Genomic DNA, 124,703 nt, shown 5'->3' with positions numbered 1-124,703 from the left:
AATTATCGAACTGATCAAACCTAGGCAGATGTCAAAAGGAATAGTCCGTATAACAAATGGCAATATCAGGGTAAAAACCGGAAAGTTGGAAACCACTGCAATATGATCCTGACTTGGTACAGTCATTTCAAAATGAAAGGTGGGTTAAAACCAAGTTTTATAACGTGCTAAACCCCCGTTTCCGGTACTGTTCGTTATTTGCGGTACTCCGAACCTGTCTTTTTTTTCCGAAAATCAGGTGTATGTATCCGAAAACCTCAATGAAATATGTTTTTTTGTTGTATGATTGCTTTCTACGTTATCTGAATTCACATTAAATAAGTCTTGTTTTCATGAAAACAAAGTTGTTTTTTATGCATATTATAACACTTTCTTAACATTTAATGAAAGTCTGGTGTCAGAAAGACACGTGGTTAATTTCACAGAGTTATCAAGGGAACCAAGATTATAGCAGAAATTAAAAGAGTGTAATCCAGGAACAAAGACCAGCAATGGAAAACAGACACACACAACAAAGAACATAAAATAACCAAAATAATACACACAAGGCAACAAAAGTAAATGAGCGCCTCGGACACTGCTGTTGATTCATACTATATAAGAAACCGAGATTTTTAATGAAATAGTTCATATAACGGGAAAAGGGATGGTGAGTATGTCAAAGAAACAACAACTCCACTTGGATCAAAATGACGGCCCAAGGCCTCCCATAGTCTTCAATGAACGAGAGGAAACCCTCACACCACAGGGCAGACTGCAACTGGCCCCAAGAGGTACAGCGAAAGAGTTGCTTCTATACACTCGGGGCCGGATCTAGACACTTTGAAAAGGGGATGGGGTACTGGGACATTGCCATTTTTTTTCAATTTCACACATGAAAATGACAAATTTTCCAATAAAAAGGGGAAAACGAAACGGACATACAGAAATTCCTGACTTAGGACAGGCGCAAATAATGCAGCAGGTTTAAAGTGTTTTGGCGTGATCACAGCCCTCCCCCTTAAATTTAAAATCTGGCCACTGCGGAAAAAAATTGCTCAATTAAACACACCTAAAATCAGTTCAAAAAGGTCAGAGTCCTTTGTTACAATGGTGATAAAGAAACTGAATACAAATTACACAAATATACAAACTAAGGACTACTAGCAGTTAACTGACGTGCAAGCTCCAGACCAGCTTAAACCTACAAAAAGTCAAGTACCCATCGTATGTAAAATCAATTCCAATTCTTCCCATGCGGGGTTAAGAACCACGGTACATCATAAGTCATACAATAAAGACAACCAATGTATGTCAAAAACTGTTTTTAAATATAGTGTTTTAAGACCCTATGATCGAATCAATGTTAATACCAAAAAATGCCATTCTTAACGATTTGACAACAATATCATAGCTATATCCCTTACGAATGAGCCTATGCAACGGTCTAGTTAATTTGTTGGGTGAGTATCGAGTTTTCCGTGCTTTGTAGATAGCATTACCTTAAAATACAGGGTGATACTTATTTCAAGGAATAGTAATAAAAAAATCATTTTTTTTTTCATGAAGAACTTATTTCAAGGATATTTTAATAACATAATGAGCAGGTATACCACATAAAAATGTATTTTATTGAGATTTTCGGATATATACATATGGTTTTGGGTTAATACCGAGGTTTTCGGTTATTCGAGTTAACCGTTATTTCCGGTATATTTCAACACAAAAACTGATAAACAGTTCAGAAGCTATAAAAAAATAAGTAAAAATAAAAGGAAATATATAAATACAATAAAAATTATGCAAAACCCAAGCCACGAGTTTCAAAATGTTTTGAACTTAGTGGGAAAAGTACGTAAAATTCAAGAAGTAGATCGTCTTATACATTTATTCCATAGACACTGCAACTATCAACACGCAGCAGGGTACATACAGAAATGTCTAACTCGTACCCGTACCAACCTTTGTCCGTGCCCAAATAATATTTTGTCAATTTCTTCATTATTACATGATATTTCCAACTGATTATTTGTGCACATTAAAAAAATGACATGATGGCTAACCTATATTCAATGATTTTTAAAATGTTTTTCGGAAATTTGATTTTTATTCAATTTTAGTTTTGTCTGGTTTAAGCACATTTATTTGCCCAAGAATACAAGCAAGGTGATTAGACTCAAGTTACAACAACATTATGGAGGTCCTCTGCCATACAAACAATGATTACAGAGAATGCATAATGACGGCAATTAAATATAACTAAAAAATATCAATAATAGAAAACAGGAAAAGGCAATGCAAATTAACATGAACGATGTGAAACTAAAACAAGGAAATGGAATAAAAGGGTGGAGGTCTGGTAAAAAGGGGGGAGTGGGAGTAACGTGAGAGATCGTCATTTCATAAATACATGTAGTATTATTCAAACATTTTAGTTCGTTTGATAATACGATGAACACGTAGGTAATAATTTATTTCTATCTAGGAATTTCTTTGCCCATCAAAACTGTCTTTAAACTCAGTGTCCGTACTACTGAATGGAATTGATTCACTGTCCACTGAGATACTTTCCCTAGCAGATACAATCAACATACAGATTCGTTCTGTATATCCACCGGTACATGGTTAACAGAACCATGCCTTCACTAAGTAAGACATTCCCACCAGTCCAGAAAACACCGATGTCTTTGATAGGCGTAATGTGGACACATTCACGCTGGGGTTTATTTGGTTTATGAACACCAAACCATTTTGTACCACTTGTTTCCTCAATTTGCGCTACACCTGAAACAGTACCAAAGTCAACACTATCATGTGATCACGGTGACCAGCTTCCAGCGCCGATTTTCGTCGGAACTGTCCGATTATAGTACAATCGATTCCCCACAGTAGTTCTAAAGACCCAACTGCAATAATGTCCAACTCTGTTCCAACAGGCTTAGATCGGGGCTCATAGTTTTACTCCAAAAGTATGCAGATCGCTTAAAAGAAACCCTGATACCACAACGACAGATCAAAATATAGTAAATTCCATAGTAATTGTTGAAGAAATGAAAGAAGACAAATTGTGTACCAAGAAATCACTTCAAATATTGACACTTTGCCGAATTTGCGGGAAGAACAAGATATTCTTCCTTGTTAATAGTACAATAAACTTAAAGTGAGACCAAAGATCATCTTCGACGACTGCGGTGAAGCAGAATCCGCAAAAACTGAACACATCGTGTCACAATTAAAAGCTTGGATTATATCAGATATTTGGATATAAGGGACTACTCAAATCGACTTGTATACACCTAGGACACTCCACTTGAAATATCGGGGGACGAAGTACATGTATGATTCATTTTTTTCCCGCTAATCTCCAATCCCCGAGGTAATGCCTAAATGTCCTCCCGAACACCAAAATAATCCTTGTAGTGGCACTTGGTTTGCTTCTAAATTAATTCTTTCGAGTATATATTTTATTTTATCAATCTTTTTGTCAAGCAATCAAAAATATTTTGAAGTTTCTAATACACTTCAACTTAACCTGTTGCATTTTGCTACCCATCTGTCTACTTCTTGATGAAAGTCATTTCCGGTTGGTAAATCATTCATGTACATCACAGTGGCTTTCTTCCACTATCAAATATGCAGCTTCACTAGTATAACTTTGGGTTATTGTGGGAGCAAGCCACTGTATATACGTGTATTGGGTTTTAATAATATCAACAACTTCAGCAGTCAAGTATTTTTTTACCAACGACGGTACCAGGTAATTGCCATAGAAAAGGGATTCCGGTTTCTCTGGAAATCGATTTGTCCAGTGTGGTGGACGGCATCCCAATGGGAACAAATTATGCTCCTTTACTTGCTGACCCATTCTTTCACTCTTATGAGGCAGACTTTATAGCTGATTTGATCAGAAAGACAGAATATCGTTTGGCTAGATCCTTCAATCTCAGTCTCCGCTATATAGATGACGTACTATCTTTAAACAATCCTAATTTCGGGGATTTGATACATCGCATCTACCCAAAAGAACTTGAGATAAAGGATACTACAGACACTGTGAAGTCAGCCTCATATCTTGACCTATGTGAAGGTCGCCTGGGTGTCTGCCACTATTATTTCAGATAAAAGGGGGAAAGTAGTTTAATGAATAAGTGGAAAGGTCAGGGAGACTCCTTTTTCGCCGAGTGGTACTGGCTAATTAACAAGTTTATTATCTCTTTAATTATAGGTCTCCGATTTATTCTGAGGTGCCAAAATTCCATCTTACATCGAATTGTTCTTTAAAGAATGCAAGTGAACGAGACATTTCATTAAAGGTGAAATTTGGATTTGAGAAAGATAGAGAGCAGGATTTTAAAAGTTTTCGCCCCGTGCGGGTCCGGGTATCAAAAGAATAGGCCCACAGCAGTGCTAAGCTTGTCGTAAGAGGCGACTAAATAGTGCTCAGAACACTGACGTGGGACTAGGGCGCTATGTCCACAGAGCAACTGGGTTGTTTTGCCCAGGTGGTGGAATGGGGTACCCCTGGCACGCTTCATGCTGGGCTCGTCAAGCCATAATACGGAAAACATACCTGACCGCAAACCATAGTGGTGCACCGTGTTTGGAAAGATGCCACGTTCCTCGCACGTTAAAGAACTCTTCTGTGGTATCCTGTCGGCGTAGGAACCATAGGGCTCCGTCACAGAAGGCTAAATTGCCCGACCCTACCATCGTCTCCCTATTTCCAGCGGCAATTAAAATTTGTCGACCCCATTATCCTTGTGTCCCATCCCATTTTCCATTTCATCATCATTTCATTTTCATTTTATCATCCATTTCATTTCATCGCCTGAATATAGCTGAAATATTGCTGCTCGGGCGTTAAACCCCATAAATCAATCAATCAATCAATCAAAAGTTTTCAAGTCCAAGCTATTTACTGTGGCGCATGGTGAGGTCATATTAAATCGAAGTGATGCTTGTTTTCAATATCATATGCTGTCAAATAGCTTTTTGGAAATTATCAATTGTGCATTCTATTTTCATTGTTCGACATAGGTCTGTGGTCAGGGATTCGGTTAGTTACGACAGATTTCGCTTTGGAAGCAGAAAAGTATTTAAAATGTCAAAACCAGCTTTAAACTGGTTAAAAGCTATTTAAGTCGGAAAGTGTTTGTGTCCTATAATATCCCCTTCCCGGCTAGCATCTCTTACTAATCCAGCATCGAGCATGTATAACAATTCTAGTTTCCGGGATTTAATACATCACATCTACCCCTAAGAACTTGAGATAAAGTATACTACAGACAATGTGAAGTCAGCCTCATATCTTGACCTACACTTAGAGATCGATGATAAAGGAAAACTATTGACCAAACGTTATAAAAATTGAGATGACTTGTCATTCAGATTTGTTCATCGTGTTATAGTTTTCCTTTCCTCTTTCGTCTACCCTGAACTTGACTTTTTATGAGCAACTCAGTGGGTGCTTCTAGAACAGCAGAGGATACCCTACTGGCGCACCTGGTCCATGCTCCCAGTTTTTACTGGAGTCTAAATTGCTCATTTACTTTTGTTTGTATTATTTGAGTTACTTTATGTTCTTGGTTGTGATTGTCTGTTTTCCATGTCTGGTCTTTGTCCCTGGATTACATTTTTTGATTTCTACTAGAATCTTGGTTCCCTTAATCACTCTTTACTAATTATGAGTATAAGTTAATGGCATTTTATTGCAATAATTTCTCTATTTACAGTATTAGGATTTATATGTCTAAAGAACTTAATTTGACCAGTGTGATACATTCCCTATCCCCTCTATCAGGCGCAAATAATGCAGCAGGTTTAAAGTGTTTTGGCGTGATCACAGCCCTCCCCCTTAAATTTAAAATCTGGCCACTGCGGAAAAAAATTGCTCAATTAAACACACCTAAAATCAGTTCAAAAAGGTCAGAGTCCTTTGTTACAATGGTGATAAAGAAACTGAATACAAATTACACAAATATACAAACTAAGGACTACTAGCAGTTAACTGACGTGCAAGCTCCAGACCAGCTTAAACCTACAAAAAGTCAAGTACCCATCGTATGTAAAATCAATTCCAATTCTTCCCATGCGGGGTTAAGAACCACGGTACATCATAAGTCATACAATAAAGACAACCAATGTATGTCAAAAACTGTTTTTAAATATAGTGTTTTAAGACCCTATGATCGAATCAATGTTAATACCAAAAAATGCCATTCTTAACGATTTGACAACAATATCATAGCTATATCCCTTACGAATGAGCCTATGCAACGGTCTAGTTAATTTGTTGGGTGAGTATCGAGTTTTCCGTGCTTTGTAGATAGCATTACCTTAAAATACAGGGTGATACTTATTTCAAGGAATAGTAATAAAAAAATCATTTTTTTTTTCATGAAGAACTTATTTCAAGGATATTTTAATAACATAATGAGCAGGTATACCACATAAAAATGTATTTTATTGAGATTTTCGGATATATACATATGGTTTTGGGTTAATACCGAGGTTTTCGGTTATTCGAGTTAACCGTTATTTCCGGTATATTTCAACACAAAAACTGATAAACAGTTCAGAAGCTATAAAAAAATAAGTAAAAATAAAAGGAAATATATAAATACAATAAAAATTATGCAAAACCCAAGCCACGAGTTTCAAAATGTTTTGAACTTAGTGGGAAAAGTACGTAAAATTCAAGAAGTAGATCGTCTTATACATTTATTCCATAGACACTGCAACTATCAACACGCAGCAGGGTACATACAGAAATGTCTAACTCGTACCCGTACCAACCTTTGTCCGTGCCCAAATAATATTTTGTCAATTTCTTCATTATTACATGATATTTCCAACTGATTATTTGTGCACATTAAAAAAATGACATGATGGCTAACCTATATTCAATGATTTTTAAAATGTTTTTCGGAAATTTGATTTTTATTCAATTTTAGTTTTGTCTAGTGGTGTATCCAGAGATGGATGCAGGGGGTTGGAACCACCCCTATTTATTGGAAAATTTGTCATTTTCGTGTGCAAAATTGACAAAAAAGCACTCTTACTAATCTTTATAATATTGATAGAGCTTTTTGTATGGAAAGAACACAAGGTCTTGCTGCAGTGTAAAATTTTTTTTCACATAAATATGCACAAAACTAAAGGCTATAGAGAGCCTGGTCAAAAATAGTCTTTTTTGCCTTCTAAAGCATTAACTCCAAATTGAACTCTTGACTCTATTGTCATAAAAAATATTTTACTAGTAATTAATAAAGAACATCTTAGTTTTCCATCCAGTTTTCATATTACAGAATAAATCTCCCATAGTCATATCTGACTCTTCAAGGGCAATAACTCCAACATCGATCAAGAGATCTTCTTAAAAAAATTGGCATAGATCTGTCTCACCATGCAGGTCAATTTTCGAATTATTTCCAAAATCTTCAATTCGACCCCTATGGTTTATTTTTAGTAATGGTGGCCATGTTTTGCCGGATCAAAAATACCCATCCATGGATTGTTAAATGTATCCTTAGGAATTTTATTGTATGAAATGCAATAATTTCAGATGAGAAGATTTTGAAAGTTAGGAATCTAAATTTGCAATAAATTCCATTTAAGGGGCAATAACTCCAATATCGGTCAACAGTTGTTTCTGAAAATTTTTGAGGTATTTTCAAAATACTTCAATATATAAAAAATTTTTAAGTTCAAAATCTTCAACTTAATACTTATGGTCTACTTTCCTAGTTTTAGGGACTTGATACATCGCATCTTCCCGCAAAGAACTTGAGATAAAAGATACTACAGACACTGTGAAGTCAGCCTCATATCTTGACCTACACTTAGAGATCGATGGTAAAGGAAAACTATTGACCAAACTTTACGACAAACGTGATGACTATTCATTCAGAATTGTCAACTTTCCTTTCATCTGTGACAACATCCCTTCAGCACCTGCGTATGGAGTGTTCATATCACAACTCCTACATTATGCCAGAGCTAGCCATAACTATGACTTTTTGTATCGCACTAGACTTCTTACTGTTAGGCTTCTGGAACAGGGTTATGTTGCTACAAGATTGAATACATCACTACAGAAGTTTAATTGTCGCCATCATGAACTCGTGGATCGCTATGATGTATCCATCTGCACTATGAAAACTGATTTGTTCATTGTATCATAGTTTTCCTTTCCTCTTTCGTCTACCCTGGACTTCACTTCTAAAGAGCAACTCGGTGGGTGTTTCTAGAAAAGCAGAGGATGCTTACCTTGCTGTTACACCTGATCCATGCTTCCAGTTTTTAGTGGAGCCCAAGTTGCCCATTTGCTTTTGTTACTTTGTATGTATTATTTAAGTTACTTAATGTTCTTTGTTGTGTATGTCTGTTTTCCATGCTTGGTCTTTGTCCCTGGATTGCTTTCTTTTGATTTCTGCTAGGACCTTGGTTCCCTTGATTACTCTTTAAAGGTGGCCATGTTTTACGACAGATCAAAAACAAACATTCAAGCAAAGTTTGGTTACAATCTGTCCGGTAGATTCAGAAGAGAAGATTTTGAAAAAGTTCATAGATGATGATGCCGGACTCATAGTGATGGCAATAACTCACATGACCCTTCAGGCCATTTAAGCCAAACACAGCATGAATATTAGAAATGAAATTAGAAAATGTACATATAAAATTGATAATAATCGGTGTGGATCAAACAAAGCCTTGGAATGTTGATAAAAATGAATCCAAGTTGTGTCGTCTCAAAGTTCTTGGTGTATAAAACCATCACTAGATCAACTGATAAGCTGCTAATTATTTATTTTACAAAATGTGACTTACAAAAATACATATACATCAACAGGTTAAACAATATCTCAGTTAAAGTAATATAAACACTCTGTTTAATTCTATAGGTTATTTATCAACAAATTAATGTCATGCATATTCTGGTTGGTATGCATATAATTGTGTTCATAACTTTTAAGTTTGCCTCTCTGCAATGCATGAAAGTTTACACAAAACAGTTGTATAATGTCATGATTATTCATGAATTCCCATTCAACACCAAATCTCTTAAAACAATCATTCAAATAAAAAAACTACATCAGAAATTGACATCGAATCTCAGTGACAACCTATCAATAGTACAGAGCTTGTGTTTAGTTGCTTTTCTTCTTGATAACAAGTGGTCCAACATTGTCACCAGTGTCCTCGTTGTGTTTGTTGTGGGAACCATCACAAAGAGGAAACTGAAATAAATAATATATATAATCATTTATCAATTGACAATTGAACATAAGAATGACCAAAATAATTAAAATGATATATGTACTCATATTCTATTGATAGTAAGCTGTATTTTGTAATATCTATGTCAAGCTGTCCTTTCACAAGAGGAGATTCATGGCAATCTTCCATAGGTCTTTCTTGTTATTGATATTATGCACTGTAAATTCAGAATTATTGTGTGCATTTATATTAATCTTATTAAAATTATGTAATTTTAGTCAGAACTGAGATTATATTTTTTTTGCAACCCTGTGCACACCCCCAGCAATAATGGTAAAATTCTAGAAGCAAGTTTACTCCCTTAATCTCAGTTTCCGCTATATAGATGACGTATTATCTTTAAACAATTCTAGTTTCCGGGATTTAATACATCACATCTACCCCTAAGAACTTGAGATAAAGTATACTACAGACAATGTGAAGTCAGCCTCATATCTTGACCTACACTTAGAGATCGATGATAAAGGAAAACTATTGACCAAACGTTATAAAAATTGAGATGACTTGTCATTCAGATTTGTTCATCGTGTTATAGTTTTCCTTTCCTCTTTCGTCTACCCTGAACTTGACTTTTTATGAGCAACTCAGTGGGTGCTTCTAGAACAGCAGAGGATACCCTACTGGCGCACCTGGTCCATGCTCCCAGTTTTTACTGGAGTCTAAATTGCTCATTTACTTTTGTTTGTATTATTTGAGTTACTTTATGTTCTTGGTTGTGATTGTCTGTTTTCCATGTCTGGTCTTTGTCCCTGGATTACATTTTTTGATTTCTACTAGAATCTTGGTTCCCTTAATCACTCTTTACTAATTATGAGTATAAGTTAATGGCATTTTATTGCAATAATTTCTCTATTTACAGTATTAGGATTTATATGTCTAAAGAACTTAATTTGACCAGTGTGATACATTCCCTATCCCCTCTATCTGCTGCTGATTTTTAACAATTCGGATCTAAAAAATCTGAAGTATGATATTTGGACCTTGTTTGGACTAAAACATCTGCAGTATGATACTTACTTCTTTGGATTCAAACATCTACAGTAAGATATTTAATCTCCTTTGGACCTCCAATATCTGCAGTATAATACTTACTCATTTGGGTCTCCAACATCTGCAGTAGGATACCTTACTCGTTTTGACCTCCAACATCTTTACTCCATTGTACTTTCAATATCTGCAGTATGATACCGTTCTCTTTTGGACCTCCAAGGAAGTATCATATTGTAGATGTTGGAGGTCCAAAGGAGTAAGTAATCACACTGCACATATAAAGTGTGATTACTTACTCGTTTGGACCTCTAGCATATGCAGTATGATACTTACTCATTTGGACCTTCAACATCTATGATATGATACTTCCTTTGTTTTGACCTCCATGTTTTGACTTCCAACATCTACGATATGATACTTACTCGTTTGGACCTCCAACATCTGCAGTAAGAAACTTTCTCTCCAATGTCTTCTACATCTATTATATTAACAACTTTATTGGATTCCTTCTGTATTTTAAGATTTACAACTGGTTTTTTCTCCTCTGGAACTTTGGGTTGGAATGCTTTAACTGTTACATAGGTTATCAGTGATACTGTTCCAACAAAAGGAACCAGGGCCAACCACTCACCACCTGCAATAAATATATAACAGTAGAGCACAATACACGACATAATTCACAACAATACTAGCCAGGAATTGAGGACCACTAACATAGTACTGTCAGTTTACTTACTAAGCTATAGCTGGTATATCTATCTAGCACAACTAATTGATGGAACATGGTATTCAAGTCTGTGGAGGGAAGTCCTTATGGACCTATGTGACAGTGGGCATGAAAAAGATAGGTGAGAAATAGAAACAAGATTTTGGATAGAGTGAGATTTACATTGAGAACCCTGCTCTGTGTTTTGGTTAGATGATTAGGAAAATATAGATATTTCTTTCTTCTTGAATTCTTGGGTCAGTGAATACAGCAAGTCCAGAAAAAAAAAGCCTTCTAGTCCATGGGCTAGGAGGGTCCGATGTGCGCACCCCCACTCATCAACTTCATGGTGATTTTTAGATACCTTTATACCTCCCATTACCAAATCAATTTGTCCTCAAAGAATATTCTCAAATTCTTTTTCAGTATAAGCCTATATTTATACCCCACTGGGTCAAAAAGCAAAGATTTTTGCGACTCAATTATTTGACCGTCTAAGTCTTCCTGGGATAGTATGTGTGAACAAACTAAACATATTTAGGTATTATCAAGTAGTCAAATGTCTCAGCTTTCCAATGGTACCAAAACAGTTGAGGTAACACTTAGAGTTTAGGGTAAAATGAAAATAATGTACCCATACCCAACTGAAAAATTGCTTAAATTGGCATATTTCCAATGTCAAAACCCCAAGAGTTTTTATGCTTCAGTAAAAAATGGCTTATTTGGTATTTTCTGTTTAGTATTATCACAATTTATAATTCCGGGGTTCTTTTGATGAATTTTGCTGATTTTCGTGGTCAGAATTTATCCAAAAATGCAAAAAATGAGATTTTTGAATTTTCCATAAAAGTCAGATAAATTCTACTCTACAAGAAATTGCTCAACTGAAACGTCTCAAATTTGGTATTAATCAATAGATATTTGTATTTTCTACATAAATAAACACAAAAAACTAATTTTCAAGAAAGATTTAAAAAAAAATGGTAAAAATATTACCCTTATCCCTAGAAAACTAGTCACAGTATCAAACAGAATTCTCATTCACATCATACCAAGAGTGTAGAACTCATATTTTAAGCATTCATAATTAAAATAAAGATGTACAAAACATATCTGATTAATTCAGGCACTTAGTGTTTCCTTTTAGGGAGACAATTACTATAAAATCGGAAAAATGGGAAATTTCAGAATTTTCTTCTATATCACCCTTTATTGTCTTTTTTTTCAGAATTCCGTAGTTTAAACTAACTTTTATGTGATACAGCAAAATAAGAAAATGTCTAATCTTCAAAATGATGCAATAAATATTTGAACATTTTCATGCCATGTTAGGTGGGAAAATGCCACCCTACTAATGAAAAAAAATGCCTCAATATGAACTTAAATGTTATTTTTTGGCAAATAAAGAGTGTACAATAGACATGTTGGGTTCTTTTGTTTGAATTAGGGATGTATCTAACATATCTTCTCATTTCAGGTGCCATTTTTTCAGTTTCAATGTAACAATAATGAGTTTTTCATAAAAGGGGAATTTTTTGAATTTAATATTTTCTTCAATTTCACAAATAATTGTCAATTTTTTTCAAATACTATACTTCAAACAAGCTTTCTATTTTCAAACACATTTATATAGTGAACCCTAGTAATAAATATTTGAACTTTTCCAAAACGAATTAGGTGAAAAATTGCCACCCCTACCCATGAGAAGAATATCTCAACATGGACCAAAATGTTAATTTTAAGCATATAATCGATGCAAAAAAAACATGTTGGGTACTTGTGTTTTATATATTGATGTATTAAACATATGTTCTCATTTCAGGCGAGAATAATTCAGTTTGAAGCTGACAATAATGAGTTTTTCGTAAAATGGGGAATTTTCGGAATTTCGTATTTTCTTCCATCTCACATGTAATGGGTATTGTTTTTCAAGTTACCTACTTCAAACAAGCTTTTGTGTATTCAGACATATTTATGGAGCAACTTACATTTCTAACGAGCCAAGACAATGCATACTTTAACGTATTCCAGGCCATTTAAGCGAAAGGATGGTACCTCATACCCACTAAAATTTCCGTAAAAAACCCACAATTCGTATATGTTAGATTAGCATTTTTAAAATGGTGTTGGATACATATATGCCAGTCATTCATCGTAGCTGCTTCTTTGAACTCTTATCCTTATATGTATAAAAATAATGATAGCAAACAAAGTCAAATGTTAAAACTGTGATATCTTAAACATAATACGATTTACCTTCTAACATGCTTGAAAATCTGTTTTATTCTTAAACTTCCTTTTGTAATATTTTGTCTTCTTCTAAAAGCAAATTTTCTTGACAATATGATTGATACAAGATCTGCATAATAAATGCAATGTAGGCATTGTGTACTATTCGTGTATGCTATAAACGATCATTTTCTTCCACATTGGGGCAGATTATAGTGGTTAGGGGGTACCATTCTTTCGCTTAAATGGCCTGAAGAACATTTAATTGTGCATTGTCTTGGCTCATTAGAAAGGTAAGTTGCTCCATAAATGTGTCTGAATACACAAAAGCTTGTTTGAAGTAGGTAACTTTAAAAACAATACCCATTACATGTCAGATGGAAGAACATATGAAATTCTGAAAAGTCTCCATTTTATGAAAAACTCATTATTGTCAGCTTCAAACTGAAATATACTCACCTGAAATGAGAAGATGTGTTTAATACATCGATATATAAAACAAGAGTACCCAACATGTTTTTTTTTGCATTGATTATATGCTTAAAATTAACATTTTGGTCCATGTTGAGGTATTCTTCTCATGGGTAGGGGTGGCAATTTTTCACCTAATTGGTCTTAGAAAAGTTCAAATATTTATTACTAGGATTCATTAGAAAGCTAAGACACTAAATAATTGTGTTTGAAAATACAAAAGCTTGTTTGAAGTACGGTATTAAAAAAAATTGACAATTATATTTGAAATTGAAGAAAATATTAAATTCCGAAAATTCCCCTTTTTTAAGAAAAACTCATTATTGTTACATTGAAACTGAAAAAATGGGTAGGGGTGGCATTTTCCCACCTAACATCATATGAAAAAGTTCAAATATCTATTGCGTAGACTTTGAAACTTAGACATAATATTAATGTGCTGTATCACATAAAAGCTTGTTTAAACTACGGAATTCTGAAGAAAAAAAAAGACAATAACGGGTGATAGTAATTGTCACCCTAAAAGGAAACACTAAGTGCCTGAATTAATCAGATATGTTTTGTACACCTTTATCTTAATTATGAATGCCTAAAATATGAGTTCTACACTCTTGGTATGATGTGAATGTGAATTCTATTTGATACAGTGACCAGTTTTCTAGGGGTAGGGGTAATATTTATACAATTTTTTGAAAAATCTTTCTTGAAAATTAGTTTTTTGTGTTTATTTATGTAGAAAATACAATTATCTATCGATTGATACCAAATTTGAGACGTTTCAGTTAAGCAATAACTTGTAGAGTAGAATTTATCTGACTTTTACGGAAAATTCGAAAATCCTATTTTTTGCATTTTTGGATAAATTCTGACTACCTAAATTGACAAAATTTATCAAAAGAACACCAGAAGTATAAATTGTGATAATACTACATAGAAAATACCAAATAAGCCATTTTTTACCGAAGCATAAATACTCTAAGGGTTTTGACATTGAAAAATATGCCAATTTAAGCAATTTTTTGGCAGGGTAGGGGTACATTTCAATCATTTTACCCTAAAACCCTAAGTGTTATTGCAACAGTATTGGTACCATTGTAAAGCTGAGATATTGGGCTACATGATAATACATACATATGTAAGTTTACTTCGTTTTGAAGAAAGAAGAAATCTGTAGAATCAAAATACTCAAAAAATTGATTTTTGCCTCAACAAGGTATAAAAAGTAGCAAAAAAATACAAAAAAGCTTCAGTGAATTTTTGGCGACAAAAATATTCTGAAATGGGAGATATAAGGGTACCTGAAAATCATATTTTGGTTGATGAGTGGGGGGGGGGGTGCACCGGGGGGGGAGGGGGGGTTATCTCAGCCCACGTACTATTCCTGATTGACTACCAGCAAAAAAGGAGCCATATTCAATAATAGCCTATATGAATAGACCTTCATACTTTACAGTATTTCAGAACAGCCTCAGGAAATACTTCCACATAGAAAATGCAACAATTTCCTGTAAAACACTTATTGAACACTTCTCAAATTTTAATGGGAAACTGTCACATTTCCTTATGTACATACTTGCCGAGCCTGCTAAGAAATTTGACTTAGCAACGAAACAGTCTAATGAATTTTTTTGTGAACATTTTTTCAAGGTCATGCACTGTAACTTGCTTATTAAATTGTTGATATATACTACAATTACATTTCCAATTTTACACAAATTTAAGAAAACATTTATTTTGCCAGTATTAGCTACAAGGCTTTTGACTGGTCTAGTACTAATCCTAGTCCTAAACTTTGTAGTTCCACAACATTATATAAAATAGATATACAAATATTTTATGAAATCAGTGATTTTCTGACCTTCATTTTAGGGCAAAATTGGGGCCCATTCCCAAAGAGAAAATGCTAAAAAATTCCAAAATTTCAGCAGTGAAATTCCCAATTGAGACCAAAGGGGCTTATTCCCACTATCAAATACGCAGCCTGACTAGTATATAAACATGAAAAGGGTAATCACAGATTGGGAATGCCTTGCTTCAACTCAATTTTTCTTGCAAATGAAATTGAATATATTACTCCTTACTGCTCGACAATCACTTGACAAATGATGAATCTGATAAATAAACACAAGTATCACCATCAAATACTTCTAATCAAATCAATACCAGAATTTGTACATCCAAACTCCATACTTCTACAATTGCTTGGACTGATAGTGAAACCTTTGACATTGCTAGACAAACTGAGTATGCTCGGCACTTGTCTTGTGACTTGAAGCATAAACACGATTTGTACCTAGGAGGTTAACTTGACTATCAAATTATGAATTTCAAAATCCTAGATCTATGCAAAATTGTCCAGGGCATGTGTTACCAAGGAGACGAAATATCTGACCCAGAATCATCAAAGTGTGGTAAATCATTTAATGATTTCAATCTGCTAAACTCATTTTTTGAAAGTAGTCCCAAAGTCAACCAGAAATATGTGAATTTTCTATAAAATAAGAAAATTTATACCCAAAATATCCAGAAAATATGAAAATGTAGACCTGAAATGTCAATTTCGGAGATGAAATCCTAACCTGAATTTGGCACACATTCCTTATCTTAACATTATAAGTCCCCCCACTGGGATTTGTACAGTTGAAATAAAGAATTATGAGAAATCTTCTCCTCACTATACTGTATCAAATTAGTCATCCAGAGGTCACCTCACGGACTTCAATACAATGTAAACTGTAATGGTAATGTATTAGATTCAATTTTTTTCAAATACTATATAAAAATCCTTGCCCTCATTCAGAGATAGGGTAATTGTAATTGTAATTGTAAATCAGCTGTAATTGATTACATTTCTTCAAGTAATCATTGTATTTTTTAATCAGCCAAAAATCTGAATATATGTAATTTAATTTAATCAATTACTTCTCCAAATACCCTGTAATTCTGATTACATTATGATTACAATGGAAACATTATTACAAAGTGTTAATGCAATACCAAAAAGAAAAAAAAATCTAATCATTCTGATGAACAATGTTTGTAAGAGCTATCAAAAGATTCTATACAGCTGTTTTAACGAATTTAATAAGAAGTACATAAGTAAACCCCAAGGGTATATTCAATTTTATCCTCATTGCAAATGCCCTGATCAACTTCCAAAATACAAAGTGAGTTCATTTCATGATTTTAAGCTATATTTGTGTACAGTGAATGTTCAATGTTATTGTGGAAAGAAAGTGTCATGATTCTGCAGTTGGTTGTCAAGTAGCAGACTACTTAAATGAGCCACTGGAAGTTATGGAATGTGATCTGTTATAAGTCTGAAAATCTAAACAAAGTTTTATCCTCAACTGTCCAATCTAGCTTCGGAATATTTTTTCATTCATGCATCATCTGCTACAGTAGAAAGACTTTTCAGCATAGGAGGGAAATATTATGACTGGACCAATGCAGACTTAAATTTAAAACATTTCAAAGATTGATGATGATCATGTGCAATGGTTCTTAAAAATTCAAGTTTAAGTCACAAATTGTTATATTGAACTTGTATATATTTTATAGATCTATATGGTTTCATAAATTGGTGATGGTTGATGTTCTACTACTTTAAAAAAAATAATATTATCTATTAAATTCAAAGAATTTAATGACTTATGAAAAATACATATAACATATGCAAAATGTTCCAAACCTTTCAATTAATTCATAGTTATTTGTAAATTCATAATGATCAGATGTAATCATGATTACTTTCCAATGTAATTATTAATTTAATCAATTACCTTCAGAAATGCTGTAATCATTAATTTAATTTAATCATACAACAAATTAATTGTAATTTAATCAATTACATTGATTAACATCAGACCCAACTCTGCTCTCATTCCAGACTTGCAATTTTCAGGCTCTTTTACCCAACTATATTCAGTTAAAAGCTCCTAAGAGCTCATGTTTTCTATTAACTCCCACCGAATCACAATAAAGTTTTCTTATCTTATCTTATTGTGTGGCTCCTTCACTAGAACAGTAGGGAAATTACTGTAATACATCGTTCAACTACAGTGTCTAGTTTAATTTGGGATTCAGTGCTGCAGCTGGAGGCTTTTCTTTTATTTTTTAACACATAGAACATCTACATCTATGGATTACTCCTTAACTTCAATCTGTTGAAGAATACTAGGAGGCGCATGTGGGTAAAATAAAAATTTATAATTAGTGCAAAGATATATACAAGTGATAAGTTACATTTTTTTCATTTTTTTTGCTATAAGATATCAAATGTATTGAAGTAAGGTATTTTGTGGAATTCGGTGGTAGTCAAAATACAAACAAAATCTTTAGCGCCGAGTTCCGAAAGAGATTTAGTTTAGTTCTTTTGTCCAATACAATAGCATGAGAATGCATGGTCTTATACAGTGAATTCTGCTATGAACTTGTTCATAATTCGACATTTTTACCCGAAAGCTTGAAGAATCCCAGGATAGACTTAGGAATAGGAAGGCCACTCAAATAACTTGGCAATGCAGAGGTTACAAGTCGATTTACAATTTCCATGATGATTGGAATGATCTTTCAAAGACAGAAAAGGGGAAATTTATTCCTTTTCAGAACTCCTCGGGAATATTCGTTGTACGTAATTATGGAAAGGGAGGTAATCCAATTGAAGACGGAAAGAAAAATTAGAAATTGGACACAAAGAAATGCGTAATCGTTGAGAAAAATGGCACTTAGAATCATAAACAAGGTACGTACAGAGACAACTTCTTAAAAATGCCTTTAACAAAAATCTTCTTTATAATCACTCACTCGCTGGTAGGAAGTGAAATAATGTGTTCCAAATATAAGTTCATAGACGTAAGCATTCATTGTTGTGTTTTTGTTTCTTTGTGACAAGTTATAATAATATGAGACATGTTTTATCAATTATGAGCTGGAGAGGCCTAATCAGTAGATATGTCACTTAATTTTCATAAGTTTGGTGACGTCCTAGGTCCAACTAGTATTTGGGGAACTTGTTTGTGTGGGCTGCGTTGTTCCTGTACACCCAAACAGCCAATAATATTGAGTAGGCTTGCCTATACATGTATCAGTGACCACCATGAGCTTTACCATACCTGCACTGTCTGTGTCAGACTCGTAAGAATAGCCAAGGACATTAAAACCCCTTATGCCCAAAAGACAAAAAAAGGGGGGGTCTGATTAGAATTTGTTTCACAAGCACAATATTTTGGGTTTTTTTATTTATGAAAAAACCTTATGTCGCCAGTTCATGCCTGGAACTTCTCTACTGTTTCTGAACACTACACAAAAAACGTTCAAATGTAATTCCTTTTATATCATTCTGTACATCTTTTAATATGGAGTAGGCAATGCCTAAATCAGTGAACACAGTGAGCTTTACCATACATGTACCGTCTGTGCGAGACTCATAAAAATATAAAGGACATTGCAAAAGGGAGGGGGGTCAATTGAAAATTTTTGCTTCGCAATTGCGATATTTTTATTTATATTTAACTTTTAAGCGGCAAGTGAAACCAATATTTTTATTTGAAAATCTGCCTTGTTAAATAATGGGGGAGTTCTTTTTCGATGAATGAGTTACTTGTAAAAATTTTTTTTTACCAAAATGCTAATCCCATACCTCCTTTCCCCTTGCTTTCAAAATGGTCTAGCACTTCAAAATACTATAACCTTGGTTCCCTTGAATACTCTTTCACATTTTTAACCCTGCTCTAGGAACATTCATTTTTTGCTGGTCAGATCAATCTGTACAGATACCAGAAATATTACAGTTCTTCATGGATGGTTGGAATATTTTACACATATCATGTAACATAAGCAAAATTCAGACGCAACAGCTGCAAAGAAGAGAATGATTGCCTTTCCTATCTTAGAAAAGCTATGCTTCGATTTGGATAATACAATCTGAGATATATTTTTTTCCAAGGCGGGTTAGGTTCTTGACAACTGCAGCAGTGGAACAGCGGAGATACATGTACGTACATCCATGTTTCCCGAAGTTTTTAAAAGCATCACATTCACTTCTTTAAATAAGTACAAAAAAAAAAATAGAAAAAGCTTTGAAAACTTTTACTGAAAGGTAATCTTAACCTATATTTTTTATTTGTTTGATTGAAGGAAATGATGAACTTTCTCCGTAAGGATAGTCACCTTTTGTTACTTCTGGGACATGACTTTTTTTGTTTTAGTACCGGTATATGGCGGAACCTTAAGGGAAATTAAGAAAGTACACATAATAATCATAGAGCTCACACCGCTTTGCGGTGCTCGCTATAACCTGTCAATATGTTTCTGGTAATTATTCAACTCAATGATATTCTATTATTTCTGCAAATAAAATTAAGATCTAGTCTTCAAATGAACTGAAGATTTGAGGGACTCCTTTTTGGATGTTTAGTAATAAATTGGCATTTAGGGAATGAAGTTCTTGCAGAAATGTGGCGAAAAGCATTAAATGTGCTAAGCATGTTCCATTTAATATGATTATCAGATAAAATCTCCATCCTATCATCAATATATTGTGGTAAAAAGACGAGAGGTGAAGAGCAGTGATTTTAACCAAGCAAAATTGGCAGGAACATTCAAACTGATAAAAAGTGTTTCGTTTTGAAAATTTTAATCCTTACCATGCAGGAACTGTATTACAGTCATGGGCAGTTTTCTGATTTTTGGGTTCTGGCAATTTCATTTTTAGCTTTGGAAACCACAATTTGTTTTCATATGCAAAAGCAGAATGAATTTTAGTAACAACTAAATTGACTAAAGGATTGATTCCTTAGCCAAATTTGTTCTTCACCGAGCCGTCTAGAGTTTATCCTACATGTAGGTGGTAATGCTATAATTTTGTGTCTGTTCTTCACTGAGCCATCTAGGGTTGATCCTACATGTAGGTGGCAATGCTATAATTTTGTGTCTGTTCTTCACTGAGCTGTCTAGGATTGATCCTACAGGTGGCAATGCTATAACTTTGTGTCTGTTCTTCACTGAGCCGTCTTGGGTTGATGTAGGTGGCAATGCTATAATTTTGTGTCTGTTCTTCACTGAGCCGTCTAAAGTTGATCCTACAGGTGGCAATGCTATAATTTTGTGTCTGTTCTTCACTGAGCCGTCTTGGGTTGATGTAGGTGGCAATGCTACAATTTTGTCAGTCTAATCATGCTATTTATTTCCACATTGTTTGCTGGTAATAACTGTTGTCATCATAGACAGATGATTGCTAAAATTTTCTCCATGGCAGATGTGGAATGTCCAGCAATTAAATATTCCAAACAAATCATGAGGTTTTATAACTTGGGAAACTTGAATATCACAGAATATCAACTTCATAACAAACTCACCAAGGCTGGTTTGTAATGATTTTGAAATTAAATAACTGTAGATCATATTTTGTGCTACAGTGTTTACAAACTTTCTTCATACATGTGTATATAGGCTAGAAACCACTAATTCCACTTCCCATAGGCTTCTATGCAAATTTCACAATATTCAGTGGCTTCTCTGGACTTCACCTTAACTTTAACCTGCAGAGGACTATATATCAGCATGATTCTACATATGTCAGCTCACAATCCTCAGAATGGCATGTGAGGTTAGCAGACTTGCAGTGCAGTACTGGTCAATGGAAGTGAAGTGTCTATAAATAGCATGGGAAATCCCAGTGTTTTCACAAGATAGGGGTATATTTAGAAATCATTATGGAGATTAGGCTTCACATCACAAGAAGCAAAATGCACCTATAAAATATACAGAAATGTTTTTCCTTTCAGAAACTGTTTAATTTTTTTTAAATAAGATGAGAACTTTTTTCACAGCACTATGAGGAACAGGGGTAATTTCTGCGTAGGACTATTTTTGTGTACGTTCCAAATGCTCATTGGTTGAATTGGTGGTCTGTAACCTATATATATATATATATATATAACCTTTAAATATACCATCTCCTGCCCAGACTGAAAATTCCCTAATTTTAAGCTTTTACAAACAATTGCCTACAATGTTTTAAGTTGCAATAGTACATGTAAGTGTTGGTACTTCCTAGGTTTATTATGTAACAAATAGCAAACAGACTTTGTAACTTAAGTTCATTAAATTATTAGAATGACTTGTGTGATTGATTATTGTTACTGAATATAGTACATCAGACAATATTGTCTTCTGCATGTTAGAAACTGCCATGAATTTGTTTACCAACCATTCTTTTCTAAGATGTCAAGTATATAAAATATTTCTGTACAATATATGCTTCACCCTTCTTGCATGCCCACCAAACTGGAAGTTTACTGAATCTAATTTGCTCATGAAAGGATGAGAAAAGAAAGTAAGAAACTAAGCCTTTTAAAAACATGAAGAATGAGCATTCATGTGTGTGAAGTGTCCTACATAAGAAACTAAGCCTTTAAAAACATGAAAGGATGATCAATAATGCATGTTAGTGTGGGGTGTCCAACAGAATGCACTAAGTCTTTAGAAAACATCATGGGTTTGTATCAAATTTGGGGTCTTATTATAGAGCTTGTAATTCACATCAAATGATCATGATTAATGTGATTATAGAGCTTGGAGTTATCTTCACATGATACTGATTATAGAGCTTGTAATTGTTTAAAAACCTTATAGTCTTCTCACATGATCCTGATTATAAAGCTTGTAATTGTTTAAAAATCTTGTAGTCTTCTCACATGATCTTGTGGTCTTATTACAAAACTAAGTCTGGTCACATGATACTATGAATTATTACAGAACTAAGTCTGGTCATATGATACTGTGAAGTACAGAACTAAGTGGTCACATGATACTGTGAATTATTATAGAGCTTATAAATCTGGTTGCATGATACTGTGATTATTATAGAGCTTGTAAATCTGGTCACATGTTACTGTGAATTATTATAGAGCTTGTAAGTCTGGTCACATGATACTGTGAATTATTATTGAGCTTGTAAATCTGGTTGCATGATACTGTGAATTATTATAGAGCTTGTCAATTTGGTCACATGATACTGTGAATTATTATAGAGTTGTAAGTCTGGTTGCATGATGCTGTAAATTATTATAGAGCTTGTAAGTCTGGTCCCATGATACTGTGAATTATTATATAACATATGATCCTACCTGTTTGAGGTAACCTTATTATCGCCATTCTCTTCTGTGTAATTTGTCAATAATTGTTGTGTATACTAGATAAAGGACACTAATCAGTACTATATGACTTATCATGAAACTAAGTCAATATTATTTCCCGTGTATTTCTTGCAGTTAAGATACACAATCATACTTATTTTTATTTTTGTTTCAGTCAATTAAAGAATAATGTACAGTTTTTGTGTAATTAACAAACTTAAATATAAATACAGTTATCTCCCTTCTATTGATTTTGCTTATGCTATGACTTTATGTCTGTGTTCTGTATAATATTGTATATTGTCATAACTATATAGAGACAGTCACATGATACAGACTGTCTTTTGTCTATTTAAGGATTTTTAAAAACAATTCTATTAATTTGGTTTTCAGCAATTTCAAGACCTATGGCAAGAGATCCCAGGAGATTATGGATTTACTGCAGGCCCTTTGGAGGATGATTGTAAGTGCTGGTACATTTGTATTAGACATATAAGGAAAATGGATGTGGTGAATATATCATAGAGAAAACAACCCCACTGTGGTGAAAAATGCCAGTTCAAGGACACCCATGGGTCTTCAATGAATGACAAGGAAATTCTCACAAGAATTAGACAGTTTGTTTTATTTAAAAACAAAATCAATGTTTATACATATAGTTTTTTCATACCCATGCTTAAAACCATGATAGGACATGTATATGGTGATTAGGATGTCAGTTCATCCCATGTCACACATTTGTATCCTTAAATCCTTCTAAACCACTGAATAGCTTTTTATGAAACTTACTAGGAATGATTATTAGGTACCAGTACATCTGCTGTTATGATTTATTATCTGAATGGATTTTCATGTTATCATTGATGTCACTTGGGTTTTGAATTGGATAGATTGTAAGAGGTACCAATTTTGTATCTACAACTCTCTGTAAACCATTTGATAGATTTTTATAAAACTTTCAGGATTGATCTTGTGACAAACAGGAATTTAACAGGGATGGTTAAGGGACAACCAACTTTTTGGGTCTCCAATTCCTTACTTATTTTCTTTTGATTGTGGTAGGCATATCTTGTCTAGACATAATGGTCTTGAAGTTTGTTATGATAGTTACATATGTATAATTTCTCTCCAGTGGATTAGATAAGAGTGAATTAATTGTATATATAAAAAAATGGTTGATAAATCAGTGACACACAAAACTTATAAGGCATTTTGTATTTTGATGAAAGAATTTGAAACATTTTCACATTTTTCATGAACAAAGTTTTCTCTTTCAGTGTTACATTGGCAAGCATCAATAGTTGGACCTGTAAGTATAAGTTATTGGTATATTGGACTTTATCCTCAGATGTTGGTCACTATATCGAGAAGTTCTAATTTTTGACAAAGGTCTTTACATTGAGACTGTCTACTACTAATATCATTTGTTTAAATCTCTTCAATGTTTCTGCCTAACAATATTACGAAAATAAAGTCCTTCTGAACTGTTGTAGGGTATTTTGTCAGAAATTTCTCATAATGGTTTATTTTGAGAACCTTTATTATCTTATTTTATCTTTATAAAGTGGACAACCCAAGCTAGTTACTTCAATGATAAACAATAACAACCCAGGCTAGTTACTTCACTGATATACAATAACAACCCAAGCTAGGTACTTCACTGATATACAATAACAACCCAGGCTAGGTACTTCACTGATATACAATAACAACCCAAGCTAGGTACTTCACTGATATACAATAACAACCCAAGCTAGGTACTTCACTGATATACAATAACAACCCAGGCCAGTTACTTCACTGATATACAATAACAACCCAGGCTAGGTACTTCACTGATATACAATAACAACCTTAGCTAGTTACTTCACTGATATACAATAACAACCCAGGCTAGGTACTTCACTGATATACAATAACAACCCAGGCTAATTACTTCAGTGATATACAATAACAACCTAAGCTAGTTACTTCACTGATATACAATAATGATCCAAGCTAACTACTTCATTGATATACAATAACAACACAAGCTAGGTACTTCACTGATATACAATAACAACCCAGGCTAGGTACTTCACTGATATATAATATCAACCCAAGCTAACTACTTCACTGATATACAATAACAACCCAGGCTAGCTACTTGACTGATAAACAACCCAGGCTAGCTACTTGACTGATAAACGACCCAAGCTAGCTACTGTCATGTGTACCGAGCGTTTATACTAAAACATATTGTTTCTCATTTCTAAATTTCTCAATGGGTTCTTTTAGGGATCTTCATTCACTCTTAAGTTAAACTGTCCTTAACATAAGAACAGTAAAACTTATTTATATAAACACAATGATATAACTATTCTCTATACTCAAAATAATCTAACTAAATCAAAATCAACTCAATAGGTTTTACCTAAACCCTTAATAGAAACTTCTCACTGAGTATAAACCCTTAATAGAAACTTCTCACTGAGTATAAACCCTTAATAGAAACTTCCCACTGAGTATAAACCCTTAATAGAAACTTCTCACTGAGTATAAACCCTTAATAGAGTATGCTCAGTGGGTTACTCAAGATAACATTTATTGAAACAAAATGAGCAAAGTATCATATGTAACTCTATTTTTTATTTAATCCTTATAAAACACAATTAACTGAATGGTATCTAGATGATGTCTATCGCTTAGCGCGAGACTCTCGCCAAAAGATTACTCAATACCGTAGGATAGTCGGATTGTCAGTCGGCCAGCATTCATAGAGACAAAAGTAAAAATAATATTTTACTAAAACTAAATAAACTGAACAAATCAAACAAACTAAACATTTGTATACAACATGCAAATGAACATAAATAAATGGACATGCAAATGAAAGTATGTAAGCAAACAAAAGTCACAATTCACACACAGTAATCAAACTAAAAATTAGAAGTAAAATCTAATAGATCTATTCAATCATCATCTCTCACCATAGCTCCTACGGTACACCATAATCAACAGTCAAAATCGAGGACGCAACGATTTCTGTAGACTTTCAATATAAATTCAAACTAAATTTCACTATTTTAATATATATTCATTTTCTAATTTGCATGGCACACTATAATTTTCATTTCTCATATAAATCAACCCAATTTATCATTCAAATTGACCAATACACACTTTTCGGTCAATATAAATTTCAGAAATAATTTACACAATTCTTGTGCTGAACGTCCAAACAATACTTCAACATTTCACCATATACACCGACGGAAAACTAATTTCAGCAAATTTCACTGTGTAACAAATGGAACTGTAGGATATATTAATACAACATCCCAGCTAAATTAACACCATCTATCGCTGACTATAAATATTACACCATCCGCTAAATTACGGAAATATGGGTCGTTGTTCACCGTACAAAACTGACATTAACATACAGTATTTAGGTAGATCTGTGTCAAAAACTAGGACGATAGCATTTGACAATATTTACGTTGTTTCCTTCAAAACGGAGCACAAAACTGGATAGGAAAAACCCCTGAAACAAATAAATTAACCCAAAATAATTAAATGTTCACTCAAAAATGGAATTTAAACGATAAACTGACCCACCACGTGAGAATTTAAACTAAAGGCCTGTCCGACACGCCATACAACGACAGAAATATCTACACGGTCACAAACAGAAATAAAACGCTTACCTGAGCAGATTCAACATATTTTCCTGTTAAACTCCATGTCCTGAACTGACAATTCTGAGACCTCACCAAATATGTGAATTGCAAATAAAAGCATCATATAATTTGTCTAAATTTGAACACAATTGACAACAGTATAATTGTCATCTGACCATAAATCAACTTCATTACACTACTTCACTGATATACAATAGCAATCCAAGCTAACTACTTCACTGATATACAATAACAACCCAGGCTAACTACTTCACTGATATACAATAACAACCCAGGCTAGCTACTTAAGTGATATACAATAACTACTATATATATATATATATATATGTATATCTTAATTCTGTTATTTAAGGCTGAGACTCCATACAACTGTGGAAGGTTTTGGATTAGACTTGATTTCACCACAGACTTCCCTTTCAAACCACCTAAGGTATGAATATTAACTATAACTTTTTAAATGAAAAAATAAGTGCACACTGTAACTGAATAAATGTTGTCTAAAGCTCAGTCAAACCTGTCTTGAGGTTTTGCTAAATTTAAAATCTAGGTCATTAATTGTCAAGATGATTTTATTTAAGATGTAAAGAATGCAGTTAGTATATTCCTGAAAATTTTGCTTATTGCTTCTTTATACAGTATTCTACATGTATGCATGGTTTCTTCCTTCACAAAACATGTTACTACAGCCATATTTTATCAGAACAGATTTTTGTTTGGAAATGAAAATATGCTGTAAATAGATATCTAGTGCAGTTCAAGCTAGCAATAACTTATGGCAAATAATGAGATGTGAATGAAAGTTTCAATATTTTAATGTTCATTGGTGTTGGTATTTAGCTGGATCATGGTATAAAATATCTTAATTCAAATAGAAGTGGCAATTTTTTTTAAAGAAAATTAATACTAGCACTGCATAATACATTTAGGAACAGGACTATATGAATTTCAGATTTCAAATCTTCTTTTTGACAGTTGTAGATTACTTCTAAAATATGTTGTGTACACTTTTGTTATTAATGTTATAGGTATAGAAGTTATAAAACATTTTTTCAAGTTTAACTTGTGCTTGTGTGTTAAATAATATGAAATATAATTTATCCTTTCACTGTTAACGACAATATCATGGGAATTAGAAACATCTCAAAAACAGATTTGGTCAACATTTTCAATATAGTTTCTAAACCAATGCATAACACAAGTTCTCATTGACACAAAGTAAATCACAATAAATCGAAACATTGAAATAATAATACTAATTTCAAACCTCATTACAATTTCTAAAAAACAATGGACGTCATCAACTCTTAACCAAATTATGTTCAATACCAGTCACTAGATTACACACTATTCTAGAGGATTGTAATAAAATTTGTTTAGTTCAATCTTCAAATTCAATATTCAGTATTTTATTGGCTCAAACTCATCAACAATAAATGGTCAAAGCCCATTGTACAGAACGTCATATGAGCAGTTATAAATAACAATGTATAACATACATGAACATGCATATTTGAAACATAATCATGATGATGGATTCTACATTTAGTAAGTTTATACAGGTCTGGAGCTGACATGTCAGTGAAACTGCTAGTAGTCCTTGTACATTTGTGAAATTTATATTCAGTTTCTTTATGTTTGTTGTAACAAGGGACTCAAACCTTTTTAAACTGTTTTTTAAGTGTGTTGAATTGTGTAAATATTTTCCACAGTGGCCAGATTTTAAAAGGGGAGGGTTGTGATCACACTATAGGACTTTAACTTGGCCACATTTTTTTGAGCCAGTCCCAAGTCAGGAATTTCTGGCCTCTGTATGTCTTGTTTCGTTTTCACTTTTAGTTTATTTTTTGTGTTACTTCAGTAATAAGTGGCAACTCCTTCGCTGTATCTGTGAATAATGATGCTTTGGGGCCAGCTGCAGCCTGTCCTATGGTATAAGGATTTCCTCCTCGTTCATTGTAAGACTAATTGGTGGCCTTTGGCTGACCTTTTCATCCTGTTGGGGTTGTTGTCTCTATGGCATATTCGCCATATCTTTTCTCATTACAGATTTTTATTCCTTACTACTACCAGTGTCACATGTGTTTATTTTCACCGAATGGAACTATATTTTTCAGATTTTATTTCAAACCAAAATCTACCATCCAAATATATCAGTAGAGGGGAAGATCTGTGCTGACTTCTTGACAGAGTGGAAACCTTCATTTTCTATAGGTTACAGTGAGTATAAAATCAAACTATTCCTATAACAGTTATTGTGGTATACATGTAGGACTCACAAACCAATACAAATTATCAAACATTCTACATATGTAGGATGCCAATAGAATAAAGTGAATAGGAAACTAGTGTTGAAGATTCTGACAAAATCTTTTTTGTGTTAGCCTTGGTTATCTATCTCTAATACAGATCTAATGGTCTTCTGTAGGACATACATCCATCAAGCTTTCTGTGAAGTTTTGTTGGTATTGACCACATTTTGTACCAAAGCCTGGTAGTTCTTGCAGGACTGAAGTAGTTTCCTACACTGTAAGGCCACATTAGAGGTAGAGCCATTTTCAGGGCTATGGTTGTTGTGTCAGACGATGGTTTCATCAGTTGGTCTGCTGAAGATAACATAAGGGGATTGTTGTATTGCTGACTTTTACATTCTGAAGGTGTTCTACATGTCTTACTAGATTGGCTCCATGTTCAACAATGAGAATATATATTTTAGACTTCTGATTAGAGTTTAGAGCTAGTCAGTAGCATTTATAACACAGGAAGAGCAACAGTAAGGAATACTTCATGAGTTCTGTAGTTAGTGCAGCATGGATTAAGGCAAATTTCTTTATAGTGAGAACAATGTAGACCTGTTGGGATTGCAGTTGATTATTGATAAATACTTGGATGTTGTACTGACTGCTCTGCTTATTGTTGAATGTAGGTCAGTTGCTCATGATTCAGAAGAGTTCTTTTTTATGGCATATTCATTTTCAGTGTTTTATAAACAGTGCTTGCCTGATTATCTTTATGTGGCTGTAGAATTTGGCTTTTCATCACTCCTTCTTTTGCATTTTTGTCTGAAAATGGTTTCCTAAGATTGGTGCATTTTCATGAAATTTAGTGGTAAGGAAAATATTTTTTATTTTTGGGTCATTTTTTTTTAGTTTAATTGATTTGAGACTTTACTTCTGACATCATTTTTAAATCAACTTGATCAATTTAAGCTTTCTGTCAGTTACCTCTATGAAACACCAGAACAAATGTTATAATCCTGGAATAACAGGAAGGAATACAAGTTATTTATAGATCAGTTTTAATATTTGGTTTCATACTATCATTTTAAGAATCTTTCAATGCCGGCAGTACATACATCATAATTGGTTTATTTTAGTTTTACAAGCGATCCAGTCTTTGCTATTATTCCCCAATGCAGACAACCCTGCTGAGCAGGAGATAGCTACTGAATACCTCAATGACAAAGACTTGTTTGATAAGAATGCTGCAGAGTGGACACTTAAATATGCTGTGGAATAATGAATTTTGTAACCAAATGAAATTACCAATTGCAATTAATCTTTAACTACAATACATATATGGTATTTATTCACATATTTTAATATGTATATACGTGTACTGTAGAACTTAAATGTTATGGGTTTATACTAACTCTCGTTATGGGCCACAAATAGATTCTTAATCCAACTATGTAGTTTTTATATTTTTTTCAAGTATATATGTATAATTTTATGGCCTGTTTCTCTAAAATAAGCTATTTTTGATTTCAACAGAGATCTTTCAGTTGCTCATCTGTACATATATATAAGTAGTGTTAAGATGTCAACTATATATGGTTCACTATTGGCTTATATCACATAATAATATTTTTTGACTTTCCACTTGTATAATGGTTGTGTTTTTTATCAAATATTTTTACATGCTATGATATTCAATGTACATGTACAGGTTTATATGGGGTGTGTATATATTTTTACATGCTATGATATTCAGTGTACATGTACGGGTATGTATGAGATGTGTATATATTTTTAAATGCTATGATATTCAATGTACATCTGTGTGTATGTTTGAGGCATGTATATATCTTTTTATGCTATGATATTCAATGAATTTGAGATGAATATATCATTTTTTACCAGGATATCTGTGATAATTTTCTGCAGATGACAATGACCTTGTCTCATTGAAATTTTCTCTATTGTATTGTTGCTTTAATTTATTTAATTTTTTTTTTATTTCTAGAAATGTACTGAAGGTAGTTTTGTCTGAGAACCTAGGACTAAGAACATTGTGTAGTTTTTGTCAATGCTGGCTATCCGGGTTTTCTACACTTTTTTTGTAATGCTCCTACCAAATTACCTAGTTTGTTTTTGGTTTGTAGCCTTATTATGATGAGTTCCAGATTAAGTTAAACTTTGGTTATGGTTGAATGATTTTTACAGTAGTTATCACCCTTGAACTTAGACAATTTCAGTGAATTTAAAGTTTTCCACACTTTTTTTGTAGTGCTTTTACCAATCGATTTTGTCTTTTGTATGTAGTCTTACTATGAGAAGTTGCAGATTAAGTTCGACTTTTGTTATGGTTGACTGATTTTTACAGAAGTTATTGCCCTTGTACATAGAAAATTTCAGTGAATTTAAAGTTTGAAATGTATCTTTTACGTGGGGGACATTGGAACGCTGTTCTTTTATTTTTTTTTAATTATTCTCATTTAACTGTTTCTTGACATCATTTTGTAGCATATTTTTTTTATTTTCTAGTATTTATAAATAAATTGACATATTTTTGTAAACCAATATTAAAAAGAAATAAGAACTTGTTATTCTTGTTTTATTATTTTCACAACCTTTTCTTTGGTTAATCACCACCCACCAAAGTTAAAAAAATATGTAAAAAGAATAGGAAAAAATACTTGAGTGTTGTATGGATTAGGATGACACCGAAGTGCTTTGTATTGAAGTGCTGTGTTGATTAGCGTGACAGTGGAGTGCTATGTATTGCAGTGCTGTATGGATTAGGGTGACACTGGAGTGCTTTGTATTGCAGTGTTGTATGGATTAGGATGACACTGGAGTGCTTTGTATTGCAGTGCTGCATTGATTAGGGTGACACTGTAGGGAAGTTCCTGGCAGAAACTGGCGACATAAGGTATTTTGATCCTGAAAGATTAAAAACCCAAAAACTTGGTGGGTGTTTCTAGAAAAGCTGAGGACACTTACCCTACCAATGCACCTGGTCCATGCTCCCAGTTTTTGGTGGAGTCTGAGTTGCTTGTTTACTTTTGTTACTTAGTATTTATTATTTTGATTATTTAATATTCTTTGTTGTGTTTGTCTGTTTTCCATGTCTGGTCTTTGTCCCTGGATTACATTATTTTGATTTCCACTAGAATCTTGGTTCCCTTGATTACTCTTTAATATATCTATGGTCTTTAAGAATAACTTTCAAAAAATATGGAAAAATGTTTATTAACAATAAAGATAAAATGATTTCTGAACACATTAAGTATGATTAATGTCCACATTCATATCTCATTTGTACTGTATACACTGATGTTATGCAATAACTAGATGTTGTGTATAATACCTATCAAATAATGCATCAATATTATTGGCAACTCCTATAACACAAAAATATTAACACAAGTTCATTGTCTCTTGTCTTCATTTTACATGAAGAACTTGAGTAAAATATATGCACAAAACTATTTTTCCCTAAATGTCATATTGTTTTAAAACATCTGGTGACTGTGTAATCTAGCATTCTATTGTTAACATAGTCAAATTTGGTTTTATGGTATGAGGCTGTTGTCACTGAATAATAGGCAAATCACGGTATTCCAAATTTAACTGTATATTCAAATTTTTTGATGTTGAACTGTAATAGTGAAGTCAACATTCATAACTTAAAGATCTTAGCACATATGTAATGTTACCCTCTACAGTCAAATCAAACTGTCCTTCAGAGAATTTTATTTCTAAATAACACATGTATCTTATTAAATTAAAGCTACATGTATTAAATAATACTGAATGTACACAGTAAACAAAACATATAATAAACAAAAAATAATTGGTAGCAACAATAACCTGCCAAAGGATTTCAGATTTTTAAAAAAAATTTCGCAGTAGAGTGGAACTTACATCACTGATAACCCAAAATCACCCTGGTAAAAGAATCATGGCCAAACTACAAATGTAGAACAAAAAACCTCTGCACCTCAACAAAAAATAGAATTTCTGCTTCAATCTATATAACAACACTGAATTGAACATTTAAGGTGAAACATTACTAAATTATGTTGTCCAGCAAGAATCGTAGATGAAGTCAGTTGGTTTTTTGAAAAACCATAAAAAACAAAGGTTGTTACCAATTGAACACAAATGGAAGATCTAAACAACGAAGAAAAATAAGAATGGAACTATAAAAGAGAATAATTTGTTAATCTAGGATAACTTGCAGTCTCCTTTTTTATTTTGATAGTATTACTGTATATGTCGGCAGAGTTGTTCCGAAATTATGTATGAAAGTAATAATTCAAAGAAGCACAAACTTTTAATTGTACAGTTAGGTCATCCCATTTTCTCGAAGAATATATACTCTGATCGTTGAATATGATGATAACAAGGAGCTTTCTACCACATTCATGTGAACAGGAAAGTAAAACTATTAATCATTTATAGTATAAAATGCCGATAGATAATGTAGAATTTTTACAAAAATAAATTAAAAAAGAGAAACAATAGAAAAATATGCTTAAAGGAAATATAAACTATTAGTCAAGATAATCCTGACGCCTTTTGAATCTAACCACGGGTGCCTGAGGACAATTTTGATGTAGTTTTATTTTACTATTTTTGGATTTCTTAATAAACGGTCCATCTTTGTTTTTAAGTGATTTTATCATCTTTAATACATATAAACGTAATTGTAGAATATAGAATGACACCCTCATCCTAACAATCCCATACATACATAGTTGCAGAATATAGAATGACAATCCCACAAAGAATAATAGATATCATTTTCTTAGAAAATAAAAATGCAGCCAACATCTACAGATCCTTTAGTCTGACCATCTGTCCTGTCATAAATCATGGTACATGCACACAGAAGACTTTCGAAGTTACAGCACTGATTAGGCCAAATCATATTAATTATTAGATTCTCATCCCCTCTTGCCCTTAAAAAAAATGATAAAATATATAAAAAATGGGGCAGGAATTTCAAAACCAGGATTTCTTTCGCATCAGTTTCTAATATTGAGATACTATAACACACTAATCTTTTATTTCTTGGTGACTAAAATGATGTTTCTTCTTTGAAATTGATGTGGCTATGGATTTAGAAAATATCTATACTTCAAATATCTAAAATTAGGTTAGCAAAAATCTGGTTATAAATAAAGAATAAAAAAATGAAAACCTGCCACCCACCATATTGTGAAGGTTTGATGAGATTCCACCATTTAAGTTTATTTGACCTTGTGTGGTATGTTCCCAAAATGTTCCATGTACCCAAAAACAAATGTCAAATCATTTGGTAAGCTCATCAATTATAAGGGTATAACCAAATGCTGCTGGAAATGGCTCGACATGCATATACTTGAAACTATCAAATGAGAGCTGAACAAAACGGATAACCTAGCAAGACTTATGAAGTAAAAAATAAGATCTTCACTAAGAAAGAGTAATCAAAGGAACTAAGGTTCGAATGTTAACAGAAATAATCCAAGGACAAAGACTAAACAGGGAAAACAGACATGCATAACAAAGAACAAGAAATAACCACAAAGTACAAAAGCAAATAAGTAATCTGGATTACACTAAAGACTGGTGCCAGGTGGGGTGAATTCTATATATCTTAACAAAGCAAAAGTCATTTCATCTATGATAATGAAATATTTCTCTTATCATTTTAAAAATAACAACTAAAGCTGATATTTTTTTCGTGGTGAGGCCATGCCAATTTCAATACCTCTAGTCAAAGTCATTGCATATATTTTGGTATCTTCAAGAAAAAATATGTTCTTCCTTTGTGTTGAACTGAATTGCCTAATCAATTGCAACATCTTGAAATGTTTTTTATTTTAATTTTCAATTTGTCTTCTTTGAAGGTTATGTTGTATTTTTTTTAAATAAGGTATACTTTCCTATTTATTCATAATTTCTCACTTTATTTAAGTTCAGTTTTTGGATTGCAGGCAAATTTGAAAAAGATACACTAAGAAATGTAAAATTTTCAAACATATTTTATTACTTTTTACTACAATTTTTCATAAAAATGACCCCTACAATCAAAGTTTTCAATGCTGAATATCTCTCTTAGATGGTCTATAAGCCCTATTAAAATGTTGATATTACAATGCAATTCAATGAGATGAATGTACATGCACAAACCTATAAAAAAGTAAAATATAGCCATTTAGTAATCCTTAAAGATCATTATCACTCTTTATTTCTATCATGTAATAAAAAAAGAACATTTAAATAATTAAAAAAAAAAAAACAACAGATGAGAAATATTACACATGAATTAACAACAAAATTTGCATAAGAACAAGAAACTCATTTTTTTAAAAAAATACACACAGAACTTTAAAACATTTATAATATCTTAAGAAAAAGGTAAGAAAATGCTATCAGTTGTAGATCAAGATTAATAAATATAACTGCTAGCCCATGACAAGCTAGGAAGGTTGCCATATTAGGTATCATTTTACTTGTACAGACAAAGCTATATAAAGTAGTTACATTAGATATTCTTAGAAGCAAAAGCAGTTATACCACTTCCTAGAAAATCAACCTAGGGAAGGTCTTGGATGTGAGCTGTTGCCATTACGATGTGAACATCACTAGTATGCATATTGAAGGAAATGGTGAATATTTTGAACCACTTTAACAAAACAGTGTATCCTTTATTTCTTGATCATTTTAGATGGTCTTCTCTGTGGGTCCCATCGTAAACAGCTAGTATCAACTGTCAACACAGAACGTTTGTACTGCGAACTTTTGAGATGTTCCTCAACAAGCTTGGGAGTGACACAGATCACATGTTGTCCTTTCCAGTATTTAACCATGTTCATAGATTGAAGAGTACTGATGATGTCATTCTGGGTGATGCTTGTCATTTGACTGAAAATAAAACATCAACCATCAGACTTGAGTGTCAAGTTAATGCTGTTGTGCCAGTTTCAATAAATAAACAGCTGTGCCACGAGCGCATGATACACCCATCATATGGTGAAAATACATAAATGTTTTTTTGAATAACATGGGTTTGTACAGGATATCATGCTAAGTATATCCTGACTCATTCCTTATTTGTAAAGGATGTCATGATTAGTATATCCTGACTCATTCCTTATTCCTGCTCTATAGGAAGTTTATATAAGAGACCAACAAAAATTGTAACCACATTTTTTTTTATGATACCAAATTCAAGCAATAATTCTGATAAAGGAAACAAAGATTTTTGCAATGAAAATTTTGCATGTCAATATATAAATTGAAAAATTCAAGATTCCATAAAACAGAAAGTTGATAAAAGAGAAAAACAAAATTGTTACAACAAGTTTTAGCGTTCATGGTATAATATTTCTCTAAAATAAATTCTCCATATTGGTCTTTCTAAGAGCTATTTAATCAATAAAATGAATAGGAGTGTTGGAAGGCAGTTTTTGTGACCCAACCACCCTAACATAATTTTTAAGGAATAATGTACCTCCTGAATTCACCTCATATGGGGCTACATGTGAAAAAAAAAAAAACAAACTTTTTTACAAAAAAAAAACCAAAACAAAAAATTCAATAACTCAAAAATAGAATAAAAAATCATCACAAAAATGTATAAAGATCTTCAGAATAATATAAATAACAAGTGTGTAATGTTATGTAATTTAAAGTGTGTTTTATGCATTAATCATAAATTGTTTTGAAATATGGTGTGAAAAGTGAAAAAAAACACCACCTGTTTTAGTTACTAAGTCCAGTAACTCGAAAAGATTTAATCTAATTTTCACCAAAATGTGTACAGACTCTTTCACCATCATAAGAAACAATGTTAAATTTAAAAAAACTTAAGTTGTTCTCATGTTACTGTGCTACATGTTCATGATGGACAAACAGACACCAAACATTGTATACCACAATACGTCCTGTCAAAATTTTGACAGGCATATAAAAATGCACCTCAAATTTGAAAAGAGAATAATCAGTTGGATTAATTTGAGGTCAAACATAACCCAACGTAACTAATCAATCACAAATCAAATGGTTTATGATCAATTAGCTCTGCAAATTTTTAACTCTTTGATTGAACTCCCAAAAGTTTCATCCCCCATGATTTTGAACAGAAATACCACCACTTCCCCTAATTCCTTAACTGTTCAAGTCACAATCCTAAATATCAATCCCAGAGTTCCTGTAGTTGTAAGGCACCTTTTGGTATAATTTCATAAAGATCTATACAGTTATATTCAAATATTGAGAGGACGTGGAAGTGCCTACAGACAACCCTGATAGCATGATACCATTACGCAACCAATATTATTTGCAGTCGTATAAAAATTGATCATCAAAACCATAAATCCAACTGTCTAGAGAGCTCAATTAATAAGTGTTTAACATGGCTAATCAATCAATATATGATCAATGATAAGTTAGATAGATGAGTATTGTTGGGATGTGATCATGGAAAAATCCTCCACAATGTTACTGGATATAAATACAAACTTCTGAGGTCATATCTCATAGAAAACAAGATATTGAGATTGAATCCATCTCTGTTGGTCTGGCTGTAAACAACTAGTGGTAAAAAAATGTATTAACAGACATAAGTAAATCCACAAGCAAAATATCTGAATCCTATTTTTAAAATACAAAATAAAGTTACCGCTTGGACAAGTCCTGTTGTAGTTAAATAGCATTATTTGACCTTGTGATCAAAGCCTACACACAATAAATATTTACTATGGACTGAATATCAAGGTTCAAGATCAAAGATCAAAAATGGGAAGAAGAAAAAAAATATTTATCTTTTATTCTCATGTTTGAAATAATTACCTTAAATCCTTGACTGATAATGTTCCTCTAAAATCTCTAAGTATTTCTAACAGTACCCACGACCAATAACTCCTGTAACTCAGTTTCCCTAAATCTGACAGTGGCTTCTCAGGTGATCCAACAGTTCCTTCTAACTTTGACAACTCATAACCTGTAAAAACATTTTTTACAATCCTAACTACTCATCTATTACATGTACAGAATGACCAGATATTACCCGATTTGGCTAAATCTAATGGTTATATGCGAAAAACTTCTGTCTGACCATTAGGTTATATTTTTAGTAACTGTGGCCATGTTTTTCGATGGATCAAAAATCCCTACACAAGTTCTATGCAGAATACCCTAAGGAACTAAGTTTGGTTCAAATTGGTCCCCCAGTTTCAGAGAAGAATAGTTAAAATTGTTACAACAATTACAAAGACGACATACCCCAAGTGATGGCAATAGCTCACATGGCCCTTCAGGCCAGATGAGCTAAAAATGCAGGCAGGGATTTTCATAAGGAATCTAATAAAAGAAAACTGAAATCAGACCAAAACTGAAAAAGTTATAAAAGTTCAAGATAACCCTACCCTATCAAAGACATATTTCAAAACAGAATTTCAAAAGGAACAGACTGACATCTGAATTATAAAAATCAGATCTACATTAAGCTTTTTCTATCAATTTTAAAGATAACACCTATTTACCCACTTTTAGCCCATTATTTCCAAAATAGTTTGGGCAAAACCTCAAAACCTATAGGGCCCTCCCCCATGTTCCTAGGAGCAATGTGTTAAAATTTCAAAAAGAATGGATAAGTTTTACTCAAGTTTTTGTAAATAAACTAAAGTTAACAGACATCAACAATGATGTAACTGACAGGGTGATACCATTACATGACCGAAACAATTTTTTTGCTGTCATACAAAAAGTTGATTTTTTCAGGCATGGCCCTGTTTTGGACCCTCTGACACAAAAACAGACAAGCTTAATCTGTCAAAATTTCTAAAACAGAATTTCAAAAGGAATAGATTGACATATGAATCATAAAAATCAAATGAACAATAAACTTTTCCTATCAATTCTAATGATAGCACCCATTTCCCCCATTTTAGTCCCATATTTCCAAAAAGGGGTGGGGCCAAAACCTCCAAAAACTATAGGGCCCTCCCCCATGTCCCTGGGAACAATGTAAAAATTTCAATGGATAAGTTTTAATCAAGTTTTTATTGCAAAATGAACTGAAGTTAATGGATGATAACGAGGACAGGGTGACACCATCATACCACTCCAAAAAAAGGACAGGATGATACCATCATACCACTCCAAAAAAAGGACAGGGTGATACCATCATACCACTCCAAAAAAATGGCAGTCATATAAAAACAGGCTGCATATAACAGGCAATGTATAAATAGTCAGGGAGAACAATTTTATCATTTCCCACAACTGTATAAATTGTGAAATTATCTTGCCAAAACCTAAATTGCCTTTGAAGTTGACGCTATTGACGTCCTGTTTTCAGTGAATTATAAAGTCAAAGTGTAAGATCGCATGCACTGATCTACTATGTGTTATCTTTCTCTAAAACTTGCTTTATACACAAGAAATAGTAAACATTAGTGAAAGGTGACTACAGTATAAGTATTTTGACAAATTAAATTTGAACTAAGGGCATCATAATTTCATTAACTTTTTCAATCATTACAACTACAGGGAAAGCTGTTTCCATACAATTAAATATCTTTCCTTATTGTCTATGTAGAAGATTTCTACATTTTCTACAGTATCATTTAGCATACAAAATAAAAACAAATGTCAATCAAGTATCCAACCTTTAATTACAGTCATAAATGGCCTAAATATAAATATATATTGTAATAGTGAGCATTTATGACATTGTTAACAGCAATATCAAATGTTCACTATAAGATTATTACTTGAGTTAAACATTACTTTATACATACTGAATGCTATTAAGAATTTTCCATATCCTTTCCTTTGGAATGGTGGTAAGGTAAGGATACAGGCTACATTGTTACCATCTGGAGATTCTTTCTCCTAAAATACAATACTTTATATCAGAATTGATACACATGTTAAAATCTGTAAAAGAGTTTTTGCTGTTTGATTGAACCTATGTGAAGTAACATCTATACATGTACATTTGTTGTACTTTAGTCAGAATTAATTTTCACGATAATGATAAATTCACTGTCATGTTTAATGTAGAATGTGACTTTACGGATTATTTCTCATCAGAAACTCATTCTCTGCGATTCATTAGGAAAGTTTAAATATTTTTCTGTGAATATTACATTTCAAGATAAACTTTTTACATAATGATAGGCAGTACTACTGGTATCACATCAAAACTTTTGTATTCACCCATCTATAGGAGACAGATATAATACTTAGTATCAGAAGTGATGTACACATTTATAAAGCACAACACCTAACCTTAAAAATTTACATAAACTTATATGAACTGCAGTGAAAAATCTTGTCTTCGGGTAAAAAAAATGTCATACTAAATCCCTTTAAAAGACTTTTTCAATTTGGTGTTAGCCTACATTGCAAGTTGGACAAAGCATATTATGACATTTGAACTCTAACCATATATTCCATAAACAGAAGTTGTAGAGAGAGACTAACCTTAGAAAAATATCCCACAAGATGGCATCCTTGTCGATCAACCTCTGTCAGTATGTAAAATAGGAAAGGTTCAACATCAAAGTACAGAGTTTTATGGTCCAAGAACAATTTGGCCATCAGGCATAAGTTCTGACAGTATATCTATAAAATATGCAAAGTAATATGGAAGTAATCTAATACACAAAGAACATTAATACACAATCTATAAAAGAAATGGCAGAAAGTTTTTAGAAATGTTACTTTATATAGAGCATTTACCTTGGCTAAGGAAAAATAAATTTATTCTACATCAAACCTGATTAATAACTTGACTTATATTAAATGGTCAATCTGACTAAAATTAAATCTTCCATGCCATTTGAACGTCCAAATGTGGGAAAAAAAGTTAATTTAGGCCTATATTGAAGTAGAATTTTATCAGACAAAAGATCGATTTTTTGCACTTGATCCTTTAATTTATTTATCTTAATGCTGTATTTCCTATAAAAATGTGAAGGAAAGAAACCTATATTCATGCTAAAACATCATGTGAAGATCAGTAGCTACATAAGTTATTTGATATTTGATTTCGAAGCATGATAAAAATTAGCACAGGATGTATGAAATGGTTTCTAAAAAAAAATCAAAAGTCGGGAAAATCGGACATTTCCAGATTTGGCTGTAACTCAAATTTCTTAATTTTCCATTTTAAAACATACCTTTAAGATAGAAAATTGTTAGAAATAATCAAAATAAGTTTCGAAATACTCATTTTCAGCTGCAAAAGCTTTTAGTAAGAGGGTTTGACAAAAATAGGCCTTCGTTACTTTTGGCTATTAACTGTTTCATTTTAATCTCCAACCTTGTTTTTTAAGAAAGAAATTTGTACTACATCTGAAACATATTATTAAGACATTTCAACATGATTTCAAGAAAATATAAACAAGAGGCTCCCTTGAACCTGAATCCCTCACCTGGTTAAATTTTTGCCTTTCAAGGGCAATAACTGTAACAAGAAGTTGTCCTGGAATTTTGACTCCATGAAGACTTTGGTATGACATACCATGAGGATTATTTCATCAATCGAAAGTTTCATTCTATCCATAATAGTTTTCAAGATATTGATTGAAAACTGCAAAAATCGTAATTTTTGGCCTTTCAAGGGCAATAACTCTTATATGGAGTTGTCTGGCAACTTTGATCCCTGGAGGCTTTTGTAGGCCTTATAAGAATCATTTCAGCAATGAAAGTTTCATTCTATCTATCATAGTTTTCAAGATATGGGCTGAAAACTGTAAAAAAAAAAAGTCAAAAAGAGACTTTTGTAGGCCTTATAAGGATATTTCAGCAATTGAAAGATATTGACCAAACCTAACGGTTTTGGAGATATATGCAGAAAACTACTGTAAGACCCTTATGTTCTATTTTTAGTAAAGGCGGCAATGTTTTTTAATCGATCAAAAATCCAAACGGTCATTTTATTAAGGACACCCTAAAAAACAAAAATTAAGACTTTCATTGAATTCTGTATAGTAGTGTCTAAGGAAAATATTTTTTAAAGTAATAACATCAAAAACAGCAAAAAATGCCCAAAAAAGGGCAACAACTCCAACATGGGTCAACAGATTTTCACCAAAATTTGACCACAGATAGATCTCATCATGCTTAATACTTTTACCTCATCAGAATTTGGCTAAACCTAACGGTTTTGGAGATATATGCAAAAATCTGCTGTCTGACCCCTATGTTCTATTTTTAGTAATGGCGGCCATGTTAAGGATATCCTAAAAAACAATTATACCAACTTTCATTGAATTCTGTATAGTAGTTTTTGAGGAGAAGATTTTTGAAAGTAATAACATCAAATACAGCAAAAAATGTCCAAAAAGGGCAAAAACTCCAGCATGGGTCAACAGATGTTCTATTTTTAGTAACGGCGGCCATGTCATTTTGTGCAGGATACTCTAAGGAACAGTCATTATAAGTTTCATGCAAATCTATTCAGTAGTGCCAAAGGAGAAGATGTTTGAAGAAATTGTAAATGACCGTTGCTGTCATCCCAAGATGGAGGATGGAAATTTGGGTAAGAATATTTTTCTGTATAAAGTTGTCTATTCAGATAAATATTACAAATAGTGAGTCATTCATCAAAGTTATCTGAAGTGGAAGCATATGGGTAAAATGCATGATTAATGAGAAATTACAAAGTAAAAATATCAGCATGACCATTTGACACTAGGCAGGAAATATTCACTGACAGAAGATTTGCATGTTCTGTCAGGTGTAACTGATTATAGAGGATTAGCATGTTCTGTCAGGTGTAACTGATTATAGAACATTTGCATGTTGTCAGGTGGTTATAGAGGATTAGAATGTTCTGTCAGGTGTGACTGATTATAGAAGATTTGCAAGTTCTGTCAGGTGGTTATAGACCATTTGCATGTTCTGTCAGGTGTAACTGGTTATAGAAGATTTGCATGTTTTGTCAGGTGTAACTGATTATAGACGATTTGCATGTTCTGTCGGGTGTAACTGGTCATAGAGGATTAGCATGTTCTGTCAGGTGTAACTGATTATAGAACATTTGCATGTTGTCAGGTGGTTATAGAGGATTAGAATGTTCTGTCAGGTGTGACTGATTATAGAAGATTTGCAAGTTCTGTCAGGTGGTTATAGACCATTTGCATGTTCTGTCAGGTGTAACTGGTTATAGAAGATTTGCATGTTTTGTCAGGTGTAACTGATTATAGACGATTTGCATGTTCTGTCACGTGTAACTGGTCATAGAGGATTAGCATGTTCTGTCAGGTGTAACTGATTATAGAACATTTGCATGTTGTCAGGTGGTTATAGAGGATTAGAATGTTCTGTCAGGTGTGACTGATTATAGAAGATTTGCAAGTTCTGTCAGGTGGTTATAGACCATTTGCATGTTCTGTCAGGTGTAACTGGTTATAGAAGATTTGCATGTTTTGTCAGGTGTAACTGATTATAGACGATTTGCATGTTCTGTCACGTGTAACTGGTCATAGAGGATTTGCATATTCAGTCAGGTGATTATAGAAGATTTGCATGTTCTGTCAGGTGTAACTGATTATAGAAGATTTGCATATTCTGTCAGATGATTATAGACGATTTGCATGTTCTGTCGGGTGTAACTGGTCATAGAGGATTTGCATATTCAGTCAGGTGATTATAGAAGATTTTCATGTTCTGTCAGGTGTAACTGATTATAGAAAATTTGCATGTTCTGTCAGGTGTAACTGATTATAGAAGATTTGCATATTCTGTCAGATGATTATAGAAGATTTGCATGTTCTGTCAGGTGTAACTGGTCACAGAGGATTTGCATATTCAGTCAGGTGATTATAGAAGATTTTCATGCTCTACCAGGTGATTGTAGAAGATCTGCATGTTCTGTCAGGTGTAACTGATTATAGAAGATTTGCATGTTCTGTCAGGTGTAACTGGTCGTAGAAAATTTGCATGTTCTGTCAGGTGTAACTGATTATAGAGGATTAGCATGTTCTGTCAGGTGTAACTGATTATAGAACATTTGCATGTTGTCAGGTGGTTATAGAGGATTAGAATGTTCTGTCAGGTGTGACTGATTATAGAAGATTTGCAAGTTCTGTCAGGTGGTTATAGACCATTTGCATGTTCTGTCAGGTGTAACTGGTTATAGAAGATTTGCATGTTTTGTCAGGTGTAACTGATTATAGACGATTTGCATGTTCTGTCACGTGTAACTGGTCATAGAGGATTTGCATATTCAGTCAGGTGATTATAGAAGATTTGCATGTTCTGTCAGGTGTAACTGATTATAGAAGATTTGCATATTCTGTCAGATGATTATAGACGATTTGCATGTTCTGTCGGGTGTAACTGGTCATAGAGGATTTGCATATTCAGTCAGGTGATTATAGAAGATTTTCATGTTCTGTCAGGTGTAACTGATTATAGAAAATTTGCATGTTCTGTCAGGTGTAACTGATTATAGAAGATTTGCATATTCTGTCAGATGATTATAGAAGATTTGCATGTTCTGTCAGGTGTAACTGGTCACAGAGGATTTGCATATTCAGTCAGGTGATTATAGAAGATTTTCATGCTCTACCAGGTGATTGTAGAAGATCTGCATGTTCTGTCAGGTGTAACTGATTATAGAAGATTTGCATGTTCTGTCAGGTGTAACTGGTCGTAGAAAATTTGCATGTTCTGTCAGGTGTAACTGATTATAGAAGATTTGCATATTCTGTCAGATGATTATAGAAAATTTGCATGTTTGGAACATTTATTTCTACACCAATGAATAAACTGAGATTAATTGATAAGTTAAATTTCTTTTTTCAGAAGAACTCCTTACATGCTTTTCAAAGTGATACTTTTAAAAAAAATTAACTTTACATGGAAATAAATGGCAGGTTTCACCAAAAATCAAGTTTTAATTCGACTGATAGCCTACCTTGCTTTCTTTACCATCCACTTCAAACACTGACACTGTCCCTTTTCTATATATCTCTTTCCCTGGAGGATGTCTGAAGATACACTGTGTCTAAAACAACACCATGACAATTGCAAATATATGATTTTACAAGAATTGCTAATCTTTTGTCCTACAGTTAAACCTCTCCTAACCAAACAGCAAGGGGACTTAGGGTTTTGTTCAGTTTTCTCAGTGTCTCTTACAACCAGACAGTTTTGTTCTACTTTAAGGTCTCAGAGCAGTAACTGACAGTAATTTTATACTGCACATAGACCATTTTTCATCTGTTTTGTTGACAATGTTATGACAAAGTCAAACTGTTCGCCTTAAGATATTTTACGAAGATTTTATTGACAATCTGTTATAAAAATTGGTCTGTCAATTAAAAAGTTCACAAAAGATTCTAATATAATATAATGATAAACAGGTATTACGGTGGAAAAGTAAATAGATTTTCCAGCCTTTTCACTATGATTGTAAACTGAATTGGAAATACATGACAGATGAAACATGTAAGAAGAAAAAAAGAAAAGATTGAAATGTTTTTATCCATATTGTAAGGTAGAAAGATAAGCATAAGCTATGCATGTGTAATCAATCAACTCAATATGTCCAAGATCAGAAAAAAATTCTAATTTGTGTTACTTCTCAACACAATTTATATGGATTAAAATCAATTTTAAAAAAAGATTAAACTTTAAATTAATGTTTTAATTAATTCATTCATTCATTCACCCACAATGTACATACCTGTTAACATTTCATTAATTACAGGTGAGTGATCAATTGGCCCAAGTTATAATTAAGCTTCAGAGGTGTCAAGGATCAATTAATGAGATAATTAACTTTTGATTGGCAGGGTCTGTTTACACCGGTAACAAATACTTATTGATTAGTGGAAGAAATACAGAAAGAGTTTGGAATTTGAAATCAACAGGAATTGGTTTAGACAGGTAAAATTATTACAGTTTGAATAGGAAATTATATATAACTTCGAAATTAGTCCTGTTCAGAGTTAAATTTGCTTTTCTCAGTGTTCGGTTTACAGTTTTCACTGTGTGATTTTTTAACATGATCTACAAGTTTAAATGCCAGACACACCATTGCCTTAGTTTGACAAATATATAATATGATGATGAAAGGAAGATTTTATATCTAAAAAATATCAGTGTTTGTTCCTCTGTTTACTCTAACCATCATATGTTTTCTCTCATTCACAGCAAGTGACTCAATACAAGTAATAATTAAATTTTCATGAACAGTTTCCTATTTTTGAAGTTTCCTACAATTTTCATTGAAGGTGTCAAATTATTTTTTCAATCTCGATAATAAAATTTAGATTTCAACAGGCTGGTACAAGTTGAAAATCCAAATTTTTACTGTGTCAAGTGCAGAAGTTATTTAAACCACTCCCACCTGAAGATTTAAACAATTTCCAACTACAAGAGAATCTATCTACCTGATGATATCTGTATGATTTTTCTAACTTCATGTACTTGAGACAATATTCACATATCCACAACTTAGGTTGTTTGCCATACTCCTCAGGGTAGGGTGAGAAATACCAAGCATCTATTTCATATTTTCCTATCTGTATCTTGTCAATGTACTTCACTTTGGTTATCTAGAACAATTCAAAACATATACCAATTAGAAAGATCTGGAATGCTCCATTAGTGTTAAGAAATCCGTCTTTTCCTGAGTGAAGAGAGTGAATAGAGAAAAAGACATAAAAGGAAGATTTCATTTATTATTATTGTTTGAGGATTCAAATTTACTTTCAGGAATGAAAGGGACCACTACTGGACCTTTTTTTTATTCTAAATGAAAGGTCCTAAATAAGAGTAAATGTAAAATATTGTTGGTCCAGAACCACAGTAAATGAAATATCATGGTCCTACATGTCATCAGAGATAAGGGTCCAAGACATTTGAACAGGACTAATTTGAACTCCTGCCATATGTAATTGTATAAAAACAAACCTTTCATTTTCTCCATTAAACAGTTTTGAGAAACAATGTCACTATTGACAAACAAATGTTACCCATTTTTGTCCTTATGGTATAATGCTGACAAAGCAGAAACAGCTCGGGACAATGTCAATACTGCTATAAAGAAATAAGGCCAGCAGAGATAAGTGCACATGCCTGTATCTTCATTAGCCAATCATCATGAGAAATAAGAATTCTGTGAGCAATGGCTCACTAGTGATACCCCTGCTTTCAATCACTAAATCAGGAACATAAAAAAGTCCTCAGTGAACAGGAAGTTGTTGATGTTTTTTTTTTTTAATGGATCCCACAATAAAAAGAATGTGTTAAGATTTCAAGCCATTGTGATGAGTAGTTGTGAGAAATTCAACTTTCAAAAATATTAAGTAAAAAAAAATTCACTAAGTCCCTTGTAAACAGGAAGTTGTCAAATTTTTCCAAAAATGAATCCCAGCATATGACATATCCTCATACAGGAAAAATGTGTTAAAATTTCAAGCTGCTGTAATGAGTAGTCGCTGAAAAAAACTGTGACGTAAAAAAGTGTTACAGAAACACAGATAAGGGTAAAACAGAATACCCCTATCCTTTGGAGAAGGGTGTAGGATTAAATTTTAGGTATCAGAACTTTGATATGCTATCAAAATCATTAAAGTGATTCCTATAGCTCTTCCTCCAATAATACAATCAGTACAGCTTACAGCTTCATGTTCTTTCTCTAAAGCTGCTGTTGTAGGGTCCATCTCAGCATAAGTCTGAAAATACATTAAATTTTCAATATTGAAATTGACTACCAAAACATAATTTGTGTTAGTAATAAGTAATAATAGTAAATAATAGCAGTGCTCCAGATCTCCTACCTTAAAGACTGTTTTAATGCACATTACCAAAAGTATATGTGTAAAAACAAAAATATCTACACATATTGTGAGTTGTTTACAAAACTGTTATGTTCTGAAAACTAATTTTCAGTCCAAAATTTTATTAATTACAGTGTTCTAAGATTAAACTTTCATGCACCTGGAACAAGTGCAATATTGGTGTGGAAAAGTTGATTATGATGCCACTTTGGTGAGTAGAAAGCTTGTTTTTTTGAAGGATTTGTTAAGTTAGGAAAGCAAACTCCCAGAGTTGGAAAGTTAATCTTCATTTAATCTAACCATAGACCCGAAAATAAATAGGTGGCTTCTTAACCTATAAAGCATTCCCAGAGTTGGAAAGTTAATCTTCATTTAGAGCTTTAAACCTAAAATTTTGAAAAATCCTGATACTGTAGTACAAGTACACCATGACCTTTGACCAATTGACACCTAACCACTAGGTCACTTCCCCTTCCCAAATGCTCCCACCTGTTAAAGTTTGATTTCAGTCCATGAAGGCAGTGTAAAGTTGACCCAGTCTAATTTTGTAAAACTTAAAATTAAAAGTTGAAATTTGTTGGATATACTACTGTTTAAATGTAGTTAAGCATTTATACATAGACAGATGTAATACATGTAATGGTAAACAAGTGTAATTTAAATGAAAAAAGATATCCGGAAGGTTTCAGTCGCCTGCCGTATTAGGATCTCTCCTCAGCATCAGCTGGCTGATTTTCGAAATTCAATATTTGGCAGGAACTAAAATTGCAAGAAAATGAATCGAAAAGGATTATTATTATTACCTTTTTTTCCACCTCCTCCATGCATGCTTTCATCCTGTGCTTGTTTCTAAGTGCTTGATATTTTATAAAAGTATTTGGCTGTTGGTTTCGGAAAGACACCCCTGATTGGTACTAAAACTCAGTAATACTTTTTTCAGTATGTTACCATGGCTACTGGTTTTTACGACAATATTCACTAATTTTACTTACGAATTACTTGAACCACCAAACACCAAAGATTAGAAAAATATGTACTTTTTTATGAAAAAAGACAAGGAACATTGACACTGAAATCAATTAAGCAACCACAAAATATCAATGTATAGAAAATATCAAAAATACCAATAATGGGTGATCAAATCATTAAATAGTGACTTTTTTGTGTGTGTGTGTGGGGGGGGGGGCAAATTTTATTAGTTCTTAAGAAAAACAACATGGCTGATACATGTAACATACATGTACAAGTGCAAAAAAAAATGTACATACAAAACAGTAGACGATTGATTAATTTGTTCTAAGGACATGAGAACTAATGGAAATATACCTTTTGGACATGATTGATTTCATCATGTTTTCTTTTCTGATTCCTGGTAATTTTTCTATCATCAGTGAGGTCTGTCATAGTGATGGATACATCTTTACAATGTTGGTCTTCAATCTTGTTACTCATATCTAATCTGGACATGTCTACCCATTCATCCAACCTTCTGTTGACTACAATCAAAATATAAAGTTATCAGTCTCTTTCAACTTTAATTCCTTGTCAAATACAGTCAAACCTCGGTAGCTCGAACTCCAAGGGACCATTGAAATGTGTTCGAGTTATCGGGAGTTCGAGAAATTGAAGTTCGTCTATTTCCGGATTTTTATCGGTGCCGGTCCGAGTTCGACTTTATCGTTAGAAATTGCCTACTTCCTACGAATTTGTGTTAGTTCGCGGATCTTTTTTGTTCGCTTTCGGAAGATAATGTTTATTTGTGGACATTAAAAATGCTGTGTTCGCTTTTAAAAACGTTCAGAGTTCGCGTTCCTTGGTCAATAATTTATTTTCATCCGATTCATGCTTTTACCATACCGACTTCGGGACATTCTCGAAATTCAATCTGTGTTACGTTAAAGATCAAAACTACCTAATTAGTGATGACTTAAATTTTACCTGTAATTAACTAAAATGACACTGATTAATGATAGGGTTTCAGTTTTTCACACCTTTTATTACCCAAGCTGACAAAATTGCTGACGAGTTCGAGCTAGTGAGGGTTATTCCCTTAGATATATTACCGAACGGACCGACTAGTCAGTTCGAGTGTTCCAGGAATCCAAGGTTATTTATATTGATTATATAGGAGAAAATTTTTGTACTTTGAAATGTGTTCGAGCCATCCGAGTTCGAGCGAGTGAAGTTCGACTGTAGTTTGACTTAAAAACACAAAACACAATGGGGACTAGAATTCTGTAAATGGTGTAAATTTTTTCTATTAAGAGGGTCATGAACTTGTGAACTTCTGAACAACCATACTAAGACTTCTTGCAGGACAAAAAACTATTGATGTATTTGTTGTAACATTATTTCTTCATTTGTTTCTGTATAAAAAAATGCAAAAAATATTTCTATGGTTCATGTAGTACTAATGGCTAAATATAACTTGGGTGTAGTAAAAGAATCTAGCCCCTTAGACAAATGATAAATTGGGACTTGGATACATTGGCAGAATCTAGCCCCTTTGACAAATGATAAATTGGACATGGACACAGTGGCAGAATCTATCCCCTTTGACAAATGATAAATTGGACATGGACATGGACACAGTGGCAGAATCTAGCCCTTTAGACGAATGATAAATTGGACATGGACACAGTGGCAGTTCTAACCCCATTGACTAAATTGGACATGGATACAGTGGCAGAATCTAGCCCCTTAGATAAATGATAAATTGGACATGGACACAGTGGCAGAATCTAGCCCCTTAGACAAATGATAAATTGGACATGGACATGTTATGGCCGAAATTGGAATATGGCCCATTCGAGAATGGGACGCGTCCTGAATTGGAATAACGCGAGATTCAACATTATTACGATTCAGGTCGTCCGATTCCAGAATGGGACGATCTCATTTAAATATATTTCAGTGCATATTTCGAGATTTGTAAAGGGAACTTGGTAAATTACTTCTTACCACTTTTTTTCATGTTTAATTAAAAAATTGCTATAGAACAACACCTTATTTATCCATAAATCCCTAAAAAACGGTGCATTTAAGTGATTTTTCTTTTTACACTCAATAATTTTACTGAACTTTAAACAATAAGCGGGTATACCACCTGCTATATATTCATTCATTTACTTGTGTTACTTTTTATGTATTATTTTAATTACTTTATGTTCTTTTTTGTGTTTTTCTTTTTTCCATGTCTGGTCTTTGTCCCTTGATTACATTCTTTTGATTTCCGATAGAATTTTGGTTCCCTTAATTACTTTTTAACTATACACCACATTATTACCATATATTTTATTTTATATTGTTTAATTTTGTTGCTATAGAAATATTTCTATTTGAATTTATTTCTTTAATAATTTGATTTTTATGTATATAACCGTAAAAAAAAATTTGTTCAGCATTTATAATTTTACATTGGACAAGGGAGCTGAAAAAGAATTGTAGTCACATTTCTGTTCTTTTTTTCGGCTACGTGTTTAGCATGATGGAATATTTTATTCCTAATTGACTTTATCACATATCATGATGATGCTAATGATATGCAAAACACTAGTAATGTTTGATATATTTAAATAGGTTGGCAATATTGTATTACAGATAATTAAGGTCTTTCCCATTTCAATGGGAAGACCTTCTTGTATTTCTCCTGATTAATATTATTATTCTTTTTTTTTCCGCTAGGCATTTTGCCAAAGTTTTGGCTGAACGTATCACGACAAGATTTTGACAATCTTTTGCAATCTGACAGGGGACTTTGGAATTCACCCTATGAGACGTGATCATTTGTCGGTCCAGAGTTACCTGCCCCGTAGCGGAAAAACTAATTTTGCTAAAATTTCTGAAACCGTTTTAGATACACACAAACCGAAAGCTCCATATTTTTTAGAAACCCGGGGCAGTACTATTTGACAAAGTATCGAAAAGATTTGAGGTTTCCCTGGTTACGGGATTTCGCGACCTAAAATGAAACTGTTCGGTTGGTCACTAAACTTTTAAACCATAAGTCGTATAGACTTGGGACCTTCACTGTTGATCTTAAATGATTTGTAGTATGTTTTTGTATTTCTTGGTTCTTTGTCAAACTTTGATAAGATATTTTACCTCATTTGTATGGTCATTTCTGAATCTTTATTGGGCACTTTTTTTGCTGTAGTTTTTTTTGTTTAAGTCTTTGTAGTATGAGTTATTACTACTGGTAATGCGGGATTTACTGTCTAAATATGTATCTATATAGGAAAACTCTCCACCGACATTTGGAACTATATTCGTATACAACCAATTTCATTAGTGATGTCTTTGCCGGTTTTGGTTATTGAAAATTACCTCTCTTTGAAAATTGGTCCACACCTTGAAAACAACAGTTCTGACCGTAGTTAATGCATTTGTTTAATAAAACTAATCTAAAAAAAGAATATGGATTAAGATTTTTCTAAAGTAATCCAACAATCATGATTTATGTAATGAAAATGTGATAATGGAGTATGATTGTCTCGTGCTCAAGGGTAATTGCTTTTAATCAGAAACCTTCACTACATTTATCAAAGCTTCAAATGAATCCATGAATGCATATTTAGTTGTATGACAAATATTTATTTTGTTTGAAACAGTGAACGTAATCAGTATAACATATGCGGTCAAAGCGCTGTAACTCCAAATGTTAAGTGGAAAAATTGAATCACGGAAATAAAGAATAATGAAGTTTAAATTTTCTTGTATTTTCTTACAGTTCAAACTGATGGCTTTCGCTTTCTACTGCAAGGATAATTTAATTTGAACTTTGTTTTTTGTTGTTGCGACCTCCAGTATTACTTTTTTGTTAACCCCCTCCTTTTCGTTGATGTGTGCAAAAAGTTGTAATATGTATTCACGTTTTCCGAATTGTTTGATTAATGTGACAAATTAACATATTTTATTTTGAAAATCATTCGTGAAGTAATAATCCTGTAAAAGATTGTAAGTAATTTTGGGCATTTCTAGTATTCTCACACTTCACCTTTAAAATGAATACAATAACAGGTTACAGACCACCAATTCAACCAATGAGCATTTGGAACGTACGCAAAAATAGTCCTACGCAGAAATTACCCCTGTTCCTCATAGTGCTGTGAAAAAAGTTCTCATCTTATTTAAAAAATTTAAACAGTTTCTGAAAGGAAAAACATTTCTGTATATTTTATAGGTGCATTTTGCTTCTTGTGATGTGAAGCCTAATCTCCATAATGATTTTTAAATATACCCCTATCTTGTGAAAACACTGGGATTTCCCATGCTATTTATAGACCCTTCACTTCCGGTGACCAGTACTGCACTGCAAGTCTGCTAACCCCACATGCCATTCTGAGGATTGTGAGCTGACATATGTAGAATCATGCTGATATATAGTCCTCTGCAGGTTAAAGTTAAGGTAAAGTCCAGAGAAGCCATTGAATATTGTGAAATTAGCATAGAAGCCTATGGAAAGTGGAATTAGTGGTTTTTAGCCTAACAAAATCCAGTACTGTAAATAAGTAACGATAAATCATGGTGCTGTAACTGGAGTCTTCTGTGTGTGCAAGTTTCTCAGTGAAAATGACGAGTTAATACTTCACAATCTAAGACAACAACAATACCAATCTAACTGTTTAAGTAGTGTGATCTTTTAATAAATGATAGTATTTGAATGTTCGATGAATAATTTGCTTCTCTAGACTTACGTCAATAACTACTACCTATGACCAAAGCTCATACAGTACACCCCGCGTGGATTGTTCGTGCACTGGGCTCTATCATTAAACACTGTGAATAAGAACTACATGTGGAAGCACACAGTTTTTTTTTTTAACAAAGTACAAATTCATGTAAAACAATGGTAAATAACGCTTATAAATGCGGATCGCATGTGAGTAAATTAACCGGTTCAGCTAGTTAACTGGAGGTGACTGGCTTTAACTAAAATACTTTAACATTGTTTTGGGAAAGTGTGGGATTTAAAATCACAACTGTTGACCAACCTTAATTACTAATTTACAATTCAACACGGCTCGACGATCGACAGAAAACCAATAAGTATAAATGTTTTAGTGTATAAAAAAGCCTAAATATCCAAAATCATTCCATAAATCGGCAGGCCAAAAATTCCAAAAGTATTCTCCGAAATGTTTCATTCCTTTGAGAAAACCGGTAAAACCGTAAATTAGTGAAGCATTAGCCTGTGTAAACGGTGAAAACCGTTCACATTACGATAAATACACCATGAATTCAGGTTTTCAGTGTACAAGTTCGCCCATACAATCGAATGTTTCATATCAACCGTATCCACATTTTCCACAATTTCCAAGCACTCCCCCGCCTCCCCCTCGACCACCAATATCGCTCGGGATCGAAACATTACTTTTAGAGATGAATGATAGATTGAAAGGGGTCGAAAATAAACTGACAAAACTCGATTCAATTGAGCAACGTATAAATAGTGTAGACACGAAATTCAAAAACGTTGATAAAGAGTTGACTCAATGTAAGGACAGAATACGTACTCTAGAAGAGAGCGCCCAGTTTTTGTCAAATGTCCATGATGAGCAAAAATCGATCAAAAGTTAACTAGATAATCTAACGAAGGCAATAGAATCAAACAAATGCATGAATAAAGATGTTGAATATGTCAAAGATAGACTTGTCGACGTTGAAATGCAACATTTTAAGAACAATTTACTTTTTTTCGGTATAGTCGAAAAACCGATGACGAGCGACGGTATGGACACGAACGAGAGCGAGGAGAAGAGAGATGCCACGGAGATAGGTAACGCACAAGCAGAAAGACCACAAACCGAAAATCGAATTCAAAAGGAAAAAAACGATGAAAACTGTGTTGAGCAAATTCTCGATTTTTGCGAAAATATGCTAAAGATTAAAAACGCGAGAAACGAGTTACGCATTGAAAGTGCCTTCCGACTAGGGAAGAAGAAAACGAATGCAGAAAGGCCCAGGCCAATTGTCGTGAAATTCGATTCATTAACTGATAGAGACTTAGTTAGGAAAGTGTCAAATCGTTTAAAAGGCTCTACACTTGGGATCAGTCCGCAATATCCACCCGAGGTTCTAGAAAAAAGGAAAAAACTTCTTCCTATATTGTTTCAGAAGCCACGGGAAAAAATTAAGGCGTATCTTATGGACGACAAGTTGTTCGTGGAAGGAAAGTTATGGGAGGGATAGGAAGTTGCGGAGGGTGACCAAAGTGAAATCTATAATTCAAAGATTAAAATTTGTTCATGGAATATTTCGAAGGGCCTGGTTAAAAAACTCGCTAGTGTGGAATTCATAGATATATTGCGCAATAATGATATAGTATGTTTTAATGAATGCTTGGTTAAATGTCCTAAAGAATTTGATATAGATGGTTATGAAAAGAAATACGTGGCCAGACAAAAGTGCAACGGAGGTGGTGTTATTGTATTCTATAAAAAATGGTTAAATCCATATTTAAAATTCGAAAATTGCTGTGTTGATTGCATGATATGGTTTAGAATTGATCAAAATGTAATGTATGATGGTAAAGATTTATACTTTTGTGCAATTTATATGCCTCCTGACAAAAACATTTATTATACGAAATACAAAATAGACGTTTTCAACGCTTTAAAAGAACAGATTGAACATTATTCAACCCTAGGGAACATAGCCGTTATCGGTGATTTAAACGGACGAGTTGGTAACAAGCCGGACTTTATTGTGCAGGACAATCTGAATATAGATATAGTTAATAGGATCGAAGATCTAATTGATTACGATAATGATGAACCTTTAAATGATATTGAAAATTTTCGTTCCTAAACCAAAGTGTTCATGTAAAACGATAAATTATGATACGATACGATGGAATGACGAGTCGAGGGAGGAAATAAACCATGATCTTTTGGCAAACGCTCACAAGTTTGATGAACTGTGTCAAAGTATATCTCCTGATCCTGATAAAATCGATGACGCTGTATCGAATATGACTGAACTCTTATGTGATGTTTTTGAAAAATTTACAAAAACAAACGAATGGCGTACTGTTAAATGTGATAACTGTGCTAACGCTAACTCATTATGTAATATGAAACGTGATAAACCGTGGATAACAGACGAGTGTAAAGAATTCTATATAAACTATAAAAGTGCACTGAAAAGATTCAACGCAAATCGTTCAAATGAAAACAGACTTAAATTGAATTTAGAAAAACAAAAATATAAGACTATTGAGAATAAATTAAAACGACGTTATAAAAACGGACAAGGTGATATGTTTCAAAAGATGAAGAAGATCAACCCAAAACGATTCTACGGTAAATTTAAAAAACGGAAGAAGCGTATTAATAACGATTTATCAACAGATCAGTTTGTGAAACATTTTAAAAAAACTGATGACTTTAAGTGATGAAGATAATCCTGAAAGTGGTAACACTGATAATACATGTATTTATGATGAATTGGACATGCCTTTCACCAGTAAGGAATTAGAAGAGAGTGTGAAAAGATTGAATACAAATAAAACTCCAGGTGTAGATAATATTTTGAATGAATACATTTTAAAAAGTAAACCCGTAATATTACCAGTTTTGTGTAAACTATTTAACGCTATTCTTGAAACTAGACATTTTCCTGAACTTTGGGTAAAATGTGCAATAGTACCTATTTTTAAGAAGGGTGATGCTAATGACCCGGGAAATTACAGAGGCATATCGCTGGTGTCAAACTTAGATAAACTTTTTACTTCTATAATAAATGCAAGACTTACTAAGTGGAGTGAAGAACATAGTGTACTCACTGATGTGCAGTTTGGATTTAGACCGGGGTATGGTACCCACGACGCAATATTTGCTCTACATTCCATCGTATCTAAATCTTTAAAAAACAAAAAAAGGTTGTATTGTTGTTTCATTGACTACAAAAAAGCCTTTGATAGTGTTAACCATTCAAAATTATGGCTCAAATTATCTAGATCAGGTATAACTGGTAAATTGTTAGATTTAATCAAATCCATGTATGCAAAATTGAAGTCACGTGCTAAACATAACGGTACTTTTTCCGAATTCTTTGAGTGTAATGTTGACTTAATGCAAGGGGGGTCTTTATCACCTTTTTTATATGCACTGTATGTAAACGATATTGAAATACAATTGATAAAACAAGATTGTATTCCATACGAGTTGCAAGCTCTTAGTCTATATCTACTAATGTATGCTGATGATACAGTGATTTTTAGCGAAAGTAAAGAAGAGTTGCAAAAAATGATTGATGTCATTAATACATGTTCAAACCAATACAAGTTGTATGTTAATTTATTAAAGACTAAAATTGTTGTATTCAGACATCGAGGTATTGTCAAGACTGAAGAAAAATGGTTCATAGATAGAAAACCTATTGAAATCTGTGATGAATTTGTATATCTTACTGAATTTTACTGAAAGTCAAAAATTATTGTCTGATCAAGGACGGAAAGCTGTTTATCATTTATTCAGCAAGGTACGCGATGACTTTCAACACAGAGACAATGTTGTCCTTATTTGATACATATGTAACACCTATTTTGAATTACGGTAGTGAGGTATGGGGTAATCACAAAGCTTTAGATATAGAAACACTCCATTTGCATTATTTGAAAAGAGTTTTAAACGTAAAGAAAAGTACTACGAATTATATGGTATATTTTAAATTGGACAGAGTCCCTCTATATATAAGTAGATACTGTAAAATGATGAAATATTGGATAAAACTTTTAAAAACAGAAAATTGTGTGTTGAAAGGTTGTTATAATGAAATGTTAGCTTCCAGTTATGGAAAGCCAAATCATAAGATGAACTGGTCATGTAGAATAAGAGAGCTATTGTGTAAATATGCTTTTAATGATGTATGGTTAGCACAAAACGTAACTATGGAAAACGTTTTTATTGCTTTATTCAGGCAACGCCTTGTGGATGAATTTATATGTCAAGCTACTGCTTTTTTTGACACTTCACCAAAATGTCGTTTTTATAGATATATTTATGATAGATTCAATTTACAATTTTATCTTGATAGACTAATTAACTACAGATATAAGTATGTTATAACCAAATATAGAATAAACGCACATAGTCTAGCTATTGAATTTGGAAGATAGTATAATATCGACAGAAATGCAAGGATATGTAGAATGTGTCAACTAAATTGTTTTGAAGATGAGTATCATTTTGTTTTGGAATGTTCAAAGTATACTGATATACGTACAAAATATATCAAACCTTATTATTATAGACGCCCATCTTGTTATAAATTGATGCAGTTATTCTCTGTTAATAATATAAAAGAGTTAAATAACCTTGGAAAATACTTATTTTAGCTGAAATAATTAGAAATTCTTAAATATGTAATATGTTTGTCATGCTCCGCATTTTATTTTAATTTAATTGTATAGTATTGTATTATTATCCATGTTGTAGTCCTATAAGCTGTATTGCTTCTGGAATAAAGAATATATATAGGTTAGAAACAAAGACCTTACAGACTGTAACAGTCTTAAATTAGAGAAAATGTGTGATACACACCTGAACTGGCTATCTGTAGTAGAAGCGACAAACCGCGCCGCGCACTCGCTAAAATACTCAGTTAAAAATGAATCAACCAATCAGAGCAAGGATATCAACTCAAATGTTATGAACTCGATCTGAGTAAAACACGTTTTGAAATAAACTGAACTTATTTAAAATACTTAGACTCGAACATTTAACGTAAATAACCAAGGCAAGCTCAAAATGAAAGTTACGACTATTTACATCGGTAACAATGTCACATTGACCAAAGCCAAATCACGTGAACAGTTTGATAAGTAAACAATAATATTAGAATACCAACTAGCTACAGTCACCTCCGTTACAGTGCAATAATAAAAAATAGCCGCAATACACATTGACATCTCTTAAACCGAAATACGTTAAGTCTTCTTATTAATTAAGACAATAAATAAATAATGTGAATACGTTCATAGATGTGTCAGTTTCTGAAAGCTGTCTTTTAAAAAAATACTCCCACTACATTATTTTAAGGCGGCATAATACGTTCAATTTATAAATAGGCACCTACATCGCCGATGGCCGCGTTTTTAACAGTACAAATCACTATTTACGATCTTTAACTACAAAACAAGCCTATGCATCGCCTAACATTAAACAAAAGCCTAGCGGGAATATCACGATAATTTAACATGTATTAATAATTTTCAATTGTCATAAAAATAGAAAAATCAAAGTACTCATGTACTGAATCAATTTAAATTGACTGTTTCAGTTGCCTTAAAAAATCAAGAACAGAGACCAACTTCTTGGTTATCAAAACATTTAAACATTCATTGTACAGTAATACTGTAAAGTCACTTTGTTCCGACATTGTTGTCCCAACTTACACAACGGAGGCAAATAATTCACACTTATACGCAGTACTCATACTTTTGTAGAGACTTAAAAGTACGAATTTAGAGTTTACAATCTGAGTTTTATTTTTACCCCATTTGTTCAATACACATTCAAACAACACCTTTACAATGCATAATACATGGTTAAGTGTTTTTAGTATTCCATAGAGATGTGGCCATTTGACATGGGAGTGACAATTGAGACCCTTTGCTTTGGAATACTTTATAACTATCTCCCTTTGATTATTTTCTATTTTCATGAAAATCACAAGTTCATTTTGTTCTCAAATTATTGTATTGATGAAAGTGACAGAAAAAAAAGTTTATAACTTCACAGTTACTACTGAATTCATCTTTTTCTAAGAATCAGAACTATTTTGCAAATTTAATAATTTTCAAAAACCTCGCCTTTTAAAATATATGCAAGAAATAAGTAGTGTCGATCGACCCGTCGCTACAGGCTGTTATACAATGAGCCATCTGCCGTGAGGCAAAGGTATTTTCTTATGAACATGATTGCTGTCAGAAGAGAATTGGTGGGAAAGACCTTTCAATTGTTCTGGAACAATTGACCTTTTAATTTATATTTTCTATTAGTTCCACCATTTTCATCAGAATTAGAGGAAAAGAGTTATTATTTGTTCGTGGGTTGATTGAACTGAACAAGAATAAAGAACCATGAAAAGTCCTAAAGATTATTTTTTCCCTTTTTCTTAGGGTGTAATTCATTGTTACAATCACTACGAAATCTATCTGGCAAGGTTTAATAATAAAGTTCTTTTTCCACTTTTATTCGTACGAAAGTTTTTACGTTTTCCTATTTAGCTGTATTTGCATATATTTTTTAATTGGGAGTTCATACTTTTCAAAACTTGTGGAAAGTTCGACCTCGTTATAGGGATCAAACTGCACTAAAATATTTACATTATATATTTAAATTGAAGATGTGTACCAAATTAAAAAAATATTAATACATGTATTTGTTTAAATATGTTCTATAGATGTAAGACATTTCTACCGAATATGATGTAATAAATTCAATTGTAAGATTAGAAGGAAATTCATAAATCCAGGTATAAAGACTATACATGGAAAACAAAGGTACAAAGATGAGCAAATCGCGTGAATCCTCAAAATTGGGAGCATGGATTAGATGCAATTGCAGCCTAAGCATGCTTTACTTGAAGTTGTGCGAATTTACACAGAAAAAGTAAATGGAATAAAAAATGTTTTATTACCAAATTAAAGGACCAAATAATGTATGTAAAAATATTTGGAACTGATAACTCTAGGTAGGAGGAAAGAATGTAAAATCTGATTTCTCTTTCACTGAACTAAAGGAAGGTTAGAAGCAAATACATTCGAGAATCAACATAAATGAATGACTTTCATAAGTTCTATAAGTATGTGAACGGTAAAAACATCGAAAACAATAGTGTAATCAAAGTACTGAAGTACTGAGTCAATGGAGGCCTTCATAATTTGCTCTGTTCACTTTTCAAATTATATAAAAAGATTGTATAACATCAAAATGGGGAAAGTACTTTTTTAAACCCCCTTTCGAAAGGATAGGTATACACTTTTACCCTTGCCTGTGTCTCCATTATTATTTTGTTCGATATGTTGCTATATTAGCCCCATGCAGGTCTGGGTGTTAAAAGAATAGGCCTGCAGCAGCGCTAAGCTTGTCGTAAAAGGCGACTAAATAGTGCTCAGAAATCTAGCCGGGGGCTAGGCGCTCCGCCCACAGGGCAACTGGGATGTGTGCCCCAGGTGGTGGAATGGGGTACCCCTGGCGTGTTACATGCTGGGCTTGTCAGGCTATAATATGGAAAATCTGACCGCAAACCACAGTGGCGCACTGTGTTGGGAAAGATGTCACGTTCCTCGCACGTTAAACTCTACTGTGGTATTCTCCCGGAGTAGGAACCATAGGGCTCCGCCAAAGGAGGCTAAATTGCCCGACCCTACCCACCTCTCCCTATTTCTAGTGGCAATCAAAATTTCTCGACCCCATTATCCTTGTGTCCCATCCCATTTTTCATTTCATCATCATTTCATGTTCATTTAATCATCTACTTCATGTTCACCGCTTGAATATAGCTGAAATATTGCTGCTTAGGCTTTAAACCCCAACAAACAAACAAACAAACAAGATATATTAGTCAGATTTTGCATTTTCAACGGCTAGATTACATTGGTTTCTTATTTTTCTGAATTTTCCCAACTATCCGGACCATCATGCTTTTTTGCCTTGTTATGACAGCGGTTTTTCTTCCTAATTAATTTTTTAAGTCTTATTTCTAACCATAAGCATTCTAATTGACCAACGCTAAAGTCGAGACGCCAGATACAGTCAATGTTGGATCTTTCATACACTACAACACCCCCACCCAAACGAACTAGTCTATCTTTGCGGAATAGTATCCTGTTATCAATATTTCATTATCAGGTACAGTCTGTTTTAATCAGCTTTCCGTAAATGAGAGGATATTGAAGTCGTTATATTCAATTGATATTTGCTCAAGTTTTGGTTTAATGCTTTGCACGTTCAAGTAAAGAAAAGATACAGAATTCTTCAGGATTTGGGAATAACTTATGTTTAAGCTGGAGGAAGCGATGTAGCTTATATTCAATGGTTCTGTGCTACAACTGGACGTAGACGAGGGCCCAGGATTAGGTTCAACGCCAGCAATTATGAATAAAATGCAAGCAATCATGTAGTAGAAAATTTCAGTTTTTATTGGGAAGTTTGGAACAGACTGAGTATAACTTGATATATTTTTCCTCTTAATCTCGGTACTAGCTTTTGTATTTAGTTCCCAATTTAGCTCATGATAAAAAAGGACTATGCTTAAAAGAAGTATCAATGGGACAGAGGCTAATCCATAAGTGATAAATAAACTAATGAATTTGATATTGAACAAGGAGAGACATTTCTTAGATTTCCTTTTACGCGATAATGAGTAAAACAGTCCGATTCTCTCTCTCTGTGTAGCTATATCATCCGTCATCATGACCATTTAAGACAAGAGTTAACAAGACAAGATTTTATTGCTAGCCTCAGACAGAGAAGGTGTACAACAGCAAAAAAAAACAAAACAAAACAAAACAAAACAAAAACAATCATGTACATAATGTAATTAAGACAAATAAACAGACACAATACACAGAACAGTCAATATAATTAAATATGTGAATATATACAGATTCACATTTATATTTTAACACATTCCCTTTCATATGATATTAGCAATTTTTCATAAAAAAAACACACATTTTTTTGTATAATTGAACATTACAGATAGACAATGACCCCTCAAATATACTCATATTCGGTTGTTTTGAGTAGTAATCTGAGATGTAGAGATCTTAATTACTTAACGGTTGGATTATTTCACTGGAAGAATATGTGAAATTCATCTCCCACCCTTTTTTACAAAGATTACATAATTTTTGACTCCATGGGACTCCAGACCACCTTCCAGTTTCTATCGGTAGTTTTAAGTTAGGCCATCATAATTTTGTCAAATGAATATGTTCTGCTGGTGACAATCTGAGAAGATATGATTCAATTCTGAATTCATGTTTAAAAGTGAAATAGAATTCACCACGAGATGTGTTGTCCATTTGTAACAAACCAAGATTGATAGAATTGATCACATACTGTCTGTTTAACTGCGACCTTAAACCAGTTAATATTTACTTTAATGTGTTCGTTCCATAAGTAACTAAAACCTGTATCATCCAAGATAGATTTAACATGATAGTTATTCCACCAAAATTTGGTTGGATTATTTTCAAGCAATTTTAACATAAGCCGAAGCATTGTATTTGACAGTTTTTGTTCTTCTTGCATAGTTCTTTCCCAAAAGCTTACCATTCTTACTTTAACAAATATTTCAAGTGGAATTCTACCCAACTCTCCATATACTATAAAATTTGGAGTGCTGCTTCTCAGCTTAAGGATACTTTTACAAAATTTAAGATGCACCTTTTCAATGTTTTGCTTATTTTCAAAACCCCAGTTCTCAGAGGAATATAAAAGTATTGGTGATATCAAAAGTATCAAATAACTTCAACTGTAAATCTATTGGCAGTGAAATTTTTCTTAGTTTCCTATAGAGAGCAAAAAGAGCTTTTTGGGCTTGATCTATTAGACACTTTCTTGCAATAGTGAAACTGCCATTGTAATTGAAAACTTTGCCTAGATATGTACATGTATACGACTCTAATATTTCTATGTTTTTGTTATACATTTGGAATTGAAAATGTTGTTTACACTTTATTTTACTGAAGGCAATAACTTTTGTCTTTTCAGTATTAACTTGTAACTTCCATTCTTTACAGTAATTAGCAAACATATCCAATGCTTTTTGCATAGTTTCCTTTGTTTCTGACATTATAATTGTATCATCTGCATAAAGCATCACAAATATTTTGATATATACATCAAACATTGCTAAGCATGAACTTTCTATCAAATCTAGATTTTGTACTTCACTGTCTTTCGAAAAGATTTCTAGATCATTCAATAAAATTGAGAACAAAAAAGACGACAAGTTTTTTCCTTGTCTTACACCAACTCCACAGTTAAAAAATGGAGAGAGTTTACATTGATGCCTAATACAAGACTTAATATTCTGATCCATATTGGAAATAACTGAAAATATTTTCCCTGTTACATTGGATTTTTGAACTTTTAGCAGACTATCGCTCCAAACTGTGTCAAATGCTTTTTTTGAAGTCAACAAATGTGCAAAATATTTATACCTTTTGAAAAATATATAGCAAGAAGAAGTGTAACACAAAAATGTTGTCAACAGTAGAATAACCCCTTCGAAATCCAGTCTGTGATTCAGATAAGAGACTAAGAGTTATTAGATAAATAACGCTATTTCAAGTTCCTAGGTGGTATTTATTTGAATATAACAGACACAGCAAAAGGTCTCAGTCTTGTATTCTTTGCCTCATAGACTGCTATAGTATACCTTAAATTTTCATGTTTTTTTTTTTAAAATAGACAAGGAGTCTCAACTTTTGACCATGTTTTTCAATTAAGGAAATGTCAAAAATAATTTTTAGGTTCATTTTAGAAAAAAAGGGCACAAACTTTGGTACACCAGGACTGGTCAAACTAAAAATAGTCCTTTTCTACTTTCACTTTTATTTTAAGCTCATAAAATAGACACCTTTTCCGAAGCATTATTTTTCATGAAAATACTGTTTTTCCCTCAACAACAAGTTTTTTTGTGTCATAGCTTGATATTTACCCTGTACTTTTGATGAAAAATGATAGTCATTTGCCAAGAAACAAAAACGGGAAAAGGCAAAAAGGAAGCACACTATATTTTCAGCCTCCATGTTTTGACGTACACCCGCTCAGGAATATGTAATACAAGACTGATACCAAAATCTAAAACTTTTAGTTATCTTTAAATGTAGTTGCTTTTCTATAACTTTGTTCAATTTCCAACTTTAAGACAAAATATCTCTGTCCTCCTGCTTTCCTGTGAATTTTTGTTCCAATTTTCATATAGGTATCCTTTAACAGTATTTTTGTTAAAAAAGTTTTGATAAAAAAAAATTTAGTTACCTTTTTAAACATTAAAGGTAGTCTTTATTGATAAGACAAATGCCTTAACTATTCTATGAATACCAAATTATTTCAAAATCTCAATTTTTTTGGCCGATATTCACAAAAGTCCAATTTGGACTCCCCTTTTTTAGCATTAACACAAGGGATCCTCTTCATAATTTAAAATCTGCTTACTGAAACAACCAATTGCACAAAATTGAATTTCTTGTTTACACAAAGGCATAATAGGGTCAAAATGTTGAATAATTATCACTATTTTAATGAAAAAGACATCTTAGTTCCCAAAAATGCTGATTTTCAGTCACAATTGGTACCCTGGGCATGTATAAATGTACTCAGTAATTACAAAAGGAGAAATATCTCACAGAAACAGATTTATATTTTGCAAGAACAGTAAATAACATGCACAGAAAACATCAAAGTTTCTACTTACTTGACACTCTATTGAAGAAAATTCATTTTCATGTCATTACCACCAATTTTTTACAAGTCGCACTAATATTTGTGTGGAAGTACCATTAGAAATGGTCATTTATGAACTAAAAAATGTTTTATTGGTCAGTTTTCACTTTTAATCAATCAAATGGCTGTAGTACAGCACTTCTTGAGTACTTAAAGTAGAATAAAAGTGAAGATGCAAAAAAACATTTCAGTTTTTATATGTCATGTGTAACAAGTGCAATTCAACCATTTTCAAGTCAAGTCTTTACTCCAAGTATTAAAAATGTAAAAAAATCAAAATTGTTTATATTTCAGCAATTTAAGTCACCATATTTATTTCTTATATAGTTGTGTTGAGAAAACTTTTGATAATAACAATTGCAATCCATTGGTCATCTTTTAATCCATAAAAACATTGTTTACTTCCAAATTTAGTAAAAATATGCCATAAAAGTAAAACATGAGGCCTTGAATCACTTTATTCCATTTAAGGTTGCTCCATTTAGTATAAAATATGATATATTGTTGTTTGAAAGCTTCTAGGATAATTGAAACTCACTGAAAATCTTACTTTCCACTGAAACTGTGGTTATCAGGTCTCAGTCCTGTATTCTTTGCCTCACAGACTTCTATAGTATACCTTAAATTTTCATGATAAAAAAAAAATAGACTTTTGACCATGTTTTTCAATTAGGGAAATGTCAAAAATAATTTTTAGGTCCATTTTAGAAAAAAAAAACAAACTTTGGTACACCAGGACTGGTCAAACTAAAAAGAAACCTTTTCTACTTTCACCTTTATTTTGAGTTCATAAAGTAAACACCTTTTCTGAAGCATTATTTTTCATTAAAATACTGTTTTTCGTGTCATGGCTTGATATTTACCCTGTACTTCTGATGAAAAATGATAGTCATTTGCTTACACCGCTCAGGAATATGTAATACAAGACTGATACCACAATGAACACCGAAGTAGAGTTCAAGAAATTTTGAAAATTTTGTCAACAACTTACCAAGTGAATTGAACAAATTACTTAGTGGTCCAATAACTGTTGAAGAAATAGTTAAAAATATTAGAAATCTAATAAATGGCAAAGCCTGTGGAGTTGATGATATTCTTAATGAATATCTTAAAAACACTGTTTTGGAGCTGATACCTGTATACTGAAAGATTTTTAATTTAGTACTCGATATAGGTATTGTACCAGAACTTTGGTCACAAGAATTTATTGTACCTATTTATAAGATCCAAATAACAATAGAGGAATTACACTAAATTCATGCTTAGGGAAAACCACCTCATCCATTTTGAATCAAAGACTTAGTCTTCTGATGAGATTGAGCTCTTTTCTGAATCACAGACTGGATTTCGAAAGGGTTATTCTACTGTTGACAACATTTTTGTGTTACACTTCCTTTTAGCTATATATTTTTCAAAAGGTACAACTATTTTGCACATTTGTTGACTTCAAAAAAAGCATTTGACACAGTTTGGAGCGATAGTCTGCTAAAAGTTCAAAAATCCAATGTAACAGGGAAAATATTTTCAGTTATTTCCAATATGGATCAGAATATTAAGTCTTGTATTAGGCATCAAGGTAAATTCTCTCCATTTTTTAACTGTGGAGTTGGTGTAAGACAAGGAAAAAACTTGTCGTCTTTTTTGTTCTCAATTTTATTGAATGATCTAGAAATCTTTTCGAAAGACAGTGAAGTACAAAATCTAGATTTGATAGAAAGTTCATGCTTAGCAATGTTTGATGTATATATCAAAATATTTGTGATGCTTTATGCAGATGATACAATTATAATGTCAGAAACAAAGGAAACTATGCAAAAAGCATTGGATGTGTTTGCTAATTACTGTAAAGAATGGAAGTTACAAGTTAATACTGAAAAGACAAAAGTTATTGTCTTCAGTTAAATAAAGTGTAAACAACATTTTCAATTCCAAATGTATAACAAAAATATAGAAATAGTAGAGTCGTATACATATCTAGGCATGGTTTTCAGTTACAACGGCAGTTTCACTATTGCAAGAAAGCATCTAATAGATCAAGCCCAAAAAGCTCTTTTTGCTCTCTATAGGAAAATAAGAAACATTCCAATGCCAATAGATTTACAGTTGAAGTTATTTGATACTTTTGATATCACCAATACTGTTATATTCCTCTGAGGTCTGAGGTTTTGAAAATAAGCAAAACATTGAAAAGGTGCATCTTGAATTTTCTAAAAATATCCTTAAGCTGAGAAGCAGCACTCCAAATTTTATGGTTTATAAAGAGTTGGGTAGAATTCCACTTGAAATATTTGATTACGTCAGATTGGTTACCTTTTGGGAAAGAACTATGCAAGAAGAACAAAAACTGTCAAATACAATGCTTCGGCTTATGTTAAAATTGCTTGAAAATAATCCAACCAAATTTTGGTGGAATAACTATCATGTTAAATCTATCTTGGATGATACAGGTCTTAGTTACTTATGGAACGAACACGTTAAAGTAAATATTAACTGGCTTACGGTCGCAGTTAAACAGACATTATGTGATCGATTCTACCAGTCTTGGTTTTTACAAATAGACAGCATATCTCTTTTTTTTACAAAAAATTGCTAATATCATATGAAAGTGAATGTGTTAAAATATAAATGTGAATCTGTATGTATTCACATATTTAATGATATTGACTGTTCTATATATTTTGTTGGTGTATTTGTCTTATTTACATGTATGTACATGTTTGTATTTTTTTTTGTTGTCCACTTGTTTTGTTTTGTTTTGTTTTGTTTTTTTTTGCTGTTGTACACCTTCTCTGTCTGAGGCTAGCAATAAAATCTTGTTTTGTTAAATCTTGTCTTAAATGGTCATGATGATGGATGATATAGCTACAAAGAGAGAGAAAATCAGACTGTTTTACTCATTATTGCATATAAGGAAATCTAAAAAATGTCTCTCATTGTTCAATATCAAATTCATTAGTTTATTTATCACTTATGGATTAGCCTCTGTCCCCGCTGATACTTCTTTTAAGACTAGTCCTTTTTGATCACGAGCTAAATCGGGAACTAAATACAAAAGCAAGTACCAAGATAAAGAGGAAAAATATATCAAGTTATATTAAGTCTGTTCCAGACTTCCCAATAAAAACTGAAATTTTCTACTACATGATTGCTTGCATTTTATTGATAATTGGTGGCATTGAACCTATCCTGGGCCCTCGTCTACGTCCAGTTGTAGCACAGAACCATTAAATACAAGCTCCACCAGCTTAAACATAAGTTATTTGCAAATCCTGAAGAAATCCGTATTTTTTCTTCACTTGAACGTGCAAAGCATAAAACCAAAACTTGAGCAAATATCAATTGAATATAACGACTTCAATAGCCTCTCATTTATGGAAAGCTGATTAAAACAGACTGTATCTGATAATGAAATATCGATAACAGGATACCAATATTCCGCAAAGATAGACTAGTTCGTTTGGATAGGGGTGTTGTTGTGTATGTAGGATCCAATATTGACTGTATCTGGCGTCCAGTCCTTTGCATTGGTCAATTAGAATGCTTATGGTTAGAAATAAGACTTAAAGAGAAAATCATGTTATACGGTACATTTTATGTTCCACCAAATAGTAACAATATTATATGGGAACAAGTCTCTGAGTCTTTAAAATTAGCCCTGAATACTGCAAAGACATTACTGTAACAGGTAATTTTATTTAATCAACTGTCTAATTCTCCAAACTATGAAATTAAAGATCTTCAAATGTTTAGCCTTCAGCAGTTAATCAGTGAACCTACCCATTTTACTGAACACTCATCATCCCTTATTGACCTTATCATGCTAAACAATCCAATCAACCTGTTCATCACTGATGTAGGTCTGCATCTCTTAGATCAAGTTCGCTTCCATTTACCCATTCTTGGAATATTAAATCTCCCAAATCTAACCTCAAAAACTCTTTTAAAAGAAAAATCTATCTATATGAAAAAGCAGATTATAACCTACTGAGAGATCGTCTCGCTAGAGTAGAATGGGACTCCCTATTTGTAAATGAACAAATAGATTCATCTACTTCAAATATCACGGATGAAAATATTTCTCTCTGTGCCAAGGTTATACAAAACCGTATCATTAGTATAAACAAGAAAGACCCACTTTGGATTAACTCTCCCTCAAAAAAAAAAAAAATAATTAGGAAGAAAAACCGCTGTCATAACAAGGCAAAAAAGCATGATAGTCCGGACAGTTGGGAAAAATTCAGAAAAATAAGAAAAAAGTGTAATCCAGCTGTTAAAAATGCGAAATCTGACTATTATAGCAACATATCGAACAAAATAATAAGGGAGACACGGACAAGGGTAAAAGTGTATACCTATCCTTCTGAAAGGGGGTTTAAAAATTACTTTCCCTATTTTAATATTATACAATCTTTTTTTATAATTTGAAAAGTGAACAGAGCAAATTATGAAGGCCTTCATTGACTCAGTACTTCTGTACGTTGATTAAACTATTGTTTTCGGTGTTTTTACCGTTCACATACTTATAGAACTTATGAAAGTCATTCATTTATGATGATTCTCAAATGTATTTGCTTCTAACCTTCCTTTAGTTCAGTGGAAGAGAAATCGCATTTTACATTCTTTCCTCCTACCTAGAGTTATCAGTCCCAAATATTTTTTACATGCCTTATTTGGTCCTTTAATTTGGTAATAAAACATTATTTTTTATTCCATTTACTTTCTCTGATTAAATTCGCACAACTTTATTAAAAGCAAAGCATGCTTACACTGCAATTGCATGTAGTCCATGCTCCCAATTTTAAGGATACACACGATTTGCTCATCTTTGTACCTTTTTGATTAGTATAAGCTTTTTGTGTGCGTTTGTTTTCCATGCATAGTCGTTATACCTGGATTTATGAATTTCCTTCTAATCTTAAAATTGAATTTATTACATCATATTCAGTACAAATGTCTTACATCTATAGAACATATTTAAACAAATATTAAAAATTTTTTTTATTTAGTACACATCTTCAATTTAAAAATACAATGTAAATATTTTAGTGCAGTTTGATCCCTATAACAAGGTCAAACTTTCCATAAGTTAAGAAAAGTATTAACACCCAATTAAAAATATATGCAAATACAGCTAAATAGGAAAAAGTAAAAACTTTTGTACGAATAAAATTGAAAAAAGAACTTCATTATTAAACCTTGCCAGATAGATTTCATAGTGATTGTAACAATGAATTACATGTACATCCTAAGAAAAAGGGAAAAATAATCTTTAGGACATTTCATGGTTCTTTATTCTTGTTCAGTTCAATCAACCCACGAACAAATAATAACTCATTTCCTCTAATTCTGATGAAAATGGTGGAACTTATAGAAAATATAAATTATCTGTAATACAATATTGCCAAAATATTTAAATATATCAAACATTACTAGTGTTTTGCATATCATTAGCATCATCATGATATGTGATAAAGTCAATTAGGAATAAAATATTCCATCATGCTAAACACGTAGCCGAAAAAAAGAACAGAAATGTGACTACAATTCTTTTTCAGCTCCCTTGTCCAATGTAAAATTATAAATGCTGAACATATTTTTTTTTCGGTTATATACATAAAAATCAAATTATTAAAGAAATAAATTCAAATAGAAATATTTCTATAGCAACAAAATTAAACAATATAAAATAAAATATATGGTAATAATGTGGTGTATAGTTAAAAAGTAATTAAGGGAACCAAAATTCTATCGGAAATCAAAAGAATGTAATCAAGGGACAAAGACACGACATGGAAAAAAGAAAAATACAAAAAAGAACATAAAGTAACTAAAATAATACATAAAAAGTAACACAAGTAAATGAATGAATATATAACAGGTGGTATACCTGCTTATTGTTTAAAGTTCAGTAAAATTATTGAGTGTAAAAAGAAAAATCACTTAAATGCACCGTTTTTTAGGGATTTATGGATAAATAAGGTGTTGTTCTATAGCAATTTTTTAATTAAACATGAAAAAAAGTGGTAAGAGGTAATTTACCAAGTTCCCTTTACAAATCTCGAAATATGCACTGAAATATCTATAAACGAGATCATCCCATTCCGGAATTGGACGACCTAAATCGGAATAATGTTGAATCTCGCGTTATTCCGATTCAGGACGCGTCCCATTCCGGAATGGGCCATAATCCGATTTCGACCGTAACATCTAATAAACTAGGTCGTCCCATTCCGGAATCGGACAGCTTGAGACGGAATAACATGGAATCTCGCGTTATTCCAATTCAGGACGCGTCCCATTCCCGGAATGGAAAAATTCTGATTTCGACTGTAACAGATACAGTGGCAGAATCTCAATTGTTTAACATCACTGAATTTGGTAATGGTTACCAGTCATTAACTCTAGAGCTAAAATTAACCAAAAAATTAAAGGTTATATTTTTTGGTTTCTTTTTTATTTTTCCAAAGAGTTGAAAGCAAACATCATTTTTTTTATATATATTTGAAAATTTGAAAGCCCAAAAAAGTTATGCAACAGTTACCATATTAGTTAACTTTGAGATATATGGATTTCCATAGGATTTTCAGATGCTTGTTTATAAATTTTTATTTCTGCAGGTAGAATTTTAGAAAATCGCCTGCTCTATCCATGGACAGTTGTTAGAAAATGTCAAATTTTCTTGAAAAATGCAAAGAATTAAAATAGCTGAAAGTACAAAATTCAATAATTTTTAACAAATTTGGAGTTTTTCAGAAGTTGTCTAGCCCTTGGACAAAAGCTATATATAGCTTTGGCATAAAAACAGGATCTAGCCCCTTAGACAAAAGCTAACTAGAGCTTTGGCTTAGTAACAGAATCTAGCCCGTAAGACAAAAGCTAAATAGAGCTTAATTGTTGATGATCAAATATTAAGATAAATTAAAAGATAAGTGACAAATTTGTCTACACCTAAATTCCTATAGTGTGAACTGCTTTACCATCTTCTACTTTCCACTTCTGCTTAAATGGCTATGTGTTCTGTTATACCACCTTTTAGTATATCATGAGTGCATATTAGTATACTTCAAAAAGAATCTGAACTATAATAAGAAAAACTGAAGGCTGATCTGATTAGTGTTTTAAGGTTTACTTACATCCTTCATAGTGAACATAGAACTCATGTTTTCCCTCCACAGTATCATTAATTCTTGTCTGAATCACTTCAGCAGCATCTGTTAATAACAGAAATATTTCATTGTGGTACATAATGCATACTTAATTAGATTTGTGATCTCTTACTAGTACCAAAATAAACAATAAGCTAGAAATTATTGAGATGGAATCCATCTTTGAGCCCTGCCGTTGCAATAAAGCCATATACGTGTACATGCAAAAAGAAAAGGAATTTGACCTTGAGGTGAAAGTTCTAGGTCATATGCCACTATCCATGGTATGTGGCACATTATCTTTAGGTGATCTACCCACATGCCAAATATCAAAAGCTCACAACTGAAGACAAATACATATCGGTAACAGTCTGGACAAGAAGTGTCACCAAAAAACAGGAATTTGAACTTAAAGTCAAAGGTCAAGGTCATATGCCACTATCCATGGTACAAGACACATTGTCTTTAGATGGTCTACCAACCAGCAAAATATCAAAAGCTTACATCAAAAGACAAAAAAGTTACAGCCCAGACACAAGTTTGTAATGACAGAGTGATCACTATAGGGCCCTGATAACTGGTTCCAGTTAAAACCTCTAATCAATCCCAACCATTTTTTGGGGATATGGCACCTTGTAGTATCTGGTAGTATATGGTCCATTATTCTTAATTGTCTCTACTCACAACCCCAAATATTATTTCCAGATATCCATTTGTGGAATGGCACCTTGTAGAAAAATTTATATGAGATCTATTCATTTTTACTTAAGTAATTTTCCAGACATCAGGGATGGAAATTAGTCTGGATATTCATCTAGACCACAGGTCTAGTAGACAAACAAAATTGCCCAGAACTGCAAGGAAGCCACTAGACCTTATTTTATAGATAGCTTTGATAGAACCCTGAACTGAATAACACAAGGTGGTTTGTATTTAATAAAAGTGGCAATTAGTTCCATTTTTTGTGTTTTTTATTGCTATTAAATCTGGATCCTTTTAGAAGTTAATGAAGACAACAGAAAATATTATCTCAGAACTTGAAAGGGTGCAAACTTTCCATTGATTGAATACTGACCTTTGTGTTAGGAGAAAGGCTGAGAAGTTCTGATTTGGTCTATCTTGACATTGATCAATTTTAAAGAATATTTGAAGTATGCCACTCAAATTCCTTAAGTGTTAAATGACTGGATTTAAGAAATGACTAACTCTGGGTACATTTCTGAAATTCATCTAGACCTACAGACCAGTACAATAAAGCATTTTGCTAGACCATTACTGATTTTACTAGACGCGGGCTAGCGGACCAATAGTAATTTTGAAACCTGAGACATAAGGAAAATTCGTGTGTGTGTGTGCAAGCTTTGCAAACAAACAAAACAAAAACACCAGCACACTTAAACATGAAAGACAAATTTATACCCATCACTTTTCACGGGACACCCTGAATTTCTAGCAAGACTAAGAGGACTAGTCATGATTGTGCCAAGGGAGTCCTTGGACATGTCTTCTTATTGTAGAAATCAGAGCCCCGGAAAGAAAATGCACAAAAGTAAATCTTCAAGTGTTAAAAAATTTAAATTGATATGCTCCAATGGTTGTATAATCAACTAGGTTGTGTTTACTTATGTCCAGAAAAAGCATGAATATCCAGTTTCAACCTTCAGATTCAGAATCATTGTTTTTTCCAAGACAGGGATGGCCAAAACATTAAGTCTATAGCATGGCATCCAAATGTTTACATAAATGATGTATTAATCATTATTATACAGATAGCAGTGATTTACCAAATGTTCCAAGTGAAATTTTTTTCACACTGTGAGATAAATTCGGTAATTTCACTCACGCGCTTTCTCCCTCCAAAATGTTACAACACGAATATCAATCCGCTGTTCCAAAATTTTAAATTTATGTTGAAAATAACAATGAATAATGCAGGAAATCTATATAATAAATAGGATAATCAAGTGATTATTTTGAATAACCAAAATATGTTCACTCGTACCAAAAACACATTAAGATTTAACTCGCGCGTGGAACAAGTTCTGCACACTCGTTAAATCTAGCCGTTTTCAGCACTCATGATCATATTTTGGTTATTCACTCTTTCCAATTAATTATCCTATTAGTATTACCCATAATTCTTTTGGTAATTATAAATTGCAAAATAATAATGAAACAAAACGAAACGAAAAGAATAAATGAAAAGTGAATTGAAACAATTCTAACAAAACAATTCAAAACTAAATATGATCGAAATAAAATGAAACAAATGGAAAACCAATAGAATGAAACAATATGAAATAAAAAAAGTTTTTGAAGAAGTGTCACAGTTTTATAGGTACTACAGTGTTTACCTATGCCATACAATTCCACCCAAAACAAGCATGTTTAAGGTCAATCCAAAAGTACATCAGAAGATTTAAACTGTACTGAAAGGTTATTAGAAAAATAATATGAAAGGTGGCATGAACTTTTGTTTCTTGGGGAGCACCTCAGGTTTCACCTGTCTCATATTACACTTTAATTGGCGTCTAGACATTCAGTTCCAAGCAAGCTGCTTACCCTTTCTGGGTGTCAGAACTATATAGGTTCTTAAATGCTTGTATTTTCACTTGGTGGTATGTTCTTTTAAAGCATAAAGCTAAAATGTTCTTTCACCGGGAAACGACGTTGATTTTTTTCTGTATTTTATTGTAACATCAAATGTTGCCATCTTGTATGTGTTTTCAGTATGGAAGCCATGAATTTTGTTTCTTGAGGATTTAGTTTTTATAAGAAACCAAACTTGGTAAGAATTTTATAATTGTTTACTGTAAGATTACATACAAGATTTTAACGTATACTTAATGCTACAGAACACTTATTTAGTGTTAAATGCTTGTATATTTATTAATATTGTCACTTGTTAATGATTTATGATAGTCTTAAGCACCCATAAAGTGTGAAAATTATTGATTAACAATTTACTTATTAATTTTTTGGCGGTGACTCCCCATCCATGCATTCGTGGACAGAGAGCCTCTTCAGGCTAATTGTCCACACATACGGTTTGCATCAAACTGTACATTATCTGCAAATGACAATGTACAAACTGTATTCACATTTAATAAACTGAACAGTTTTCTATTTGTGTTATATACTAGTTTGACTGCATATTTGATAGTGGGAGCAAGCCCCTGTGCTTGAAAATGGACGGATTTTGTTGGTCACGCAGAGAACAAGTCACAGAAGTTATGATGACCGGTGCCAAAGTCGATGCATCATCTTTACCAGATGTTTAACCCTTTCACTGCCAGAAATTTTCAAAATTCTAGAATGAGAAACCACCTCTTGCCAGCTTGCCAAATACGAGTAGATGTGTACTTTGTTGAGTTCTCATTAGCTTATACACATCAATTTGGTGACCATCATTTCATTGACGAGTTCCAAGGAAAGTTAACCAGCCAAAAGGTTATTTAGTAAAACATCTCTTAACATCATACATTAAAAATATATTCCCTACATTTAAAGAAGTTTAGCTTGAATATGTCAAGTGAATTTTGGCATGATATGCACAATTTTATTGACTTGTAAAGCATTGTTTACGATCTGCCATTTTAATTTCTGATTTTATGGGACGGTCCCGATCTCATATTAGTATTAAAAAAAAATTTAAGATATGTTACTTTGCAAATTAATTGTTTATTGTCAAAATGAAAATGAACAAGAGGCAAATGATAAACATTTTCTTGTTTCATAATGATGAATCTGTTGAAGTATAATTTTATTATTAAAATATGAGTTCAGAAATGGAGTACTTATTTTGTTACTGTAAAGTATATGAAAAAATTCAATGGGAGGAAATATTCGAAAATGGAAAAGTTTTCGATAAATTTAACTCTTTGAGTGCCAAGGCTTTTTCTTTATTTTGCCAAGGAAAATTAGAAGATTCAAATTCAACTGTCCTGCTTATGACGTCGACAATAACCTAGCGTCACAAGAAAAGACACAACGGTGGGGTGATTGAACGCAGAAAGAAATAGACATAAACTATTTATCATTTGGATGTTTTTGACTATATTTTATACTGTCAAGTTGTCAACTTAGTACATATACGCATTGACGTACTTACGAAATAGGAAAGAAAAAAAAAGTAAAAAAAAATGTAAAAAGAATATAATTAGACATTTCACAAGAAGAGTTTTCAACTTGTCGATTTTCTAAATACATCTTATTTACCACATTAAACCTTTTTAATACTTAAGCCCATAGTTTGCACACAAAAAGATTTTACAAGCTGCTATATCTACGCTGATACTTATTTGAAAAGGATATAATAAGCTATTAAATAGCTGTCTTAGTAAGAATCATGCAAAATCTGAAAAATGTGATACACCCCAAAAAAGGCTACATATTTTTATTTTTGTAATTAAGTTGTTTTATGGGTCTATACTATGAAATGTTTAATTATTCATTCAAATCTGCCTGCTCTTAGAAGATAATCGACATTGAAAATACAGTAGATTCTATTGTATTAGAGCTCCATTTACAGAGTTATCTCCCTTAATTTTGAAATCTACAGTGCATTCTATATAATTTTTATCTCCTAAGAGCACGGGTTATATGAAAAACCACATGTTTATTTCTGTTTATTATGACATTTCAAACAAAATATCAAAAATAAAAATATGTAGGCTTTTTACCCATGAATCACATTTTGCATGATCCTTAGCTGAAGGGCTACTTAAAACATCTTAGAAGAAGTAAGTTGAATTTCATATCCATTCTCCTTAAATAAGTACAGTTTAAAAAACAAAAAGTAAAAATGTTTGTACTATACTGATTAACAACCTAATTATTTTATTCGGGACATTGAAAGGAATCCTAAAAAAATTTGTAAAACCTCTAGGAAATAAAAAACCTTCATGCCAATGTTCTCTTTTCCCCAATTAGTGAATACTTGGCGCTAGTACATGTGAGAAAATTAATTTTCATAATCATATGTTCCGCTGACAAAATGTTCCGTGTAATCAATGTCAACTTTGAGAGAAATCATTGTGCAATATTTGCGATTTTATCAATAATAGACACATGTACATCATGTATCGTTGAAATTATGTTTTTTACTTTATATAGTTTAAAATTTATCATAATTTTTTTCTGTTTTGCTTCTTTTTTTTTGTTATTTCTTTTACACAATTTTTTTCTATTTTTCCCTGAATGAAATACAGGAAGAATACATGTTGATTTAAGTAGATTGCACTGAAGGTAAAACCAAAGAGAAGTAAATGAAATGTGAATATTTGACCAATAGATAATGATGAGTAGAAATAAAAACAAAATTTGCAAGGAATTTTTTTGGCATTGTTATAATATGGACAGTCTACCCTGTGAAGCATCCCACACATCATCATGTTCAGAACTGTGATGTCAATGTCATTATTGTAGAACAATCGATTTGCTGAATGTGTAGACAACAGTTGCTAAGCCTATATATACACAATGTAGGCTCAGCAAAATATGTGAGTAAGAAAAGCCTATTTATAGGCTCTTTGGCATAGTAAGGGTTAAAAACACATGAAAAGACAGTCGAAGAAAGAAAAAGAAAGGCAGAATATTTGACTTTGTACAATGCTGTTCGCCAAAATATTTTGACACTGAATAATAACAAAAGATGAATGTCTTGTTTACATGCATGTTGACTACATGTATGAAATATGTCAACCATTAAAGTTTTACTATTACTTCATTAAAACACATGGACAAATAAATTTAAACCAACATTATTGTCTTTGAAATCAAGATACATTCATCAAAACAAATACACATCTTTTGAAAATTGGCCACTGGCAAACAACATCATGATTGGCCCTTCGGCAGTGAAAAGTAACGTAAATCAGCCCATATTGACCTGCTGACAGTATAAGGGTTTAAAAAAAAAAGAATCTTGGCCAAAAAAATATAAATATCCCACATGTCAAAAAACACATGGAATGTTCTAAAGGACCAGTGTGGATGGATATGTCTCACATGGTAAGGAGAAACTTGATGTGCAAACTTTGTTTAAAATAGTCTTTCAAGTTTGTTAAATATGTATTATGAATGAATTTTAAACGTTATTTGTTACATCAGTTATGATTTGAATTGTATTTGTATCATTTTGTATATATTTGTAGAATAAGAATTTCTTACAATTTCCACATTACTAATGTAAATTAACCGTTTCCGTCATGATTCCGTGTGTAATTCTAATTGACTCAAACTGGATGTGTAAATGATTAGCCTTGATAAGCTCCCTGTCCACGAATATGTGGACGAGCAGACACTGCTTATTTATTTACTGCCATTATGGTCGCTAATTTGTATTTGACAGATAATTGATTTGAACACTTAACGCATACTCATTTACGTTTGAAGAACAAATCCTCAACACTGGGCTTATTTATTTCAAATACTCACGCCAAGTTCCATCTGATCTTCTGACAAGGTAATGGTCACCTAGGTCAGGGATATCTCCATCGGCGTTGCCATTTTTGTCGCCATTGGCTTCGTTTGAAGACATGCTACTCAAAATTTCACCATTCGATAACCTGCGTAAAGGAATCTGACAATCAAAGTCATGGTTTTCTAAAATTTCAGAATTTTTCAAATCCGCCATATTGTTTTGATCGTTTGCAAAACTAATTGTAGTACAATACCGGAGTGTTCCGGTTTGTGATATGTCACGTGATTGTAAAAATGGCAGACGAAGAGAAAGCAGATGAAAATGAAACAAATGAGCAATTCCAAGATGGACAGGTTTGTCAGTTTGTTTTTGGAAGTCATACTTTTAAGAAATGTAATGAGGAATGTTTCTGAACCATGATATATCTTTATTTTATTTATTATAGGACACAAGTGTACAGTCATGACAGTAGCGTAGGTTATGCCTGTGGGTAATGCAGGGACTGTGCTATAGACCCTTTTGTGGTAATTTGGTGAGAATGCTCATCAAATATTCTACAGTTAGCACAAAAGGATCTATTAATAATCATAGACTGAAGTCTTCAAAGTCGCTAATCATCAAATATTCTCTGTCACTGATATTCTTTCTTTCAACAACCGAAATGGCACAAATGTGATATGCTCTAAAATCAGGTGACTTCCGCTAAAACCTTGGTTCCCTTGATGTGATTGTGTACTCTTTCATAACTGTGTTGTCCCGAAAGTTTTCAATCACCTGGAACAAGATTAAACAACTTTCAATGGCTCTATATAGATGTCACAGGGCACTTGGGCTGAGACAAAAGACTTTCAGTAAACTTTAGAAAAACAATGCAAATTCACTCTACCTGTAAATATATTGCTTCAGCATTATGGCGTCAGCTAGGTTAGACTATCTGGCAGTTAATGAAATATAGAATGCCCAGTTGAGCTATGTGCACAATTCATTTCGTGCCAAACATGCAATGTTAGTGATATGCATACGACAATATAAGAAGTCAGTAATACGTCATGATGGGTATGATGTATGATAATACTTAATGAAAATTATACATAAATTGACATAGATATCGGGTCCTGATAATATATTTATGACCCATAAATAGTCAGTTGTAACGGAAGCCTGTGTTTGAAGCACAAACTGGGTAAAATAACATAAATTCAATGCTATCCGATCATTTTGTCTTTTAATGTAAACTTTCTGTTCTCATAAAAGCAAAAAAAAAAACCAAGAATAGGCAATTGTTTGATATGTCTTAAAAGAGGTACGTAGTAGCGATCTTTGGATCGTTTATGTTATTGACTAGGGAACCAGATTAGGAACCAGATTAAGCAACTGGCAATGAATATGTAGCAGCACTTCATCTGAGGGCTGATCAATCAAACACTAAGGTTCAGAGCTTTTATTCATAAGACAGCAATATATAGCAGAATCATTCACAATATTTTTTCCGAAAAAAAAACCTATAAAAATAAGTACTATCATAAGATATCTGGTAACCATATGTCAAATATCTACATTCCATTAATAGCTATGTATACAAATTGTGTTTCGTATAGTGAAGTGATCCTAATTAGCTCAAATAAAACAAAGTGTGTATGCTTACATGTTCTATATGTTCCTGACTATTCGTAACTCGTACATTGTCTACATGTGTGAAATATTATCAAAGTAAGAATAAAAATTTGATTGGAAGCTACTTCATTTAAAATCGCAATAGAAATGAAAAACTCCGCAATATCAGTAAATTACTAAACCAAAAGATATATTACATACAATATTAGACAAGGGTCAATATTAAAGCAAAACAAAATGACAAAAATAGTTAAAACGACAGCAACCTAGCTTACCTTGCATCAAGGTGCAAAAGGCTAAATTCGTCTTAGGATACCTCACATTTGGCTAATTATACCTGTATAACAAGATAATTGGTTGTGAGTAAATGAAACCTTTAAATCACCGTAACAATTGATTTGTACTCATACAGTTAAAAATCTCATTCACCACAATTACACAAATGTTATATTAAGACTCTGAACTTTAATTGAAGCAATATGCAATTCACAATACAAATAATAAAATAACACGCAACCACAAATATTCATAAATATCGGGGCCATGTTAATGTACAATGACCTATATAGTCTTATTACAAGCTCCTGTGCCTAAATCTGAAACTGGTTAATGTTCAATGCTAACCAATTATTTCATGTAAACTTCCGGTCCTATGCAAGAAACATGCATAGAAAACACATGTATGATACTTTAGAAGTACATTTTTATCTCATATGAAGCTAGAACTATGACCCTATGGCGGTAAACATGGCGAAGATCTGCAGCATTATGTGGCTTATGACTATATATTTATGCAAATTATATGCAAATATTAAGTACTCAAATTACAAGTACCAGAAGTTACGAACAATATTAGCGACTTAAAAATGTACATAAAATATGTCAATATATACTTATTAAGTAGGATATCAGGTCCATTCATCTTAAAAAATATGTTCACCTTGAGTCTGTTCTCTCTGGGTCCAATTGCCCTTGGGCCCTGTGCAGGTCCGGATGTCAAAAGAATAGGCCCGCAGCAGCACTAAGCTTGTCATAAAAGGCGACTAAATAGTGCTCAGAACCCTAGCCGGGGGCTATGGCACTCTACCCACAGATCAACTGGGTTGTGTGCCCCAAGTGGTGGAATGGGGTACCCCTGGCATGTTACATGCTGGGGTTCTCAGGCTATAATACGGAAAACCTGACCGCAAACCATAGTGGTGCACTGTGTTGGGAAAGATGCCATGTTCCTCACACGTTTAAGAACCCTACTGTTGTATTTTCCCGGAGTAAGGACCATAGGGCTCTGCCACAGGAGGCTAAATTGCCCAACCCTACCTACCTCTCCCTATTTCCAGTGGCAATCAAAATTTGTCGACCCCATTAAAATTATATTGTGTCCCATCCCATTTTTCATTTCGTCATCATTTCATGTTCATTTTATCATCCACTTCATGTTCATCGCCTGAATATAGCTGAAATATTGCTGCTCAGGCATTAATCCCCAAAAATCAGTCAATCAACCAATTGCCCTTGGAGTATGTTTGCACTATACATATTTTTATAAAGTTTTTGTTTTACTTGGTAAGATTTAAGAAAAAAGTGAAAAAAAAGATAATATCGAAAATGTTTAAAAAAATTTTATGGCATGTCTGATGCTGCATAAAGAGTCAGCAGGTAGTGGTAAAGTCCCTGGTGCCAGTGAATTAAAATGATTTTTGGCTTTCTTTAGGGACAGAGCTATTTGTACTCAATTTACATTTAAATTTATTGATGATTCACCATTTTGTTGTTATATAGCTGATGTCTCGACCAACAGGAAAATGCAGGACTTCCTATTACACATGATCCATGTTAAAAGTTCAAACAATCACATCCTAACTGCATATGTCACTTCAGACAGAAAGATTTTGAGCTTTTCACAGTGTTTGCCTTTAGCCACTAGCCCGAAGCCCAGGGCTAATGAAATTATGTGTACTTTTCTTGTTTTGGGCTAGTTGAATCCTTTACAGTACTCTATTATTCATACTAGTTGTTGAGAATTTTAAAAGAAAGGACTGTTTTCATGGTTTGACTGATAATCTACTTATGTAGTACGTCACTGATGCTCTATCCCTATAAATCCTTCATTAAAATGTGTTTATACTATGTCGTGACAATAAGTTAACAAACAAATTATTTTCAGACAACAGATTTTCATTTTTTGAAGATAGAACTATTTTATCATTGTATCATACAAATGTATATGAATGAATATGTATACGTTATAGAATTATAATGTAAATATGCATGTAAAAGTAATAAGTGCTCGCATTTACCCTAGTATTCAGCTGATGGATATTCATGGTAACTGACAGCATACTATGCTTTTAGTGGAGTCTGAGTTGCTTATTTACTTTTGTTTCTCTGCAGATATTATTTTGGTTATTTTATGTTCTTTGTTGTGTGTCTGTTTTCCCTGTCTGGTCTTTGTCCCTGGATTGCATTCTATTGATTTCCACTAGAATCTTAGTTCCCTTGATTACCCTTACCAATGCAACAACAAAAATATACTTGTACATTTGTATATCTCTTTCTTGTTGCCACATTTATAAATGGATAAGATATTTTACTTGAATCACAGACTATATAAGGTGAACAAACTCAGGGCAAATAGGTACTAGGGCAAACAAGCTACAGGGCAAACAGGTACCAGGGCAAACAAGCTACGAGGCAAACAGGTAATAAGGCAAACAAGCTACAGGGCAAACAGATACCAGGGCAAACTAGTACTTGGGCAAACAGGTACTAGAGCAAACAAGATACAAGGCAAACAGACTTGAATTAATCAAGAACTTACACTTGAGTGTAAATGGACAAAGACAATGTGAGTCAATGGACAAAGACAATGCGAGTCAATAGACAAAGACAATGCAATGCAAAAGAAACAAAAAAACACTGTGGCAGAGCCTACCTGTGCTGTAGTAGGTTGTGATATTTTTATTAAATACCTAGTTAATATACTTTGCTTAAGGATTAAGTGGGTGTCTACACTAAAGCCAAGCAGTGGGTGGCACTTGACAAATTTTGTTTTCAAAAAATTTTCATTTATTTCATATGCAAATGCATCCTTTCTCAAAGTTGAATGTTGTTTTTACTGCAACAGTTAAAGAGAAATAAACTACAAAAAAGCATTGAAATTCATTGAAAAGGGGAGATAACTCTCTCATTTTGTGCAAAATTTGGTTGCTTTCTTAGGGAATTGTAAAATAATTTTCTGAGCCATCCATTGTCTATCTTAAAAAAAATCTCTGTATTAATGGATGTATGATATGAACATAACATTGGAACAAAAAAATCCATGGGATGAAACTTACCATGTGCCATTCATATCTTAGGAACTGCTTGGTTTGTAAATGGACAGTCTCGTAATTTTTTATTTGAATTGATTTGTCCCTGAGTGGTCTAGAATTCGAAGTGCTAGGATCAATACAATTTTGTGAGGTAAGTCATACTCTCCCATTACACTACTAATACCAAAAGAAATACTCAGATATCACAAAGAAAATGTTTACTAAAAACTGGCAGCAAGGTGCAGTTACCATTGATTTAAGAACAGTTTTCAAAATTATTTTTACTTGGTTGTAACAGCAAGTCATTTCTTATATTTAGCTTTCTTATATCGGACAAAATGAGGAACAAATTCCAGAGTATTTGGTAGAAAAATATTCATCAGCTACAAAGAGATTTGATCTGAGCTTTAATCAACTGAGGTAAGAAAGATAGTATTTTAGGAAATTTTACTTCCTTAAATTATCATTACTGCATATTTATTAGATCCCCAATTAAAACCATGAGGTATATAGTGATTATGCTGTTCATCACAGTTTCTATTTACAACTCTTCTGAAACAGCTGAATGGAATTGAACACATTTTTCATTAGTTGATACCATCATGCACCTATTTTGCATTTCCACCTGAATGACTTTTTGGGGTTTCCTGGTGCAAAACATGGACTTGGTCATTTGTTACAAGGGGGACCATTTTCTAAGAAACTGCTGAATTGGAGCTGATTAAACTTGCACTTAATTTTCTCCTTTGACTTTGTGCATCTCCTATTTTAAGCATTTCAGGATTTCCTAAATGTTTCTGGGAGAGCAGGGGTGTCACCTGTAGTGAGCTTTGCTCTTATTTTTTCTTGTTTTATTGATGAATGGTTTGCACTCCGTCTGTCCGTCTGTCAGTCAGTCTGTCAGTCCGTCAGTCACACTTGGTTTTCCGAACTTTTTTTTGTAATGCCTCATCCAATTGACTTCATATTTGTTATATAGTCTTATCATGACAAGTAAAGTTTGAATGACGTTACGCTTGAACGATTTTTACAGAAGTTATGGCCCTTGGACTTAGAAAATTTCATGAAATTTTATGTTTTCCTGACTTTTTTTTGTAATGCCTCATCCAATTGATTTCATATTTTGTATATAGTCTTATCATGACAAGTTACAAGTTGAGTTTGAATGATATTTCGGTTGAATGATTTTTACAGAAGTTGTGTCCCTTGGACATAGAAAATTTCATAAAATTTTATGTTTTCCAAACTTTTCTTTGTAATGCCTCATCCAATTGATTTTTATATTTATTAGCTAGTCTTGTCATGACAAGTTACAAATTAAATTTAAATATTATTGCGGCAAAATGGTTTATATGGAACTTATGGCCCTTTGACATAGAAAATTACATAAAATTTTATGTTTCATCATTTTGATGCAAATTGCTGCTGTCATTCTAGAGTTATCTGCCCTTTAATTCATAATAAAGAAGTTTTTTCCAACTTTCTAGGTGATAGAAAGAGAATGTCTTTATGCAGCTTTCTGTAATGCAAAAATGTTATTATCTACTGTAAAATGAAGCTCAGGTTTGATTTTGATGGAATTTTCTCTTGGTTGATAAAAAATAACACCATCCATTGTTAGTTCACATATATAAAAAAAAGTCTCATAAAGGCAATGAGTTCAAAGGCTGAAAGTGGACACTGTATTGCATCAGCAATACTGTCAGAATGCTTGTTATTTTGGTGCATACCCTTTCTCTATTATTTTCATACATTTTTTCTGTTATGAGGACTGTTTTCTATATAACTTTAGTAATACATGTACATGTATTACTCTTTCAACTTAGAAAAGTTGGTATGAAAATTTATTCTCCATATTGACAGTAATCAAGCTGTCAAAATTACAATACCATGATGGGAAATGAGGCTTTAACTTTTTAACTGTCTTTTTGGTCTAATATCAAAACATAAAATGTAAGCCATTTATTGTACCAGTAATATATTAAACTTCATCAATCAATTTATATTTTATAATATTTCTTTTTCAGGTCTTTATCTGGTTTAGAGAAATTTCATAATTTAGAGGAACTTGTATTAGACAATAACATTCTTGGAGATGATGTGATATTTCCTCACTTAGAAAATTTACACACATTGACTTTGAATAAAAATAGAGTATCCTTAACAAAAATTGAGATTGAAATTGAAATTCTTTATTGTTATATGTGACTGAAGGTTATTAGGACCCTGCTTTGAAATTAGTGGACCCCTTCAGTAATCAGTCTGTCTGTCCAATCACCTCTGACCTTTCAACTGTAAGAGTGTCCAGGCTGTGACTTTTTTGTCTTTTGGCGTAATGCATGACAGATTCATGTCGGGGCTTTATCTATTGTGTTTTTTAAACTTACATTGATGGATTTCATCTCAATGATATTGAGTTATTGTTTCTGCTACCTGGTAGGTTTCATTGCTAAAATTACAAATGTCTTCCCAAAAAAGTTCAAAAAGTTATCTGATACTGGTATGCAAAATACACCAATCAACTTATAAATTTATTATAATATAATGAAAACAAATTTTGATAATGAAATACAGAGGCTTGCTACCACTACCAAATATGCAGCCTGACTAATATATAACACGAGAAGGGTGACCCTAGATTTGAGGTACCTTGCTTCAACTCATTTTTTCCCCAATAAAATTAAATATTTTCCTATTTACTGCTCTGCAACCACTTAACAAAAGATTAATCTAATAAATAAACAGGTATCAACACCAAATACTTCTGATTAAATCTAAACAAGGATTTGTACAGTCAGACTCCATATTTCTACAGTTGCTTGGACTGAAAGTGAAACTATTGTGACTATGACTTTGCTAGACAGAATATAGAAAGCAGGAAACATTTTTATCCCTAGTGCTATCACTAACAACTTGATAAGTTCCGAGGAAATCCAGTTTATCAAGTGATGTCAAGGTTGCGGTTTCACTTTGGGTCCAAGTGATTGTGGAAATATGGAGTTAAAATGTAAAAATGTTCCTGTTATCACCCTTTTTGTGCTATATACTATCCAGGCAGCTAATAGTGGGAGCAAGACCCTGTTAATAAAAGGGATCTCACAAACTTAAATGAAAATTAAAACTGAAAAAAAGATTTCAAGCTCAGGCTTCTGTTTATGTGTTAGTGTTTTTTTGTGCTTTATTACAAACATTATATGTTTAAGATTATAATATCAAATTTTAATGTCCTGTCTAAAATCCCTTAACACAAAATAGCTGACAGATTTATACAACTTGCTGGACAATCTGGCAGAAAATTTACCTGCTTTGACATACCTGAGTTTACTGGGTAACACAGCATGTCCTAATCAGCTGTCTAGTCCTGACAATGATGAAGAAGATTACCAAAGATACAGGTAAATGAATTATCATCTATTCATAACAATAAATCCAGTAAAGGGAAAGATTACAAAACATTCAATGACAGCTGCGTAAGAGCCCTTCATGAACTGGTGAACTGTTTTCTTCTTTGATTTATATTTTATAAGAAAAGTAATAAACGCCAATTGTGATAGCCTACAGTTTAGGTATGATGGTATTTCATAGATACTATGCTTGGTCCCTTTATGGCAGGGTTAAAAAAATGCATTCTTCTGTTAGTTTGTAGTAAGTAGATTTCAGTACTAGCAAGTTTAAGTCAATTAGGGATTTAATATATAATGGGCCACCTAGGTTCTGTTTAATATATAATGGGCCACCTAGGTTCATGTTTAATATATAATGGGCCACCTAGGTTCTGTTTAATATATAATGGGCCACCTAGGTTCATGTTTAATATATAATGGGCCACCTAGGTTCTGTTTAATATATAATGGGCCACCTAGGTTCATGTTTAATATATAATGGGCCACCTAGGTTCTGTTTAATATATAATGGGCCACCTAGGTTCTGTTTAATATATAATGGGCCACCTAGGTTCATGTTTAATATATAATGGGCCTCCTAGGTTCATGTTTAACATATCATAAAGATAAGTAAACTTCACTCTAAGCCAGTTCAGTTTTAGGTTCACTTGACCATTGAATTTTTTTCTTTTTTCTGCCCCTGTTAGTGATATCTATTTTTTTTAAATTTATAAGTCTTGCTATATAAATATTATTTAGTTGGTTATTTTAATGGGGTGCTATTTTTTATGTATTTTAGCAGTCTGTCTAAAATGACCAAAATAAATTCAGCAAAATACTTATACCCGACTTAAGCATTTTAAGCACCACATATCCACCAAAATTAAAAAGGCAATTTTTTTTCTTTTTTTGTCAAAATCGCCAAATTTTACATCCACCAAAATAAATGACCATAAGGTAATATATTGTAATATACTGTCATTGGACTAGAAGTGATCACTTGGCACAACCTGATATTGATAAGATGATAATTAAATACTATTTATCTAATGATATAAATTGTGAAATATTAACAACACTTAAATGTTTTGGTGTAGTAGTACGCTGTATTACCTAAACATTAATAATGCCTAAGGCTTGGGTAGTCTCACTCTATTGGTATATATTGTGAGTGGTATCAACATTTACACAGGAAAGAAACTTATTTCCCCTTAATGTGGACTGATATATTTGATTGAAGAAAGCATTTTTGTCTTTTTAGGTATTATGTGTTGTTCAAATTGCCAAAATTGAAATTTCTGGATTCATCTCCAGTAAAACAAGGTGAATTGACTGTTGCCAAACAGAAAGGTGCCTTTATGAAAGTCATAAAAGCTGAGGATGACCAGGTAACACAATGATATTAAATAAAACACCTCTACGTGTTAACAATGTATTTTATATTCCTCTAGATACATATAGACCAGCTAGACTTTGAGGTCATATGTGTGTCCAGAAGACCAGCTAGATTAGGGGGCCATATAGTAGGTCCTACGTGTGTCCAATAGACTAGCTAGACTTGGAGGCCATATAGGAGGTCCTATGTGTGTCCAGTAGACCAGCTAGACTGGGAGGCCATATAGAAGGTCCTATGTGTGTCCAATAGAACAGCTAGACTGGGATGCCATATAGGAGGTCCTATGTGTGTCCAGTAGACCAGCTAGACTGGGAGGCCACATAGAAGGTCCTATGTGTGTCCAATAGACCAGCTAGACTGGGAGGCCACATAGGAGGTCCTATGTGTGTCCAATAGACCAGCTAGACTGGGAGGCCACATAGAAGGTCCTATGTGTGTCCAATAGAACAGCTAGACTGGGATGCCATATAGGAGGTCCTATGTGTGTCCAGTAGACCAGCTAGACTGGGAGGCCACATAGAAGGTCCTATGTGTGTCCAATAGACCAGCTAGACTGGGAGGCCACATAGGAGGTCCTTTGTGTGTCCAATAGACCAGCTAGACTGGGAGGCCACATAGAAGGTCCTATGTGTGTCCAATAGACCACTTAGACTGGGAGGCCATATAGGAGGTCCTATGTGTGTCCAATAGACCAGCTAGACTGGGAGGCCATATAAGAGGTCCTATGTGGTCTCCCAGTCTAGCTGGTCTACTGTACACTAGTTATTCAAGACTAAACAACTATTATCACACATGATAAAGATTAAACCATATCTTTTAGTAAAAAAGTATTAATAAAGATGCAAAGAAGTGGAATTTTCTTTTGATATGATAACATTAGGGACACTTTTATAAAACACACAAAGGAGAAAATGTACAACACAAATGATATTGGTCTATAAGATCATGGTGATGAAGCTAGAACTTTTAATAAGTTGACTTATCAAATAGAAATAAATTGTATGACATCAACAGCAGTCTCTCTGGCATTTATCTTTTCTTCTTTATATTCTCTTTTGTTAATTGAATACATTGCATCTCTCAGTTTATCTGGACTTTTGTAATGGGCAGATTTTTTAATAATTTTTTTGTAGTTGATATCTGACCAGACTGTGGCTGAAACAGATTCTAATTACAGCCCATTACCACAGATGGGCAGAAATCCAGATCAACATACAGGTAAAAGCAAGGATAATTTAGAAATAGTTCATAGAGAGGTGACTCACTCTCATCCCAATGGTTGTGACTTTATGTCAAATATTTTGATAAAAAAACAAGTGGTAAATTATTAGTTTTAACTAGCTTCCCATTGTAAAATGCACCTTGTCTATAATGGTAACATGTATATTACTTAAAAAGACATAAAAAATACTGAAGAGGAACTGTTATATCTGTTACTGAAATGGATGTGTTTATTACCTGTTTCACCAGCATTGAAAGCGGGTCTAGTATCCACATGATTCTGTCCATCTGCCTGTCATACTAATGGGTACCTAATTGAGTGATCTGTTACTCAAAAAGTAATAAAACCAATGTAATTCAAACTTTGCACAGTGTTTATATACATATTGCAGATGTGTACCTTCTATTATGGAGACATATGCAAAATTTCTCTTATATTTTTAGCTTGAGGAACTTAGTCAATTTTGTCACTTTATGTTGTAGATTGTACATTACTTTGCGTCATCTGTAACTAAAAAAAATATGGAACCAATAATTCTTAGTATTCAAACTTTGCACAATATTTATATACTTATTTGAAATGGAAACCTCCTGTTATGGCCAAATATAACAAACATTTGATATGAATGTTTGTGTTTTTAAATTTGCAATTATTTCTGGAGTATATGTTGTCATTAGTATGTACTTTGTGAAATTTATAGGTGTCATACCTCTATTTCTGGTCTCCAATACTTTATCATACTGTGAAATTTATAGGTAACATACCTCTATTTCTGGTCTCCAAAACTTTATCATACTGTGAAATTTATAAGTAACATACCTGTATTTCTTGTCTCCAATACTTTGTATGATAAAGTCAGCTATTTATAAGGCTCAAACAATTTGTGCATGAAGGAGTATAAATATTGTCTGTGGACTTGAAAGGGAAAAAATCCAACTTTAGGGTTTTACATGTTAAAACCTTGTAAACACAACTCCTCCTAAACCACTCAAGTGATTTGGATGAAATTTTATAGAAAGCTTGAGTATCATATGTAGATGTGCGTGAATGAATACAATTACTGTTGGAAAACTCCAAAAAGTGATAATCCATATTAAAGGTTTTACATTTGAGTTCATTTTGAAGCTCATTCTCTTGGTGAGCTTGTTCCAGTTAAACTTGCTTTTGTTTATGCATATGTAGTAGATATTTGTATGTTGACAGTCGTATTATCAGTCTTGTTAAATAAAAGTTTTGTAAATTAAACTTTTAGGTGCTTGGGGAAAGAGTAAGTATGTATACTATGGAACACATTCAGAAGGGAACAGATTTATCAGAAACCTTGACCTTTAATGAAACCTATGGACAATGATACATCACAGTGTTTTTTGTGATATATTCCTCTGGTGTAAAAGATGTAGATATTTCTGCGTACAGATTTACACATTGTTGTATAGATTATTCTGGCTGAACTGTAATTATAAGGCATCATTAAAGTATTGGAGTAAGTGCCATATTGTCATTATGTTTGTAGCTTATGATGTACTTTAATTTGCCATGAAATACAATGGTTATTTCTATGATATAGATAATTTGATTGTCTGTTTTGGATATTAATCAAACTTCAGTTGATTGGGAAGTGAGTTAATCATTAATAGTTGCAGCCGAATTATGACAGGGCAAAGATGTAATGCATGTTAACAGTCAATATGTTCTTTAAAGTATGACACCTTACTTGGAACAAAGGTATCTACAGAAAAATGTACTTTTTACAAGGTCATCATCGAGCATACCTCTGTAGAATTGAGAAAAAAAAATGGTTCCCATGAATCTATCATGAATTTTGTTTTCTATTTTAAAAGTTTTCATGGGTCTTCTTTTTACCTTTAAATATTTTGGACAGTGGTCACTTTGTGGAACTTTTTCTCTTGAAATGTAAAACATATCCCCTTTTTTATATATTAGTCAATCTAAGCTTACTTCTATTTCATACACATCATAACAATGTCAAATTCAGGAATGTGTTTCTGGGAATTTGAACCCCCTTTTCGTGGAAAATATGTTCATTTTGTGCATTACTTGGGTAAGAAATGATCAGTGCATGACCCTCTTATGTTTTGTGCATAGGTATAATCTCTTTTTTGTGGTTCCTGATCATTATTGTAATGAGCAATGAGATGAGTTGTATAGATTCAAGGATTCATGATTTTTACAAAAAACTGTGATATATATTTTGTCACAAACTATTTTTGAAGTATTTGCAATACTCATTTATTTTTTCATATTAAGATAATATTGTACATAATTTAATGCTGTAAAGATAACTATCTTATTTCTTTAATAATTAAACTTTTAAAACATCATGATTTTATTAATTCAAAAGGGGCCTGGAAATTCTTGTTCTAATGTAATTGTACATGTACTTATTACCGTGATTAGTGATTTTTGTGGGTATTTAAGTCCACGTTATGTTTACAGTTATTATATGATAGGCTCTTGATATGCATTTTACAGGTACATATTTTCAAATATAAATTCAATTTCAACTTAAGAAAGTAAGTTCCTGAGTGCACATAAGATTTAAAAAAAAAAACACTTTGTATTATTTGAATTTCCCGGCAAAGTTTACTTCGTTAAAATTACTCTTTACTTCTTGGTTATTTATCATAATAATATATTAATGAATTGATGTAGAATTTGAATAATGAGCGACAACAGCAACAACAACAACGATCAGACTCTAAACATTTGGGCAAGTATGGGCACACTATAAGAATTTAACCAGAATCCAAGTGGCCCTTCTTTCCTAAACAGTCACAACCTCCAAAATCAATCCCAGCCTTCCTTCAGTGGTATTCATGGCATATTGTGGTTCAAATTTTTTTAAGAGAACATTTCACTTGTAGTTTTTCTGTAAATTATTGCTGAGACATCATGAAATGCTTGTTTCTAACAGCAATCTAGCACCTCATTCCTAAATTGTTCAGGTCACAACCATCAAAATCAATGTCAGCTGTCCTTTGGTGGTATTGCACTTTGTGGTGCAATGTCTAAGAGATCCGTTAATTTATTGTCTGATCATTAGAAAATCTTGTTTCTTGGCCCCTAATTCCTTAACGGTTTTAAGTTATGACCCCCTAAATTCAATCCAAGCCTTTTTATTTATGGTATGGCATCTAGTAGTTCAATTTTATGAAGATCTATACACTTATACTCTACTTACTGGTATAATGTCTGGACATGAAATGTCTACAGACAATGACCACACTGTCAACAAATTGATATTTATACCATTATCAGACTACAAACTTTTTGTGGTCATGTAAAAAGCTGTCTGAAGAATATGATCAACTGACCAGTATCTGATATGAACAATAACAACCACCACTGTATGTGACATTCACACCTTCCACAAAAGTATTGTTTGAACTGAAGATCCATTGTAGTATGTTGATTTTAGAATGTCATAGAAAAATGGAAGGAAGGCCATATATAGTGTTAGTTTATCACTATAATTTCCTCTTTTACTTAAAAACTTTTATTCCTCTTACTCAGTATGTATATTAATAATGTGTTGCTTTACTGAGTTGTCTCCCTTACTAGAGACCAAAGATAAGTCTTATATACAGGCATTGCATACTGACACCATGTCATGAGAATTGACTATAAAGAATCCTTTGTTATTTGAACATTATCACTTTTTATCTTGGCATTTGGATGAAGACCTTCTTTTACTTCGACATTTTATGATATATTTTCACTAAATCCTATTTGATGTGCTTTTAGAAAGAGCTATTGCTCTTTCCAGTTAGATACAGCTTGTTGTCTATTGTCCTATTTGTTAAGATGTTTGTATTCTATTGATATCAAGAGTTATATCCAAGTTAACAGATTTTTATAGTTCCCCTTATTGTTATATTTTCCCCCCCACTATCCCAGGTTAGGGGGTTGACCGCTTATAATCATGTTTAACTCCCCATCACTTTATTGGGGCGGCTCATTTCCCATTTTTTTTATTTCCATATTGAAACAATAACAATAGCATCTTTATATTCATCTTTTATGACTATAACCAATGTAAATAAGCTATACCAATCAATGTCTTATAGTTTGAGGAAAATGGGACAAAAACAACAGTGTCATTGACAGATAAAAGGAACTACAGAACATAAAAATTAGAGAATAAATATTTTATGATAATATACACAACATATGGTGCTCTTGCTGCATACCAAGTTTAATGAAATTCTGTAGGGTAGTTTTAGAGGAGTTGTGATGAGAAGCTGATACATCATGATTTACAGTAAATTTCTGAGTCCAAAGGGCATAACTCCCATAAAAATTTCCTGATAACATACACAACATAAAGTGTTCTTGCTACATACCAATTTTTATGAAATTCTGTTGGAAAGTTCCAGAGAAGATGTGATGACAAGCATTTATGGTAAATTTCTAAGTTCCATAGGGCATAAAATTTGAGCATAAAAATTTCCTGATAAAATGCACAACTACATATGATGTTCTTGCTACATACCAAGTTTTATGAAATCATTTTGGGTAGTTATAAGAGCTGTAATGACAAGCTGATACATGGTGATTTACAGTAAATTTTCATGTCCAAAAGGGCATAACTCCCATAAAAATTAGAGAATCAAAATTTACTGATAATAGGCACAACTAGATATGGTGTTCTTACTACATACCAAGTTTTATGAAACTCTGTTGGGTAGTTTCAGAAGAGTTGTGATAACAAGCATTTATGGTAAATTTCTAAGTTCCATAGGGCATAACTCCCATAAAAAATTTGAGAAAAACATTTCCTGATAAAATGCATATGGTGTTCTACATACCAAGTTTCAGGAATTTCCGTTGAGAAGTTTTAGAGGGGTTGTGATGACATGCTGAAGCTTTACAGATGGACGGACAGAGTGACCCAACTCCTAGAATTGCTTCCCCCTTTGGCAATACAGGTAAAAAAATTTGTAGGATTTTTTTTTTAAAGTGACCCCACAAATAAAGGGCATTAATGCTGTAAAATTGATAACTAATTATCACAACACAACACTATCCGCACAATAATCATTTATTTTGACAATAATATATAATCTATCTAATATACTGTGTCTTATGCTAATGCAAACTTAACTAAGAAAAATAGCAGTAACTTACAAAGATAATATATAAAAAATGTATGAATGTAAAAAAAAATACAATGCCCTCCTTCATTTAGTAAAGGTTTCATGTAATGTGAAGGAAAATAAAGTGAAACTTAACAGTAATACATGCATTGTCAAGAAGAGCTAAGTGGGATAACACTTTGAAATGTAACTGACATCGTAAATTGTTTTCCTTGGTTTATACTTCTGAGTCAGAGAGGCAAAAAATACAAAAGGACCTATAAAGCTAAGTAAAAGTTGCATTGTACAAACTGATAATACATAAAAAGTTGGTCAATAAAACAGAAAATACTAAAATGTTAAATCTTAAAATGAATCAATTGCTCTGCAAAACACATCTTGATATGACCACAGATGATGAACAATGAGCAGTTGTTACGTGTATCAACACCATTCAATCTTGATTTAATTCTTAACTGTTGATTGTGATTACATGTTCGATACAAAACTGGTTTCTAACACACAATGAAAGTGACCTTAAAACTTATAAACATAATAAAAAAATTTGATACTTATTTAATATGGTCCAAAGTACATGTTTCCATTTTAAGAACTCCTAGAATTTAACTTTGGACCAAGTAGTTTCCAATGAGTTGTGCTTACAAAAGTGATTGACAGGACAAAATGACATAAATACATGCTAAGATTCAGCTTATAAACCCCAAGAGTTTGATTTAATCAGTAAAAACTTAATTTTGACAAACATTTGGGCCATTTCAGCTATTCTCAATCTTTCTGTGGAACCTTGAAACACAGAGATTACACAAGTTATTATTGGGAAACCAAAAGTCTATTAACAACGACACCATAACATTATACAACCACAACGTAGTCACATAAAAATATGAACACTATTATTTAATTATATAAACAAATCATCACAACAAAGGCATGAATAGCTTAGCTCTGCTTTGTATCAAATTAAAAAAAAAGACAAGCTGCAAAGGCAAAAGACGGTTAACAAATAAAAAACATGTCAAGCACTATAATAGACTGCAAGGTTGATACAGGTAAAGTAGTTGAGATGGGACTGTACACTAAAATTATATTAAAATACATTAAATTCAGTGAAATAAGAATGTATTTATACTAATCTCATTTTATTTTTTATGTATGCTGTTTCTTATATTTTGTACATTCATAGACAAATCTAAAAAGGCATAACACAATTAAAGAACCTATAAAGTGAGTGCACTCACATACCCCACATATTAGACTCTTAAATAAAAAGTATTTGAAAAAAAAGAGTTCAAAAGGGCCTTAATTCATAGAAAAGAGTTCAAAAAGTGCCTTAATTCATAGAAAAGAGTTCAAAAAGGGCCTTAATTCATAGAAAATGTCAACAGAACATAAACTTGATCTGTAACTCATTATAGTACAGTGTAGACTTATACACCAAAAATCAGCTCAATATCTGAAAGTGTTGAGAAAAGAATTCAGAAAATCATTATATTCATGAAATTAGCTCTAAGGTCTGTTATTCCAGTAAAATATTACAGAGCGGAACTAAATGTTAACTTGAATCACATACCAAAAATCAGCTCAATAACTGCAAGCGTTTGGAAAAAGTCGAGAAAACTGTTATTTTTTAAAAATTTGTCAAGTCCAAGGCCAGTAATTTCGGTAAATTCAGCAGAGCAGACTGAAACATAATCTTAATATGTAACATCATATAAGACTCACATACCAAAAAATCAGCTCAGTATCTGCAAATGTTAAGAAAAAAAAACGCAAAACTGAATTTTTTTGTAAAATTTGCCAAATCCAAGGCCGTAATTTTAGCCGAACAAAACTGAACTTGAACTGTAACTCATCATGGTAGACTCACATACTAAAATCAGCTTAAAATCTGCAAGCGTTTAGAAAAAAGTCTGGAAAACTTATAATGGACTGACAGACAGATGGACAGGTTAAAAACATTATACCCTTCGCAACTTCATTACATTGGGTATAATAAGTGGTTGATAAGTGAGCTAATGCCCACAAGTCCCTTCATCGACACTACAGTACATGATATAAACAGGAAGACGTCACATCCTACAATACGGCACACCCATATAAACAAGATGTCACATCCTTCAATAGGGAACACCCATATAAACAAGACGTCACATCCTACAATAGGGAACACCCATATAAAATTAATGGTTATGACAAGTAGTTTCAGAAAAATAGTGCGACTGACAGACAGACAAGGAGTATACCACCTTACTTTGGAGCAGGGCTATAAACAAAACAAAACATGAAACAGCATACATATGCAACAAGAACAAAACAAAAATGATAAATTTCAAATAAATCAATAGCTTAACAAACAGATTCAAAGACTAAGATTGTTTAACAAAATAAAATTTCAACATGACAAAACAAAATGTAAACAATTTCTGAAGTTCTCACTAAATCAAATTAAAATTAAGTAATACATGAAATAATAAAAAGTAATTATCTTGTTTAAACACCACCACAAATATACTACAATATGATTCATCAAACCAACAATGTATATAATAGCTGCTCTCAGTAAAACACATGTAATGGATTTTTTATCTGCAATACATAGAACAAAATTAACAGCAAAAATGGGTATAAAAAAGAACAAACGTCTAAAGCATATTGAACACATAAAACTTTTGGCAAATATCAAATGTGGAGGCAATAAATGCTGAATGACAGGAACACAGTTGTACATGTATTAACTTGAAGTTAATAGGAAATCATTGTGATTTACTTTCACTGTCAAATTATAAATTTGAGTAAAATGGAGCTGTTTAATCTTATTGCAAAAGTTCAAAACTGCACAACTATACAAAACTAGATATACTGTGAACAAGCTGACATCACTGCTAGTGGAATCAACTTTTGTTTTTCATTCATGCACATCTATATATAGATATATATAATGCCAAATCTGCAAAAACTTAAATTTCATAAACAAGCAGTTTAAAAGGAATTGTACTTTATTTTATTTTTCAGGGTGATTGAGCAGATTCCTACACCCCAAACCTTCGCAGGAGGAGGAAGTGTATCATCAAGATCAAATTAATAAAAACTTTATATATAAATGTTACACAACAATGAATTCAGCTTAGTGCATCTTTTCTCCAGTCAATATTGACTGTAATCTAAAAAAAATATTTCTGTTAAAAAAATTAAAGTAAAAAAAACTAAAAAAAAATATCTCAAATAATTGAAACAAGCATGTATAATACATTCAAATACATATGCAGATCATTAATCCATTAATAACCATGATCATTTTGGTAACAGCACATTTGTGTGACTTTTTCACTTCATTCAATTGCACAGATGTTACATTTGCACCATTTTTTAAAGAATGTAAGCATGATTTATGGAATATTAGTAATACGTATTAGAAACTACACCTTTTATAACAGAGATAACAAATGTGTACTACTATAAATGTTCATATGTTTGTTGTTTGTTTACAAATGTCAGTCAGTCTGGCTTTTCATTCATTACACCTTAACTTTATTTTAGTCTGCATGGCATCTTGACTGACACTTTTAAAATCACCTCCATAGTTTTGTTAGTTTGTATCTTTCCCTATTCTTAATGGCTTTCATGTAATCTTCATGTTTATCTTTGTAAAAGTGATTAAGAATGAGTCATGTAAACATATTGTAATTTTAGTTCCCTTGAATAAATTGTGCTATTAATGTATTATTTGAAAATGATTCAAAGGTCATATAAATTAGCTTGGATATTGAAGCTTATGTGATGTACCCATGTTATATGTTACGGTTGATACATTAAAATACGATATCTGAAGCAATGATATGGTTTGTGATGATCTCTGTACACCTTCTACATAGTGTTTATACAATTGATGATGCTGCCTTCATTAAAACAAGTATAGGGAATAGAAGATTAGGCTCTCTTCCCAGAGAATCGTCCTGATTTGGTTTTACGAATGACATATTTTTCATCAGATACCAACTCTGCATCATCAAACTGTTCCGAACCATCATCAATCCCAGCCAGTGTACTTGGTGACGGGATGAAAGGTTTGACAAGCTGGAATGTTCCCGACATACCAATTCCTGTCAACTGTCTGAAAGTATAATGTAAACCCTTGAGATATTCATTTATTTTCGGACAGCAGAGTAGGGTGCAAAATGGAAATAATTGCAAGAAACAGAGACTTCTATTTACATGTATGCACATTGTGAATAAGCAAAAATAGCACAGGTCATTATTTTCTAACTCTGTAATTCCTCAAGTAATTAAAAAAAAAAAAATCTTCTGAAGATAACCAATGATTTCTAATGATGTTAGATAAATTCTTTTTATTGATAAACTTTGAACTATATAAATTTGCGTATCAATGGATGAACTCTAAAATTTCTTTAATATCAAACTATTTACTGTCAACAAAATATGCATTCTACTGCCAATAAAGATTACAAAATTAGTAAAAAAAATGTGAATTTGCACACATTGTTTTGCTAAGTGTACCCCTAAGTTGACATTGGACAGCAAACTCACTTACAACATATGCCCCACTTAAATATAAAAGCCACATACCAAATTTGAAATCAGAATTTAGATGGTTGTGACAAAATTGGACATAATTGGTCAGCTGGACATAGTGATTCTAATATCATATGGTGGTTTGTTATGGTGTGTGTAAAATTTGGCAATTTTTAGACAAAGAGGTATTTGAAAAATTGCTGTGTTTCTTATTTTGGTGGATGCTTAGTGGTACACCATGTATTTAACCCAAGAGTAAATGTTTCACAGAATTTATTTCAATATTTTTGGACAGACCACAAGAATATGCCAAAATTAAAACCAGCAAAATTTACAACAGTATTCCATCAACTTGTTGAGTGCCTACCTGATAATACCATTCTTCAATGCCCTTTCTAATGCAGTTTTAAACTTATGTGGTCGAGATTCAATGCTGAAGTCAGGATGATAGTCCATGATATACTGTTTGATTCTGATAACTGTTGAAGTTTTAGGTTCATGACTAGCCACAATAGCTTGGCAGATCATATCATCTATAGTTTTTCCTGAAATATTTACAATCATGGCAATTGTGGTGAAATTTCTTACCAGACACTTGAAGTTCAAGTTTAAACTAATTTGACATTAAACTTTGAGCTGAGATTCTTTCACTGTACAGTAAAACCAAGCAAAATTATACCTCAAATCAACTTAAAAACGCCATGAATTACAGTGTTATAAAGCTGCTAAATTCTTAATTGATTTTTTTTTCTTCTAATACTTGTAAATAAATTAGATATAATATGAGTAAGACACCGTCTTAAATGCTAGCAGACTTAAGTTCTGCATTATGCAGAGTTGTCATGGTGATGAGACCAATAGGAATTTCTTTGATACCCATTCCTACATTATGATTAGGTCATGTAACAGGAAGAATGGAGTAAAAAGTACAGTAGTGGACAGAAAACCAGGAAAAATAGTACCTGTTAAATCAATTTTTAACACTACATAACACTAACCATTTATTTGATACTCTGAAAATTGATACCCACAAATATGTGTACTTGAGAAAATCAAAGAAAATTATCAACCACAAAAATTAAAATAAGAACTATTACTGTTAGCTCTGGATCAAAATCATTTAACCTGATCCCTGATCAACAGGTCCTAAAATAGACTGTTCTAAAACTCACTAGATTCTGGATCAAAATAATTCAACAGGAGTCTGAAAGATCCTTGCCCAACAGATCCTAGTGGACTATTCCTAAATTTACTAGATTCTGGATCATAATAATTCAACAAGAGTCTGAAAAATCTGTGTCCAACAGATCCTCCCGGGACTGTTCCCAAACTTACTAGATTCTGGATCAAAATCATCTAACAGAAGTCTGAAAGATCCCTGACCAACAGACCCTCCAGTGGACTGCTCCCAAACTCCATTCTCTATTCCTTTCTCTAAGGCTTGCTTCAACCTGTAAACAGTATTAATCAAAGAGCATGAGTCCTGATAACCATATAAAAAGTGCCTCCCCCACCTCTAAACCAATTTCAGTGAAATTAAGTTTGAATTACCACTGATCATTCACCAAAGATTAAGTTACTGATTTCGATGAAAATCAATCTCAACTGAGATTTTGTTGCTACTTATCATTCACTATTTTGAGAGAAATTAATAAAACTAGAAAAACTGTGAGCAATGCTCACTAACTTGATACCTGATTTCAGGAGAAAAACAAAATATAAGGTGCAAAATGGCATCATGTAATTAAGAGTCTGTGAAAGTTTTATCAAATTTCATTGATTGGTTGATTAGAAAAGAATCATATCTTGGTTGATACATGACAAAGTTTATGTTTTGCATCAGGAAACCTTAAAGTTCAATCAGATGGAAAAACAGAATAGGAGGTGCATAATGGCATCGTGTTATAATGAATCTATGAAAGTTTCATGAAAATCCATTTGGTGGTTTCAGAGGAGTTGCGGATAAGAAGATGCCCACCCCCTTTTTGGTTGACAAATGACAAAAGTTCATACTTTGCATCAGGAAACCCCAAAGTCATTCAGATGGAAAAATAAAATAAAAGGTGCATAATGGCATCATATAAAAAAGAATCTGTGAAAGTATCATCAAAGTCCACTCAGTAGTTTCAGAAAAGTTGACAAAGTCCAGGTTTTGCATAAGAAAACCCCATTATTCAGATGAAAAAAAAAGTAGGAAGTGCATAATGGCATCATGTAATAAAGAATGTGTGAAAGTTTCATCAAAATCCATTCAGTGGTTTCAGAGTAGCAGTAGATAAGAAGATGCCCTCTTCCTTTTGGTTGATAAATGACAAAGTCCATGTTTTGCATCAGTTAACCCCAAAAGTCATTCAGATGGAAAAATTTGGGATGGTATGTCTTAAAAATTTTTTAGATACCCAGGTTTGTCTGTATGTAGTAAAAGAGAAATTTGTGGTGAAATTGTGCCCATGTTTGTTGAAAGGTAATGATGAACCTTAAAGATAATTGGGACATACACAGTTAAGATCTCACTGACCACTTCCGGGTCAAATAGCCACCCCCACTATGTAGTACCAAAAACACACTGAACCTAGACCTATACATTGTAAGTGCATTATTTGTTTGTATTCTGATTAAAAGTAGTCAAAATAAAGCTGAGAATGTGTACTTTAAAATCAAGTATGTAATTTACTACAAAAATGTATGAATAGTGTGTGAGTAATTTGCCTCCATGCTGTCAGTTAGCAAAGGTAAAAATGTTGATTTTGATTTTGATGTTGGTCATCGTACCATTAGAATAATGATTTTGAAAGCCTTATTTTCCAAGCTTTGCAATGGTATGCAACTTTAAGGTGTCATTTGTCCTGGGAATTCACAGTGAAACATTGAAAATTACTTGTTTAACATGTAAAGTAATGGAAACGTTAGAAATGGTTAGCGAGACCCAGGGACAACTTAAGTAGGATTATCTAACTTTGCAGACATTTGAAAATAATCACAAATGTTCCTATATTCCTTTATCTCAAGCCAAACTTTAATTGCAGAGGGTGTGGGAATAAATAGGATGTCCATCAAACTCCATGATCTTACCTTGAATCAATATTGACACTAGGATAATAATCAATGAGATACTGTCTGATTTTTCTGAATGAGGCTTCCTTAGGTTCACTGCAGTATGTAAAGGCTAAGGGGAAGATGTCATCTATTTTCTCAGGGTTACTATGGCGATCATACTTCTCCCATTTAGCTGAAAAAGAAAACAATATCATAGTGTATCAATGTCTTTTATATTTTAGCTAAAATAAAGCATGAACATTTGATTTGATTGTAATACATGTCAATTACCAGCCCAAAGTGGTTCTCTTTTTTTTATTTTCTCTACTATATCCAACAGCTACCATAATTAACAAAAAGTACTTTAATCAAACACTGCTTAATGCAGATAAAAAGAACTGATTTACGTTTTTTGGGGGCTGGTTTCTTTTTTTTCTTCTTCTTTTGTGGTTCGTCAGCCCCACTGTCATCAGATTTATCAGACTTGTCAGATTTTCTCTTGGCTGCTTTTTTTTTCTTTGGTTTCTCTCCCTCAGAACTCACTCCTTCTGTATTTTCCTTCTCAGCATCTTTTTCTTTCTTTTTCTTCTGCTGTTAAAAACTTATTTTAATTTATTTCTATTGAAGTTGCTTATTTCATAAAAAAAGCATTGATTCTTAAAAAGCAACTAACAAGTCGATTTAATTAGAACTCCTTAAAGACACTGTTAAATTATCTCTAGAATGTTTCTATATAAGATATGGAAGCCGCCACAATCATTCAAATTCAATCGAAAGTTAAGACACACCACTGATACCCCATGTAACACTAGAATATTGATTATTATTTCAGGCAATAAAAATGGAGTAAACAATTGACAGCTATTTCAATGTTCATTATTGTTTATTAATAAACAATAAAATACTTTAAAAATAAATAAAAATCTGACATGTGGTGCCTTTTTATGATGTTGAGAACATAATCCCTGCTTGTGTGTTGTTTTGATTAGCTGTGTCCTTTAATTTAAAACGAAGCATTTTTGTTTTGTTCAAAAGATTGTAAACTGATGTCAAAAATATTACTCTTCAGCAGATTTTGTTCTTATAATTATTGGACATTGAAAATAATGTAGACGGGGAAAACAACATAAAATGGAAAATGAGGAAATACTTTGTTTTTCATTGTCATATATTTTTAAATACATGGATCTACCTCTGAAAATGAAAGATAAGTACATGTTATATAATGACAATCAGAGGTAGTACAATCTAATAGAATATGGGATTATATGATGAGATCAAAGTCTTTCTACATCACAACTTATAAACTCATTCCAAAGGTCACCTCTCTATAAAGGTCACTTTGAGTATTCCCCAGAGGTGACTGCTTAATACAGGTTTGACTGTATTTTATGATACTAAACAACTGAGCAAAGTTTAAAAAAATATATATATTGATTCGTTCTCAAGTTATCATCTGTAAATCATCCGACAGACAAACAGATAAATATTCTGAAGGTATTACATAATATCTCGACATTTCGTGTGGCAGGGTATGAAAAATATTTACAAGTTTTTTAATAAAAAAATTTCCCACTTTCATAGTTTGTAATGAATTAACTAAAAACAGATTATTGTAAAACTCAAGTGTTTTGACACCAGCAATACCTTTTCTTCCTTTTTCTGTCTTTCTTTCTCTTTCTCTTTTTCTTCTTTTTCCTTGATTTCTTCACTAGGTTCAACACCATGTAATCTATAAAATCCACATTTTCCTGTCCCTCTCACCTATAACAAAGTTTTCATTAAATGCCAACCCTTAATTACCTTAATACACAATGAACAAATAAAGTTTTCAGTATTGTATTGCAATTATTTTGTCCTTACTACATACCAAGTTCTATGAAATTCTGTTCCATAGTTTAAGAGGGGATGCAATGAGAAGATGCTTCAGAAGTCTGCTCCTGGAAACTTAAGTTCAAATGGGCATAACTCCCGCAAAATTTGATGGATAAAAATTTTATTGAAACATGCAAATCTACATAATTTCTTGTGCAGGGTATAATAATGATAAATAGATTATAAATCAGTATGTATATAGACATATTTTATAAATAAAAAAACTGTAGTAAACTACTAACAAATACCCCTATAACAGACAGACATTGATCTCTTACCAAATCAATATGGCTGTAGTACACCCCATCTTATAAGGCAGAAAGTAAGGCAGAAAGTAACTGTATTAAATACTAACAAATACCCCTACAACAGACAGACAGACAGACATTGATCTCTTACCAAATCAATATGGCTGTAGTACACCCCATCTTATAAGGCAGAAAGTAACTGTATTAAATATCCCTATAACAGACAGACAGACATTGATCTCTTACCAAATCAATATGGTTGTAGTACACCCTACCTTATAAGGCAGAAAGTAACTGTATTAAATACCCACTATAACAGACAGACAGACATTGACCTCTCACTAAATCAATATGGTTGTAGTACACTCCACCTTCTAACGCAGATAGTCATTGTATTGAATCCCCTATAACAGACACAGACATTGACCTCTCACCAAATCAATATGGCCATAGTATACTCCACGTTCTAAGGCAGATAACAGTTTATTTGGCAACAAATCAATCTGTAAGGCAGGATACTTATTTGCTGTAGCTGTTTTTAACATACGGAATTGAACACCATTGGTCTTAAATAGGTTAAGGTCAAATGATGTCATCCACATCTCTTATGTGTAAATGTAATATATTCAGTACAGAGACATCTTAAGGCAGTAGCTTGAAATACAAGGGGCACTGAGATTGAGAAGTAATATACAAATCTAAAGAAATTTACCTAGACTGAGAAGTAATATATAAATCTAAAGAGATTTAACTACATGTAGATATAAATCGAAAGAGATTTACCTAGGCTGAGAAGTAATATATAAATCTAAAGAGATTTACTATACTATGCGTCACATATATAACATATTGTTCAAATTTAAAATAAAATGGTGTACAGTTTTATTGACACCTACCAATATTTAAAAAGTGTTAAATAACTTGCTTATACATATCACAAAAGGACTTCTCTGTGAAATTCAAATTGTTCAAATCCGATGAGATTTTAAATCCAGATCATAATGTTTACATTGTCAAATCGGCCGTGATTTTGTTACCAAGACAATTTTCGGTTGTTGGTAGTTGAGACTGAGAAGTAATTTATCAATCTGAAGAATTTTACCTAGACCTACAAATCTAAAGAGATTTACCTAGACCTACAAATCTAAAGAGATTTACCTAGATACAAATCTGAAGAGATTTATCTAGATCTACAAATCTAAAGAGATTTATCTAGATACAAATCTAAAGAGATTTATCTAGATCTACAAATCTAAAGAGATTTATCTAAAACATTATACTGTAGAGGTAATGAGATAGAAATAACTACTTAATCAATCTTAATCTCAACAAATGGATCACATTTTACTAAACCACAAAAAATGCATATAAGATGGAAAATTAAATAAGGATACAGGATTTCCAATATCTTTGAGAACTTCTTCAATTATATCTCTCATCTTCATATTAAGACTTTCGGCTTTGACTTTTGTAGATTTTGGTTTAGGTTTGTTTTCTCTGATAAGTCCTTTGTATGGTGAAGATTCCTGTATACCTACTTCCTTTCCCAACCTGTCACGCACAACCTGTAAATATCACATGTAAAATATTTATCCCTTATGTGGCAAGTTTTTATAATTTGTTTAAATGATTGATTTTTGAAAATTTAAGCTGAAACAGAAAACTACAGAGTTCACTGGTGATTATCGACATGATTTTTATAACACAGTGATACCCAAATCTTGAAGTAATATGAAACAAGTTTCAGTTTACACAAATGTGTTTTTTAACCTTATTCATTATATATACACTGATACTAAACCCTTCCAAGTTCATTTAGCGAAAATGAGGAATCATTAACTGTTAGTATTATTACTCTAATGATTGTTGAGACCCGTGCAGGTCCGGGTGTCAAAAGAATAGGCAGCAGCGCTAAGCTTGTAGTAAGAGGTGACTAAATAGTGCTCAAAACCCTTGCCAGGGGCTAGGGCGCTCTGCCCATAGAGCAACTGGGTTGTGTGCCCCAGGTGGTGGAATGGGGTACCCCTGGCATGTTACATGCTGGGGTTGTCAGGCTATAATACGGAAAACCTGACTGCAAACCATAGTGGTGCACTGTGTTGGGAAAGATGCCACATTCCTCGCATATTAAAAAGACCTACTGTGGTATTCTCCCAGAGTAGGAACCACAGGGCTCCGCCACAGAAGGCTAAATTGCCGGACACTACCCACCTCTCCCTCTTTCCAGTGGCAATCAAAAATTCTCGACCCCATTATCCTTGTGTCCCGTCACATTTTTCATTTCATCATCATTTTTATAATCCACTTCATGTTCATCCCCTGAATATAGCTGAAATATTGCTGCTCGGATGTTAAACCCCAAACAAATAAACAAACAAACTAATGATTGTTGAATGAATAATGAAATGGTTTCTAAACTAAATGATTCTTGTGTGACTAACAGATAAAGCAGAGAATAGCTGCTTTCATTTTCCAAATGAGTTTAAAATAAGGTCTTCACTTATAATTTGCATTACATTTGAAAAATACCAAAATCTGTTTGTTTTAGATTTTCACTTTTCATATTTTAAACGAGGCAACTTATAAAAAAAATCTTCAATAGGAGATAACCATCTTACATGCAGGATACATTACCCTATTAAACTGAGCAGTATCTATGGTAACTGGAGAATCTTGCTGGGCACAAAAGTCCGTAAAATATTCAAACAATATTTGAAATGATACACATGCACCTTCTTTTGATTCTACATGCTCTGACAGCCTAAAAAAATGAAGATATAAGTGATTCAAATAAAATGCTTTGTAGAGCACAGCTAGATATACCCACATTGGTCAAACCCTGAACATTTGGAGCAAATATGGACACAAAGTTCAAGCTTGATAAACCCCTGAAATTGATATTGATTAAATATTTGACACAAAATATATAATACTAGAGATACTGTGAGCAAGCTCACCAAGAGAATACCCCCCTTTAAATAGACTCAAATGTGATTCCTTCAATTTGGATTTATTTCTCTTTGGAGTCATCCAACCAGTGATTACATTTCTTCATGAACTTCTACGTATGATACTCAACTTTCTTATAATTTCATCAAAATTGCTTGAGTGGTTTAGGAGGGGTAACCCTTTGTATTAAGGTATATACTACACAAAGCATGGAAAGTTTGATACTCGCCCAATAAGTTAATTAAACCATTGAATATGCTCATTCATAAGGGATGTAGTTATGACATTGTAGTCAAATCATTAAGGATAGCATTTTTTTTATATTAACACTGATTCACTCATAAGGTCTTTATATAGGAATTAAAACACCATACCTAAAAGCAGCTTTTGCATGACATGGCCATAATGGGTTGTGTCCTTATTGTATGACATGAGATACCGTGACTCTCAACCAAGCATGGGACGAATTGAGATCGATTTTGCATTTGATGGGAGCATAACTTTTTGTATGTTTAAACTGGTCAGTTAAATACTGGGAAAGTACTTTAATTTGTGAATACCAATTTTGTGGATATGGTAAAAAACAAAAGTTTGTGGATTCTTGAATTTGTCATTTTCAGGTTGTCAGTATACACACCAATGGGATTCTCCTTTTTGTTGGGCACTAAATTTCATGGTATGGCCTACCCATGAAAACCATGACAATTGGTACCCAACAAACAATAGTACTTGACAGTAACTGCTAGTAGTCCTTAGTTTGTATATATGTGTATTCTATATTCAGTTTCTTTATTACTGTTGTAACAAGGGACTCAGACCTTTTTGAACTGATTTTTCAGTGTTTTTAATTGTGTAACATTTTTCCACAGTGGCCCACTTTGAAACGGGGAGGATTGTGATCACTGCATTTTTTGTACCTGTCCCAAGTCAGGAACTTTTGTTTGGCCTCTGTATGATTTGTTTTGTTTTAACCTTTAGTGTATTTTTTATGTTACTTGAGTATATAGGGGCAACTCATTTGTTGTACCTGTGTATAGTGATATTTTGGGGCCAGCTGCAGCCTGCCCTGTGGTATGAGGGTTTCCTTCTTGTTCATTAAAGTCCAATGGGTGACCTTGGGCTGACATTTTCATCCTATTGATGTCTTTTGACATATAAACCATACCTACTCTTGTTATAATCACACTCATTTTTCAATTTCTCTATAGTTTTTGAGATAAAAAAAAACTGTGGTCTAAAAATGGCAATGGCCGCCATGTTTATAATAAATACAATTTTTAGTAGATACTCCCAGGATGCTGTTGATCAAATTTAGTAATAATCCACAGAGTGGTTTCAGAGGACAAGTTTTTTTAAGAAAATTTAACTAAGATTCATGAAAATTTGCTTGAAGCATTTTGAAGTTATTGTGCAGTTATGCAAAATCCCCCTTTCTCATGAATAAAGTCCAATAAGTCAAAAACAGAAAATACAAAGTTCTTTACAAATGAAGAATGAGCTAATACTGTATCAACATTATTAAACTGTTTCCTAAGTATTGTGGAAATTGGTGCAACAAGTACTGATTAATAGTCCAAAAACTGTGAATCTTTTTATGAACTGAGTCCCATAACTTTCAATCATAAAATCAGAAATTGAATGGGAACCTACATTAATTTTATTACACAACAATGATGCAATACAGTGTCCCCTTTCAGCCTTTGAACTCATTGCCTTTATGAGATTTTTTTTATATATGTGAACTAACAATGGATGGTGTTATTTTTAACAATAAAGAGGAAATAACTCTTGAACAGCAAAAGCAAATTCCATCAAAATCAAACCTGAGCTTCATTTTACAGTAGATAATAACATTTTTGCATTACAGAAAGCTGCATAAAGACATTCTCTTTCTATCACCTGGAAAGTTGAAAAAAACTTCGTTATTATGAATTAAAGGGCAAATAAGTCTACAATGACAGCAGCAATTTGCATCAAAATGATGAAACATAAAATTTTATGTAATTTTCTATGTCAAAGGGCCATAAGTTCTATATAAACCATTTTGCCGCAATAATATTTAAATTTAACTTGTAACTTGTCATGACAAGACTAGCTAACAAATATGAAATCAATTGGATGAGGCATTACAAAGAAAAGTTTGGAAAACATAAAATTTTATGAAATTTTCTATGTAGAAGGGACACAACTTCTGTAAAAATAATTCAACAGTAACATCATTCGAACTTAACTTGTAACTTGTCATGATAAGACTATGTACAAAATATGAAATCAATTGGATGAGGCATTACAAAAAAAAGTCCAGAAAACATAAAATTTCATGAAATTTTCTATGTCCAAGGGCCATAACTTCTGTAAAAATCATTCAACCGTAAGGTCATTCAAACTTAACTTGTAACTTGTCATGATAAGACTATATACAAAATATGAAATCAATTGGATAAGGCATTACAATAAAAGGCCGGAAAACCAAGTGTGACTGACGGACTGACAGACTGACTGACTGACAGGCTGACGGACTGACGGAGTGTTAAACCTAAGTCCCCTTCAGCATTTGCCAAAAGGGGACAATAAACCATTCACCAAAGTTCCATTGAAATTGCTGCAACATTTTTTGAGTAAAGTCCGAAAGCATAAAGTGATCCCATTTTTATACAAATAAAATCGCATAACTCAAAAACGAAAAAGCAGATACATATAAAAATCGAAACGCACCTCATATCAATGAAAAGGAAAAAAATCACCAAAGTTTCACAAAAATTGGTGCAGCATTTTTGAGTTACTGTGCCAAGTGTGAATGATCGATGCACAGATAGACTGATGTATACCATAATGGCATACCATAATACTTCACTCCTTCAAGCGTAAAACAAGTAAATAAGCCGTAAGTATAAAATTGAATGTGAACTTGGTTGTTCTGGGCAAATATTGACTTAAACAAGCTGTACGTAGTTCAACTAGTTACTGTAGTGTAAAAAGATATAAGAAGCCCTATCAACAGTGTTAAGACCTAACAAATTAATTGATTTCCCCTCATCAGATAAAGTATTTTGTCTTTTATACAGTGGACAACAAAATGTTTTTGTGAAGACTGGTCCCAAATATAACAACAGCCCTACGGCATTAACCTTGTATCCCATTATGTACTTAGCAAAGAGTTCATGATGCTGAGGGTCATATGGCAATATATGGACCAGTTGGTCACCTCAAAAAATTATACATGTATAGACTGAAGAGTAGCTGAGGTCCACTGAATTTTTTGGGGAGACCAACCAGTCAATATTTTGCAAATTAACCCAAAGTAACATAAACTATTTACTATATTATACTTTTTTACTCCGGATCATTGGATTGTGAAAGAGAAAACATACACAACTTCATACACTATGATGTCACATCTTTAATATGAAAGAGAGGCGGTCAACATAAATTCCTACTGGTCCATTTGACATTATATAGACCAGCAGATATATCTAAGAAAGTAAACAAAGAAAAATCTAAAAAGTATAATATATGTAAATCATACCAGGTTTTTCAACAAGAAATATTAATAATGTAATGTATGTTCAACAATTCTGCAGAAATGATAGTTTACCAATCTATGAGTTTCAGTTCCCCTGGGGGTACTGTTCTTTTCCTTTTCTCCGTAATAATAGGTACTTCAACATCCCCAACTGATTTCTTCTTAGGCTTTTGGTCTTTTTTCTTTACTGGAGTTGGATCTGTCTCTTTTTCAGAGTCTGGATCTTTCTGTGGTTGCTTACTCCTTTCTTTTTCTGCTAAATACTCCTGAGTCTTCTTCTTCAGCTTAATTGATGGCATCTCACTACAACAAAGTATTCATTGTATCTTTGAGTAAGAGTTCATCTGTTTTATTTTTTTAAATTAATGCATATAGCTACATTGGTAGAATAAATAAGAACATTAAAAAAAAACAAGTCATGTGACATGTAGTATATTTAATGCAATGTATTTAAGTTTAAAAGAGTAATTAAGGGAACCAAGGTTATAGTGGTAATCAAAAGAATGTAATCCAGGGACAAAGACCAGACATGGAAAACAGACATACACAACAAAGAACATAAAGTAACTAAAATCATACATACAAAGTAACAAAAGCATATGAGCAACAAATGTCTCTGAAAATTTCCTGTATAGAATTTTCCTGTAATTTCAATATCTTGTGTTTTTAGTGGAGTTAGTGCTGTTCAGTATATATTCTTTTTCCAGATTCTTTGAGTTGTTTCATCTTCTCCTCATCAGTTGTCATATTCGGTGTTCCTCGCTTGACTTAATTTTGGTCAACAAATTTTTTCAGAACTTTCAGTATTTCTATGGTTACTTCTCTTTAAATTAAAGTTCTTAAAAAGCAATAGACCAAGAGGTTGTCTTTGTACATCCCCAATATTTTTCCATAAGGCACAGTATCTTAAAGAGCAATAGACCAAGGGTTAATATTTGTACATCCCCAACATACTTCCATAAGTCACAGTGTCTTAAGGAGTAATAGACTAAGGGACAGTATTTGTACATCCCCAATATACTTCCATAAGGCACAGTGTCTTAAGGAGTAATAGCCCAAGTGGTAGTCTTTGTACATCCCAATTCAAATATTCTTCCATAATTCAGTGTCTATAGTAGCAATAGACTACGGAATAGTATCTGTACATCCCCAATATACTTCCATAAGTCACAGTGTCTTAAAGAGCAATATACTAAGAGGTAGTCTTTGTACATCCCCAATATACTTCCATAAGTCACAGTATCTTAAGAAGCAAAAGACCAAGTGGTAGTCTTTGTACTTCCCCAATAGACTTCCATAAGTCACAGTGTCTATAGGAACAATAGACCAAGGGGTAGTCTTTGTACTTCCCCAATATACTTCCATAAGTCACAGTGTCTATAGGAACAATAGACCAAGGGGTAGTCTTTGTACATCCCCAATATACAAAATGTACTTCCATAAGTCACAGTGTCTTAAGGAATAAAAGACCAAGTGGTAGTCTTTGTACTTCCCCAATATACTTCCATAAGTCACAGTGTCTATAGGAACAATAGACCAAGGGGTAGTCTTTGTACATCCCCAATATACAAAATGTACTTCCATAAGTCACAGTGTCTTAAGGAATAAAAGACCAAGTGGTAGTCTTTGTACTTCCCCAATATACTTCCATAAGTCACAATGTCTATAGGAACAATAGACCATGGGGTAGTCTTTGTACTTCCCCAATAATTTCCATAAGTCACAGTGTCTCAAGGAATAAAAGACCAAGGGGTAGTCTTTGTACTTCCCCAATATACTTCCATAAGTCATAGTGTCTTAAGGAGCGATAAACTAAGAGGTAGTCATTGTACAATGAAGAAAAAATCTTTTGTTCCATCCCAAACTCTACCTCGATGAAGTTTATGTCACACATGCTAATAGACTAACCTGCAGTTACCACAGTAAGCATGCTTGCCAACTTTAGAAAATCCCCATGGGGTTTTTTACATGGGACAATGTGCGAACTGACATTTTCAGAACATACTTTGCAAACTGCATGGGTTTTACTAGAGTAATGAATGAATGAGACAACCACTATAGCATCAAAGGGCCTTTTTGAGTATAAAAGATTGAAGTTTGAAAGCCCCTTTTTTTTTCTTGTGGCGATTCTTCCAAACCTATTGAAATTTTGAACACATTTACATTTAAATGTATTTACTACAATTTTAGAATACACTGAGCACATCTTACCATTCGTGTCAATTTATTTGGGAGCAAGAATTCATTTTTGAACTTAAAGGATTATAGTCCAAACATTTTTATGGCTAATATGATGAAGGTGAAACATTTTAACGCTCCCAAAGAAACATTAATAAAAACAATTTTTTTTGTCAGCTCTTATTTGATAAGTTATACCTTCAAGTATGGTAAATTTTGTAATGATATATATTTGCCATAAAGCATTATACTAATTGTCATGGTCTGATATGTCTATTGGCCAAAATGTGCGGCATTCATAAAGAATTATTGGTTTTCGTGGTCCAAAATGTCTTTGGGTCGAATTGTCCTGCACTGGTTAACATTATGGTTCTTAAAATTTGCGAAACGTCTTAAAAGATTTCTTTTATTGTATTTAGTTTTACTGCATTTTGCTTCATTTAGTATAGTTTAATTATGTTTTTATTACGATTTGATTCATTTTATCGAATTGTTTCGTTTCAATTCAGTCTTTAATCCATTGTTTTCATTTTGTTTTCGTTTCGCAATTTTTATGACCCAAGAATTATGGGTAATATTGATGACGTAATTTTCGTAAACATCCGCGAGTCATAATGCTGACTATAAGGCCAACCCTATCTTGGAAAAACTATGATTCGATTTGTATTTAATTATCGAAACTAGCAAATATTTTCCGAGACTGGTTTGGGGCTCAATCGCACATACACAAGTATACGCAAATGAAGCTGCCATTATGCTGTTTTTCAGCTCCTGAAAATGCAGGTACAAACCAGATATTGATGCTTTTTCTTGCCATAAGTATACAGCACTAAGTTGATAAAACATAAATGATCCCTACGGGAGCATATAACAACCCAGACCCTGTAACAGAATGATGCTAAATGATATCAGGAAAGTGAAAAGGAGACTTGGGCAATTTTTTCTTTTCATTAAATGCATATCATGAGGTATAGTACATGAGAAAATGTAACAAATATTCAAAAATGTTGCCACTAAATTTCCAAAATCATCACTATTTAAAATGAGAAGTATTTTTCTTAACAGTAACTACTGCTAACTAAACTTTGGGAAAATTACTGCACTTTTTGAAATTACAGGAAATATGAAGACTATAGGGGAGATAACTCTTTTGTGTGTAACCAATGACAATTTTATAATTTGTTCACATAAGTTGTTCTACAAGTTAAAGACCTATTAAATATACAGTATTTGTATAGTAACTTATGGAGTAGAAATTAATCTTTAGAAAATGATCGGCTGTTCATAAAATAGTGGTGGATCCAATTGGGATTCTTTATCTAATTGTCAAACCCTGATCTGCTGATTGCTCCTTGGAGATTATTTACCTGTCATAAAACATACCCTTACCCGTTTAGACAGCAATTAACACCCTTTGTCAGATTTATAACTCTTCAATTAAAAAAATTAAGATTGAAACAGGATTTTAGGAGTTTGAATTCTGAGTATTTAAGGTAATTTTGATAAATCCGATTTTAGGACAAATTTGACCTGAAAAATCATGTTAGCGGGAGAAATGGTTTAAATCGTGTAAGTTGGCAGGTATGACCAGAGAGTAACCAAGGGAACCACGATTCTAGTGAAAATCAAAAGAACACAAACCTGGTACAAAGACCAGACGGGAAAACAGACACATACAATAAAGAACATAAAATAACCACAATAATAATTAAAAAAAAACAAAAGTAAATAAGCAGCTAAGACTCTGCTAAAAATTGGGAGCATGGACCAGGTGCATTGGTAGGATAAGTGTCCTCTTATTTATATCCTCTTAATCTCTCACTCTCTCTGTAAAATTCTGGGAAAAAAATCCACAACTCATTCATTCATCAATTGATCTTTCTGAAAATTGTGGCATAGGTTTATCCCATCATGCTGAACAATTTTACCCACTAAATACCAGATTTTATCTGAACCCAACTGTTTTTGAGTTAGTTGCATAATTCGACAATATTGTCTATTTTTAGTAATGGCGGCCACGTTTTTTGCTAAATAAAAAATTCCCACACAAGGATTATTAAAAATACCCTAAGGAACATTCATGCAAAATTGGTTACGATCTAATGAGTAGTTTCAGAGGAGAAGATGTTTGAAAAAGTTTACGGACTACAACCACGACCAACACATAGTGATAGCAATATCTCACATGGCCTTTTGGCCAGGTGAGCTCAAAACATGTTTGTTTGCCGTTCACTGACCGACCCGAATTTAAGGGCAGGACCAAAATTTTTGTTGCCAAATCTCCGACACTATTTTTTTTCGTGGGCGGAGATCAGGGTGCCTACATTCTTTCAGCTGTTTCTTGATCCATGTCACGAAAACACTCAGAAAGTCTGGTAATTGATCTGTTATTAAAGCGCGTCTCGACTTGCTTAATCAATGTGATTTTAATGGTAATTTGGTTCCCTGGTCAATACAATAAGCAACACTAGGATCGCAAAAATAAGAACTCAGGTCATCATCAATGGATATGCACAACATATGAGAAAACTGCGGCTTATGAAATAAAATTTATCGAAATTATCTAAATTAACTTAATTATTGTGCATTTGTATCAGAGGATGATATAAGTAAATAGATAAAAATATAGACATTTTTTTAAAAAATTTTGAATATTAGAATGTATAAAGTAAATAAAATAACGTCACATTCGCTCAGCCAATCAAAAGAGAGAAGATGTCAGTGGTGACCCAGGGATATGTTTGTGAGAAACTTGTGAAACGAAAATATAACCCGGGCTTCCAGGTTATTTTAATGGAAGCTTGGTCCAGCGAGGCTAAGTCCTTATGTCCTGTTCTTCCGTCACAATAAAATACAGGAACACTTCAAAATTTGTGTCATTTGTTATAATTACATGTATACATTTTTGTTCTTTACAATTTCCCGACAAAATCTGCATGGAAAGTTCTTTAAGATGTGTTTGAAAACATCCGGATGATTTGACCCTTGATAAAAATGTCTGTCTTAGACAAATAGCTAACAGTGTAAATTTTCTCTGTAAATTTTAAACCAAACTACAAAGAGGCCATTACAGTGGTTCATGATTTTAATCATTAACTTCAATATTTAATTTTTGAAGTTTTGAGAGGTGCCCGGCAAACACTCAACAGTAACACAAACAATAACTAATGACCAAGGCCTAGTGGGTAACAAGTCAAATCAGTACTTGGTTAAATCGGCACCTGTTATTATGGTTAAATCTGCACCTAAGAAACAGTCAAATCGGGACCTGGTCAAATCAGCAACTTTACATTATCATTGTACTTGAGTTTGATTTATCTTATAAAATATTTGAATTTTAATTAAATATTGTTTGTATTATGTGTTTTAAATGTTGTGTATGATTAAATAAACAGTTTGTTCCAACCTTCAAACCATTGGGTAAGGGAACAGCAATCAAGCATATTTTTCTGTTTGGCCTGACTGATGGCCTGAAGTAGTTAATTTTACAGGCCCACCTCCATTTTGACAAACCTTGGGCCTCGGACTCCTGCCTAACCGTGAAGACTGCCCTCTACTGAAGAAGGCCGTAAGATATTTGTCTATTATCCTGAAACATCTTTTAATCAGAACTGTTTTGTAAATCTCCTTACACTTAAATATCTACATATACATATAAATATATATATACATTTATAAAAAATATAAGATTTTAGGCTTTGCATATGAAGAACTGTGCTATCTAATTGTTCTTTATTACAAAAAGAATCTGAATTTGTAATTGTACCAGAAACAGGTTAAACCACTATACTAGTCAGAGAGTAGATCTCGCTGTTTTCTGATAGAAACAATAAAACAGCTAACTGACACATGTATATAACAACTGAAGTAAAGGTAAACTAAACATAGCACAAATTTGAAAAAAAATGAAGCATTAGCAATATGAACTCCCACAAATAAACTGGACATCAGGTTCTCCAGAAGGGCATCTCTAAGCTCCGAAACTGGGTCTTGACATTCTAAATTCACTCACAGAGCCTCTCAGAAAATGCAAGAAATTCTACAAATTTGGTAAATGATTTAACGAGACATTACCAGATTGTCAAACAACTTAATTTTAATTTGAAAGGCATGTCTACAGCAACTAGTAATACATGTAGAGGAAATGAATGCCTTCCGCTGCGTGGAGCTTGCATGTCCTGCTTTGACAGTAATACCCAACAGAGTGTAATCAATTAAAAATCTAGCAACAATACTGCAGCTCCCTGACACAAGTCACAAAGGGGTCTCATAAAAAAATCATATTTGGGGGAAATTTGGATTTAAGAACTTCCTGATTATTAGTCTAAGCTCCTAACCAATTTTCCAAATAATTTGAGTTTCAAGATATATCATACATATCAAATGTCAATTGAAACTACTGTGTCATTTCTGCTGCACTAAAGAGTAACATGTGTGGATCATGCATCATCAAGATCAGGTCAAGGGGTGTTTGCTAATAACATATTCAAATCAGCCCAACATTCCAAATATGGTATAATATTCCTTTTATAAGTTCGTCATTTAGATTTACTGTACACCCTAAAAATCCTTGTATGCATTCAAAATTAAATTAAAATTTTAACATTGATCTTCAACCTACAATCAAAGTACTCATGTACTGAATCAATTTATATCGACCGCTTTAATTTTTACGCCTCAAATAACCGTCTATTGAACTCTTTGATTTATTTTTAAAGTCGCCATTCTGATTACAATCGAAGGAATTTAATAAACACACAACAAAATTCGTGATGCATCGTAGCAGTTTGTGAAATATTCAGGTTCGATGATGGTTTACGTGGAACACCTAGATGAATTAATACAAAACACCCAGCATACTGCATAACTGAACTACAGACTACTAGTTGGCCTTTCCCAGTTTCTAAATTTTCAATTCATAATTTAATTTAAAGATCTTCAGGTCAAAACTGCCTGTCAAATCATTCAAACTTAAGTCACAATCATTGAAATAAACCATGCCCTTAGATACGTGTCCCTCTTAACTGGCTACATTTGTCGGTTGATAAGCTATATAGTTCAAGTCGTTATCACAGACACCTGTGTGTCATGTAAAACCGCTTAGTTTCTGGGCATCTAATTCCAGAGACATGCACGTACATTAACATAAACACCAAAGTCTTAGAATAAAATCTCAACAATTATGCCTGGTGCAGAAAACACTTGCCATGCATTTCTAAGGGCCTGAAGCACCCACAGCTCTACCATTATATCACATGGCCGAATAGCCAAATAGAATTATTATTACAAAAAGCAATATCACCAGACCACAGACAATACCATTCCTGAGAAATGTATTATCGAAATTCCTATGCCATCATCTATAAGCAAAGTTTCATTTTTATTTGCCATCTCTGGACTTCCGATGTCACAGGCGGTAAACGCAATAAAAATGCATGATACAGTGGGTAATAGATCAGGGTGGTTTCGGGAGTTGTGCTACCTTTTTGTTCAAAGTTTAGCATAAAAATGAGCGACAAATATTAGCCTGGAACAGGGAGTGTAGTCCTTGCCTACCACCGGGAACCTCTTCTTTTCTGTAACTTTCTTGATCGGAATAACTTCCCCTTATTGTAAATACTAGTATATGGATCCGCCAAGCCCTGCACGGAATTTCTGAAGACAACCATTCCAATTTGCACTCAGCATTGCTCTTTTTATTTCTGTGAGCGATGAATATTTATAATCTCGCACGGTTTTTTTCTAGCTAAGTATAAAATGGTTTCTTATGCATCTAAGATTATTGTACTTGTAGGCGACATGTTGAATATGATATAATGAACGAATGGTTTATTCTGGTGAATGCATACAAGTAAACAGGTATTAGTGAGATTTTAGATCAACTATTCTTTAATTGTATTGTTGTTAATACACACCAAATTAATCACCATATTTAGTTCGCAGTAAAAGTTGTTTATTGGGTTTGTTAATAAGCATAAATAGCACAGAATTAGATATGACAAATTAGAAATACCTTTTAAGTGGGCCTAACTATCTGTATTTGAACCTTAATGGGTAAAGCCAATGGACTATTTTCCTGCGGTAGTGTAAGATAATTTCAGATGTTTACAGGCATTGCAAATCTAAAGGCTCTGGCGACTGCTATATCAATTCTGATCTTCGATCTAATTGATAATAAAATAACCAGAAATGATTAATGGTTTGCTATGTAGGATGCATTCTACACCAGTCAGATGACAATGAAATGTACACATGACCGAGAATTTCAACCTTGCACTGGAACCAGATAAAACAAAAACAAGAATGAAGGCCAATGACCCTTGTCATTCATCCATTCCTTATGTTGCCTAGCATTTAAAATCATAACATTTTTTTTTCAATATTGAATAGAAGAATATCCAGGTTACATGTATAGAAATAAAATATGTCCATCAATTGTTGTTTCGAATTTTTACACAGAGGCATGATATTTTGACCACTGGTTAAACCACTAGATCTAGTGCCCTACATATTCATATTTGAATTATTTCTGATGAATGCATAATTTTAAGTTTTTTACCCAATTGGAACCCCTTCATCAATAAGTCACGTGATTGCTGTTTTGATAATAATAATCTGCTATATTCACAATAAACAATTTATGCAATCTTTCATTTTCACATATATCAATAAAATGAAGTTAGCAAATGTATATGAAAATAAAACGTATGCTGTAGGAGCATACATATCAGATATAGATGCAAAACAATCATATCTACCTGGTATGCGATCATGCATCGTTAATGATACCCATACCTTTATCAATTTGAGGTATTACCTTATTGAGCGACGAATGCACTGAGTCTGAAATACAACAGTTACAAGTCTTCAACTGGAAGTCTGCAAATGCTAATGACGTTTATGACTGATACCGTTGTTGATCAAGATTGAAACGTTAGCTAGAGTGTGAGATTGGGAAACCAGCGCATCATGAGGCTCCATGCAGTTTTGAACCAAGGATTCAAGGATTGGGGCTTCATACGGGAAAGCAAAGTAACGCATAGGCATTAAAAAAATAAAGGACATCAGCAGGGATATTAAAAAAGAAAACTGATTGTATGGTTTTACTTTTGAATTTCGTTCGTTGCTTCGTACTTTTAGAAAATTACCATTTTAACCAAGTGGAATGTTTCCGGGAATTTATTAATTTATTAAAAATCCACTGCGTTTCCTGTGAATTTTAATTTATCATTTAAATCTTTGGTCTTGGCCTTGGAAAGGATATTATTTGAAAAATTTAAAGAGTGGGAGCCAGAAAAATTATAAATCTTAAACAGTAATTCTTGGTGTATATAAAACTTACACTAATATCAGTGGCGTAAACCCAAAATGACTACATGTAAACAGTGTGGTCAGCTTTTTCAAATCTGGGCAATTTGATAGTAAGTGTCAGCAAAGAGTGATCAAGTGAACAAAGATCCTAGCGGAAATAAAAAAAATGTAGTCCAGGAACAAAGCAGACTTTCTGTATCGCGCTAGACTTCTTACAATTAGGCTTCTGGAACGGGGTTATGTTGCTACAAGATTGAAGTTATCACTACAGAAGTTTTATGGTCGTCATCATGAACTCGTGGATCGTTACGGTGTATCCATCTGCACCATGAAAACTGATTTGTTCGACGTGTCATAGTTTTCCTTCCCTTTTTCATCTACCCCGGACTTCACCTTTTTTATGGGCAAATCGGTGGGTGTTTCTAGAAAAGCAGAGGATGCTTACCCTACCGATGTACCTGGTCAACGCTCCCCGCTTTTAGTGGAGTCCGAGTTACTTATTTACTTTTGTTACTCTTTACATATTATTTTAGTTACTTTTTGTTCTTTGTTGTGTTTGTCTGATATCCATGTCTGGTCTTTCTCCCTGGATTATATTCTTTTGATTTCCTCTAGAATCTTGGTTCCCTTGATTACTCTCTCCAACTACTAACAGACATCTATTAACACAATTCCCGTAAGGGGCGGTCGTAAAAACCACCAATCGATAATTCGTTTTAATATACAATCTAAATTCATATTTCAATAAAAACAAAATAATATATGACTGAATTAAAACAAAATTAATCACCTGATATGGGGTTCCACAATGAAATATATTTCTACACTTAGTCTCTTGATCATTTTATTTATTTTTCCAGCGCAGTCGGTATAATTTCGCTTTTTACCCCTTGACCTTAAAGACGCTCTTCCATGGAAACACAAGTCACCTGATCACAATTCTGTTTCCCGATTGGCCAAATACTGATTAATTTGTAGCGTTCGAAAAGCTGTATCGAAAATTAAAATTGCGTGCCATGTGTTATTTTCCGAATGAAGTATAGAAAATTATAAGTCAAAGGAACAAATTTTACTGCGTCGGCTATCTTTATTTTTAAATATAGTACTTCTTGTTTATCATGTACACATATGCGCATGCTTATATCTATCGCGCCAAAATCACACGCGTTCTTCTTAACAATTCCGGTGTATAACGAGTCATAATGCTAAACTCCCAACGAATCAATAAATATTTTATTATTTCTTATTTTACTCTTTTCATAGCATATTTTATATTACAACTTTCGCTTATACATACATACATTTCTATTATGCTTCTTTGGCTATAATTTTACCTGTTAAGTTCAGGTCTATTTTTTATTTATATTTATACATGTTAAAAGTTGACCAATCTGACCAATAAGAACCAATCCAGTTTTCAAACTTAAAAAAAAACATTAGTCAATTAACCCATTCATGAGGCACGGACTGGAATGGTCTCGTGTGGCGTTGGTAAAACTGCATACTAACGTCGAGTGTTAGCACAATAAAATCCGGGAACTACGCTCGGCTAGACAAGGCCGTCTAAATTTACATACACTTTTTGGCTCAGTTTAAACTTTTCGGCATTCTAAAGAAGCATACACCTTTAGTAACTAAATTTTTAACACTATCAATTACTAAATTTGCACTTCACCTTGTGATAATCACTAATTCACACCCATTTGACTCTAAAACGCATGCACTATTTGGCAATCTAAATCAGACAGTTCTTCCGTCTTCTGGGTCCGACTGGTTGTAATTTGCTCTTATCCATCAAACTTGACATTTACCTCCTTTGCATGTACCTGGTCCTATTTCATTTTTATACTTTTCAAAATCATTCAATCATTTTGTATTTTTAATCCACATTGCAATAAATCACCCAATCACATTTCCTTATTATCATTTTTTCTAATTACAATTTTCTACTTAACATTTTTTTATTCATTTAATTTATTATTTATTTATTTATTTACTTATTTATTCTCCCCTCCCCCACTCACTAATTTATTCTCAATCTTCGGTAGACGTACTCCCAATACAGAGTGGGGAAACGCTCCCAGACCCACGTGGGGTCTGAGAGTAGGCTAGAGCGTCAATACAGCAGCCCAGCCGCTAGTAGGACATACTGTGACCGAGTTCTTCGGTCAGGTATCCCGAAGGCTCGGGTCTGCCACCAACACCAGTTGGTTCTACTAACCACTAATATCGACCGTGAGAGGCCTGTATTGGTATTCAAGGTCGTTAAAAACCCAGATCATCATAATTCGTTCACACTCTTCACGTTAATGTACTCCCAAACAGTTAGAGTAGGGGAACGCTCTCGGACCCACGTGGTGTCTGGGAGTAGGCCAGAGCGTCAACAGAGCAGCCCAGCCGCTAGTAGGACATACTTCGATTGAGTTCTTCTGCCAGGTATCCCGCAGGATGGGCTCCGCTACCTCCAACCACTAACAGACTAACAGACATGTACTAACACTGTTACGTTGTATGTATGATTTTAGTTACTTTATGTTCTTTGTTGTGTATGTCTGTTTTCCATGTCTGGTCTTTGTCCCTGGATTACTCTCTTTTGATTACCGCTATAACTTTGGTTCCCTTGATTATTCTTACAACAAGTATCGCATGCGATCGTCATCGTCTAAATTGCAATATAAAGTTCATAATGTTATAGTGAGTGATTTTTCTAAAGAGAAATAGTATTCAGTATTTAGTAATCTTTTTGCCGAGAGTCTCGTGCTAAGCGAGAGTCTCGTGCTAAGCGATAGACATCATCTAGATACCATTAAGTTAATTGTGTTTTATGAAAGATTAAGTAGAAATAGAATTACATATGATATTTTTCTCATTTTGTTTCAATAAATGTTATATTGAGTAATTCACTGAGCATACTCAATGAGAAGTTTCTATCAAAGGTTTAAATAAAACCTATTGGGTTGATTTTCATTTAGTTAGATTACTGTTCTGACGTCCAGGACAGTTTAACTTAAGAGTGAATGAAGATCCCCGAAAGAACCCATTGAAAAATATAGAAATGAGAAATATTATATTTTAATGTAAACGCTCGGCACCCGTGACGCGTCTGCTGTTTTTTTCTAGAAACACCCGCCGCCCCAAGTTGCTCATAAAGAGTCAGCAAAGTAACGAAGAGTTTAAATTTTGGTAAAAAATATCATTTTCAATGATTTTTGTTGCTGCTAAATAACATCCCTAAGTCATTTTCGGTATTTCTGTACATTAATATTTTACCTATTTAGCACTTGTATTTGAACTCTTTCAAGTCCAATTGCCAACCCTATCCCGAAAAAATACCTGAACATGAACCACAATGCTAATTTTTAGCATACATGTATATACGATGTTAAAAAAAAGACATGTTCCCCTTGTGCATTTGAGATGGAGATACCTTTCCACCATGACAGCTAGGCGCTAATCTCCATCTCCACTGTTGATCACCGTGATTATAGAACAATAATAGGGTAAATTTTGATGATTTCAATATTTAAGCCATTTTGTCAGTGAATTGTAACTCGTTTTGTAGTATAATTGTTTAATAAATATAACGAGAATAGGTATTGTTAAAGAGGTAACAACCCTAGCGGGATGAAAATGTTCCAAGACCACCCATTGGTTTTCAATGAACGACGAGGAAACCATCATACCACAGAGCAAGCTGCCCCCAAAACATTGTTATTCACCGGTACAGCGAAAAAGTAACCCCTATATTATCAAGTAACATAAAATAAAGGTGAAAACGAAACAAGATGTACAGATGACAGACATTGCGGCGGGGTTAAAGTATTTTGGCGTGATCACAGCCCTCCACCTTTAAAATATGGTCACTGTGAGAAAAAAAATACACAATTAAACACACCTAAAAATCAGTTCAAAAAGGTCTGAGTCCCTTGTTACAACGGAAAAAAAAATACACAATTAAACACACCTAAAAATCAGTTCAAAAAGGTCTGAGTCCCTTGTTACAACGGAAATAAAGACACTGAATATAAATTACACAAATGTATAAACTAAGAACCAGAAGTTAACTGACAAGTCAACTCAGACCAGTTTAAACCCACAAAAAGTTAAGTCCCCATCGTATGTAAAATCAACCCCAATTCTGCTTTTAAGTATGGTGTTTCAATTTCTATGTAAAGATACCATGAGCGAATAAATGTTAATATCCAAAAATGTTATCCTTAACGAATTGACTCTAATATCATAACTATACATAAGGCCTCAGTCTTGCATTAATATCCCCATAGACTTCTATAGTGAAGCGCATATTTTTAGGCGCAAGACTGATACCATTATCCATTATGAATCAGCCTATTCAACGGTTTAGTTGGGTGAGTATCGAGCTTTCCGTGCTTTGTGTAGAATATTACCGTAAAGTTAAGGGTGAGAACTTCCCTCGCATATTAATCCTTTACAAGTACATATATGTATTTGAGAG

At 32.9% G+C, this 124,703-nt stretch overlaps 5 protein-coding genes across 8 annotated transcripts; 2 read left to right on the top strand and 3 right to left on the bottom strand.

Moving 5' to 3' along the window:
* Positions 1-8,770: 8,770 nt before the first annotated feature.
* On the bottom strand, positions 8,771-22,941 carry LOC148618350 (CDGSH iron-sulfur domain-containing protein 2 homolog B-like). 2 transcript variants are annotated; one of them, XM_088577142.1, is made up of 3 exons: positions 22,786-22,941; positions 10,671-10,882; positions 8,771-9,218 (listed from the first exon to the last, which is right to left on the bottom strand). In XM_088577142.1, the coding sequence occupies exons 1-3, from the start codon at positions 22,811-22,813 to the stop codon at positions 9,129-9,131; spliced, it is 330 nt and encodes a 109-aa protein (XP_088433268.1). In that variant the 5' UTR covers positions 22,814-22,941; the 3' UTR covers positions 8,771-9,128. The 2 variants fall into 2 exon arrangements, with proteins under 2 accessions (XP_088433268.1, XP_088433266.1); XM_088577140.1 differs by lacking the exon at positions 22,786-22,941 and adding an exon at positions 18,112-18,252.
* LOC148618349 (ubiquitin-conjugating enzyme E2 D2B-like) lies at positions 18,259-31,300 on the top strand. Its single transcript, XM_088577139.1, has 6 exons — positions 18,259-18,398; positions 23,188-23,257; positions 24,072-24,103; positions 26,830-26,907; positions 28,592-28,694; positions 29,851-31,300. The coding sequence occupies exons 1-6, from the start codon at positions 18,375-18,377 to the stop codon at positions 29,991-29,993; spliced, it is 450 nt and encodes a 149-aa protein (XP_088433265.1). The 5' UTR covers positions 18,259-18,374; the 3' UTR covers positions 29,994-31,300.
* A 632-nt stretch (positions 31,301-31,932) lies between these two features.
* Positions 31,933-78,789, bottom strand: LOC148618348 (histone acetyltransferase KAT8-like). The gene is made up of 10 exons (XM_088577137.1): positions 78,551-78,789; positions 72,101-72,178; positions 48,826-48,995; positions 47,341-47,394; positions 46,108-46,272; positions 44,628-44,717; positions 40,184-40,324; positions 39,496-39,589; positions 37,544-37,694; positions 31,933-35,614 (listed from the first exon to the last, which is right to left on the bottom strand). Exons 1-10 carry the CDS (start codon positions 78,747-78,749, stop codon positions 35,398-35,400), a joined length of 1,359 nt encoding a protein of 452 aa, XP_088433263.1. The 5' UTR covers positions 78,750-78,789; the 3' UTR covers positions 31,933-35,397.
* On the top strand, positions 78,738-91,802 carry LOC148618347 (leucine-rich melanocyte differentiation-associated protein-like). The gene is made up of 7 exons (XM_088577138.1): positions 78,738-78,889; positions 83,781-83,881; positions 85,489-85,615; positions 86,717-86,856; positions 88,106-88,232; positions 89,374-89,458; positions 90,715-91,802. The coding sequence occupies exons 1-7, from the start codon at positions 78,830-78,832 to the stop codon at positions 90,792-90,794; spliced, it is 720 nt and encodes a 239-aa protein (XP_088433264.1). The 5' UTR covers positions 78,738-78,829; the 3' UTR covers positions 90,795-91,802.
* Positions 91,803-94,506: 2,704 nt separating this feature from the next.
* On the bottom strand, positions 94,507-119,891 carry LOC148618346 (uncharacterized). Of its 3 annotated transcripts, XM_088577135.1 has the most exons (12): positions 119,736-119,841; positions 118,932-119,082; positions 110,813-111,043; positions 106,903-107,029; positions 105,663-105,833; positions 104,703-104,834; positions 103,793-103,909; positions 102,553-102,736; positions 102,182-102,338; positions 100,445-100,560; positions 99,477-99,654; positions 94,507-98,690 (listed from the first exon to the last, which is right to left on the bottom strand). In XM_088577135.1, the coding sequence occupies exons 3-12, from the start codon at positions 111,037-111,039 to the stop codon at positions 98,507-98,509; spliced, it is 1,593 nt and encodes a 530-aa protein (XP_088433261.1). In that variant the 5' UTR covers positions 111,040-111,043; positions 118,932-119,082; positions 119,736-119,841; the 3' UTR covers positions 94,507-98,506. The 3 variants fall into 3 exon arrangements, with proteins under 3 accessions (XP_088433261.1, XP_088433260.1, XP_088433262.1); XM_088577134.1 differs by lacking the exon at positions 118,932-119,082 and having other exon boundaries at positions 119,736-119,891; XM_088577136.1 differs by lacking the exon at positions 118,932-119,082 and having other exon boundaries at positions 102,553-102,733; positions 119,736-119,891.
* Positions 119,892-124,703: the final 4,812 nt, after the last annotated feature.

This window comes from Perna viridis, chromosome 4 (assembly GCF_037379345.1).
Source record: "Perna viridis isolate PV_CMFRI_1.1 ecotype Kerala chromosome 4, ASM3737934v1, whole genome shotgun sequence".
Lineage (NCBI taxonomy): Eukaryota > Metazoa > Mollusca > Bivalvia > Mytilida > Mytilidae > Perna > Perna viridis.
Note: the sequence above shows the minus strand (reverse complement) of the source record. Positions and strands in the feature narration are given on the sequence as shown.

What these genes read in the sequence shown, in the direction of transcription:
- LOC148618350 (XM_088577140.1), bottom strand. Translation starts at nt 18,208, where the DNA reads ATGGAAATTGTAAATCGACTTGTAACCTCTGCATTGCCAAGTTATTTG. An exon ending in GGGATTCTTCAAGCTTTCGG is followed by an intron (nt 10,883 to 18,111) that starts GTAAAAATGTCG and finishes TATTTATTGCAG; the next exon opens with GTGGTGAGTGGTTGGCCCTG. An exon ending in GATGTTGGAGGTCCAAACGA is followed by an intron (nt 9,219 to 10,670) that starts GTAAGTATCATA and finishes TATTTATTTCAG; the next exon opens with TTTCCTCTTTGTGATGGTTC.
- LOC148618349 (XM_088577139.1), top strand. Translation starts at nt 18,375, where the DNA reads ATGGCACTTAGAATCATAAACAAG. An exon ending in CACTTAGAATCATAAACAAG is followed by an intron (nt 18,399 to 23,187) that starts GTACGTACAGAG and finishes TTTGGTTTTCAG; the next exon opens with CAATTTCAAGACCTATGGCA. An exon ending in TTCATTTTCTATAGGTTACA is followed by an intron (nt 28,695 to 29,850) that starts GTGAGTATAAAA and finishes GGTTTATTTTAG; the next exon opens with TTTTACAAGCGATCCAGTCT.
- LOC148618348 (XM_088577137.1), bottom strand. Translation starts at nt 78,749, where the DNA reads ATGGCGGATTTGAAAAATTCTGAAATTTTAGAAAACCATGACTTTGAT. An exon ending in CTATGTTCACTATGAAGGAT is followed by an intron (nt 48,996 to 72,100) that starts GTAAGTAAACCT and finishes TTTTGATTGTAG; the next exon opens with TCAACAGAAGGTTGGATGAA. An exon ending in TTGTGGGATATTTTTCTAAG is followed by an intron (nt 39,590 to 40,183) that starts GTTAGTCTCTCT and finishes ATTGTATTTTAG; the next exon opens with GAGAAAGAATCTCCAGATGG.
- LOC148618347 (XM_088577138.1), top strand. Translation starts at nt 78,830, where the DNA reads ATGGCAGACGAAGAGAAAGCAGATGAAAATGAAACAAATGAGCAATTC. An exon ending in AGCAATTCCAAGATGGACAG is followed by an intron (nt 78,890 to 83,780) that starts GTTTGTCAGTTT and finishes TCTTATATTTAG; the next exon opens with CTTTCTTATATCGGACAAAA. An exon ending in TAAAAGCTGAGGATGACCAG is followed by an intron (nt 88,233 to 89,373) that starts GTAACACAATGA and finishes ATTTTTTTGTAG; the next exon opens with TTGATATCTGACCAGACTGT.
- LOC148618346 (XM_088577134.1), bottom strand. Translation starts at nt 111,039, where the DNA reads ATGCCATCAATTAAGCTGAAGAAGAAGACTCAGGAGTATTTAGCAGAA. An exon ending in ATACTGCTCAGTTTAATAGG is followed by an intron (nt 105,834 to 106,902) that starts GTAATGTATCCT and finishes TGATATTTACAG; the next exon opens with GTTGTGCGTGACAGGTTGGG. An exon ending in GACAGAAAAAGGAAGAAAAG is followed by an intron (nt 102,737 to 103,792) that starts GTATTGCTGGTG and finishes AGTTTTTAACAG; the next exon opens with CAGAAGAAAAAGAAAGAAAA.